At 40.1% G+C, this 144179-nt stretch overlaps 2 protein-coding genes across 2 annotated transcripts; both read left to right on the plus strand.

Moving 5' to 3' along the window:
• Positions 1–18303: 18303 nt before the first annotated feature.
• On the plus strand, positions 18304–73737 carry LOC126267135 (facilitated trehalose transporter Tret1-like). Its single transcript, XM_049972101.1, has 3 exons — positions 18304–18322; positions 31014–31945; positions 73336–73737. Exons 1-3 carry the CDS (start codon positions 18304–18306, stop codon positions 73735–73737), a joined length of 1353 nt encoding a protein of 450 aa, XP_049828058.1.
• A 15039-nt stretch (positions 73738–88776) lies between these two features.
• Positions 88777–123103, plus strand: LOC126300409 (facilitated trehalose transporter Tret1-like). Its single transcript, XM_049991679.1, has 3 exons — positions 88777–88949; positions 103198–104228; positions 120688–123103. The coding sequence occupies exons 1-3, from the start codon at positions 88904–88906 to the stop codon at positions 121087–121089; spliced, it is 1479 nt and encodes a 492-aa protein (XP_049847636.1). The 5' UTR covers positions 88777–88903; the 3' UTR covers positions 121090–123103.
• Positions 123104–144179: the final 21076 nt, after the last annotated feature.

A 144179-nucleotide genomic window follows, 5' to 3' on the forward strand; every position in this document is an offset into this window, starting at 1 on the left:
AGAGCACCTGGAATGTTGATATTGTCAACAGAATTCAATTCAAACTGTCGTAGAAACTAGGAACCTCTTAGTTTCAACAGAAAAAAGTCTTTCAAAGTGTGGCAGTCATTGAAATATTTAATTTTGTTTCTTGTAATGTCATTGCCAGTATTCTCGAAAGAATATGGGACTATGACTCCTGTTTGCACAAATTTGTAAATACTAGACAATATATAGATAAAAATTGCCATATACTTCACCATAGATCTACTGACACTGTATGTGCTCCAATATTAACACGTTGGTTCATGGCTTGATGTTTGTTAACGTTAACGATTTGTCATGTACGTAATTATGATGTCACATTGTACTTGAGGACAGTCTGTTTCTGACGAAAGTGTGTGTAGACCACGATTTTTCAATAATTTACATAGGCTGCAACTCACCATCTCCTGAAATGATGTAAAAATTTATCAGTGCACTCTTCCAAATGTTCACATATCCTGAATCACTTCATAACTTGAAGATTTTCAGTGTATAAGCTTAAGAATTTTAATGAACTGTTTAACAACTCTTCTAAGGGCAATCTTTTTCAGTCATAGAAACTAGTTTGTAATACAGGTAATAAAAAGCAATGAAAACAGAAATGTAGGGAAGCTTACAGTATAAATCCTATCTCGCTGATAATCCCGCCATTGAGCGCCCATAAGCTCCTCCAGAAATCCTATCTGTTTGGCTGATTTTCAGTTTTTTATCAGATCTTATCGGTTATTGACATATTGTAAAGGCACATATAACAAATGAATGTCATAAGAAAGTGTTACAACTCTGAATAACATTATTAGTTTCCTTTTAGTTGCCTGTAACACTAACTATGTGGGGCCAGTAGCTATGACTTGTTCGTATTATCACTATAATATTCTGACTACCTCAGCTTCTTCCTATTAATATAGTCATATTAAACCATCCTGACCATTCCTTCACAGCCTAAAGTGGTCTCTTGTAAGGCAAAGATTCCATAAAGATTTCTGTAAAGTGTAAATGGAGTACAAAGACGCATTACTAAAACTGACCATAATGACTATACCTTTTACTAAGTGGCCAGAAGGTACACAATGGGTATTCGAGGCAAAACAGGGTGCTTCATCAACCTACCGGAAAAATCCTAAAATCTGGATTGGCAACCAGGGAAGTATAACTGTGAACTACAAATATGATGTTATGAAGATGGCATATGACGGGAAATTTAAAAAGATGCAGTATGTCAGTGACGAAAAATTTAAAAATTGTCAGGAAATTTAAAAAAGCCAAGATGATAGAACTATGGAATGGCTTAAAGTTTAAAATATGGAATGAGTCACCTTAAGATAAAGAAAATGGAATGGGTCACAATTTAGAAAAACTGAACATACAACAATTTCAAAAAAATAATCATTTAAATAAAGAGATCGGTTTCCCAACAAAAAATTCATATTGGGTAACCAAAATTCCCCTGAAAACTGTAACAAATTGCCCTAAAAATACAGCAAAGTGCCCAGAGAGATTGTAACAGCTTGTCCTCCGTACTTGCTCATCATTTAAATTTGATCTTCTGTCTCTGAGGCTCCTCATTAACATTTGCGTGTGCCTACAAAATATTTCTATAGGTTACAGAACACGTTAAATTCCACATCTCTCTCTCCTTATCAGCTGTATGGGGTTCACAACTTTAAAAAAAAATTGTAAATGTTCACTTCACTGTGCTCTCAACTTTTTGCACAATGATTAGTAAAAGTATGAGTAGTTGAACTCTCAAGCTTTGTTATTGGTAAAACACACACACTCATGTGCATATTACGTTATGGGCATCAGTGAAGGCCCACTTGCTATGATAGAGATCAGTGCAGGTGATCTCAGCTGTCTGATAAGACACAGCCCACTGGACTGTGCTAAGAGAAAGTGGCAAGGACAGAGACAGAGAGATGATGTCTGTCAATTCACTAACGTTATATTGCATGAAGCACAAACTACAGAGGGTATGGGAAGGAAATGACAAAAAATGCTTTAGATATATAATTTATTAACATTTTTGTCGTGCAACATGTTTTTAGATACATTGCTATTTACATACAGTATTTTTTCACTATATGAGCAATTGCTACAGATCTCTAAATTTCTATCAATATAATGAGTACATTACTTTAATCTGAAGCTAGAACTTATATCTATAGTTTACATTATCCAGTTGCTCACATTTTCAGATTTCTTGCAGGAAGGTATATTATTGACATTGTTTACAGGTATTTGGATTACAGCCATCGTCAATTTTCATCTGATAGAGATCCCAAGCCACTGTATTTACCTTAAGAGGAAAGAAATATTAAATGCTTATCATCTTGTGCAGATAAAGCATGTTTATGATGTCTAACAATAGAAACAAAATGATGTTTGAATTGAATTATGTACTGCACAATCGATTATTCAGTATCATTTAACAAACATTCCCAGTAGTTATCAATGCTAATTTCTTCTGCTAATGAGGTTTTCACAACCTTCACTCTAAACATAACACATTGTGCCTCAGTTTCGAGAGCGTATGCATTTGCTCTCAACCCTATGAATTCTGTAACAATCTCTGCCGACAATTCATCTATTATTCAATCCACTTTCTCTTTATTGAAATATGGATGTTATAAATGTTATTGTGATGGCAAGCCAAAGTGGTGTACCAGTTGTGCACTCTTTTTCAAAAAGTCCTAAATATATTCTGTCCTTACATGGAATATTAGGCTATCACTGTCTGTGTAACATATTTTAACATATGTTGGTGCAAAAATTCTTCAGCATGTAACCATAAGAAAAATATACACTCAGTGTCTTGAAAATACCTAACGTACCCATTCCTACAGCTATAGGTTTCTCGAAAATCTAGCAAATCTAGGAATATTATATCTGCATGCGGTTGCAAAGCACATGAAACTGGGTCGCCTTCTTACAACAAACAAAAATATTTTAATTGGAGCCATGAACGACGGTGGTTCAGTTTATGCTCGTTCTGCGCATCTGGCGTGCCGTTATCCTCCGACAGACAATGAACGTTAGTAGCTTTTTCAGCACACTGCTGTAAACGTCTTGGCCAGTGTGAGTGTTAAGTATGTTGTGGCAGTTATTCGGTGACGTTATATTCAGTTTGTAGCGTTTTGTCTTAGCTGATAGTGGTGGTAAGCGAAAATTCTCCATAAGCAAGTAAGAGACATAATTTACAGGATATACGCTTTCTTACATGATAACGTTATCCGTGGTATAGGGATAGCGTCTTTGATTAGTAATCAAACGTCCTCTGTTCCAGCTTCGAATCCGGCCACTGCTTCAGTTTTGATTAATAAGCAGCTCTGGGGGCCGAAGACTTCCGGCATAAGAAGTCACCCTCATTGTGCCAACGACCTTGTCAAAGAAGGTAGAGGAGTGGACAAATCTTCAGGGCACTCTCTTGTCCTAGGGCTGGGAAAGCGCCCATAAAGGCGGAAGAGTCAGTAATGATCAAAGGCATGAGGATGCAGAAGACAATGGAAATCACTGCATTAAAGACACGTAACGTGTATCCACAGGACATGTGGTCTATAATTGAAAAAGGGTCATGATGATCTTTACATTGGCAAAAGATTCCCGTAAAGTCTTCTATTCGGGTCTTCGGGAGGGGACTGCCCAGGACGAGGTGACCATGAGAAAAAGATTAAATAATCAGGAAATGGATAACATTCTACAATTCGAGGGGTGGACTGTCAGAAGCTTGAACTTGGTAGGGAAACTAGAAAATCTGTAACGGGAAATGCAAACGCTCAATCTAGATATAGTAGGGGTCGGTGAAGTGAAGTGGAAAGAAGACAAGGATTTCTGGTCAGATGAGTACGGGGTAATGTCAACAGCAGCAGAAAATGGTATAACGGGAGTAGGATTCGTTATGAGTACGAAGGTAGGGCAGACAGTGTGTTTCTGTAAACAGTTCAGGGATAGGATTGTTCTTACTAGAATCGACAGCAAATCAACACCGATAGGTTAGTTCAGGTATACATTCCGACGTCGCAAGCTGAAGAAGAAGAGATAGAGAAAGTGTATGATGATATTGAAAGGTAATATACTACGCAAAGGAGATGAAAATCTAATAGTCGTGGGAGACTTGAATGCAGTTGTAGGGGAAGGAGTAGAAGAAAAGGTTACAGGAGTTTATGGGCTTGGGCAAGGAATGAAAGAGTAGAAAGACTAATTCAGGTCTACAATAAATTTCAGTTAGTAATAGCGAATACTGTGTTCAAGAATCAGAAGGGGCGGAGGTATATATGGAAAAGGCCGGGTGGTACGGGAAGATTACAGTAAGATTACACCATGGTCAGACAGAGGTTCTGAAATCAGATACTGGATTGTAAGGCGTACCCAGGAGCAAATCAGACTCATATCAGAATATAGTAGTGATGAAGAGTAGGCTGAAGTTTCAGAAATTAATCAGGAAGAATCAATATGCAAAGAAGTGGGATATGGAAGAACTAGGGAATGGCGAGATACGCTTGAAGTTCTCTAAGACTATACGTACAGCAGCAAGGAATAGATCAGTAGGCAGTACAGTTTTGTCAAGAATGGACATCCCTAAAGAGGGCCATCACATATATTGCAAAGAAAAACATACGTACAAAGAATGTAACTACGAAAAAACCAAGTGTAACAGAAGAAATACTTCGTATGATCGATGAAAGGAGGAAGTACAAAAATATTGCCGAAAACTCAGGAATACAGGCATGAAAAAAGTGAAGAAGTCGAAAAAGAAATGACTGTCATAAGGACAGACTCAGCAGACAGGAAAGTCGAAATAACCTTTGGTGACATTAAAAACAAGGGAGGCAAGGGAGGCAACTCGAATTCCACTCTTAAATACAGAGGAGAGAGAGGATAGGTGGAAAGAATGTATTGAAACCGGATGGCGTGGCCGAGCGGATCTAGGCGCTACAGTCTGGATGGGTGTGATGTCCTTAGGTTAGTTAGGTTTAAGTAGTTCTAAGTTCTAGGGGACTGATGACCTCAGCAGTTAAGTCCCATAGTGCTCAGAGCCATTTGAACCATTTTTTATATTTACTAGGAACCAAAGGGGATGGTTAATGATTTTAGGGACCATGGGCGTCCAGAGCTATATGGCTCACGAGAACATAGCACATATAGTGGGACATGAAATTGAAACTTCACCAATCCACCAGTGTCAACCCAGTTTGCAGGTGAATGTAAGTTTAATTTAATGTTTTGTTTAGGTATTTTGTAATATTTATAATTGTTGTGAATTATCTAAAGTTTTGTATTTATTCTTATGTTTCATGTACGGAGAGGACGACGCAACGAACGGAGACAGCATCTTCGGTGCCGGGACCAGAGAGAAAATTGCTGGCCACTATACGTCGCGGGTCGACAGCCAAACAGGAACAGAAGATCCTGAAACCGAGTTGTTGCGTCGTGCTTCTAAAAACTGAAAAAATAAGAATTTGTAATGTTTCTACAACAATGACGTCATAGAAAGTTTAATCATGTTGTAAATTTTCAGTCCTATCTTGTCAAGGCTCAGGTTCACGTCTATATGTAGTATATAGGAAGATAATAAACTAGTGCATACCACAAAAGTTTAAATACGTGTTCCGAGAATTTATTTATGAAGAATTATTGATTTATTTGACAAGATTATTAATTTTGACAACGTTCATCGCGAGTTTGAGTCTTAAAAGCTTATTCAATGTGGTTTTAATATTTATTAAAGAAAATTCTTGCGTTAATATAATGTCTGAGAAAAAACAAACGACATCTAAATTGAAAAAAGTGAAACAGTGAAACAGTGAAACAGTGAGTGGCAGTGACAGTGGCAGTGGCAACTCAATTATCAGTGTTTGACAGTGATGAAGACGAAAAAAGAGTATAAGTGGTTGCAGATGACAAACTGTCGGTCATTGTAGAAACACAAGACGTCAGAAAAACCACACCATGTGGTAAAAAGATGGAAAATAAAAGCCCACTGAGGATGCTGCAACTGCAGTGAAACATGTCTGGGCTAAAAAACAAAACTGTGTTTTGCTAAAGGCGGACCCTATCCAAAAACATATATATATTGATCCACTTGTTTCTTACACATCAACAAGGATAAATAAATTTAGGTTAGAAACTGACCTGGGTTGTGCCAGTCTGAACTTAGACCATGTCCGAATTCAAAGATCAAAAAGACCTAATTGTGGAGTACCACACCGACATTTGTCTTAATCCAAGTTTGAAGTAAAAACTTCTGTGTTGAAATGAGCTCTCAAAAACAATTATGGTGTTTCCCTATGGTAACTTTATCTTATGATCATAAATTATAGGTCATTATAAACATAAATTAATGAATTAATAATGACAAGTTTTACTAATTATCATATCACCACAGACAAAACTTTATCATTGAATACAGAAATATGATTCAAAATTTTACACTCTATAGGGTCTTCTTGATATAAAGACAATTTTGAACTTTATGATTTAAAAATCAAGCTCTAAAATTTTTTAAAGATGCAGTTTATTTCTAGACCGGCCACTCAGTCCAGCCAGTAATTAAGATGCTACCTTCTCACCATCAACATACTGAAGCTCTTTGAAATTTCCATACTAAGCAATCCAAGAGTTAAAATATTATCAAAAAGACATATTTTTCATAAATAGAGATAAATCAGGTGCTTGGTTTAAAACATACAATTATATTTTCAGCTAAACAAATTATAGGTTAATAACTTTAAATCATATACCCTAAAGCATAAATAAATTAATATTTACACCTCAAAAAGTTAATGCAAACAAATTACATCGAGATAAGTAAATAACTACAGAGTTTTTTTTACACTATGAATAAATGATAATATAAAAATGTACAAAATATACTTAGAGAATAAATTCAGTTAAGTTATTTCTAACAAATAATAAAATAAACAAATAATTATTGCATCTAATAATTAAAATATCTTGATTTGCAAAAAGAAAGTTTCAGTGTATGTGAAATACATTACTGATATGTTGTAAGAATCATGAAGGAAGGGTGTGTACATGAAATAACAATGGAGATACTATAAGGTTGCAGATAGATTATATAATGGTAAGAAAGAGAGTTAGGAACCAGATTTTAAACTGTAGACATTTCCAGGGGCAGATTTGGACTCTGACCACAATCGATTGGTTATAAACTGTAGATTAAAACTGACAAATTGCAAAAAGGTGGGAATTTAAGGAGATGGGACCTGGATAACCAGACTAAACCAGAGGTTCTACAGAGTTTCAGGGAGAGCATAATGGAACAATTGACAGGAATGGGGGAAAGGAATACAGTAGAAGAACAATGGGTCGCTCTGATGGATGAAGTAGTGAAGGCAGCAGATGATCAAATAGGTAAAAAGACGAGGGCTAGTAGAAATCCTTGGGTAACAGAAGAAATATTGAATTTAATGGATGAAAGGAGAAAATATAAAAGTGCAGTAAATGAAGCAGGCAAAAAGGAATACACATGTCTCAAAAATGAGATCAACAGGAAGTGCAAAATGGCTACGCAGGGATGGCTACAGGACAAATGTAAGGATGTAGACACTTATCTCACTAGGGGTAAGATAGATACTGCCCACAGGAAAATTAAAAAGCCCTTTGGAGAAAAGAGAGCGACTTGTATGAATATCAAGAGCTGAGATGAATCCCCTCGGGGATTCCATAGAAATGTTGGAACACGTGACTCACCTTACGACTTATCTTAGAAGAAAGTTTAAGGAAAGGCAAACCTACTTTTCTATGATTTATAGACTTACAGAAAGCTTTTGACAATGTTGACTGGAATATTCTCTTTCAAATTCTGTAGGTGGCAAGGGTAAAATACAGGGAGAGAAAGGCTATTTACAATTTGTACAGAAACCAGATGGCAGTTATAAGAGTCAAGGGGCATGAAAGGGAAGCAGTGGTTGGGACAGGAGTGAGACAGGGTTGCAGCCTCTCTCCGATGTTATTCAATCTGTATATTGAGCAAACAATGAAAGAAACAAAAGAAAAATTCGGAGTAGATATTAAAATCCATGGAGAAGAAATAAAAACTTTGAGGTTCGCCGATGACATTGTAATTCTGTCAGAGACAGCAAAGGACTTGGAAGAGCAGTTGACCAGAATGGACAGTGTCTTCAAGGGAGGATATAAGATGAACATCAGCCAAAGCAAAACGAGGACAATGGAATGTAGTCGAATTAAGCAGAACCACTGTTGTTAGTACGGTGTTCTGACTGGGCTCTGGAACTCGAGTATGTCGCAGCTGCAACAATGAACAAACCTTAAATTCGGCCAAAAATTAGACAAAATCGCTACCAAAACTTTTCAAATGATGTAGAAATTTTAAGATGACAAAGCATTCAGTCGCAGAGTTGTGTTTAAGACGGCATCTACGTTTTCCTGAAGTGAGAGATACTTTGAGGACCATGTGCATGATGGTCTGATACAAACGGTTGGAACTGAACTCAAGATCGAAGAGGTTGCAATGTTGGTGCGTGCTAACCGCTCCAAAAGGCACTTAATCTCGTAGTAGTGGTAGGCGTCAGCCGTGGTACCTGCTGACGCAAGACCAACGTGATGATCCCATGACGATTTGTGGGGAGAAGATTAATAGTGCTGACAATGATCCGACGTTTCTCAACCGTATCATTACTGGAGATCGTAGATCCGGACCTGAAACGACAATCCGGCACATGAAAAAGCCACGAGAGACAAAACCAAGATAATAAAGGTCAAAAGACAAGGTGATGATTGAACTGTTTTTATTTTTTATTTTTACTCAAGTGGAACTGCTCACATGGTATTCACCCCAGACGATGCAACGGTAAGCACATCCCACTGTTAACGCGATTCAGTTCATGTAAGCGGCCTGAACTACTGGCATGGGAAGAACTGGCTGTTGCTGCGCGACCACCCCCTGTCCATCGCTCCATATCGTCCTAGACAAGCTTGCTAAACAACAGGTCAACGTTTTGCCACATTTCCGCACTGACCTGATCTCGCACCTTAGGAGTTTTGTCGATTCCCCTTCATGAAAGCTCTCCTACATAAGCACAGATTTCATTCCAACAAAGAGGTCAAGAATGAAACCAGAGAAGCAGTACCGGACGTTCAGCCAACATGTTTAAGCGGTGCTACCAGCAGCTACAAGTGATACACAAAATAATGGAAATACCAAATATACAACACTTCGCAAAAACTGAAGCGCGTCCTGAAGTTCAGACGCCCAGGAATGTTGACGGACGGTATCATTCTGTTGTGGCAAGTTTACTGCTTTTCGACAATGCTGTAGAAGATTCGCTGGGAAGCCCTTACACATCTTCCGTATAATCCAGATCTCTCCCATTGGATTCTCATATTCTTGGAGCCCTGAAGAAAAACATTTGTGGCCCTCTATTTACTTCAGACGAAAAGGTGCACATCTGGTTCCGTAGGCAACAGCAAACACTTTTCCATAAAGGTGTAGACATTCTTGCCTTACAGCGAGATGATCATATTAACCCTTACAGCGATTACTTCTGAAATAATAAGTACTTTACTTGCTTTTTTCCATTTGACTTCTTTTCATTTGGCTGCCGTTTATACCTTAGGATGGACCTGATTAGCCAAAATGTTCACATAATCCTTGCACAGCAGCTGTGGGTCCGTGGAATACCACGATATGGCTGCCCAAATCATCACCGAACCCTCGTGATGTTTCACTCTTGGGACGTAAACTCGGCGAGAATTTGCAAACAGTGTGAAACAAGACTCATGCGAATACATGACATTCTTCCATTGTTCTGTAGCACAAGTATTATGGTTCGGCGACGCTCTTCCTGTTATGGCCATTTATATCACTGATGAGTGGTGTCTGAATTTCACATCGCTCTGTAGTTTCTTGTGTATGGTGCTCCTTTCAAGTTGTTTTGGTACTGATAGGCTTCGCCAGTAAGACATTCAGTTGTGTAGTGTCTTTTGTAGCTTTCGTCCCCTTACGGTATTTTTCGTCACAGTCCTCTTCAGCGACCGTCGGTCAAGATCACTCAACATCTGCTTTCGTCTGCATTGTGACTCTGTCCGCGGTATAAATCTTTGATTCGGTGCCACTTGAAAAACCAAACACTTCGGCTACGTTGATACGTTGATTACGGAAGCAGCTACCATACGAGTACCAAAAACGTTCTCGCATTCAATTTCATTCAGCCTGTAAATGGACGTGCATATCGGTCAACAGCAACTATATTGACAGGAGCATGTGGAGCTGTTTAAGTGTCTGCCGTGACCATACAGCCTTCAGGCTAAATTCCAATAACAAAAATAGTACGACTTATTATGCGACATCTTGTGAGACATGTAGTTTATTATGGGTGCCTGCGCTGCAGGCATCTGACTCAGAACTTTACGACCTCAGTTGTGTAAAGACCAAAATCCACTGACATTATATGTATCGATATTTCCAGAGTGACGACAGTAGATACTTTGTAAATTAAAGAGAAACGCATCTGGTGTCAAATACCCTTCAGCTGCAGTAACTTTGCGACAGAGAAGCCAATAATAATTTATTAAAATTAGTTGTTAAAGCATGTGAGAATCAGTAAATAATGACGACTGGCACATTAATTTCCATAAACTAATGGTCAAAGTGAAAAATGCAACCATGTTATGAAAAAGAACGAATAGAATCTGCTACTTACCGAATTATTACAATGAGGATGGCTGGTAGCCTTTTAAACTATACAGATATTATAGTCCAAATTAGATAGTGTTTCTTTGGGAACTTTATGCAGCGTAACATACACTGATCAAGCAGAGCATTATGACCACCGACGTACTATTGATATAAACCCGCCCAGGCGATAACAGCGTCACATGGCGATGAATAACTGCTAGTCAGACACACGCAAGCACAGTTCATCTATTACTAGTAAGCGTGCTGGGGTAGGCGCGCGATCTGTCAGAATTTGACGGAAGGCAAATTGTGATGCTTCGGAGACTCGGTACGAGCAGTTTTGAAACCGCACGACTTCACGGATGTTCGAGAAGTGCTGTGCTGGGTGTCTTCAAAACGTGGCGCAACCTAGCTGAAATCCCGTCGAGTTCTGGGGTTGGGTTATACCCAGATATCGAACGTCGTAGGCTGGGCAGACTGATAAACTGCGGTGAACTGTGGCATAACTAACATCAGACTTTAACGCTGGGCACAGTAAAAGTGTGACTGAGCACACAGTGCATTGAACCTTCCTAACGACGGGCCTCCGCAGGCGACGATCCATGCATGTTCTACTACATTGGCAACTACGGTTGAAATGGGCACGTGACTGTTGACACGGGCCATTGGCGGAGTGGCAGAGCGTTGCATGGTCTGATGAATCCCTATACTTTCCTCATTATGACGAAGGGAAGAGGCGAATCTGTCATCGTCCAAGGGAACAGCTCCTTGGAACCACTACTGTGGGATGGAGGCAAGCTGGTGGTGGTTCCATTATGCTCTGTGGAGATTCATGTGGGCTTCCGTGGCTCCAGTGGAGGTCATGCAAGGGACCTTGACGGCCAGACCACTTACACCCCTTCATGAAGGTCATTTTCCCTGACGGCAGTGACATTTTTCAACAAGTTAATTCGCCATTTTATTCATCCAGGAGTGTGATGGAATCGTTCGAGGAACACAGTGGTGAATTCAAATTGATGTACTCGCCTCACAATTCGCCAGATCTGAACCCGATCGAACGCATCTCGAATGTAATCGAATGTGGCGTTAGAGGTCATCGGCACTCTCCCAGGTATTAAGTGACTTGCGTGTGTATAGATATGGTGCCAACTCCTTCTACCAAGGCCTCAAATGCTTCCATGACACGATGTATCGCCGCCGTTATTCGTGCCGAAGGCAGACTTACCGGCTACCAGGTAGGTAGTCATATAGAACCCAGCGACCGCCACGGTCGCAGGTTCGGACCCTGCCTCGGGCATGGATGTGTGTGATGTCCTTACGTTAGTTCGGTTTAAGTAGTTCTAAGTTCTAGGGGACTGAGGACCTCAGCAGTTAAGTCCTATAGTGCTCAGAGCCATTTGAACCATTCTAGGTAGTCATAATTTCCTGGGTGATCCGTGTATGGTCATGAATGCCTTTGTAATTTAATAATTTGTGACATGAGATGGAACTGAAAACGAAATATTTCTCGCCTTAATTAGTTGTTGTTCTTGTCTAGGATATGTAAGATACGCCACACAATTTATTCACGTGTGGTAAAAAGTACACTTGGACTCAGAGGAAACGTTTGATGATAAGCTATCTGCTTTGAACAGGTGCAAAACCAGTTGTTCAAAAATTAATGATACCCAAGCTAGTGGGCTTCTTAAGATCAGATAAATCAGAGTATGGCCTTTTGTTAATATTTACACATCTCACAATCAGAAGAAAATAAGAACCCACCACGTTGTGATTAACATCTTGATTTTATCTGTGGTTTGCTATCAGGAATTTGATTACGTACATGATCAAACACTATTTATTCCATAGGTACAGACGTACGAGAGCTCTCACAGCAGTTGTGTCGTTTCTTGCCGTTTCAGAAGTCTACAAGCAAAATGCATAAACGCAGCCGCCGATTGCAGTACATAGCTACAGTCACAGGTAATCAGGCGTCCTTTGCAAGATGATGACAATTTGTTCGTAAATTCAACTCTTGGTAGTGTTTTCCAGGCTACCATTATGGAACAAAAATACGGTACAATGCGTTGATAATAGCGAGACGAAGGTATTAGTCAATACAGCAAGTTGATCTAAAACTACAAGACTTTTTATTCTCACATGGTTTGCGTTAAGTAAACTGTTCTCCGCCACAGCGACGAATTTCTGAAAAATAGAGTTAACTGCTTTTACGAGTTCAACTACGAAAATTGCAAAGAGTGCCAGTTCCTTCGGTAACGATGAATAAGAATTCAGAACCTGCTCCTAATGTTTCACCTACAGTGATCTAAGCTAAATTATCCGAGCATATGGAAGTATATAAAAATTTATGGCCCTTTAAAGTACAGTAAGTTCTATATACATTTTACGAGTCACAATTAGCTTTATTGATTAGCGCTTTAACAATTCATAAACAGAGCCTGCCCATTTTTATTACTAATAGCGATATTACTCCACTGTTATTAAAATCTTTGTCATCCCAATATTTGTTATCTACATCTTAGGTTATTTTATATGTTCCTAATGACGAGCCAAAAATCAAATAGTTTTGTCATGCATGGCCTGTACATGATTTTTTTAAGACACAGGACATATTTCATATCTTTTTAAAGTTTTCAAATGTTAATAAAAATGCCATTTTCCGAGTCGAAAACAGCACTGATGTCACAACATAAATTATTGTCTTCTTATACTTCTTGTGTTAAGCATTTCAGTGATTTTCATATATCAACTGCAGAAGAGGAGTAAATTCAAGGTTTAAAGGTATTCTTGAGCAATTTTGTCGACGTTTAAAGAAGTAACGTATGAATCGCTAGACTTTAAAGTCCACAGGATTGGGACGAAGATCGACTTCTGTCTTATTCTATTGCCAAAGAAAACTTCAATTAGTGTGGCTACTCAGAGACTGACCTCAACTTTATTGAGACTAAACTACTCTGTAAAAATTAAGTCTTAACTTTAATTCGAACCTGCTTTAATGTTTTGCTAATGGTGTGCCAGCTCTTCGAGGTTTTGCACATGAAGCTTCAGCATGTCTTATGAATTAGTTTCTGCTTGGAAGTAATTCATAGGGGCACTACTCCTTTTGGTGGTGTTGCTTTAGAGGGTACAAAATATGCATAAGAAAATGCGTTCAGTGCAAAATTATTTGCTACTGACAGAAGAGTAGTTAAAAACTTCTTCTATACTGGGTCTATGTTTGAGCCATTATTTACCTGTCAAGAAATTAACTCATTGTTCAATATATATGGCGTCAACAAAACCAAGTCCCTATCCTAAAAAGATAAGAACTATCTGGAATATATTTATATATGGCGTCAACAATAAAGAAGCCCCTACCACTAAAAAGATTATATATATATATATATATATATATACACACACATATATATATATATATATATATATATATATATATATATATATATATATATATATATATATATATATATACTTTGATGTCTTTGCTTAGAGTTTTACAGCCTGTCATACAATATAACTGTGTCATCATTCATGTCCCTTGATTGGTTCTAAGTAGTTCCTACTCATAATTTTGTATGTTGTTTTGATTCCACTAGTCACAAAAGTTATAGGGGCATTTAATTTACTTAAGCATGTTAATTTTTCTGAACAAATATTTCTGAAGTATGCACACTACATTATAATTTCCATTGCAACAATCGATGTTTTATACATTCTTCCAGTCTATATTTCGCACGTACTTAAAATTCCTTCTCTTCCACTTTCATCACTTATCCTTGTGACTTTCCATTTCTTTTTATTTATTTCATGCATCCTCATATGCTATCTTGTACAATGCTTGTGTGGGAGCTTATAAATGAAGCTGAAAGACAAGTGTTAAGTAATTTCTTACGTTGTTTACTCAGACTTCTTAAAGTATATAAATGTTGAACTCACCACTAATTCTCACTTGCTTCATATTGTTTACAGAGGTTACGTGACAGAGTTTCAAATTTTTTTAAGTAGTTACGAAATTTTCCTTAGGATGTATGAATTGTAATAATAGTGTGACTTTCCATTCACATGCTAGCATGCGTTCTGTACAGAAACTACTACACTGTGCAGAACTGTTATACGGCTATAGTTCTGAATTTGTTATTACTTGTCATGTACATGCTACTTTTACTTTCTCGATATTGCTTATGGGGTAGAAAGCTGCTAATTTATAATCTTCAACACTCAATAGTTCCTCTTCTGCGTTTACATAGAGTACAGAAAGACCATGTTCTTCAACAAAATTTCCCCTCAACAACTCATTTAGGCATATGATTATTAACTTTTTTGTTCAGGCCCCTAAAATATTAGTGCATGATGCTAAAGCGTATTCCCAAATCTCTAGTCTTTCAGTATCTGTACATCAGTTATTTGAAACTATTTCGGTACTGTGTGTCTGGTTGAAGATGTTAACCTAAGAAAAGGCGCTCCTTCCACAGCAATATTTTCAGTAATTTTGTCATGTGTCAATGAGTCCCCCTTATTCTCTAGGCTTTCTTTCCCCTCCCTAGTTATACATAGGCCATACTTCATGTATGCCTGTTTCCCAGCACCATGAACTGGGGCACATCCAATGTGAGGTCTCTCCAAAGTCCACAGTAACCCTCTCAGATCCATGTTAATTGTTTTCCACCGTTGGTAAGATAAAAATGATCGTGCCGCTGAAGAGCTTGGAAAAGGCTAACGATAGTGTGCACCACTAATGCTCAGGTCACTCCTAATCCCGTATCTCAAATTGTTCCTGGTCAGACCCTGTACCCCAATTATCAGTTGTTCATGCTCTCTATTCAGAACCCTAGATAATGCATTAAGGTCTTTACGACGTGCCCAAGACTAGCACTTGGTTTCACAATAGCTATGTCCTGGAATCATAATACTGATTTTTCCTGCAGCTCTTGGTCTGCAGGCCTTCCACGACTGCTACCTCTCAAGAAGCCTTTTGTTTTCGTGACTGGTTTCACTTTATATCTAGCCGAAATATTTGTTCTACCAGTCTGCTGCTCGCTGTCTGCATTTGCTGCTCAATAAGTCTCTTTACCCCATACCTCAAGTAACAGGTCATATTTATTATTCAGTCTTCCACAGAACGAGCTCTGCTAACTAACGTCTCTTCTGCCATTTCCTGTTACCTTCTGTCATGTCCTAGTTTCGTTTTCTTTTCTTAATTGCCCTAATTTAAATTCTGCTAATTTCTTGTTTCTTTCTTAATTGCCCTATTTCAATTTTCGCCTCCTTACTATCTCCTTGAACGCCACTAATTCTAAGCTCCATTTCTCCGATTTTCCTGTCTCTACTGAAAATTCTACACGTCCACTTAAGAGTCTAAATAGCTACTCCGTTTCCTACCCCACTGCATTCGCCCTTACGAAACCAGAATTTACAGTCTCCACTGAACACCCCATCACTTACTAACCCACAACAGCAGCAATATTTAATGCCCAAGACAGAATAGATATTAAAAGACACTAATGTTAAAGAATCTACAGAATTGAAATTTAAATTTAAATGCAGACATAACGTAAACAAAGTAACATTGGTCATATTTGTACCAAAAGTGGTTGATTTTCAAGTTTCTCTTATGGGTAAACCCTAAACCATTGTGTAGGAACAAATGATCATCGATTAAAATTTCATCCAAACCGCAATACGGATTCCGATGTCTTATTTGCTAACGTGCATCTGCGAACAAAACTACTTGGGTAATAAAAATATACTGTTTCCTCACGTTAATGAAATTAATGGAGATGAATCACCATACTAATGAAAGTATCTGCAACGATACCGATGGGCTACGCTCTGAATATACCCTATAAAAGGTGCAGGCATTATACTAGTCACTAAAAGTGATGTCCCATGGTTGTGCACTCCCTTAGAGAGTGTGTTATCATCCAGTTTCACTTTCCTGAAAATTTATAGGGCATGAATCATAAAACCTCGACTGCTGTAATATCAACAGAAATCACACTCATATCTGGCCTCATGACTGACAGAAGCAATTGATATACATCTCCGCGTTGAAATGATTCGCAGGAACTGTTCACTTTTGGCAAAGCATATCACCTAAAATGATAGGCTCCATACACGAATACACCAGGTACTCTGTATAGCCTTACGACGATACAGCACAAAAACTTTTCTATACACAATTCAGTTTTCAGTAAGCAATCTGATAGTGCTGCTGTCTCAATATAAAAAATCTTGTATGCATATTGAGAATATTAGAAGTCTTGCTATATTTCCCTGGGCCAGTCCCTACGTTACTTTCATGTTATCTTGCACATTTATTTCCCATAACAATGTATTACATCCTATATTGGGTCCTATTGAGGTAACATTCTGCGAGCGAAGTATATGTTTGTGACAATACTCTGCATGGTAGTATCTTTAGTGTTAGTCGACAGTGTTGTAAAGCACCCATCCGATATTGATAAAGACTTCAGCTATCAGTTCACTTTCATCTACTAATTGCAAATACATAACGTCTGAAAAAAGTGAGCGTTTATTTCACGCTTCGTTGTCATGGATCCTCGCTCACTTTTGTGCTGGAGTGAGTATTCTCACTATACAACCATCCTCTACTACTTCAGTTAGGTAATATTCCACTATGCTGTAGTACGACAATTGCCATAGTTAATAACCAGCATGTCTTTCAAGAAAATTTGACAAGTTTTTCTTCTATGCTATTCTGTAGTCCACCATCTGGCGTAGCATCCAAATTTCGTAACAACACTGAACTTGTATTTTTACAATTAAAAATGGTTGTACACAATGAAAAGGTTCACCCCACTGGTTACCTCTTACACTTTGTGCCCGGGCAGCCTCGAATAGCTTCACTTTCATACCATTACCAGATCTCTAATTCACTGGAGACTACATTAGTGGCATTGTGCTCGTTCTAAACTATTTCCACTTAACTGTGAAGAAGCTATAAAGTAAGACTAGTACCTGGCCACACGTTACAGTCATTCAGTCCAGTTAAATGGAAAAGAAAGGAAAGAGAAAACACACGTCCATAGTACATATCGGAATTGGATATACGTCATAATCTCCTTCCCCATCGTCCCTGTCCATCTTCTCCCACCCCCCTCTTTTCGTCTATTTCCTCCACCTTCCCCCTCACTTTCTGCCCGTCTTCTGAACCCCCTCTCGCTTCATGTCCCCCCTGCCCTCTCTCTCTGTCCTTCTCCTTCTTTCTGCTCTGCATATCCATTTCCTCCCACAACTCTTTCCATCTCCTCATCCACCAACCCTTCCCTGACCTTGAGCCTAGTTTATTATTATTCCAAATTCAGATTCAATAGGAGTATTCCATCATTGTCCACTATGCTAGAAATACAGCTTTGCTGTTTCCTGTGAAACCGTCTGTGAGAAAAAATATAAAACAGCACAATGTTCAGTATATAGTTTATGTTTAAAAACGTATAAAATGAGAAAGAATATATAAGGGAGAAACAAGGGAGAAACGACTTGTAGGTATGGTTTGGGAGAGAGGGATAACTCAAGCCAAGCAGTGCAGAGAAATAAAGACAAGTATGTCATCGACATTATTAGATTGAAGCCACGCAGCCGGTCTTGCCGTGAACTCGGCGATGGCGCCGCGCAGTGTGCGTGAGTCAGGGCAAACGCGAGTGCCGGAATCTGCACCATCGGCGTCCGGTTGCCCAGCCGTGAGGACGTAGCAGTCCTACTCACTGCCGCAGCTAAGTGGCCCTTCGGGGGTTAGCTGTGCCCGTGGCCCAGACCATGGCTGACTGCTCCCTCAAGTCCGACTCGTGGACCCCTTGTAGAGGGCCCAAGGGAAGCAGCCGACCGCCGCCGTTGTAGTAAGCCTTAGCAGCTCCGGCCATCTGCCCACGGCAGCTCGTTCAGTGCCCGCAGACAGCTTTGCACCCGGGAGGCTGCGAGTTCGCGCCCCGGCCCCACCCCTGCGGACGGCAGTTTGCAGTCCACCAGACGAAGTCACCCAGAGAATAGAGGCCAGCTGCCCTCTCGCTCTTCGTGCCGATGTAGCTTCAAGGTGAGACTCACCTCGCCACAGTTATGACGCGTCCGTGCAGCGGAAGCTGGAAGTGGCTTCATAGGGCCAGTTGGCCGCCGATATCCAACAGGTTGTCGCGGTTGGCCTCCAGTTTAAACACTCACCTTTCTATCTTGTTCTAGACATGGACAAAATGGCGACAAAACTGTGGGCTTTGAGCCTCCAGGCTCGCTTATTCATACGTCTTTTCCCTATGCCTCTAACATAGTTCTTCGGGGAGGGGAGGGGGAGGGGGGGCACGAGTGCTCTTTGCTAATTATGTCAGCTTTCTTCAGCCCGCTTTGACCCCTACATACAGGTCACTAGCCGTTGTTATAGCTGCAATATATGAGTTCTTCGCAGCATGTCGGTGTCCTCTGCTGCCCTGATTATTTTATATTTATATATAGCGCCTGCCACGCTGTGACTTCCCGCCTGTGAGCAGTTTCATAAACCTGCCTCGTAGAATCGTTTGCAAAATATTACCATTGCCCGTGCCTGCCATCTGATGCGTCAGTCGTTCTCTTAACTACTGCCTTCCAGCCATAGCTGCATGAGATTTACAAGAATTCCCTAAATCCACATCTGTACTTATTTGTGACGCAGCATATCTCGTACTTTCCGAAAAGATTTGACCAAATCTTTAACATTATGCTGCACTATCTTAACTCTAATAATGTATAAATTGACGACAGTCTCCCGAATTCACCATACAGGACTTCTGCACACATTTTACCACTACCATGCATCCCTTATCGTACCATTATACAGTAACAAAGGCCTGAAAACTAATTGCTTCCCCGACCGATGCCGGTCAACCATTCTACTGGTAACTTGTGTGTTGGCATGTCTACAGTACGAAAAATTCTGCTAGAAACACATGACAACTGGTGACCGACACACTCACCGCTAATACGTTATGCTCCTGTTCTTTCCGGAAATGGCGTACATGCTGCCACATTTGTTCCACCGAAATTTCCTCTTGCTTGGACGTTATTAATCTGCCCAATTACTGCAAAAGCTCTGTATTGAGTGAGTCATTTAAATATGTTAAATTTTGGACACGGATTACTCTCATTCTGACCAATACAATGTATTCCGTGACAGTGTCATAACAGCTGAGCCTGTGAGTGTAGCCAAGAGACGAATATCCTTCCCGACTGCCTCACAAGTCATGCCATTAATGATCATTCCACTTTCCCGGAGCTCGAGTTTTTGCAACCCTACCGATCTGCCTCCATCGTAGCAATTCAACAATATGTTTTCTGGAGTGAATACGGACTATAGCCAGAAACAAACTCGCTTCACATGTCCACATTTGTGGACATCCGGACAGATCACGAGTTACTCTATCACCCTCTCCCTCTTTCTGAGAACGTACAAACCACAAAATACTGTATCATTAGTCATGACATGAAAAACCAACAACTCCGCAACAAAGGAAAACAACAAATATCCCTATGGAAAAAAACAATATTTACTCCCTGACGCAATAAACCAACAAATCTCAACCATGCAACGTACTTACGCAACCTTAACCCATACGGCACATAGTGCACCTTACGTTGCTAACCAATTCCAGGTTCCTTCTTTTCACCCTTTGTAACATACACTTTCCGATTAGCTGCCGATAACTCTGGTATTCCCCCTACCATTACTTTAAACGGTTTTATGCGACTGACGTGTATAACAGTTTTTGTGGAGAACTGTATCTTCGCTTTGACTGGTGAGGTCATTTCCATGACCTGGTATGGTCCCTGGTATTTTGCCAAAAATTTCTTCGTTTTCCCCTTTGACGTATAGGGACTAGTGACCATTAACAATTGTCCCATGTGGTACTGCAGCAATTTGCCAATGCATCTGTGTGGTTTTCCTAGCGTTCTAGCACCTTTTGCACATTCCTCCAAACTTCCCTAATTCTTCTGCAAACTCCATCACCCACTCACGATCTGGTCCTAATTTAGGAATAAAAACGTCAAAGGGAGGTGGCAGTTTGCTACTGTGCACCACCTAAAATGGCGACAGGCCTGTTGCAGTATGAACCTGCGAATTATAACCACACTGTAAATAAGGTACATAGGAGTCCCAATCGTCGTGCATGGAAACTATGTAATAGCTCCACATCTTTGCAATTGTCTTGTCCACGCATTCCATTTTTCCATTAGTCTGCATATGAAATGAACTCGTCTCTAACTTCCTTATACGCAACACACGACATAGTTGTTTCATTAAATCCAAGACAAAATTCGCCCCTTGGTCTGTAATTACGGTTTCAGGCACCACAAACTTTAATATCCAGTTGTTTACTAACGCTTGCACTACAGTACCGGTCCATTGGTCTGGCATCGGTAGCATTGCCAAAAATCGAGAAAAATGGTCGATGATCGTGAGGACATGCTTATTATCTGCAGGTGTTTTATTAAATGGCCCGAAGACATCCAAGTTCAACATAGAAAATGGGCTGGACGCCTGTGCTAGCCTTTGCAATAGCATTTTCTGATGTGTCATGTTGACCCTCTGCGTGCATGGCACACAGTCCTTAAAGTACTGCTCCAAGTCACACTTCCTGTTCCTCCAACAAAACTTCTCTGCTACATGTCTGTCCATCGCACGTCGCCCACTGTGGTGGTGGTGGTGGTTAGTGTTTAACGTCCCGTCGACAACGAGGTCATTAGAGACGGAGCGCAAGCTCGGGTTAGGGAAGGATTTGGAAGGAAATCGGCCGTGCCCTTTCAAAGGAACCATCCCGGCATTTGCCTGAAACGATTTAGGGAAATCACGGAAAACCTAAATCAGGATGGCCGGAGACGGGATTGAACCGTCATCCTCCCGAATGCGAGTCCAGTGTGCTAACCATTGCGCCACCTCGCTCCTTGCCCACTGTGACTTGACAACATATGGTCATTAGCTTTCTGCAAAACGTCCCTCCAAAATCCCTCTGGAATAACCACACGTGGTCCACACCTCGTTATTCTACAGAACAAGCCCTCATGGGGCTGGGTCTTAAATACCTGATACTCTTTATCCCTTGCCTGTGCCTGCCTCCACTCTTCAAAGCTCTTCCCTAGCGTACTTAACATTGCTATTCCGCGGCTTAACGAATCTGCATTTGCGTGCGATCATCCTTGTTTAAGATCTACCTCGTACTCGAATTCATTGAGCTTAAGTGCCCACAGAGTGAATCTACTAGATGGATCTTTCAAAACAAGCAACTATTTCACTGAGGCACGATCCGTCACGACCTTAAACTTCCTACAATACAGATAACATCCAAAATATGTTATACCGTATATGGCCGCCAACATCTCTTTCTCCATTGTTACCTAGTTACTCTCTGCCTTGTTTAACTGCCTTGAAGTGTAGGCCACCGGATGTTCCTGACCATCTACCGTCTGCCCAAAGACACAACAGACTGCATCGTTTGCAGCGTCATATGAAAGGATAAACTCTTTCTCGAAATTCAGGGAAATCAGTAATAGATCTGAAACTAGTTTTTTTTTCAATTCTTCAAATGCTTCCTGACATTCCTGCGACCAATGGAATTTCGTGCCCTTCTTCAGTAGCTTGTCCAACGGTCTGGCTATTTTTGCAAGGTCTTTCACGAACCATCTATAATAATTACAAAGGTCATTGAACGACTATACTGGATAATTTTGAACTGCATCTGTAAGACGTGGATATGTCTGTATGGCACACTCACTAATCACGTGCACCCAAACGATTTACGTCAGTTTGCGCAAAATGGCACTTGTGCACACACTTAACGTAAAACATGCCGAGTGTAGTCTACTAAAGACATCCTCCAAACGTCTCATATGCTCTGGTAAATACTTTCAACAGACAGTTATGTCATAGAGATAGACACGTTTTCGGCTTTAGTCCTCTCAGTACCCCGTGTAACAACCGTTGAAAAGTTGTCAGGCGTTCTTTAGTCCAAATGCCGGCCGCAGTGGTCTCGCGGTTCTAGGCGCGCAGTCCGGAACCGTGCGACTGCTACGGTCGCAGGTTCGAATCCTGCCTCGGGCATGGATGTGTGTGATGTCCTTAGGTTAGTTAGGTTTAAGTAGTTCTAAGTTCTAGGGGACTGATAACCACAGCAGTTGAGTCGCATAGTGCTCAGAGCCATTTGAACCATTTTTTTTGTCCAAATGGCATGCGTTTGCAATGAAAATGTTCTGCTGGGACGGTAAAAACTGTTTTAGGCCTACCTTCAGGCGCCATCTCCAATTGATGGTATCCACCCCTTAGGTCTATAGTTGTAAAGAACCGACAGTGGCCCAGATTATCCAAAGTTTCCGTCATGTTTGGAAATGGATAAGCATCTGCAGTGGTTCGCTCGTTCAGATACGTGTAATCACAGCAAAATCTGTACTTTCGTATCCCATCCGCTGGCCTTTGTGACACAATGACAATATTTGCACTCCAGGGAGTATCACTCGGTTCTATGATCCCATTCTGTAGTTGTTCAATAAATTCTTCTACCACTGGTTGCAGTTTCTTTGCTCTATGGTATGGTTTCCATGAAATTGTTGCGCTTTCCCTATTGGTATCTGAAGTTGCATCAGTGGGGTTGCTTGTAGCCTTCAATTCGCACCCCGGCCGCGGTGGCCGAGCGATTCTAGGCGCTTCAGTCCGGAACCGCGCAACTGCTACGGTCGCAGGTTCGAATCCAGCCTCGGGCATGGATGTGTGTGATGTCCTTAGGTTAGTTAGATTTAAGTACTTCTAAGTTCTAGGGGACTGATGACCTCATATGTTAAGTCCCATAGTGCTCAGAGCCAGTTGAACCATTTTTTGAAGTCAGGGAAACTAATCGATGCAGCACACTGTGGAGCTGAAGAAGCCACAGATGCACAAAATGACGAAACCTCAGCAACATGTTGTTAACTGCCATTTGATCACTGTCCTTCAAATAATCTACTTTCTCTCGTAACACTTCCTTATCGACGTTTTGCTTATGGCTTTCCTCTAGTCTAGACTTATCGATTTCCTCGTCTTCCAAGACTTCCAGAGTTACTATTATTGTACCCTTTGTGAAGAGTCGGCTCTCCTCCGCCAGAGTCATCCACACTAACCATAAATCATCGTTCACCATTAATGTCACTCACATGCGGACAAAACAATGAGAAATACCCAGCTTTTCATTGCTTAAGAGCGGTTCAACTACATATAATGTTTTCTTCGGCAATAGATATCCACTGAAATCCACACCATCTTCCAGTAGCTGCTGATATTTTATCCTGCTTATCGATCTTTACTGAAAACGTGCGCACTATAGTTGGTCTCACTCCCATGATAGATGAACCTCGTGCCATCGTCCCTATTGCAACTCCTCCCCCAGCTGAAACCAATCCCACTGAGTTCCCCTGTGCGTTTCAATAAATCAGTCTTAGCGTGATATTTGCCGAGAAAGTCTAGCCCGAGAATCACTGAACAACCTTCGCCTACGCTTGGCAACGCCTCCATGAGTTCGCTGAACTTAGTTTCCTGACTGAAAACTCCAGTGGTGCTGTACCCAATGATTCCACCCTATCATCGCCAACACCACGTAACGTATACCATGTTGGCCCCAGTCTCCTCTTTCTCACGAAGTCCAGACGTAATTAACACATTCGCATCTGTGACCACCAAAAATCTCTTTTTCCTGCCACTCACCAAGCCCACTAAGCTACATTCCATCCGTGCACTAACTTGTGCCGTGTTATGGTCTATCGGGACGTCCTTCCGACAGTTGAAGCAATCCAGTTTCCATTTAAGGGCTGCTTCCCTTGCCAGAGGTTTCCATCCTTTCTACATTTCTACATCTACACTCAAATGCCTGGTGGCCCTCTATGCCACACACATAGGACTCTAGTAGGTTACACTGCTTCCTTACATGCTCCTCCCAACTACAACAATAACACTTTACTTCAATAGCGATCACGCAATGGTCCACTCTCTTCTTTATGGTCATATCCGCTTAATCTGTAAGTGCTGCATCCTAAAAACTGAAGTCCTCTGGGTAATGTATCCGTACCCTTCGTGATATTTCACCATGTATACAACGCAAAAAACCATCCACCGGTCTATTTTCTGCCTCCTGTAACAGTAACCTACTAGTTTCTGCATTCTGGATCTGTACTTACGTCTTTGCGTTTAGCTTATGGATTCTACCTGAGAACACTTCCACTGACTCCTGGAGCTGCATCGACAACGTACTTAATTTCTCCTAAGAAAATCACGCACTTCCCTGTTTTTGGTACTGTTGGACCACTCCTAGGACAACGTGCTTTACACATTGTCTCGTGGTACACAACATAGGTTTGGTGTTCCCCGTTAAACGCATATTAGGAACATACAGGGTTACTTCATCTGACCACCCGCGCTTCCGCAGTTTCCCAAATATCCTTAAGGAATTTGTTTCCCTACCAGAGAAAGGATTAATCACAGGGACCAATGGCAGGAATACAGAACAGAAGGCACTCCCAGTCCTCGCTTACTCTCCCGAGCCTCAGATTTTGACTGATCATGACTCTCTTTAAGAGCCTCTAACTCACGATTAAGTTCGAAATATTCATCCTTCATGCCCTCAAAATGCTCTGTTAACGTTTGCACTGCTGAGTTAAAGCAGCAACTGCATCTTCAGTAGTACAACGTGTTACCACCATTTTGCATACTCTACCATTACCTTAATTAACCTGATTAACACAAACTCCAATTTAATCCTACACAAAAAAGTAAACGCAAATTAATTCTTCTGTCAAATCATCGCCCATCTACATTCAGTACAACTACTAGGCAGATGACCCGTAAACCTACGTAAAGAACAAACAGCCGTGACAGCTCTGGTAGAGAGCAGCTCGTGCCCAGACAAACTGCCAAACTGACACCTCACTGGTACTAAATAATCCTGTTTACCGTTATCTCTAATCCAGGGTAAACGTATTGTGCTGGATAGCTAAACGACCACTTCCTGACCAAACTGTTACAACACCCTGACCTCAGGCGTATATACACTACTGGCCATTAAAATTGCTACACCACAAAGATGACGTGCTACAGACGCGTAATTTAATCAACAAGAAGAAGATGCTGTGATACGCAAATGATAAGCTTTTCAGAGCATTCACGCAAGGATGACGCCGGTGGCGACACCTACAACGTGCTGATATGAGGGAAGTTTCCAACCGATTTCTTATACACTATCAGCAGTTGATCGACGTTGCCTGGCGAAACGTTGTTGTGATGCCTGGTGTAAGTAGGAGAAATGCGTACCATCACGTACCATCACGTTTCCGATGTCACCGCGATAGCGGTCTATCGTATCGCGACATTGCTGCTCACGTTGGTCAAGATACAATGACTGTTAGCAGAATATGGAATCGGTGCGTTCAGGAGGGTAATACGGAAAGCCGTGCTGGATCCCAACGACTTCGTATCACTAGTAGTCGAGATGACAGGCTTCTTAACCCAATTGCTGTAACGGATCGTGCAGCCACGTCTCGATCCCTGAGTCAACAGATGGGGACGTTTGCAAGACAACAACCATCTGCATGAACAGTTCGACGACGTTTCCAGCAGCATGGAGTATCAGCTCGGAGACCATGGCTGCGGTTACCCTTGACGCTGCATCATAGATAGGAGCGTCTGCGATGTACTCAACGACGAACCTGGGTGCACGAATGGCAAAACATCATTTTTTCGGCTGAATCCAGGTTCTGTTTACAGCATCGTGATGGTCGTATCCATGTTTGGCGACATCGCTGTGAACACACATTGGAAGCGTGTATTCGTCATTGCCATACTGGCGTATCACTCAGAGTGACGGTGTGGGATGCCATTGGTTACACGTCTCGGTCACCTCTTGTTCACATTGGCGGCACTTTGACCAGTGAACGTTACATTTCAGAAGTGTTACGACTCGTGGCTCTACCCTTCATTCGATCCCTGCGATGGTGGTTGTTCTGGGCACTGATTTCTCGGGATCTATGCACCCAAATTGCATGAAAATGTAATCACATGTCAGTTCTAGTATAATATATTTGTCCAATAAATACCCGTTTATCATCTGGAATTCTTCTTGGTGTAGCAATTTTAATGGCTAGTAGTGTATAATGCTCGCACAGTACTTGATTTGTAATAGAAGAATTTCCGTTACTGTGACCTTCCATTTCTTTCTTTTATTATAAAGATCTCAGAAAGGTTATTGCCACGGTTTGTTTCGTCAGACGTACCAGTTCAGTGTAGCAGCATGTACCGTCAAAGATCAAGCATTTCGTCAGACGTACCAGTTCAGTGTAGCAGCATGTACCGTCAAAGATCAAGCAATATATATATATATTGTTGTGGTCTTCAGTCCTGAGACCGGATGTTACTCTATCCTGTGGCAGCTTCTTCATCTCCCAGTATATACTGCAACCTACATCCTTCTGAATCTGCTTAGTGTATTCATCTCTTGGTCTCCCTCTACGATTTTTACCCTCCACGCTACCCTCCATCTCTAAACTTGTGATCCCTTGATGCCTCAGAACATGTCCTACTAACCGGTCCCTTCTTCTTATCAAGTTGTGCCACAAACTCCTCTTCTCCCCAATCCTATTCAATACTTCCTCATGAGTTATGTGATCTACCCATTTAATCTTCAGAATTCATCTGTAGCACCACATTTCAAAGGCTTCTATTCTCTTCTTCTCCAAACTATTTATCGTCCACGTCTCAATTCCATACATGGCTACACTCCATACAAATACTTTCAGAAACGACTTCCTGACACTTAAATCTATACTCGATGGCCACATTTTATATCCTCTCTACGTCGACCATCATCAGTTATTTTGCTCCCCAAATAGCAAAACTCCTTTACTACTTTAAGTGTCTCATTTCCTAATCTAATTCCCTCAGCATCACCAGATTTAATTCGACTACATTCCGTTATCCTCGTTATGCTTTTGTTGATGTTCATCTTATATACTCCTTTCAAGACACAGTCCACTCCCTTCAACTGCTCTTCCAAGTCCTTTGATGTCTCTGACAGAATTACAATGTCATCGGCGAACCTCAACGTTTTTATTTCTTCTCCATGGACTTTAATACCTACTCTGAATTTTTCTTTTGTTTCCTTTACTGCTTGTTCAATATACAGATTGAATAACATCGGGGAGAGGCTACAACCCTGTCTCACTCCCTTCCCAACCACTGCTACCCTTTCATGTCCCTCGACTCTTATAACTGTCATCTGGTTTCTGTACAAATTGTAAATAGCCTTTCGCTCCCTGTAGCTTACCCCTGCCACCTTTGTAATTTGAAAGGGAGTATTCCAGTCAACACCGTTAAAAGCTTTCTCCAAGTCTACAAATGATAGAAACGTAGGTTTGCCTTTTCTTAATCTAGCTTCTGAGATAAGTCGTAAGGTCAGTATTGCCTCACGTGTTCCCATATTTCTATGGAATCCAAATTGATCTTCCCCAAGGTCGGCATCTACCAGTTTTTCCATTCGTCTGTAAAGAATGTGCGTTAGTATTTTGCAGCCGTGACTTATTAATCTGATAGATCGGTAATTTCCACATCTGTCAACGTCTGCTTTCTTTGGGATTATTATATTCTTCTTAAAGTCTGAGGATATTTCGCCTGTCTCACACATTTTGCTCACCAGATGGCAGAGTTTTCTCAGGACTGGCTCTCCCAAGGCTGTCAGTGGTTCATTGCTCTGAAGTACATCGCCCTTGTATAGACCCTCTATATACTCCTTCCACCTTTGTGCTTTCCCTTCTTTGCTTAGAACTGGGTTTCCATCTGAGCTCTTGATATTCATACAAGTGGTTCTCTTTTGTCCAAAGGTTTCTTTAATTATCCTGTAGGCAGTATCTATCTTACCCCTAGTGAGATAAGCCTCTACATCCATACATTTGTCCTCTAGCCGCCCGTGCTTAGTCATTTTTCACTGCCTGTCGATATCATTTTTGAGAAGATTCTATTCCTTTTTGCCTGATTCATTTCCTGCATTTTTATATTTTCTCCTTTCATCAATTAAATTCAGTATTTCATCTGTCTGCCAAGCATTCCTACTAGCTCTCGTCTTTTTACCTACTCGATCCACTGCTGCCTTCACTACTTCATACCTCAAAACTACCCATTCTTCTTCTACTGTATTTCTTTCCCCCATTCTTGTCAATTGTTCCCTTATGCTCTTCCTGAAACTCTGTACAACCTCTGGTTTAGTCAGTTTATCCAGGTCCCATCTCCTTAAATTCCCACCTTATCGCAGTTTCTTCAGTTTTAATCTACAGCTCATAACCAATAAATTGTGGTAAGAGTCCACATCTGCCCCTGAAAATCTCTTACAATTTAAAACCTGGTTCCTAAATCTCTGTCTTACCATTATATAATCTATCTGAAACCTAACAGTATCTCCAGGCCTCTTCCATGTATACAACCTCCTTTTATGATTCTTGAACCAAGTGTTAGCTATGATTAAGTTGTGCTCTGTGCAAAATTCTACCAGGTGACTTCCTCTTTCATTTCTTTGCCCCAGTCCATATTCACCTACTATGTTTCCTTCTCTCCCTTTTCCTACTCTCGAATTCCAGTCATCCATGACTATTAAATTTTCGTCTCCTTTCACTATCTGAATAATTTCTTTTATCTCATCATACATTTCTTCAATTTCTTCGTCATCTGCAGAGCTAGTTCGCATATAGACTTGTACTACTGTCGTAGGCGTGGGATTCGTGTCTATCTTGGCCACTATAATGCGTTCACTATGTTGATTGTAGTAACTTACCCGAACTCCTATTTTTTTTATTCATTACCCCTATTTGATTCTGTATTTATAACCTTGTATTCACCTGACCAAAAGTCTTGTTCCTCCTGCCACCGACCTTCGCTAATTCCCACTATGTCTAAGTTTAATCTATCCATTAACCTTTTGAAATTTTCTAATTTTCTAATCTACCTGCCCGATCAAGGGATCTGACATTCCATACTTCGATCCATAGAACGCCAGCTAGTTTTGTTATTTATATATATATATATATATATATATATATATATATATATATATATATATTTGAAGTAAATCTGTCAATATGTTTTGAGACGTTTGTAATAATGTTTCCCTTTTATGCATTATGTATACAAATTTATCTATTACATATACATTAAGAAATATAACTTACGTCATCCAAATGTTAATTACAGTGTTGTGTAAGAATTATAATTAATTCGGTTTATAACTTATCCAGATTTTCAGTAACCGCTTGACCCCCTTGATGTAGTATATATTTCTTTATATATTACATACGTTTAAAAAATAGATTTCTGAAAACACATCTGTGTTAGCATTCAACTCTGTGTGGAAGTTACACCTGAATCGACCACCTACTTATCGAGTTCTGTGAGCACAAACATAAACAAAGTTGATTTTTATATACAAAGATTTTCATTGTATAACTATTTGGTTATGAGCATTCAAACACAGGCTATTATTATTTTTATTAATATAAGCACCATTAAAATTCAACATAAATTTTTCAGTGCAAAATTATTATTTTACTTTTTCTTTCATTTGTTACAACATAACAAATACTTTCTGCTTAGATGAAGTGCATGTGTAATGTACATTCCACTAGAAAGGAAAACGATGACAACTGCATGGTTAAATTATTCTTCAGAGACACAATCAATGTATGAACAAAGATTTTGACCAACTACCAATATAGTCTTTTGCATTCCGCTATTGGACAGCGCTACATGGTGTCCTTTTTAATTGACCTACAATCAAGTGATGGAGGTATAATCCTCCAAATCACTTAGTAGGAAGAACAGTGATCTGCATTTTCAAATTGATACACATTACAGTCACGTCCAAAGTTTTAACATTAGCAGTCACATTTAAAATAAGTGAATTCATTTGACATATTACGGTATATCTTCTATGGTGATGTGACAGCTTGAGTCATCGGTAACGTGCGAATTTTCATAAGGTGCTCATCTGACAATTTCACACCACTGAACCTGTCTAAGGCTATCTGAAGATCGCACCGTGTTTCACTGCCACAAATGTTCACAGAACAAAAAACTTATACCATAAGATTGAGTGAAGAGAGATCAAAAATGTTCGGTTGCATCCTATTTTTTACATTGTTACTGATAACGAGCTTTAACAGCTCAATTTATATACCGATGTTGTACTGTCTTCATCCACAGCGTCGCTGATACAAACTGCATTTGGCTCATTCGCGGCTTGGTCGGCTACGACTCTCCCCATTCTGCAATCAGAGGATTCTCCGGTCCCGATCACCGCAGACCAGGCCTCGTGGCTGGCTTCCATCAACTCGCTGACGGGGCTGGTAGCGACGTTCACCGCAGGCTACGCTGTGGACATCATCGGCAGGAAGAAGCTGATTCTCGCCGCCGCTGCCCCAGTCATCGTATGGTGGCTGCTGGTCGCTTTCGCAAACTCTTACGCAATGCTGATGGTTGCTATGACGATAGGAAGCTTAACTGGCGGCCTCATGGGCAGCCCTTCCACTATGTTTCTGTGCGAAATCGCTGACACCGAATTACGAGGCACGCTCATGATGATTCACACTGTGTTGATGAACTGGGGCAGCCTTTTCATGTACTGCGCAGCGCCCTACTTGTCCGTTTCGACTGTTTCCTTCATGTGCACTGCCATCCCCATTATCTTCGTTGTCACATTCGTGTGGATGCCCGAGTCACCGTACTTCTTCCTTCTGCGTAACAGAGAATCTGAAGCTGTGAAGAGCCTCGTAAGGTACAAAGGCGAGTTGACACAAGAGGAACTGCGCTCGGAGCTTGACTCAATGTACAGAGCAATCCGACAGAAGCAAGAGACCAAAGGGAGGCTGAAAGACCTTTTCTTGGTACCAGTGCACCGCAGGACTCTGCTGATAATGTGCGGGTACGTCTTGCTCCACTTGTCCACTGGTGCAGTGGCGTTTGGTACCTACACGACGTACATATTCGAGAAGAGTGGAAGCGGTTTCGACGCAGATGTGTCCTCCATCATAGTAGCGGCCGTTATGTTGGCATCGAGTATTTCGTCGTCCTTCATTGTTGAAAGAGTTGGTCGGCGGCGGCTCGGGATTCTGGGCCTTGCCGGGTGCGGTGTCTGCCTGACCGCCATGGGCGCCTACTTCTACGTGGACGAGACCCAGGGTCAGGTCCCCTCTGCCTTCGACTGGGTGCCGCTCACAACCGTCATCGGATTCAACGTAAGACTGTTTTTTTATAAATATTTATGTATTTTTTGACATTTGGTTTCTGGTTCTACTACACTTTCACCAAAGAATGTCTTACGTGACAAACATGAAAACAGTTGTATTTTTGACATAACCATGACAAGCTGTCTGGTTTGATACTTTCCATTGCAGGTGATCTATTCTGTGAACAGATTGTCTTCCTCAGTACAGAGAGAAAGGAAGGAAAATGTGATGGAAGGAAGTTAAGACTGAAGATTAGATCCTATTGACAACGACTTCATTAGAGATTAGATTAGATTAATACTTGTTCCATAGATCATGAATACCTCGCTTCGTAATGATGTGGAACGTGTCAGGTTAATAAAATATGTCTGTACAAGATATTACATTACACAAAATATTGCATGACACTAATGTTTAAGCTAGTTTTTTCCCTTCTCCTCCCTTAATTTATATCTAAAAATTCATCCAAAGAGTAGAAGGAGTTGTCATCTAGAAATTCTTTTAATTTATTTTTAAATGTTGGTTGACTATCTGTCAGGCTTTTGATGCTGTTTGGTAGGTGACCAAAGACTTTTGTGGCAGCATAATTTACCCCTTTCTGTGCCAAAGTCAGATTTAACCCCGCATAGTGAAGATCATCCTTTCTTCTGGTGTTATAGCTATGCACACTACTATTGCTTTTGAACTGGGTTGGATTATTAACAACAAATTTCATACGTGAATATATATACTGTGACGTTACTGTGAGGATCTCTCGATCTTTAAATAGATGTCTGCAGGATGATCGTGAGTGGGCTCCAGCAATTATTCTGATTACACGTTTTTGAGCAATGAATACTTTTCTACTCAACGATGAATTACCCCAGAATATGATGCTATACGAAATCAGTGAATGAAAGTAGGTATAGTAAGCTAATTTACTGAGATTCTTGTCATCAAAATTTGCAATAACCCTAATAGCATACGTAACTGAACTCAGACGTTTCAGCAGACCATCAATGTGTTGCTTCCAATTTAACCTCTCATCAATGGCCACACCTAAAAAATTTTAAAATTCTACCTTAGCTACAGACTTCTGTTCAAAGTCTATATTTATTACTGGAGCTGTGCCATTTACTGTAGGGAACTGTATATACTGTGTATAAAAATTTAAAGACAGTCCATTTGCTGAGAACCACTTAATAATTTTGTGAAAAACATCATTTACAATCACATCACTTATTTCTTAGTTTTTGGATGTTATTACTATACTTGTATCATCAGCAAAAAGAACTAACTCTGCATCTTCATCAATGAGGAATGGTAAGTCATTAATGTATATCAAGAACAGTAAAGGACCTAAGACTGAACCCTGTGGGACCCTGTACTTGATAGTCCCCCAGTTTGAGGAATCAGCTGTTGTCTTAACATTACACGAATCACTTATTTCAACTTTCTGCATTCTTCCAGTTAAGTGTGAATTAAACCATTTGTGCACTGCCCCCCCTCAAACCATAATGATTTAGCTTATCTAAAAGAATTCCATGATTTACACAATCAAAGGCATTTGAGAGATTGCAAAAAATACCAATGGGTCATGTCCAGTTATTCAGAGCATTTAACATTTGATCAGTGAAAGCATATATAGCATGTTCTGTTGAAAAGTCTTTCTGGAAACCAACAGACATTTTGTTACTACTTTATTTTTACAAATATGGGAGGCTACTCTTGAATACATAACTTTCTCAAAAATTTTTGATAGAGCTCTCAGAAGAGAGATTGGGCGATAGTTGTTGACATCTGACGTATCCCGCTTTTTATGCAATGGTTTTACAATGGCATATTTCAGTCTATCGGGGAAAACACCATGCTCCAAAGAACTATACGTGGCTGAGAATCCTACTTATCTGTGGGGAACAAGCTTTAAGTATCTTGCTTGAAATGTCATCAATTCCGTAAGAGCTTTTATTTTCACTGAGTTTATTATTTTATTGATTTCAGAGGGAGTGGTATGTGGAAATACAGTTGTTTCAAACTGCACAGGTATGGCCTCTTCTATTAGAAGCCTTGCCTCTTCTAGTGAAGATCTAGATCCTATTTTCTCCACAACATTTAAAAAAATGATTATTGAAAATATTTTCAATTTCAGATTGTTTGTTAGTACACTTGTCATTCAGTTTTATGGCACTAAAGTCTTCCTGTGCTCTTGGTTGCCCTGTTTCCCTTTCAATAATATTCCAAATTGTTTTAATTTTATTATCAGAGTTACTGATCTCAGACATGATACACATGCTTCTGGACTTTTTAATAAATTTTCTTAGTACTGCACAATAGTTTTTATAATATTGAACAATTTCGGGGTCAGTACTCCCTCTTGCTGTTAGATACAGTTCTCTTTTATGGTTGCAAGATATTCTTATTCCTTTAGTTAGCCAAGGTTTTTTATATGTTTTCTTGGAATTATGTTTAACCATTTTCTTGGGAAAACAATTTTCAAATGCCCTTAAAAATGTATCGTGAAATAAGTTATATTTCAAGTTTGCATCAGGCTCCTTATACACTTCACCCCAGTCTAGCTGCTTTAGGCTTTCCCTAAAGTTTGCAATATTTATATTGTTAATTGAACGCACTGCTTTGAAATTCTGATTTGAAATACCGCATGGAGCTATGGCATGTACTGTAACTAACTGTGCACCATGATCTGAAAGACCATTCTCAACAGGATAAGCATTTATGTCTTTAAATTTATCTTGGTCTATAAAAAAGTTATCTATCAATGTTCTGCTGTTCTTTGTTATCCAAGTAGGAAAATCAATGATGGAGCTCAAATTGAAAGAACTGAGTAATACTATAAGGTCATTCTTCCTATTACACTCTTTCAGGGAATCAACTTGGAAATCCCCACAAATGATAATTTGCTTCCCCCTGTCTGACAGATAGCACAACAAAGCATCCAAGTTTTCTAGAAATAGCTGGAAATTCCCTGTGGGGGACCTATACACTGTTACAATTATGGAAGTGCCATCATTTAGTTTTAGTACAGTGGTACATGCTTCCATTTGTTGCTCTACACAAAATTTTTTAGTTTCTAAATTTTGTACACTGTGGAAGCTTTTGACATATATGACAACTCCTCCTCTCATCATATTATCTCTACTTACATGTGCAGCTAATTTGTACCCATTGATACTAACCTTTTGCATATCAGTGACAATGTGATGCTCAGACAGACATAATACATCTATTACATTCTTAGTTTCTATATCTTCTAAACAAAGCAGAATCTCATCAATTTTATTCTTCAATCCCCCAATATTTTGATTAAATATACTAACATTATTTTTCACTTTACTTTTGTGAGTATCTTGAACTTTTTTAACATCTTTAGTACTTGCCTGGCAGACTTTCCCACTAGACACTGATCTTACACTAAAAAGAGTTTCCACCATGAGTTGTAGTTCCTCCCCCCTTTAAATTTCCTTCTATCAGCCCAGCCAGTTTACCCTTCCCATTCTTGTTGAGGTGTAGGTCATGTCTAGTATAGTCCCACCTACAAAGTGAATCAACAGGTACCACACCAATGTGTGACCCTGCAACAGATCCAAGTAGCCGTTCCAACTCCAAATTAACTCTCCTGACAGAAGAGCTCAAATGAGGCTGGTCGTGGCGCTCCAGAACCGACACAAACCCAACACTGGTATGACTCGATGCTGATGAAATATTTGCCAAGTCACACTAAATGCTGTACCACGGATCTCTGTCAATACTGTCGCCCGGACCACCCACAATAACCACAGTATCTTCCTTAGTAAAGCCTCTACATAGTGAACCAAAATCCTCTGTAACCTGCCCGAGTCCAGCACTAGGTTTGAAAAAACTTGTGACCTGGTTTTCTGACCCTAATTCATCCTGCAGAAGTTGGCCCACACCCCTAGCATGCGAACTACCTAGCAGCAAGACTTTCTTTCTCTTTGCAGACTTCCCTACCTTCTTATTCAATTTGCTGCTGAAAGCTTGTTGAGCCCTGTCTACATCTACTTCTGTGAGAGACTCATTAGTTTCTGACTGAGTCAACAGGTCAAACGTATTTTGTACATTGATAACAAAGCTGTCAGAAGAATTTATTGACCTGTTCCTTATGCCTGTTGCCACTTCCCACCCCTGTTTACCTTCTCCCCCCTTAACCTGCCCAGTTCTCGCCTAGCCTCATCTAACTCAGCCTGAAGGGCAGCAATTTTCCCCTCCTGTTCCACAATCTTTCTATCTCTACTGCATAGCCTACAGAACCACTTATGAGTCTCGCTCATTTTCCCAATTCCCACGCCACTACAATCGCCCCAATGAAAAAAGTTACTACATCCATCGCACCAGACCCCGGAGCTAACGATTCTACGGCACGTCAGGCACTTTACACTCATGGTACAAATCGATTTTAGTGACAGAACGGCAATTAAGTTACCGGAAAACAATGAAAATACGAGTATGAAAAATTAGGCCTACTCGCGACAATGTAAACAATGGTTCAGAAGTTTGTTACTGGAAATTACTTAAGAAATGACGATACTCTACAGATATAAAGGGGCAGCAAACGTATTTAACACACGAAATTATCAGTAAAGGCACTTAAAATTGCGGTATGAAGTTTAATCTGAAAGCTCAAAAGTTCGGCCTGGCCGCGATATGTAAACAAAACGAACTTTACGTGAGTACTGTGAAAATACGCGAGTAAGACAAAAACTTTTAATGGTACGCTTGAAGAGCACTATAATTAATGTAATAAATTAGTTTAAAGTGTTAGAAACAGTTTATTACTACTTAAATTACTTATCTTGTGCGGGAGCTGTGACTGAAACGTCCGTATAGCAGGCGCAGGGCTACCAATCCTAGAGACGGAGTACGTGCCCGGATCAGAATGAAGGGGTAGGAAATACACCTGCACCTTCATGAGTACCCTGTAACTCAAACGTAAGTGCTTGGCAGATGGTTCATAGATCCACTTTCAGACCATTCCTTGACCGTTAAGCTCGCAATTAGCATGTGGAAAAAAATGAACGCCTAGATCTTTGCGTGCGAGCTATGATATCCCTTTTTTATGATGCTCATTTCTGCCTATGTAGGTGGGAATTAATAAAATATTTTCACATTTCGAGAAGAAGGTTGGTGAGTAGAATTGCGTGAAATGGTTTCGCCACAACGAAAAACGCCCTTGTTTCAATATCACCACCTTGAATAGTGTATTATATCCATGGCACTCTCCCCCATTTCGCGACAAAACGAAACGAACTGCCTCTCTTTGAACTTTTTCGATGTCCTCCATCAGTACCACATGATGAGGGTCACATAGTGCAGCAATACTCCAGAAGACGTTAGTGTAGATGTAGTGCATGCAGTATCTTTCGTGTATCTGTTGCATCTTCGTTCTGTCAATAAGATGCAGACTTTTATTCGCCATCCCCAATACATCTTCTATGAGGCGATTCAAGTTTACGTTATAATTGTAATCCTAGGTATTTCGTTGAATCGGCAGCTTTTACCTTCGTAAGATTTATCGTGTAACCGAAATACAACTCAGCTTCTTTTCTTTTTTTGTACTTACTTTATACTGATCATGTTTGTAACCTCCCCACAAAATAAAATAATATAACTTCCCAACAAAATAAAACAATATGAATAATACTCTCATTTAGCGTAACTACCCAACAGTGAAAATATAATACAATGTGACAAACCTATAACCTTTCAATAATTGACAGTCAATTTAACATGGTAAATTTTGAATGTCAGCAATGCTGCGTCATGGCCCTGATACATCATTCTGAACAAACTGAAAAATCTTACCTTAATTAGATCGCCGGATAACGCGTATATATCTGCTCCTATAAGAAATTTTCCAGGCGCAGCTAAGTGCAATGCTGGCCGATAGATTTGTCTTATATAAAAGGAAAGAACTGATTTTTCTTTTTCAATAATCGGGATGCCCAAGGATTCGATAAATTAGTGAATTCTTTAAATTGAGATGAATGTCAAAAGTTACTTTTTATGAGAAAGATTATTATTAACAGATTTTTTTAAAACGTTTACATGGGACTTGATGTAACAATACTATATATGCGCGAGGCTGCTTTTACCTTATCGTACAACGCTCAGGCTCCGCCATCGCTGCACATGACCGGCCCAGCCAACAAGATACACCAGACCAGACTGCTCGCTAGCAACAACTTACTCCTACTGCTACACAGATCCTACTGCAGTCAATTCTGCTCTTTGGTCTCAGATTCTCTTCTAGCTTACATATCGCAGGCAGCGCGTGAGCAATACATCGAAATTACATCAGCTCGAGTGCGCTAGCAACAAATTCTTTAATTACGGATCTCTTACATAACCTTCCACTGGGGGGCAAAAATTTGGCAGCGATGGTGAGTCAATTGGACTTGCCATGAGCAACAAATTTTTCTATAATCTATTTAGTTTACTAAGGCTACAATCACAGAGTATATATATCATTGATAAGTGCAGAACACATTAAGAAATAAAATAGAATGCACATGCACTGAGTACAAAACATATTCAGAAATGACAAAGTATATACGCAATGAGTACAAAATATATTAACAAATGTCACAAAGCGCACACGCACTGTATACGTGTTTAGCATTTTTACATGAACTGATAACATTAACAAATGAAATAAAGTGCCCACGCACTGTGTATGGCTTTATCATTTTATAAGAATTTAAATGCACTGTATAAGTTTTTACCATTTTTTTTACATGAACTGAAAACATTAAGAAATTAAATAAAGTGCACACGCACTGCATAAGTCTCTACCGTTTTACAAAAATTTAAACGCACTGTATAAGTCTTCACCATTTTATAAAAACTAGGAAAGGAATGGGAAGGATTGCATCATGGTTGTAGCACAGTAGGTTGCACGTAGCTGCACTGAAAGTCCATATCTTTCTGCAGAAGCACAATACCAAGTGAGACAATCTGAAGTTCTCTTCCCTGAAGTATTTATCAGTGTAGCCAAGACACTGAAATGTTGTATTAATATTCAATGTTATCATTTTGGTAGTACATTAGGTACACCAAACAGTGGGACCATAATAACATCTCCATCGTTCAAGGTTGTGGACAGCTTGATATGTCAACACCATATTCTTATAGAATCCATACTCTTACAGCAACGTAGAATTAGTGCAAAAAACAATATAGTGCTCCATGATCATGAGGATGGACAGGATAAACGGATATTGCAGTACTTAGGTCAGAAGGTGAAGGACACATTAAGTCTTATGCTAGTCATCATAGAATTACACTAGTGTATCAACCGATATGAACAATATTGAGTATTACGAAAGACTATTCATTACTCATCTGACTGAATCAGTGGCATTCATTGGCCAGTTACAAAGTATTCATATAGTGTTATAAAACATTATTCAGTGTTGTTCAAAGGTCACTATTTAAAATAGGAGCTATTAAGTGTAGCATCAAGCTACTGGTGTTTATATATGATATCATGTAAGTGACATAAGACATATTTAAAATGTAAGACATTGGAACAATTACTCAAGGTCGGTAGTCCAGTAGTACATAGACATAATGGAATCAATACACAGAAAATTTGCATTATCATTAGGACTAAAATATATCTTAAACTGGTAGCATTATTTAGTTGTATACTGGTAATAGTTGGGACTCGTAATATATATATATATATATATATATATATATATATATATATATATATATATATATATATATATATATGGCAGTGCATTGCACTGGGATCGATAATTAATTGCTGGGGCATGAAAATATTTGCTTTTGACTTATTGCTGGAAATAAGGATTATTAACGTCATTCGTCATGAGTCAGCTGTAGCAACGTTATGAAACAAGTACAGTATATGTGATCACATTCATAAATGATAGACACAACTGGGTAACAAAATGTAAGTACTAGAACAGGTTTAATAACTAACTTATTATAGCGTATTATGTCACGAAAAGCTTCTCCTGGAAAAAATACAAAAAGGATTATTGAGCTGAAAGAAGAAATGCATATTATGCTGAAAAATAGTGAACTTCGAATTAACAGGTAATGAAACATGAATTTAATATGTATGTACTCTAGCTGTCTTTTCCAAAACATTCAGTCATTATACTATGCGACATAAGACATACTGTCAAAAGGAACTGCAACAAATACTTAAATAATTATATAGCATTTCTAAACTAACAGTAAATATATTATCATCATCTGCAAAGAAAAACTTCATTATTCATAGTACCATAACTTCATCACTACAATCACCTGCAAAGAAAAAACTTCATTATTTGTATTAGCATATTCTTCATATAACTATCTATCATCATTTATTGTCATCTCCAAAAAATAGACATTTCATTATGAATATTCATATTACCATTTACTTCATACAACTATTCATTATCATTCATTACTTCATATAGTATAGAGTTTCTTACTTCTAGCATATTTCATCACTAAAATTAACATCTGTAGTTCTGTCTGACAGTCTGCATCAATCGCCTTGTATTCTGAAAGAAAAATAATTAGTCAAGACTGCTATCATACGATGTGTACAGTATATTCTGGTTAATGCTTGTTAATTCTGATCCATTTACTCTCCATGACAATATATTGCATTTTCCCTCCTTCATTCTGATGGTAAAATTTCCATTTCATAGTAAACCACTGTGGTTGTTTAATTCATTTCTTTTACACGGTATTGCTTTCTGAAAAATGATGAATAAGGATTAATATCTTGTATTTAATTCATATACTCATTAAATAAAAACTTGTTCCTAGTAATATAATTAAGCATACAGCATAGCATGACAGAAAACGTATTAGGTCAAAAACATAGACAGTTTTCAAGTGCAAAAAATATACACAGTATCATAATGTAGTAGCAAAAAATGTAAAATAGTCAAGATGTTGAGATATCATAAGGAAAAATGTCAAAGTCAACTGTTGTTTGTTACATCTTAAAGATTTCATAGTGCATACAGACAAAAATTCTACTTTCGATAGGAAAACAATCATACATACACAAAAAATCGAAAATGTGCACGGTCTGATATATAACGACAAGAAAAGCGACCTTCTAACCTTACCGTGCTGGGCACTTGCCAGGAAAAAATATGATAATCATCAGTAAATAGTCACATAAATATAATTGCGTGAGTGGTCATATAAATATCAGGAAATGGCAGTACAGTGTGATAAATCGTAAAGTATGTTCATTCAATAAAGGGTTTAATATTGGAAATATGGTGATTGCCCTTGCTTTTTCTGGTTCTCAAAGTTTCAACATGTACCACATTGGGGTGAGGAATGCTGCGAATTCTATATGGACCAGTGTATAGAAGCTCAAATTTATTGCATCTACTCTTTCCTCTGTTGGATAAATAGTGTGTGCGTACTAATATCTTCTGTCCAATGTGAAAGTCACAGCGTGTACAAACCTGTTTCTGCTGTCTTCTCCGGCGCTCTGCGGCACGTTTGATGTTGTTGATCGCAATGTCAATTATTTCATGGTGGCGTAGTCGACGACATGTAGGAAAGGATACTAATTCTTTAATTTTGTTAGGCGGATCAACATTTTTCAATATGACAGTCGGAGATAGCATAGTGGATTCATTTGGTATGGAGTTAATTACATCCTGGAATGAGAGTATGTGTGTATCCCAATCAATATGTCTTTTATGGCAGTACATTCTACACAGTTTACCAATTTCTTTCATCAGTCGTTCACAAGGGTTCGAAGAAGCGTGATACTTGTATATATAGATCGAAGAAATGTTTCTAGCTCGTAACATACGTGTCCATATCGCAGATCGAAATTGTGGTCCATTGTCGGAAATTATTTTCAATACATACCCTACATGACATAAAAAATGTTTCACAAATGCATTCGAAATAGATTTAGCAGTAGCTTTGCGCAACGGAGTGAAGGTAACAAATTTCGAAGTGAGTTCAACAGCGACAAAGATGTAGCAAAACCTCTATTAGTTCTGGGAATCGGTCCAAAAATGTCTGCAGCGGCCATGTGTCTCAATTTAACAGGTACAATGGGATGTAACGGAGGAATATGTGAAGTCGTGTCTGATTTAGCTTTCTGGCAGATTTTACATGACGCTAAAACTCGTCGAATACGTTTCTCCATGTTGGCAAAATAACAGTTCTGTCTCAGTATAAGAAAACATTTTCTGGCTCCATAATGTGCGTAACTTAAATGAGTATACCAAATTAATTTGTTAGCAAGTTCGTCAGCAATGCTTAATAACCAGTTGTTCCCGTCAGGGTGAGAGCGGCGAAACAGAATGTTATTGCGTACCGTGTAATGGTTTCTAATGGTAACGTTATTCTTATCTTGCCAAAGGTGTTTAATTTCTTTCCATACGTTGTCTTTACTCTGCTCTTGTGCTATGTCTCGCAATGACGATGAAATGAAGTTTTCAAATGCGACTTGTTGAATATACATGAGGCTAGAATTTGCTTGGCAGAAGTTGGTTGCGATGTCTTGCTGATTGTTGCTGAGAGAACGGGATAGTGCGTCTGCTACAACATTTTGTGTACCGGGAATGTGAACAATTGTTAAATTAAATTCCTGTAAATACAGTTTCCATCTGCTTAATCTGTCATGTGTAAGTTTAGCGGAAAGTAAAAACTGCATAGCTCTATGGTCTGTGTAAACGGTAGTATGTCTTCCATAAAGAAATTGCCTAAATCGGGTAAATGCCCATACAACACATAATGTTTTAAGTTCTGTAACAGAATAATTGCGTTCGGCAGGTGACAGAACGCGACTTGCAAAAGCGATGTTTTTAATTACTGTATTACCGTCTTCTTCAATTTCCTGAAAAATGTGTACGCCTAAAGCTGTGTTAGAACTGTCGGTGGCAATGGAAAAATTTCTAGTGAGATCTGGGTGTGATAAAAGTGGTGCATTCAACAAAGCTTGTTTCAGATTGACAAATTCAGACTGCGCTTGGCTATCCCAGGACCAAATAGCGTTTTCACCCGTCAGTTGGCATAATCTAAGGGTGTCTAAAGCAGAGTAATGAATAAATTTACGGAAAAAGTTAATTAATCCCAGAAAGCTGCGTAGTTGTTTCTTCGTCGTTGGAACAGTAATGTCACGTATAGCTTGAAGTTTTTCTGGGTCAGGCGCAATGCCTTCTGTTGAAATTACAAGTCCAAGAAATTTTATGGAAGTTCTGCCAAAGTGCGATTTGTTAAGATTAACTGTGAGTCCTTGTGCACGAAAAGTTTGCAACGGTTGTTCCAGAATGAAATTGTGATCAGACCAGTTAGCTGCTGCAATAAGAATGTCGTCTACATACGTTGTGATTCTGTCTTTAAGTTCTGTCGGAAGTATAGCATTCAAACCGCGAATAAATGCTGCTGAAGAAATTGTTAAACCGAACGGTAATTTGCAAAATTGATAACAGTCACCAAAACAGAGAAATGCTGTGTACTTTCTGCAGTTCGGATGGAGCTGAATTTGCCAAAATCCCGATCTCAAATCTAATGTGGAATAAATAGCAGTACCATGAAATTTCTGTAGAAGTTCTTCTAGTGTTTGTGAGCGATCTGTTTCAATAATAATAATGTCGTTGATGTGACGTGAATCAAGTACGAGGCGAAGTGAGCCATCCTTTTTCTTAACAATATGGTGCGGGTTTATGTACGGACTAACTGCTGGTTCAATAATACCTTGGTCAAGCATAGTTTGCAATTCTTTCTTAATATGTTCTCTGTGAATATACGGAATGGGATAATGTTTGGCTTTAAATGTGTCGTGCTGTTTAACTTGAAATTCATACATGAAACCGGACATAGTACCAGGGATGTTGTCAAAAACTGGAGCTTGCTGTAAAAGAATTTTGCGTAGTTGCGTACGTTCGTCGTCTGTATTTGCGCTGCTTTGTTTTACTTTATCAGAAATCATTTGCATAACGTCATAGTCAGCATCGTCTGGTGTATTATAGTTGTGTACGAACGTATCTGTGAACAATGTGGAATGACAATCTATGTTACGTGATGCAGAAATGACCTCTGTTCGATTAATTGTTTGTCCTTCTGCAGATAAAAGAGTGCTGAAATTCTAATGCCAGTTGTACATTTTCATCCTTTAACATTAAATAGGAATTTTGAAAGTCAATAACTGCGTCGTGTTGTACCAAAAAATTCGTACCTAAAATAACGTCTGTTGTCAATAAGGGAACAATCCAAAAATTTGAGTGGAACGTATGACCTGCAATACAAAATGATAAGTGTGTCTGTAATTAAACATCTACTCCTTTACCAGATACTGCTCCTTTTACTTTAGTTTTGCCTAATGGTAATGTAGGATAAGTATTCTCTTTGTTATAAGCGTTGAAAGTTTCCTCATTTATAACTGACATAGGTAATCCAGAGTCGATTACTGCCGAAAATGTGGATGATCCAATCTTTACTTCAATGACAGGGTGGGAAATGGTTTTTTGAATAACTGGTTTTTCATGCAAAAGAGTGTCTCGGATGTCGTCAAAAGTAATAACATTTTCGTGAACAAGAGTCTGTGTATCAAAAGTATTGCTTACATCGCTGCAAGGTTCAATCTGTGCTGTATCTAGTCAAATTCCATCTGACGTGCTGTTATTTGCGGGAGGCTGCTGTGGCATTTTCACTATTTGTACTGTTCTGTTATTTCTCCCTGACGTATAACGTTGGGGATGATATCTACTGTCTGGTTCATTCATGATAATCTGTTGTTGCGTATGATTCTGCTGCTGGTAAGACCGACTGTTATTAAATGTACGCTGAAAATTGTGCTCATTACTTTTACGTCTCTCATAATAATCGTTGTTATATGGCGCGTTGCGATATGAGTTGAAATGATGCGTATTCTGTACGTAGTGATTCTTTGTTGCTGTGCGTTACTATTTGGTGGAGCCGACGCTATATGTGTAGGCGGCGAAACATTAAAGCTTGGTTGACCTTGCACACTACATTGTTGGCTAGGTATGCTAACCGACTGGTTTTGATGCTGTTGCGGAGAAAACCCTCTATTGTTGCCGAAATATATTTGCGACTGCTGAAAATTTTGTACATACTGATGATTAAAATTTTGTCTCTTATTAAAATTACGCTGGTAATTCTTATCACTTCGGGAGTGTCTAAAGAAAACTCTCGCTTTCGGTAAAACTTGTCATATCACGTTTTCTTTACTTATTCTTAATCCTAGATAGATCGATAGTTGAAGAGCTGTTTTGATAGATATAAAGGATAGTAAAAGAGAAGGCAGCAGTGCAGAAAACTAAAGATAAAATAGCACTACTACGCCTCGGGGCCCTGTGCACGCTACGGCACATATTCATCGAAGTGTAATGAATCCCTTGAGGTCTCTTACGCGCTGCCAATAAATTTTAGTTTCTGCGTTACAGGCAATGCCGGTGAAAATTCAAAAAGAAGTTGTTGCATCCAGTCCAATTCTAGTTTCTGCATTACAGGCAAAGCTGGTGAAAATACAAAAGCAAATTGTCGTATCCAGTCCAAAACGTGAATCTGTGTTCTGTCATTATTAAACACCTTAGATTTTTGAACGGATGAAAATTGCTTATAATCAACGTTATCGTCTCTGAATATGTGAACTGGTTCAGGATTGTATGATAATCCGTTTGTCTGTGTCTGCCCGGAATCCAAGTCACGTACTCTCTGTAAACTACCTAAATTATACTGGCTGTGTGAGTGTGGCAAATGTTTGGAATGTGGCGTATGCTGTGTCGTGTTAGAGGCTGAAACATTTTCCATTTCTGTAACTTTAAAACGTTCGTCAATTTGGCTGTTCTGTTTTTCAAATTTCTCATCGACTTTCGCATCCGGAGTGCGTGAAAGTTCTTCTGACATTAATTTAAACTCGTCGCGTAAATGTGTTGCGTTTTCTGAACATTGTTTGCTAACCACACTAATTTCATCTCTAAGTGATTCTGTAGTGGCTGCATGTGTATTACTTAATTCTTGTGCAACAGATCTAATTTCTTCACTACTGTTCCTAGCACAACCATTAATTTCCTCACGTAATTGTTCTTTAGTATCATGACTTTGCATGGTAACGTCTGAAATCTGTTGACTAAGTTGTTTGGTCTGTTCATTAAGGTTGTCGTGTTTTTCATTCGACTGTTTGAAACTTTCATTAAATTGTTTGCACGATTCAGTAAGTTGTTTACAATTGTTGTCTAGTTTTTCATTCCACTGCCTGAAACTTTCGTTAAGTTGTTCGTTCGATTCATTAATTTGTTGTTTGAGATTTTCATTAAGTTGTAGCAATAATGCCATAACTCGATCCATGCCAAAATTAGCTGCCGTATTCTCTGTGCTGTGTGATGGTGTATCTGCATGTGTCACGTTTTGTATAACCATTTGGTCATTGTCTGATTCACAAAAAGGTTTGCTAATTGGACGTGCTGTGTTGGTCACTACAGCGGAATCAAATAAATCTGACGTGCTTTGTGTATATTGGTCACCTTCGTTAGAAACAATTATCTGTTCACTACGTAAATTTTGCAAATCAGGTGTTTCAAACTGGACAGCGTTCATTGTAACGGAACGTGCCGCGTCATCAATTGTCGTTATATTAACAGAGAGCACAATTGAATTTCTTTGCTTATCATTAGCATCAAAATCATTACTAGTGATCGGCACACACTGATTATCTGTAATTAGAGGATTATCACTATTACACTGAGTGTCGCTAGTATTATCAGTCAAATTAAGTCGGCTTTTTCACTCATTACGACTCGCGATGTACTGTTAGCAGTTTTTCGCGGCATTTTCACAACTCAAAGTTAAGCACAAAATCAAACAAAGACAAAGCAAAAATGGAACAAATACAGTTACAACAAAGAGCAATAAATTGCCGATGATCTGTGAAAGAAAATGTGACAAATTAGTAAATGCGTTGCACCAGATGCAAACTACTTTTAATATTAAGTAAATAAGAGCAGATATATAGCTGACCACTTCTCAGAAATTCACAAAAATACGATCCTGGCCGGTTGTCGACAAGTGTAACCTCCCCACAAAATAAAATAATATGAATAATATTCTCATTTAGTATAACCTTCCCACAAAATAAAACAATATGAATAATACTCTCATTTAGCGTAACTACCCAACAGTGAAAATATAATACAATGTGACAAACCTATAACCTTTCAATAATTGACAGTCAATTTAACATGGTAAATTTTGGATGTCAGCGATGCTGCGTCATGGCCCTGATACATCATTCTGAACAAACTGAAAAATCTTACCTTAATTAGATCGCCGGATAACGCGTATATATCTGCTCTTATAAGAAATTTTCCAGGCGCAGCTAAGTGCAATGCTGGCCGATAGATTTGTCTTATATGAAAGGAAAGAACTGATTTTTCTTTTTCAATAATCGGGATGCCCAAGGATTGGATAAATTAGTGAATTCTTTAAATTGAGATGAATGTCAAAAGTTACTTTTTATGAGAAAGATTATTATTAACAGATTTTTTTAAAACGTTTACATGGGACTTGATGTAATAATACTATATATGCGCGAGGCTGCTTTTACCTTATCGTACAACGCTCAGGCTCCGCCATCGCTGCACACGACCGGCCCAGCCAACACGATACACCAGACCAGACTGCTCGCCAGCAACAACTTACTCCTACTGCTACACAGTTCCTACTGCAGTCAATACTGCTGTCTGGTCTCAGATTCTCTTCTAGCTTACATATCGCAGGCAGCGCGTGAGCAATACATCGAAATTACATCAGCTCGAGTGCGCTAGCAACAAATTCTTTAATTACGGACCTCTTACATGTTCAGCTGTTACTTTTCACAACATGCAGAAGTCTTGTCGGCATCATTTTGTAATTTCTGTTCAACTTTTGACGTTTTTATTATGCGGTAAACGACAGTATCATCTACAAACAATCTACGAATGCTACTTGTTGTGACTCTCAAATCGTTTATGTAGATTAGGAACAGCACAGAGGACAACACTTACTTAGGGAAACACGGATATCAGTTCTGATTCATCCAGTGAATTACCGTCAGTTACCACGAACTGTGACATTTCTGACGGGAAATTACCAATTCAGGGTCACAACTGCGGTGATACGCCATAGACACACATTTTGATTAGAAGCCGCTTGTATGGAATGGTGTCAAATGCCTTCTGGACAACTGGAAATATGGAATCAATTTGAGATCCCATGTGGATACCACTCATTACTTTGTGTGAATAAAAGCCAAACGTGTTTTACAAAAAAGGTATTTTCTGAATCAATACTGGCTATGTGTCAATAGACTATTTTTTCTTTTTTTTTCTTTGAAGTATTTCATAATATTTGAACAGGACGTACATTCCTAGTTCTACCGCAAATCGATGTCAGTGATATGGGTCTATCATTCAGCGAACTACTTATGTTGCCGACCGATGTGGCCGAGCAGTTCTAGGCGTTTCAGTCTGGAACCACGCGACCGCTACAGTCGCAGGTTCGAATCTTGCCTCGGGCATGGATGTGTGTGATGGCCTTAGGTTAGTTAGGTTGCAGTAGTTCCAAGTTCTAGCGATGACCTCAGATGTTAGGTCCCATAGTGCTCAGAGCCATTTGAACCATTTTGAACTATTACTTCTGTTACCTTTCTTGGGTACTGGTGTGACCTGTGTCACCTCCCTCTCTTTCGTTCCAATATACAGCAGGATTTTGGTATGGTTTTCAGTAACAGGTATTCTGATTCCAGAGGAAGGTTTTGTACAGAATTTATACCGCTGTGAAAACGGTGCTATTGGCATCTAGCAGTGAATAGCAGAACTCCTTGAATTAGCGTAATGCTGTCTAACTGCACTGCAGCGTCAACACCACGAGATGGGAACGGGCTACTGCCAACCTTCTTAAACGAGTTGCAGTGCAGGAGGTATCTCGACATTAAGCTGATAAGAATATAGTTTCTTTGTATAGAGTTCATGTTTAAGTGGTGTGAAGGGAAGCGCGGGAAAATTTCAATCAGGAAATACAGCTTGTGCTGAACTGACTCTATGCAAAGGCCTGTAAACGAAATTCCAGCAATACGCACTGAGAGCTACACATGCGAAATTGGGGCAGATATCTAGTCATTGCTGAAAATGGAGTGATTTCATCAGCAGACACCGAAAGAAATCTTACTGTTATACTGTCTTGACCAGAAGACTTGCTTTTCTTGGATGATTTAAACCTCTTCGCTACACCGAGGAAACCTACTTGTAAATCACTCAAGTGGACAGCTTCTCTTGATTCGAATACTGTAATATTTACAAAATCTTCTTCGGTGAAGAAATTTCGTGAAAACTATGTTTACTAACTCCGCATTAGTGGCACTGTCGTCGGCAACATTACCATTGTTATTGTGCAGAGACAGTGCTGATTGTCTCTTGTCGCTTATATAATTTACATACTATCAGAATCTCTTTGGATTTCGAGACAGTTCCGTGGGGGAAAGTATTAAACGCATCTCGCATTCAAGCCCATGCTAAATATTGACCTACTGTAAAACATCGCCACTCACGAGGATTTTGTACTTTTTTTTATCTGGCCTACTTTTTCCGTTGTTTCTGCAACAGTGATCTGACTGTTTTGTTTATCATGATGGATCTGTTCCTTCATTTTTTTCAATTTACTTGGTATGAAGCCCTCAATTGCGGTCGATACTATTTCTCTGGAACTGTCACATGTGGTCTTCACTTACATAGTTAGTTTGGTATGCGTCAAGAAAAAATTTATCTGTTTTTATAACCAAGGGTCTCGGACAATTCCCACAGAAGATCAAGCCGTTATGAGCTCCTGTTTTAGAAAGCGATGACAAACCCAGTACAAGTAAAACTGAAGTATGTACATTCCATCTGACAAACAAACAAGCTAAAGCGGAGGTCAGAGTGAAACTTAACAGGAACACTCTTTGTCGTAACAAGAACCTTGGTGTCATCCTTGACCGCACCATTTCATGTAGAAAACATCTTGAAAATACTGCTGCCAAGACAAAAACTTATAAGAATATTGTTCAAAAATTATGTGGAATCACGTGAGGAGCTTCAGCAGATACCTTGAGCACATCGTCCATTGCGCTGGTCTTCTCAGCAGCCGAGTATGGGGCCCCAGTGTCGCTAAAGAGCTGCCACACGAACTTGACCGACGCCCTGTTGAATCCCACTACGCGGCTTATAACTGGGACAATCCGACCAACACCGATTTACAGGGTTCCTCCGCTGAGCATCATCCATCCATCCGTAATCCATAGAAGCGAGGCCTTGCTTAGGGAGTACGGCAGGCCACAGGAGAACTTGGAATTACCTACACAGGAAGACATACCAAGTCTACGACAAAACAGACTCCGTTCAATAACCCCACCATTATGGCAAGCAAAACAGCTAGATGCCGAGACCTGTGGAATCAGAACTGTCAACTTACTGAAAAACATATAGTACAAACTATAGTGCAAACTGCCAGAAGCAATATGGCATGTCATTTTCCATTACATCTTTGTATGGTAAATGATAACTTTTGTACGTTACCGAACTTCATATGTGTATATGCCTGAAGATTATTTCGCACATTTTAACCTCAGGCAGTTTTTTTCTCTTTGCTTGTTCTTTCAGATCTGAACAACCGAAATTTTAAGATTACATATTACTGGCGATCTAGACAATTTAAAAAATTGGATTATATGTTAAAAAGAGAAGAAAAAACTGCTCGCGTAGATTCATAGTGGGTGCAGCACCTTGCACTGATTAACAACATTCTCCTCCTCGCCCCCCAGCTTTAACTGTAGGGTACTGCAAATAATGTAAATGCCAGTGCAAAAAGTAAAAACGTATTAACTATTGAAAAACAATGTTGAAATAAAAAATAGGAATCCACGTAAATTGAGTCATAATAATGGAAAACTTAAATAATAACACTAAATCTCATAAATATTTAAAATTTTTAAATAAATTAGTTTCCTGCTTCAGCTGTTATGTATTTCCTTTTTATTTCTATTTTGCTTACTGCTACGATTCGGCTGTGAAGCCATTCTCAAGCAATTACCTACATAACAGGAAAACATAAAAGGCATACAAATCAGACAGCAACCATCGATTGCAGTCACCAGAATGAAATCAGGCTACAAACAGTATAAAAAGAGCACTTACAATGTTTAACCCCTTCGCTGAGTATGATCTGGATTACAGTCATTTTCGTAGTGAGTCCGTGGTTGGCATGACTACACTAAAGTAGATAAAAATTAAATATTGTTTAACTATCTGTAAAAATAGTAAACAGGCAAGACTTGGAAACGTCGTACAATTAAATGGTGCACCACATTACTTGAGTTAAAAGCTTAATGTAAATATTGTGTAACTAGGTCCTCGCCTCGAGTAGACCGTTCGCCAGGTGCAGTTCTTTCAAGCTTGGATGGCGTGTTCAGGTACAGCTGCACATGCAACTTCAACACGATACTATAGTTCATCAAGAGTAGTGACTGGCGTCTTGTGACGAGCCAGTTGCTCGGCCACTATTGACCAGACATTTTCAATTGGCGAGAGATCTGGAGAATGTGCTGGCCAGGGCAGCAGACGAACATTTTCTGTATCCAGAAAGGCCCGTACAGGACCTGAAAATGCGGTCGTGCATTATCCTGCTGAAATGTAGGGTTTCGCAGGGATCGAATGAAGGGTAGAGCCACGGGTCGTAACACATCTGAAATATGCCGTCAATGCGAAGAAGAGGTGACCGAGACACGTAACAGATGGCACCCCATACCATCATGCCGGGTGATATGCCAGTATGGCGATGACGAATACACGCTTCCAATGTGCGCTCACCGCGATGTCGCCAAACATGGATGCGACCATTATGATGCTGTAAACAGAACCTGGATTCAGCCGAAAAAATGACGTTTCGCCGTTCGTGCACCCAGGTTCGTCGTTGAGTACGCCATCGCAGATGCTCCTGTCTGTGATGCAGCGTCAAGGGTATCCGCATCCTTGGTCTCCAAGCTGATAGTCCATGCTACTGCAAACGTCGTCGAACTGTTCGTGCAGATGGCTGTTGCCTTGCAAACGTCCCCATCTGTTGACTCAGGGATCGAGACGTGGCTATACGATCCGTTACAGCCATGTGGATAAGGTGCCTGTCATCTCGACTACTAGTGATACGAGGCCGTTGGGATCCTCCTGAACCCACCGATTCCATATTCTGCTAACAGTCACTGGATCTCGACCAACGCGAGCAGCAATGTCACGATACAATAAACCGCAATCGCGATAGGCTACAATTCGAGCTTTATCAAAGTCGGAAACGTGTTGGTACGCATTTCTCCTCATTACACAAGGCATCACAACACCGTTTCACCAGGCAATGGCGGTCAACTACCGTTTGTATATGAGAAATCGGTTGGCAGCTGTTGTGTACATAGTCCAGCGTAGTCAGTGCGTGCGCAACTTTCCCACTATAGCGCGCCCCGCTAAGCACAACAGCGCAGGCGCAGCGCTCGTCCGTCTCCTCACTATGAGATGGCGCTGCTATAGAGACGTACCAAATAGTGTTTCCGCCGATCCGCGTATTAATATGTAACGCTGCCAATGAGATTGCTGCTAACGTAGAACCTTTTCTTCTCGCGAATCACTCTCGCGCTGTGATGCATGAACGCGCGAGGTATTATTACGAGTATTACGAGTGTACAGACATCCGATTAGTCAGTCTGCTTTTGTCTGCACCAGTCTGTACGAGTTCTACATTTGTCTGTACCAGTCTGTAGTCAAGTTTCAGTCTGCGCCTAATAAGATTACCATATTCCTGTACATAGCCATGAAGATAAATGTATAGACACTTTTGTCAAGTATCAGAGACATATGTGAGAATGAGATTAACGTACCAATACAAAAAGAACTTCAGATTGTCAACTGTAAACAGCATCCAGAACGTAGTTAAGTAATTCTTGTGCTTGTTATTATTTTTATAATTGTGTGTGAAAGTTAATCAAGTTGTGTTCAAAGTGGGTCAATCTGCTACTCTAAGCGTGCAAGTGGCATTTCTATCGTCTGACCTAACGGCAGAAGATAAACACGCCACGATAAGACCACGAGACATATTGCTGACACTCGCCTACTTCATTAGAGCGACAAGTCAAATAATCTGATGTTGTCTAAAGATTCATGGTGGTGTCTGATTGTTCTATATCGTGTCTCCCTGCCACTTTCGCGCAACAACGCTCTGAGCGTGTTTTTTAGGGAATTAACTAATTTGAACTTGGGACCTGTTGCTGGTAAGGATACGCCAGACCACACATGACATGTAGAATTCAGAAGAGTTCAGTGAGACTAGCGATGATATAACCAAATACTTAATGATCTCAGCGTCAGCTCCACTGCACTTCCTGTAAAAGAATCTAAATACTAACTAAATTTAGTGGAAGGGGTTCAAGGCTTTCCTATTTTTAGTTAGCTGGTAAAATAACGTCGAAAAAGCAGTTACGTTTACCATTGGAAATTTTATTCTACTCACAAAACATTGTTTATCAATTGCACTATTGATTTAAGGAAGTATTTTAATACAGGATGGTAAAAACCAACTGCGTTCAACAAAAATGTGAACGAATATTCCCTGAGTGGGTTTCCAAGTTATACAATGGATCGAAGGATGACCTATGCCATATCACATCTATAATCTAGGTTTAAATTAAGTTTCACAAAAGAGCAAACTATCAAAATGGTCTACAGTGACCCTCAATTATCTTTAATTACTTATCTAACTCGTCGTAAATTACAGTGGCTGATGTGGCTTCTCAATAACTATGTAATGTAATATATAATGTAATAATTCGTACTTCACTCTGTTCTGTGCTTCGCTGGACCAATATCGTGAGAGAAACTTCTCTCTGAAATCTTCTTACGATCGGCATGTCGCTGCAACATTTTGAATGATTTCTGCGACTGTTCCTGACATGTGTGCACATATAAAGTCTAATTTGTGTGCTAGCGTCCAGTGTTCTGGTAATCCTACTCGGAATTTATCAATAAAAGTTCGTGGATGTAATGAGTTTCCTTCGCGAAAGTGTTGAAATTTTCTGACTGTGAGGAAATGATCGTTGTCGTACTTCGTCAGAGTTCCATATGAAATTCGCGATTCTTCGCCACTTTTGTTTCTGATCATTTCTCCCGTCGTTCTTTCCAGTTGTGGTAGATCCATTGGATATCGTCCACTGTTACTTTCGCGTACCCGGGGTGTAGGCTGTCTGATTTCACGTATGTTACTTTCCCCCTGTGACTGGAATCGCAAATGCGTAATATCTTCTTAAATTGCTTGTTTTTCCGGTGCTGTTACAGACACGGATGTGGTTTCAGACTCTGAGCTTGTTCCATCCTGTTCACTACGCTCCTCAGTGGTTTGCAACAACTCTGTTCGCAATTTCTGAAATTATCGCTTCGTTTGCGCTTCTATTTTGACTATGTGGTTATCATATCATTTCAGCGCTGCTTTTCTGATACTTTTGTGTAACACACTGTTTTCAACAATTTCACGCGCTGTACCTGCTGCTTGTCTAGTAATTTCGTTTATCTGTTTCTTGACTTCTCCCTGGGTGTTGTTACGTAATGTTTTGATCTCGTCCTGAGTGTCATTACGCAATGTTTGTACGTCAACTTGTACCTTGTCAATGTCTGTTCTTAATTGATTGTGACCTGTTATTAAGTTTCCTATCACTTCTCGAGATCCTTTTGCCTCGTCTTCAATACGACTTAGGTGTAACTGAATTTTATTGTTTTGTTCTTTAATATCACGCATTTGTCTCGTGCTTTCTCCATTCTGAATTTGAATTTGGTTCGCTATGTCTTTATTTTGCCTTGTCATGGTTTCCGTAATTTGTTGTAATAATTCTGGCAGATTGGTGGGTCCTATCGCGTTTTGTTCCGAGTCCTACGTTCTGTGTTTTCGCCCAAGTTTTGGTTTGCAACCGGTTGCATTGAACTGTGCTGTGATACGTTTCTGCTCTCATTCCTTGTACTCTGTGGTGAGGGAGCTCTGATTACTTGTACTATGGATTCTACGTATTCAAGACGCAAGTTAGAATCCTCATCGACTGTCTCTCTACTTTCCTGCTCCTCTGTCGTATGCTGAACTAGGTTTTCTATGCCATGACGTACATTATCCTTGTTATCGTACGTCATATGTCCTATTTCTCGCGATACTGCATCGTCTGTTGTACTGTCCTCTATTCTCTGTCCATTTTCATGCTGGGTTTCTACCTCAATTCGGTCAAGGTCTCGATCTGCCATTGCTAATCTTTCCGAATCCCTTATTTTCTGTTTTAAAAGCAATTCACGCTCACTACTTCGCGTCAACATGCGCTCATACGATCTCACGCGTTTCATAAACTTTTTGCACACACGACTTGACACTACCAAGACTGACAATTCATTCACTAACTTGTTGGGTCACAACCAACTTGTCAACGATGTATCCGCCACCTGTGCGCTTGTATTGGGGAGTAAACTTAATTCTAACAATTTTCAAAATTTGTAACTTAATTATGCAGTTGTCTCTGCTAGACTCATTTATATTTAATACTTTTACAATCTATCGCTGCTGCTACTGTTTTCGACTATGTATAACATTAGAAAAAATTTTTTTACTACAATAATTTTTCAGCAGGTATTTTTCTTAACTAGTTAGGCATTTGGTCGATCTTCAATCATGGTATTTTACCATCCTGGCAGGGTCGCCATTTTCTAAACATTCATAGTGGTGTCTGATTGTCTTAAATTGTGTCTCCCTACCACTTTCGCGCAACGACGGTCTGAGCGTGTTTTTTAGGGAATTGACTAGTTTGAACCTGGAACCTGTCGCTGGTAAGGATACGCCAGACCACACATGACATGTAGAATTTAGAAGAGTTCAGTGAGACTAGCGATGATATAACGAAATACTTAATGATCTCAGCGTCAGCTCCACTGCACTCCCTGTAAAAGAATCTAAATACTAACTAAATTTAGTGGAAGGGGTTCAAGGCTTTCCTATTTTTAGTTAGCTGGTAAAATAACGTCGAAAAAGCAGTTAAGTTTACCATTGGAAATTTTATTCTACTCACAAAACATTGTTTATCAATTGCACTATTGATTTAAGGAAGTGTTTTAATACAGGATGGTAAAAACCAACTGCGTTCAACAAAAACGTGAACGAATATTCCCTGAGTGGGTTTCCAAGTTCTACAATGGATCGAAGGATGACCTATGCCATATCACATCTATAATCTAGGTTTAAATTAAGTTTCACAAAAGAGCAAACTATCAAAATGGTCTACAGTGACCCACAATTATCTTTATATACTTATCTAACTTGTAAATTACAGTGGCTGATGTGACTTCTCAATAACTATATAACAGAAAAATCATCGCGTTTCAGACTTTTACTTCAAGTGGCAAATGTGAACACCATGAGCTTTAATTGACAATCGACACTAGTATTACGCAAAAAAGGGGGTGTAACAGATGAGACTTCTGCAGTTCTGAGTGAAGCCTTATGTGCTCAAAAATGCGGCATCGCGTGCGTTCATTACCTTGTCGGTGTTTAGGCAGCGTCAGGGCGGCAGCGGCAGCACAGCTCCGCTCACCTCGCCATCTCGGAAGCAGCTCTCTCCTAACTTCTCCTTACTACCATTTACCGAAGTTGGTTGAAAAAAAACTATCTGGTTGTGTTTTCATCTGACCAATCACGGTCTCAACGTTAACCTTAAGCTCCGCCTACGAAAATTCTGTCTATCCAATGAGAAACGTTATGCTTTTCGTGGAGGGGCAATGTTTTTAATGTTTGCAACGTAACAGAGACGCGAAAAAGTCTCACGCTAAAACTTGCGGGTTGTGTGGCCCTAGTGGTTAGCTGGCGACGTGGATGTCCAGTCCGTCCCTTATCGTAGGGCCTTCTAACTTAACACGGTTCTGCTCTCGGCTTCTGTTCTCGTTTCTCCCCTCGGAACTGCGTCTGTCTCACGGTGGGAAAGTATGACATGCATTTAGGCATTTTTGTGTTAGTCTGTGATGTTCCATTTGCTCACTCGTTACTCGTATTTCTTTGGTTAATTTAATGTCACGATTTATTCGGAGCTATGTGACATACTACTGGATTTGCTTATCATGTCAGGGTTTTCATGGAAGGTGTTGGATTTGCCTGACACCTTACAGGTGTGTGTACTGAAGGTCACACAGTACGCCCACCACAGAAACTTTTCTAATGTCAGCACGTTGTACGTGTCACCACCGGCGCCATCCTCGTGTAAATGCTCTGAAAAGCTAATCATTTGCATATCACAACATCTTCTTCCTGTCGGTTAAATTTCGCGTCTGTAGCACTTCATCTTGGTGGTGTAGTAATTTTAATTGTCAGTAGTGTACTTAATCCACACGATCATGTTTCACGAAAAAATACTTGTGAAGACTTCATCGAAATCTTGCCTCATGAGGTCCTGAGCTTCAGGGGTGAAGCACATTTTCATTTATCTATTTGCGTGAATAAAGAAAACATCCGATACTGCAGCGACACGAACCCCCAAGAAATTCATGAAGACCTTCTACATACACAACGTGTGACTACTGTGCATTATGCAAATTTGGAATTATTGGTCCATGGTTACTCGAAGAGAACGGTGGGTCAGTTAAGATCCAGCTGACTGGGGAGCTTTTTATTCCTAAACTTGTGGGAGGGGTCTGGTTATAACTAGATGGCGCCACGGCTCACACAGCACGAACTTCAGTGACTCTCTAGCACGAACGTTGATGATTCTCAATCGCGAACACTTTCTCGAGAGTCTCATATCTTGGGGTGATCTGCAGTGGCTAGCACGCTCGTCAGGTTTATACCCCTGCTTCTTATGAGGCTGGCCTAAATCCTGGGCGTATACCAACCGTCCGTGTACTCTGGGTGAGCTACGAAACAATATTTGTACTGCTATTGCCAAAATAGCTGAGACACTGGACAACGTCGACCGAAACTTCTGATATCGACTGTCCAGATACATTCAGCAGAACGGAGGCCACCTTCAGGGTATCATTTCCAAACCCAAAATAAATGTACCTCTATGTAAAGAAATGAGAATTAAAGTGATTCTCCAACACTTCCAGTTTTTTTTTTTTTTTTTTTTTTTTTTTTTTTTTTTAATAAATGGAGTTCCAGCGCCGCTCCCTGTATAAAGTGCTGGCCACCGCCGCGTCGAGCTTCAGTACCATTATATCATAAAACAGGCAACCAGAGCTTAATATAGCTGTACTCTTTTAGTTACCAAGGTGCCTTAGATCCCGTGACTTGAAAGTAGCTTAATAATACAAAGATCGGATTATTTCTGTTAGAGGCAAAAGTGGTACTGAATGAAATATGTATAAACAAAACTGGCTATGAAAATGATTATTTTCGTTAGTGCTGCACAGGGTATTCATGCAAGGTCTTACAGTTGTTTCGTACGTATCATTCCACAAGAATATAACTTCATTTAACTGAGTATGTAGATGGTACGGATTTGAAATTAATTGGTATAAGATTGAAGTTAACTTGCATCATTATTGTGCCTCATACATATAAAATCTGCGTAGCCCATATCAATTAATGTAACATGAAACATGTCCTATCTTTGCCACGCCAGTAAAAAGACCTGTTCTTCAACGTATATTGTAACGTTGTCTAAGACACAGCCATTTTCTGAATGAAGTATCATCGTGCTAAATCGTAATAGACGTAACTCATAAATAGAATGAAAGTACCCCACTGAACAGTATATGTAAGGGCCACTCTGCCACAACGTTCAACATTTGAGCCAAATAGATTTTGAAAGCCAACATGACTCACCCGCGTTTACCAATGCAAAACTGTTCAGAGTCGGCGTGCGAGAGCAGCTATAATTCAAAAACATCACACACGCAAACCATTGCTGTCCCTAAATGTATATATATCTCTTCCTCTGCATGTATTAAAGCAGCAGCTTTCGATTGGATGCCATTTCACACTGGAAGAAAGTATATCTTGTCCCTACCACGAACAAAGCAGGAAGAAGCCACCGTTCTCTCCTAAATTGACAAAAGCATGGCCAGCGATTGCGCGCCTAAGCACCTCCTTGGCTAGGCTGTTCACACGCCAGAGAATATCATCATTAACACTACCGTAGCAGGCGCCGTAACGAAAATCGATCTACATCTACATACATACTCCGCAATCCACCATACGGTGCGTGGCGGAGGGTACCTCGTACCACAACTAGCATCTTCTCTCCCTGTTCCACCCAAACGAAACTAGGGAAAAATGACTGCCTATATGCCTCTGTACGAGCACTAATCTATCTTATCTTATCTTTGTGGTCTTTCCGCGAAATGTAAGTTGGCGGCAGTAAAAGTGTACTGCATTCAGCCTCAAATGCTGGTTCTCTGAATTTTCTCAGTAGCGATTACCTCTAGACACTCCCACCCGAGTTCCTGAAGCATTTCCGTAACACTCGCATGATGATCAAAACCTACCAGTAACAAATCTAGCAGCCCGCCTCTGAATTGCTTCTATGTCCTCCCTCAATCCGACCAGATAGGGATCCCAAACGCTGGAGCAGTACTCAAGAATAGGTCGTATAAGTGGACCTCGAGGATGAATTATTGCATCTCCCCTGTCCAACAAAGTCACCAGATCTCAATATGATCGACCTTTTGTGGTCTATATTGACGAGAAGAGGGTTCAAAGATAAGAGCAAAAGCCTTTCGTGGATAATCGAATTGGAATAAAGGGCTCTGAGCACTACGGGACTTAGTCATTTGCCCCGTAGAACTTAGAACTACTTAAACCTAACTAACCTAAGGACATCACACACAGCCATGTCCGAGGCAGGATTCGAACCTGCGATTGTAGCAGTCGCGCAGTTCCAGACTGTAGCGACTAGAACCACTCGGCCACCCTGGCCGGCAGACTTGGAACAAACTAAATCCATGGAAGTTGGTAAATAGCCAAGTACAATAAATAACTTTTAACCTTCATAGACAGGAACCAGAATACGAGAAGTGCATCGTTCTCAAGGTCAATGTAGTAAGGAGATCAACGGTTTCCAGAAAAAGTAGCAAGTCAGTTGCATAACACGTATCCATAAGTGTTTGCCTGTGATGCTTGTCAGGATTCAACTAAATAACGCCAAAAATTCGATCGAGATGCTAAACGCAACGTGTGGTATGACATGATATGTGCAGCAACTGTATACATTTACTTGGATGGAAACAAGCAGCAGTGGTTCGAGAACCCGACCCTCAACTGTGGTCCCTGTGGTAGTAGTGAAATCCACCAAGCCCCCCCCCCCCCCTCCCTCACACGCCAGGTAGTACGAGAAGAGATACAGCATTTTATAGCATCCAAAGCTGTCAGGCCGAGTAATTAAGAGACAGCAGTCATGCACGTCGACCCTATACGTCGAGAGGTAATAAAGAATGTTGAAGAAGATGTGTATCGATCTTTAGCATCGATCTGCGCCATCAATGATCAATGAACGCACCAGAAAGAATGGACTCGGGCAGCTAGGACTTTTGACGCAGTCATCAAACGACAACCCAGCAACCATGCTGCCAGCAGACCTGTGTGAACTAATTTGTAATCAAGATTCAATGAAATACTAGGATTTTAAGTCCCACATTTACCGCCACCTTCATGTGCAGTATAAATCCCCACAGAAGAATACATATTTTACTGACAGAAGGCAACATGCTGATATGTTGGAACATGCTACGACGCCAGATGTCAGTCACCATAACAGTTATGTTTATTCCAGTCAAATGCAGACGATTATAGTCGATCTGTGGGACGAAGCCATACAGAGGTACCAGCTACTCACGTGGCCGACTAAGTCAGGGGGCCGGCCGGAGTGGTCGAGCGGTTCTAGGCACTTCAGTCTGGAGCCGCGCAACCGCTACGGTCGCACGTTCGAATCCTGCCTCTGGCATGGATGTGTATGATGTCCTTAGGTTAGTTAGGTTTAAGTAGTTCTAAGTTCTAGGGGACTGATGACCTCAGATGTCAAGTCCCATAGTGCTCAGAGCCAGTTGAACCATTCTTTGAAGTCAGGGAAACTAAGCGATGCAGCAGACTGTGGAGGTGAAGAAGCCACAGATAAAAATCCTCCATGGACAACAGTCACAAAGATATTAGGAAATATCATTGATGTCTTAATCGGTGATGGACCTGTTCCGGCACTAACTGACTTCATTTTCTGTAATATCGAATGCTTATCACCACCATCTAAATAAAACTACAGTCTGTAGCATGAAAATAATTGTGCTGAAAACTGCAAGTGAGAAATGTGACCAGCAAACAGGAACATGTATTGCAAGGATTACTATCAGTGACAGAACACAGAGCCTCGAATCTATTTGTTTTAACTGAATGTAGTCATAATGTTATTCTCAGAAGGGAACTCTTGCGGGGCATCACAAGCAGTCGCAGGTTGTAGAAGATCAGAGCTCCAGACTGACGAAGCTACTCCACAGAACATCACATAACAGACATCGCTCAGGGTGGCTGCCGGCCGGGGTGGCCGAGCGGTTCTAGGCGCTACAGTCTGGAACCGCGCGACCGCTACGGTCGCAGGTGCGAGTCCTGCCTCGGGCATGGATGTGTTTGTTGTCCTTAGGTTAGATAGGTTTAAGTAGTTCTAAGTTCTAGGGGACTGATGACCTCAGAAATTAAGTCCCATAGTGCTCAGAGCCATTTTTTTAAGGGTGCCTGTTTGCCATTGAAGACATTGTTATCCTATTGGCATTAATGAGATGACTTCCAGTCATCAATATAGATGCTCAGTTAATGTGTTCGTACTAATGACGATTCATAAAGGACTTCTGTACTGAGGCACATCCCTTGCAAGACCTGCTGCAATGAGATGCGAAATTTTCTTGGAACGAGGTGCAAGAAAGGTCTTTTCTTGCCCTAACCTACTAGCAAGTTCCCCAGTCCTAGCGTTGTGTAATGACAATGCCCGGACAGAACTTCACGTCGTTGCTAGTTGTTAGGGTGTAGATTCTGTTGTAGTGCGTATTCAAGAAGGTGCTGAAAAGGCGATAGCTTGTACTTCCCGATTACTCTCCCTTAGGTCTGAAAGTAACTACCCTGCAACCGAGAAAGAGTGGCTAGCAGTTACGTGGGTCATCAACAAACTCAGGCTATATTAATTTGGCAAACGATTCACTGTTGTGATGGACTGGCGTTCTCTATGCTGGTTGACTAGCTGAAGGATCCGTCGGGTAGCCTGGTAAGACGGGCACAGAGACCTCAGGAGTACGACGTCACAATGATTTAAAAAACCAGTTTTAAACACAAGGACGCAAACTACCTATTAAAATGTCGTTTGTCAGAATACAGCAGCATGGACGAGATCTCAGTCTTTAAATGACATTGCTGCTGAATAGAGGGAATACCCAACTTTGCAGAGAATCATATAAGCCTTGAAGAATAAGGAACCAAGCAAAGGAGAATTCCTGTTAATAAACGGAACACTGCATAAGAGGAATAGTGATCTGATGGATCAGTGACACTCCAACAACTGCTCACCTGGGATTCGTGACGACTCTAGGTAGGATCGGTCGTAGGTAGGACTCTACGGATCCGTTAGGCACTACGAGAGCCATTGCATGGTATACCATCGCCGGAAGAACGTGGGCGTCTGGTACCAACTCCAACTGCAGCACCGACATACCATGCAATTTGAATCGACCCCTTTCGGAGATTCCCGAAGTCGACCATGCAATGGATGGATAACAGTCTGCACGGACTACCTCACCCGCTACGTTATCACCAAATCTGTGCCGACTGCATAAGATCGGGAATTGCAAGGTTCCTTGCAGAAGACAATATTTTGAAACACAGAGCTTCCCGCATGACCGTCTCTGAATTTTCAGTCGAGACTAGTATCAGAAGTAATTCATGTTACGACATCACCCACAAGATAAATGCCTACCACCTACAAACGAAGAGCTCACAGTACGCATAAAACACGTTGGGAGGTCTGCTCCCGATGTACAGTGATGTCGAATACAGAGATTGGGATGCAGTATCGCCCCTTTAACATTTGCATACAAAACAGTAAACCAAGATTCTATGGGCTACACGTTTCTTTCTGCTCCGAGGTCGCGAGGCTGAAAGTACAATAGATGCAGTGTTCCCGTTTCTGCTGGACGATACTGAGGATGACTGCTTGAAACACCTTATCATGAGAATCAAAGAAGTAAGACAGGTGACTCTCATACAGAAGCTGGACGCCCTCCTGCGCCACGCCAAGCACGAGCCAGCGAGATTCAGTCCAAGAGAAAACGAAATGAACTGTTATGTGTTTAGAGGTTTGTAACGTTATGCCAGCGATTGTAATATTGAGTTAGATCTACAGATAACTTGAAAGTATGAGCCCGCTTGTAATTATGACCTTACATCCACCCTGGATGCATGCACCGATACTGTTGGGATGGGTGTCATACATATCTGGAAATCTCACTGGAAGTGGGAGTAACTGATAGTTGATAGACTTGTGGATGAGCACTGTCGTTTAATTCTTTTCTTTTTTTATAGGAAAGACACTACGACACGGTCACTTGAGAGGTAACACCCAAGGATGCAGTATGTCCGTAGCAGTCAGGAAATGCGCATAGGGACAGTCTACATTCCTATAACTTCCCCACCACCCCTCCCCCATCCCCTGCCACACCTTCCTCCCCTCCCCAAATGACCACCTTCCCAGTCCTCTTCCCACTCCTTCACTCTTCTAGGCCACATGTCCTATTTCAAGGGATAATGGCAGAGCCTGCATGGTTTCTAGTTTTGCGGATAGGTAAAAAACGTCAGATCCAGGATTTTAAGTCTCCTACATGCCCTCTCCCCAAGGTCAAAGGCGTCACCTGCAGACCACAGTGGCGGTCTGTATGACAATGCAATTCAAGATGGAGGCTCCATAATAGCAGACAAAAAATGGCAGAACTAATCCATCTGACGTAATGGTGAAGGTTAGTGGGACAGATCCTGGTATGGGTTATATCTAGAACCATGATTTATTACTACATCATACAGTAGGGATGGGATGTCTAGTACACCTCTGGGGGTCTAGGATGTTTATTATCGCAGACTGGTTCTTTGCACAAGTTACTTCATATAGAAACAATAAACGAGATGGCAGAACTATTCCACTCGTATGTGTGAGAGACTTTCTAACCATTTCACTTTTGCTTTATAGCACCTAAACTTTGGAGTTGCTGGATTCACTTTTTTAAACTAATCACACTCCCATTGCATAACTGTTACACTGGAGGAGCTGGATTCATTTTTTAAACAAAGCAAACACTTCCTGTGTAACCGTTACGCCACAGAGGCAGTGGATACGTTTTTTTAAGCGAATTACACCAATAGTCTCTGCTTCTACAACTTAAAACAATGAGCTATTATGTTCAACAATTACTACAGCGTCCCCAAACAGAACTGTAACAGTGTGTCAGTGTCGTATTTATGTAAATAAATTTTCTGCAAGTGGCAGGCCCAGCCACACAAGACGTGACTGGCCACATGAGTCAACCAACACATGCTGCAGGGTTCGGCTGTCTACCTCAGTGCACTAATCACTATGGGCTCCGCCATGCATCTGCAAACCTAGGGGAGGAATACGAGCCACGCTTGCACTGGCCCCGCCCCTGTCCCCCACACTGCCTTAGCGGCAGACTGCAATCCCCATCCCACACCACTCCCTCATGCTTTGGGTACATTCTTCACCTCGAAACATGAAGGAGACATCTCGCCAACCCTAGACCACAAGCTTCGTCTGAGCAGCTCATAAACACCGAATATTGCATACGTTTCTCACCCAGAGATGTTTCTAAAATTTAATTCCCCGATTTTTCGTTAAGGCTAAGGCTCATTTGACATTTGATGCATATTTAGGTCTTACACTGGCGCACGTGGAATGGTGCAAACGCATACTCACGAGTCATCTTGTCTTTTTACAGTACTTGCACATGAAGAATATGTGAAGACGTAAGTTACGTTTAGTAGCACAACGGCACAGTTATGTTTAATTTACGTCAGGAATCTCAGCACACCTAAGGTGTGGAATGCATTAAACAATTACATACAGATTTCATACATCCCATCAAGAGTGTATCCTATGACCAATAGTGTACTATATAGTAAATGTCCAGTCTGCCTTTTCAGGTAGGGATAAACTATTCATTGCTTAGTGTCTTTCACGTTGTAAACAGCATTTTTACATGAAATGGGGAGCAGAGACTTGGCTGAAAACTCTTCTACATACAGATATCGGGTGAAATATCATGGCCATTCTCTTCTCGGGAGCAATGATATCTGGATCATGTGGAAGAACATGCAAAATTTTGGGGAGAAGATGAAACAAAGCCTGCAACGTGTTGGCAGAACGGTTAGAAGATACAGCATAGCTCAGTAATTTTGGGAGAAATATTGTGACTATCCTTCACTCTGGGAGCAACAGTCTCTTTCTCGCTTGGAAGGACATGTAAAATGCTGTGCACAAGGCAAACGAAGGACTGCGGTTTCTTGGAGGAAAACTTAGATGATACAATGAATCGCTTGACGGAGACTGCTAACACTACAAATGCTCGTTCATTTCTGGATTGTCACTGCCTGGTATGCGATCCTACATCGACATCTGCATCTACTTGACTACTCAGCAATTCACAATTAATAGTCTGGCAGAGAGTTCACTGAACCACCTTCAAACTATTTCTCTACAGTTTCACTCTCGAACAGCGAGCAGGAAAAACGAAACATAAACTTTTCGTGCGAGCTCTGATATCATTAACCATTTCTCCCTATGTAGGTGAACGCCCACAACAAAATAGTTTCACATTCTGAGGAGAAAGTTGATGATCGAAATTTCGTGAAAAGGTCCTCATGTTATGAAGAACGCCTTAAAAACACCGATTGCCGTCCCAGCTCCCTTATGATCTCTCCTATTTTGCGATATTACATAAACAATTTTGCCCTTCTTTGAACATTTTCGATGTCCTTTGTCAGTCCTATTTGATGCGGATGCCACGTCGTGCAGCAATATTGCAGAAGAGAGTGGGCACGCATAGTGTAGGCACTCTCTTCAATAGACATGTAGCATATTATTTGTGATCTACCAATGAATCGTTGTCTTTAGTTACCTTCCACCAAAAGTAATGAATGTGATCGCTCCAATTTAAGTTTCTTGTACTTGTAACTGTTATCCCTGAGTAATTAGTTGAATTCACAGCCTTTAGAATTGAGTGATCTACCGCGTAACCGAAATTTCGCTGATTCTTATCTAATATGGATGGCTTCACATTTTTCATTATTTATAGTCAATTACCATTTTACGCAAAATAGAGATATTTTATCTAATTAATTTTGCAACTGGTTTTGTTCATCTGATAGCTTTACGAGACGGTAAATGACAGAATGAATGATTCGTTATTGCACACAACGTTTTTCCACTGTCCAGTCGTCCTACGTTTACGCTCCTTACACCAAGTGAAGCATCGTTTGGCATTTACCGGTGTGATGTGTGGCTTATGGTCAACCACTCGACCATGAAATCCAGGTTTTCTCACCTCTCGCCTAACTATTATAGTACTTGCAGTGGATCCTGATGCTGTTTGGAATTCCTGTGTGATGGTCTGGTTAGATGTCTGCCTATTACACATTATGACCGTCTTTGACTGTCGGCGGTATCTGTCAGTCAACAGACGAGGTCGGCCTGTATGCTCTCCCTTCGCGTTTCCACTTCACTATCACATCGAATACAGTGGATCTAGGGATGTTTAGGAGTGTGTGAAGCGGGCCGCTGAGGTCGAGTGGTTCTAGGCGCTACAGACCGAAAGCCTGCGGCTGCTACGGTCGCAGGTTCGAATCCTGCCTCCGGCATAGATGTGTTTGATGTCCTTAGGTTAGTCAGGTTTAAGTAGTTCTGTGTCTAGGAGACTGATGACCTCACATGTTAAGTACCATAGTGCTTTGAGTCAGTTGAACCATTTTGAACGCATATGACACAAGTGAGCAAAATGTATGAGACAGGCGAAATACCCTCAGACTTCAAGAAGAAAATAATAGTTCCAATCCCAAAGAAAGCAGGTGTTGACAGATGTGAAAGTTATCGAACCATCAGTTTAATAAGTCACAGGTGCAAAATACTAACGCGAATCCTTTACAGACGAACGGAAAAACTGGTAGAAGCCGACCTTAGGGAAGATCAGTATGGATTTCGTAGAAATATTGGAACACGTGAGGCAATACTGACCCTACGACTTATCTTAGAAGCTAGATTAAGAAAAGGCAAACCTATGTTTATAGCATTTGTAGACTTAGAGAAAGCTTTTGCCAATACTCTCTTTCAAATTCTGAATGTGGCAGGATTAAAATACAGGGAGCGAAAGGCTATTTACAATTTGTACAGAAACCAGATGGCAGTTATAAGAGCCGAGGGGCACGAAAGGGAAGCAGTGGTTGGGAAGGGAGTGAGACAGGGTTGTAGCCTCTCCCCAATGTTATATAATCTGTATATTGAACAAGCAGTAAAGGAAACAAAAAAGAAAAATCGGAGTAGAAATTCAAATCCATGAAGGAGAAATAAAAATTTTGAGGTTCGCGCCATGATATTGTAATTCTTTCAGATACAGCAAATGACTTGGAAGAGCAGCTGAACGGAATGGACAGTGTTTTGAAAGGAGGATATAAGATGAACATCATCAAAAGCAAAACGGGGATAATGGAATGCAGTCGAATCAAGTCGGGTGATGCTGAGGGAATTAGATTAGGAAATAAGACACTTAAAGTAGTAAAGGAGGTTTTCTGTTTCGGGAGGAAAATAACTGATGATGGTCGAAGTAGAAAGGATATAAAATGTAGACTGGCAATGGCAAGGAAAGTGTTTCTGAAGATAAGAAATTTGTTAACATCGAGTATAGATTTAAGTGTCAGGAAATCGTTTCTGAAAGTGTTTGTATGGAATGTAGCCATGTATGGAAGTGAAATATGGACGATAAATAGTTTGGACAAGAAGAAAATAGAAGATTTCGAACTGTGGTGCTACAGAATAATGCTGAAGATTAGATGGGTAGATCACATATCTAATGAGGAGGTATTGAATACAATTCGGGAGAAGAGGAGTTTGTGGCGCAACCTGACAAGAAGAAGGGATCGGTTGGTAGGACATATTCTCTGATGCATCAAGGGATCAGCGATTTAGTATTGGAGGGCAGCGTGGAGGGTAAAAATCGTAGAGGGAGACCAAGAGATGAATACTCTGAGCAGATTCAGAAGGATGTAGGCTGCAGTACGTACTGGGAGATGAAGCAGCTTGCACGGGATAGAGTAGCATGGAGATCTGCACCAAACCAGTCTCAGGACTGAAGACAACAACAACATGACACAAGTGACACCAAATCACCTGACGACGTTCAAAGTCCGTGAGTTCTGCGGAGCGCCCCATTCTGCTCTCTCACGGATGTATAACGGCTACAGAGGTCGCTGATATGGAGTATCTGGCAGAAGATGGCAGCTTAATACACCTAATATGAAAAACGTATGTTTTTAGATGTGTCCGGATTCTTTTGATTACATAGTGTATTATAGATGTACTTATGGTAGTTGAATCAGAAACGAAATTAGACCACTTCACAAAAACATAGCGTTTATATGCTTACAAAATCCATAAAGCAGTCATGGAAGATAAACGACCCCACAAACATAAGCAAAGTTGTTTAAGCTAATAAAATATCTGGCAACCTTCCTCAAATCATCAAAGACAAACACAAGCAGACCCATTTACTTATCAAAAATCTCAGAACCTGACAGCGGTAAAGTTCCAGAACAGCAAAATCATAAGATAAAAGTAATTATGGCTCAATCGTTTTTCAGTCGCTCAGCATTCAAATGGAGTAGGTTGGATAAAGTAATTAGTGATATGAATAGCAACTCTGTTCTGGTACGTAATTTCTAATTACCTGTTAGGCGCAAACTTTGACCGTCTGCATATGTGAGGGCGTTATGGTGATGTTCAAAAGTCAGTGAAATCGGAGTTAACAGACTTTGAATGAGTGCAGATTGTCATTACACCGAAAACAATTCCGACAAATCTACTTGAGGTATATAGTGAGTGATTCGTGGGGAAACTTGATCTGCTAAATATAATAAAAAGAAGAACTAAATTCATTTATAGAGGTAGGGCTCTGTTAAAGAATAATAGACCGATCTATCCCTGGGAGGTGATAATTAGACACTATGCGTCCAGAGAATGGTATCAACGAAGATGTTGATGGTGTCTGGTTTGTGGGGCGCTTAACTGCTCAGTCATTTTAGCCCGTACGAAGTCCTAATTTTCTACACAGTCCAATTTTTTATTTACAAGTCCGATCTAACCACTGTCACGACCGGATGGCGAGACGCGGAGGGCCTGTGGGCGGTATGTGCCTTTCGGCCGAACTTGATATGCCATGGAGTGGCTGGTAGCTCTTTAAACGTTTGGTCTATTTATTAGGGGGACTGGATGTTTGTGTTTCCTCATCATCATCAGCAGCAGCATTCGCGACAGTGGCTTGACTGGATTGTGTAAAATTTGGACTGTGTCAAAATTGGGATTTTGTACATGATGACCGCGCAGCTGAGCTTCCCACAAACCAAACATGATCATCATTTCTTTAATAGTTGTGGGCACAGATGTTAGCAGAAGACGGAACATTGGTGTGGTCTTTGCTGTTAGTTCTTCTAGGTGGAAGTCATGTTATGCAAGGAGCTCTCCAATCCGATGGAAATTGCCTGATATGAGTCGTGTTGAGTGACTTAATACCTTGTAGCGTGGCCTTGGAAAGGTTTAGGGTAACATGTACCAAACGGAGACAGTTTTTGATGCAATTCAATATCCTACGTTCAGCAGTGGATTCGATGATTTGGTAATGGTGTACATTGTTTTAAGTGCGACCATATTTAACATTGGACAAAGTTTTTGAAGAGGATCATCTGAAGTGTCAGTTCATCTACACAAGAGCTGTGGTCACGGGGTTGTATTAAGTGAGAATGACAGTGGAATTTATGTGCTCCCTTAGTGTGTTCCTGTTTTCTGGTGTTATGGCACGCTTTGACTCTCTTGGATCTGAATTCAGGCGCGCTTATCGTATTGTGGGTGTTTAGGTGGCCCCAGTACATAGGCTTCATGGAATCCACTGCCGTCTGGCACTCGTGAACTGAGTTGACTCAAGTTACGTAAATTACTGTTTGAAATTTGTACATTTTCATGTGTGGGGCTTTGCTGAGTCAAATGCTCTTGTTGGACATAGTGTCGAGGATAGACACGTGTTGGTCCGTTGTACACGGATCGCAATTGTCATACTGAGCTATCGTCCGGACTTGTGAAAGTATAGCCCGTTGATAGCAACTGACTGGCACACTTGAGGTTCACGGGGTGTAAAAAGCAGAATGATATAAAACTATTAATTGTTATCAAGCAGATTTCTTATGTGTTCGTTCGCTAACCACTTGTGAGCTGAAGAGTAAAAGCAATTTATTCCCTGTCTCAAGGTTAGTTACAGATTACTAGTTTTAATTGTGCAACTATTAGTTATTTAAATGTATTTATGAGGTGAACTTTTCTCAGTTTTTATTCATTTATATATTTACCTTTGCTACAAGTTGCTTCTGAGTACTAATTATTGCTTCTCCTTCTTTTTAAATGGCGTTCATGGGCCGCTATCCATGCACGTTCACTAACTGAATCCCTTAAGTGTTTTGTAGCGCATAACTAAGAAAATTTTCACTGCCTGTCTGAAGGCAGTATATCAATCTGTGGACACTCGTTCTCTCATTAACTGCTTAACTGCTCCTTGAGGCGGGATTTAAGGAGACTTGCTATGTCTGCCTGAAGGCAGCTGCATAGATTTGTGCACCTGTTCACTTTATTTAATTATATAAATGGCCTTAGAGGTGTATTTTAAGAATTTCCTTTTCCTATTTCTCTCCAGACAGCTGTAAGTTACTCTGTCTTCCGGTTGACCTATTAAATTTTTAAGCTTTGAGATGAGTTATTCTTCTATGTTATCGTAAAGAGCCAACTGTTTCCAAACCTTAATTATTTGTTCGTTTGTTAAAGGATTTTGTGAGTTTCGCTCAGTGCCCAAACAGGTATAGGCTTGACGCAACGACCAGTATTTGGACCAACTCTTTAGACCCTGAAAACCGGTCACTCGCCGAGGGATAACCAGGTGCAGACGTGCGGACGACACAATGATCTTTGCCCGCGTCATGGGCCCTGAATTTTTATCCTCGCCACATGGGACATCAAATAGTGGCTAATTTTTAATGCTCTGAGGACGCTGAGCTTTTATGATTACACCTCACTGCATCGCAGCATTCTTGCGGCCGATTCAAATCAACAGCAGTGTTACCTCGGCTTCACTACTGTCAGAGATAGCTTTTTTCGTTAACTATTACCTTATTTAAATTGTCACTAAAGTAAGGTGTGTTACTTCTTAAATTTGAAAAGTTCAGTCTGTTGATTGTAATCCTGTTAAGTTATGAGATTTTAGGTATTTTTCTTAAATGTTTTAATAAGCAATGGTGAATGATGTGAACCCCAATCCGTCCAGTCCTTACACTTAATTTCCTGTTTGCCTGCTGGAGGTTTTGTTGCATCCTGTTTATCAGACCACGACAAATGGCATATCGGTTTTAGACGAACTAAGGCCAGTCAGGTTTTTGACAAGTAATACTGGCAATTTACATTTGGAAATAACATTGAGGCGTCTAATTTGGGGGTCGATTGTGCCTTGATCAAACCGTGTAGAAAGATCAAACCACAGTTTTTGACATCAAGTGCAGCCTTCAAGATGTACAAGTAGTGCTAGTACATCTACATATTACGATAATTAATATATACAATTTAGTCGTGTAAATAACATTGTCGCACTTAACTTGACCATCTATTGTGTCTTGCATCTGATGAGTACAAAGGTCGACCAACAGTCGTGTCTGGGCTATTATTGGAACACAGAGAATAAGATGGCTAGCTCTGAGCGTACACATAGATAGGCTGTTCCACTCTTAATAGCGCTAAAATATTGCATTGTGATTGTGAGAGCAAACTGTGAGTGTGTGTGTGTGTGTGTGTGTGTGTGTGTGTGTGTGTGTGTGTGCGTGCGTGTGTGTGTGCTCGCACCCCCTCCCTTGCTGCTCCCCTCTCGCACAATCTGACCCAGCATCTAGATAACCTGGGCATTTGATGTCATGCAGATTTTGCTGCGACGATGTGACACTGAGCTTCTAAACTGTGAGCCACAAACCTCTTACATATACTTCTTGGCCATGCAGAAATATGCATCTGTACATCAACAGCAAATTCCAAAATAATTCAGCTGGAAAGATCGCTGTCATACTACTTTCTCAATTCGAGTTTGTCCCTCGTCACTAATGACTTGCTTGTTGATGAGATATTCAGTTGTGCTCTTTTCTTGCTGGAAATGATTGTGTTTATAATAACTAGAACTGCAAGCTACATGTTACAGATCTAAAATAACTACATTCTGTAAGTTTTGCGTTACAGATATACTTTGAGTATAGTTCAACAATTGACTTATTTTCCCTATTTTCATTCACCAAAGTCTTATGGTAGCATGTTCTGGTGTAACTCATAATTGCAAAAAAGAACTGTTTCCAACATAGGAACTTGTAATTTGTGCTGTCAAGTATTGAACATCTTACAGATAGCCTCACAGAACATTATGAAGTTCGTTGTCAACAAACATCGAAAGCACCAGGTGGATTCATACATATAATATTAGATAATCTGCACTACACATCACTCAGTCTTACTGTTGTACACGGAGGACTGTGTTATTCAGCTGACAACCACTTTGACCCCCTACCCAGTGATGTGATGATATTAATACTTAGCATTATTAACTTCAAACAAAAATTTAAGTGATATCTGCTAGACATCTTTTATTGCATAAAAGAAATACTGTATGTGTAATAGTATGGAGTGCATGTGCAGTTAACAACGAGAGGGAAAGGGACTGAACACGGTAAAGTATCACTGAATGTAGATAGAAAAGTTGTTTAAGACAATCCTCTAAATGATAAATGTTTTGTCATACTTTTCACTGAGAATGTGTAGTATAATTATGAAGCTGACTTATGCGCATCGTGGGAGATGATCCATGAAACATGCTAGTAGCTAAACTAAACAATACTTGAACTTACAATGATAAGGTTCCAAAACAACATTATACAATTTATTTCTTGCCCAACCCACTCCGAATACTTGAGCAATACTCAGTGCCTAAATATCAGTAAAGTTATACTGAACATATGCTGAAACGATTTTGTTTCAGATATCGTTCGGTGTTGCCTCAGCCCCGGCTTTCGTGATGTTCATCGGTGAGATATTCCACGTGTCCGTGAAGTCCGTCGCCATAACCATCTGCAACACGGTGCTGGCGGTCTACAGCTTCGCTCTGAAGAAGCTGTTCCAGGTGGTGTCGGACAGCGTGGGCGCTCACTACTCGTTCTGGGCGTTCGCCGCCATGTGCGCGCTCACCGCCCTCTACCTGTTCCTGCTGCTGCCCGAGACCAAGGGCAGGACCTTCGCGGAGATCAGCGACGACATGGCCGCTCGCCTCGGCGGAGCTCCCCCATCCAGCCACAACGAGGAACCCACTAAGGCGGCGTCAGAGCTGGCATTTCCAACTTCTCTTGTTAGCAAACCGTGCAGCACTGAAAACACTGTAGTGTAATACACACATCGAAAACAGTTTTGCATCACCTCGACTCTGAGGAACCTGTACTTAAAATTGGGACAGAGATCAACAGAAACATCATTTGCGCCCTTTTTATTGCTCATGAAAACCACACCTCGCATGTTGTGCCACCACACAGCGAAACATCCAGAGGTGGTAGTCCAGAGTTTCGCGCACACTGGAACCTCTAATACCCAGTAGCATGTCCTCTTGCACTGATGCAAGCCTGTATTCGTCGTGTAATACTACCCACAAGTTCATCAGGTCACTTTTGGTCCAAATTGTCCCACTGCTCAACGGCGATTCGGCGTAGATCCCTCAGAGTGGTTGGTGGGTCACATCGTCCATAAACAGCATTTTCAATACATCCCAAACGTGTTCGATAGGGTTCATGTCTGGAAAACATGCTGGCCACTCTAGTCGACCCATCTTTTTATCCTGAAGGAAGTCATTCACAAGACGAGCACGATGGGGGCGCGAATGGTCGTCCATGAAGACGAATGACTCGCTAATATGGTGCCAACTTTCTGCACTCACTGGACAGTGCGTCTAAGGCGTTCAGCCTGCCCGGGTTGCCTCTGAACACGTCTCCGACGAATGTCTGGTTTAAGACATATGCGACATTCATCAGTGAAGAGAATGTGATGCCAATCCTGAGCAGTAAATTCGGCATGTTATTCGGCCCATCTGTACCACGCTGCATGGTGTCGTGGTTTCAAACATGGACCTCGCCATGGACGTCGGGAGTGAAGTAGTGCATCATGCAGCCTATTGCGCACAGTTTGAGTCGTAATATGACGTCCTGTGGCTGCACTAAAAGCATTATCAACATGGTGGCGTTGCTGTCAGGGTTCCTCCGAGTCATAATTCGTAGGTAGCGGCCATCCACTGCATTAGTAGCCGTTGGGCGGCCTGAACGAGGCATGTCATGGATATTTCCTGTCTCTCTGTATCTCCTCCATGTCTGAACAACGTCGCTTTGATTCACTCCGAGACGCCTGGACAGTTCCCTTGTTGAGAGCCCTTCCTGGCACAAAGTACCGATGCAGACGCTATCGAACCGCGGTATTGACCGTCTAGGTATGGTTGAACTACAGATAACATGAGACGTGTATCTCCTTCCTGGTGGAATGACTGCAAATGATCGGCTGTCAGACCCCCTCCATCTAATAGGCGCTGGTCATGCATCTTTGGGCGGGTTTAGTGACATCTCTGAACAGTCGGAGGGACTGTGTCTGTGACACAATATCCACAGTCAATGGCTATCTTCAGGAATTCTGGAAACTAGGGTGATGCAAAACTTTTTTGATGTGCGTTAACAGTCGGAGGGACTGAGTCTGTGATACAACATCCACAGTCAATGGCTATCGTCAGGAGTTCTGGGAACTGGGGTGATGCAAAACTCTTTTGTTGTGTGTAGATTGAATTTACGCCCGAAGTAGGCAAAAAGTGAAAACAAAGAATCTTAATAATATTTACGCACAACAGCGGAGTCTGGCCGTTCGTTAACAGCGCTTCTCGAAATGACACACAGTTTAAGGTCAGCGATAAGCTTAAATGAGAAAGTAAAAATAAAAGATTACGTTGATTTGGCATGTCAGTATTTCTGTATAAGCCTCAAGTCTGTAACTTACGTAGTTGTAGTTTCAGCTCTTAGTTGGTTGTATTCATGGTGTCCCAGGAGGACTGGTCGCTATTCGCGGATATGAAAGGAACGATCATTCTAAGCAAAAAAGACTCATAAACATGGGCTCTAAAATGCGTACCTTAAGAGAAATGAGCGCTTGTTCAGTGGAGATGTGTTGCATAGTAGCGTAGATGAACCGGTACTCACAGCTCTTAACCTCTGCAGTATCAACGTATGTTTTATAACGCACAGTACCAAGGAGGGGGTGTGGGATGGGTGGCTTGGGGTACTTTGTGTACAGCACATAAATTTATAATTCATATGTCTTTAATTTTTATTGACCTTTATTAAGAAAATATTACATAAAGAGCTATATATGTGCAATAAAGGTCCAGAAACTGTTCATTTCCTTTAGCACTCCTTACAAAAACACATTTAGTATTTTTCACTTTTTTATCATTTAATTTATTTAGTCTTACTTTCTTGAGCAATACCTCTTTACCCATTGGTAGTAAAAGTTCTTACAGAGTTATCGAAGTACATTATAATTCTAAAATATTACAGACAATTCAAGTTAAATACAACAGTTTACATTGCATAGTTTGTGGGATCACTTACTCATCACTTTCTTCGGAAATATCTTCACACTTGGAACATATAACAGTTTTTTTGCTGTGTAGATAATTGTGGTTTTGCTCACTTCATGGTACTAAGCTGCTTTTGACTGGCTTTCATGACAATACAAATGACATCTTCCCCTTCCTCCTTCAGCTTCCTTTGCAATTAACGTCTGCTTCATATTCCATCTGTGTCAACGCCACCTTTCGTCTCATGACAATATAAATTTATGACTGTTTTCTTCTTGTTTTCAGTAGGTGAACCATTTTCAGTATCCTAATGTTGAGTCGTCAGCAACAGAAGATTTTTTGGGGTTTTTCATGGGAAGTATAAGGAACAATTGTGTTTGGGCTATTCTCAGTACTAGAATCACTGAAAGCAAAGTGACTAATATAATTCTCTCCTTGATATGGCTTCCAGTTCTGGAGGTTTATTTCCTATTAGCCTGAAATATTTCCACGAGAGTTGGCCTGTGATTCCTTCACAAGTCTTCAGCGAAGTCAATTGAAGTGTAATATCTATATGTTGTGACACTGTGCACTGAATTATGAATAGGAACAACCAGCAATTTACTACAGCTGCAGCTCAATGTGATTATTGTGGACTATTATTTTTCTTCCCTGCATACATGCTGAGAACACATCTGAATTTAGAGTCTATGAGCAATCGTGTAAGTATACCATACTTTCCTGGTTTTTACTTCATGAATACCTTGAAGGCACACCTGCCACTAGGAAATAACATTTTTCATCAATAAAAGTGTGCATCCCAAAAGAATAATAACTTGGCAGAAATTCATTCATTTTATCAAATACTTATTGTACTGTAGCAAACTTGTTATTTTCCCTCCGCTTATCTCGCGTCCCTGTGTCAACAAATCTTACTGTTTTAGTAAGCTGAAAGAATCTAGTTCTACTCATAGTAGCAGTATAAACAAACCTTCCTGAAGTGTTGGACAATAAATTGGGAATAGGTGACTTACTATCGCCCTACTTCCCCATAATAATAAGTAAACCTATACATGCCATGAATTCAAGTCTGTCTGTTTTGGGTAAAATATGTCTCAATGGTGCTTTAGTGGTATGTTTCATTATGATGTTAACAATTTCAGGAGAAAAAATCTTTTCAGATGTTTCTCTTATTGTTCCTACTTCGCCTTCATTTCTTGTGCCTTCTTGTTCTTTCCCTATGTTTTGTGCTATTTGCCGTGTGATTTTAGGTGTGGACGCAAAAACTTTCCCAGAGGTTGTAAAACATTTCTCACTGGCGTCACCAGATGCGTCATCATCTGTTGCAGGTGCCCAGAGTTTGTCTTCAGAATCTGTTCGTACTCCATCACTGTCCACATTCCTCTTCAGTTTCACTCACCACTTCGTCACTATCACAGAAATTAATTCCAGAATCTGTAGATTCTTCTAGGATGTCTAATACTTCTCTCAGTAAGAGAGTGACGCTACATTTTCAGCCACGGTTGTCTCTAACACTGTACAAGACGGCACTGAATAAGAAGGAACAAGATACAGTCAGAAACCAAAGAGAAATTAATCATTATTAAGCTCATTGTTGCTACCAACACAGAAATTCAATACCCAGAGGGTCTACACTGCCGTTGTCAAGTCACATCTACTGCTAATGAGGTACACTTAACCGCAAACACCACTTGACACAAACTAACGGATTACGTTTAACTGAAATAAATTATGTATTTTTAAATCTGGTAGAGGAAATAATAAAAAACTATCTATATTTTAGGAGAATTTTAAAGTATAAAATACCAATCCAAATTACAATATTTACAAAAGGTGACCACAAAGTACCGCCCTCCCTCCCCTGTCCTTGACACTGTAAGGGTATGCACTTTAAAGCGCACTTATACTAGAGATTTTTTATATTTTTCTGGTCCGTGCTCCGACTTCTCGAAGTATGGACAGCAAAGAACAGACGGTAGAGGATATTTCTTTCACGGTATCGAAGATGAAGAAACGTTCATATCTTTTAAAGTATTCCTTTTAGAGACCATGTTTGCTACGAATGAGTGTTCCTGCCATATCCCTGAAAATCGAACATTCCTTCTGGGACACCCTGTATTTCGCAGATCTGCAGAAACGAAGTATGTTAATCTTAGAATGTTCCAGTGGTTCATGCGTCAGACAATACAGTAGAAATGATAAGTGAAAGCGAATGGATTTATCGACTGTTTCTGTAAACGATACGTCTTACAAACCAACAGAACATTGTTTATGTCAAGAGTACGAAAAAGGAATCTCACTGCAAGAAACTTTGGACTCAGACATCTAGTAAAATGTTATAAATGTGGTTATTTTGTTAGTCCAAACGATTTTTGACATCGACAGTGAATAATACATTTGAAAATGTAATCTTGTAATTTCCCAACATTAAAATCTCACAGCAATGTAAGTAGCATTAATAAAATTGCTGTAAATAATGTTAATTTTGTCAGCACTTACTTTTTGATGGGTCTAAGTTCATTTACCTGTCATCAAAACCTGGTTATCAAGAAGGTTAAAACATTCATGACACCAGCTATTACAACCAATACTTAGGCTGATTGTGTATGTATTAATCTTTCTTGTTTGCCAGAGTTTAGTACAGCCTCTTATTAGTACGATTATAAAAACATGGACTGACATTCTGTATAACGTGTCAGCAGACAATAATTTAATATATTTATGTTGATTTGAATCGCTAGATGATAATCCAAATTCACAACTAGTCGCGCAAATGCATAAAAGCTCCAGTATAAATGAGGTGACTGTAAATACGCTGATGGAAAAAAAATCGCAACACCAAAAATAATTAATGTAGAGTAATGAAATTTCGGGAATACATTTATCTAGGTAACGTATTTAAGTAACCAGCATCGCAAGATACAGGTTAATGTGAGAGGGAGATAAGCTATTGCAAATGTGAAATGCTGGTACGTTAATAACAGAGATAAGTATCAGAATGTTGAATGGTAGCTTGCAAACAAGCATTAATTGTGTTGTACAGGTGCCAAATGTCAGTTTGTGGAATGGAATTCCATACCTCTTGCCTGGGTGCGTTGGATAAGCACAAGAGTGTCATACAAAATCGCACCCCGGCCCATAAATCCAGGTGTGATTCCAGTGTTGGTTTCAGGCCCCTTAACTGGCGTCCTAACCAACACACGACCATCACTGCTCCTAAGTACCATGTTCAAATCTCTGTTGCATCATAAGAAGTGCTGTTGCATCATAAGAAGTGCTGATTTCCTTCCGTATCAGACGCATCATTTCACGTTACGTGTAATTACGTTAAACATCACAACATTTGTATTAAAATGATCTTAACCTTTAATGTTAATATGGTCCTTTACCGCGGGGAAAGAAAGCTGGAGACTCTTACACGACGAAAATAATTGCAATATGCTCTTCTTCACTCTTCCTTAGTATGCAGGGTGTAGTGAACTTTCCTAGGCCGATGTTCTGGCTGTATCATTATTGTGTAAGTCCGCAGCAGCTCGTGGTCTAGTGGCTAGCGTTGCTACCTCTGGATCATGGGGTCCCGGGTTCGATTCCCAGCCAAGTTGGGGATTTTATCTGCCGGAGGACTGGGTGTCTGTATTGTCCTCATCTATCATCAGCATCAACATTCGTGACGATGGCTAGATTGGATTGTGTAAAATGTGATCTGTGTCAAAATTGGGGCTTTGTACGGGAGCTGACGGCCGTGCAGTTGAGCGCCCATCAAACTAGTTACCATCATCATTATGAGCAACTTCAGAAGTCACTTCCTATTATTGTGTTGTGGAGTCGCAGTCTGGCAATATTTTCAGTGATTTCATATTCGACATTGACCGTAGATTAATTACAATATCCACTATTACAATTTCGACCTTTTAGTCATTTTCAAGTGATTATAAATGCTGAAAACAGCAGTAGTCATCATTAACAAAAAGATAAGTGTGTGGTGTTCGTTATTGACTTAAGCATAAGCACGAATTTAATTTCATGGTATTTATTGCATCTGTCACGTAACGACAAATGTAGACACAAGCCATAGAGGCTGTCGTCTTTCTTAAGTTTTTATTAGTGGTGACTACTTGAAAAGGATAGAAAGATTGAAACTACAACATTGAATACTGTAGCAAATGTACAGTCAATATCGAATAAGAAGTCATCCAAAAAACTGCCATGAACTTCAATAAAACGAATTCGACGACGTTTGTTGCTGTCTAACCTGAGATTCCAGTACGGCAGCAGTTAAATGTTGGCGAAAGTAGATACAACATAATGGCCAACGGCACAAACGAATCTGAAATTGTATCGTTCGACTATGTTGTCAAAAAACCAAAAAACATTAACCAACAGCTGTAGCCAGTGACTGGTAACGGCTCCTCACATTTAACTGCACAACAAAATATGTTTACACTGCAACCGAAAGCGAAGGATGAAACTAAAAATTACGAAAAATCTTTTCACTGTATCATTACGCGACTGCCAAAAATGTCCACGAAATGCCCAGGAGGCCGCGATCACCAGTTTGAGTGGCTCTGCCGGTTTCTAAGATTCACGAGAATCTTCTTCAGCCTCTTGATATCTTCCTGCCCACCGTTCCCTCTGAGTTGCTGATTACTTCTGCAATAAGAACAGTTTTCTCCCAAATATAAACGAGTAGCTGAGCTTCAAATGCATAGAACTTTCTATTGATATGATTCACTATGTGAGTGAACAAAAATGATATAGGAGCTATCTGAAAAGAATAAAGCGATTGTCTGGCTCACAATTAACAGACAACAATGACAAACGGTAATATGAAATTATTCCAGAATCAAACGATACCTGTTATATAGAGAGAATAGTGGCTATGTCACAAAGTTATGTAAGAACAACTTGTGTCCATTTGAAGGTATCAGAAAACGATTAGTAACAGAGAAGAATTGGAACAGACGCAGCGGAAACTCGGAAAGTCGCTTCACCAGAGCTGGCCACAGCTGAATGTGCCAGAGAGTAGATAAACAGAAGGTGAAACAGCTGCTGGAAACACGTAGGAAGAAAACGTCACCGGCGTGAAGGTATGTGAGTACCTCTGGGGACTTGCTATAGCGGGAGCTTTCTTACTTACTTTTATGAGACTGTAGAACCAGAAACTCTGCGCAGGTAACCTCGAGTGTCAGATGTTGGACCAGAAAGTTTAGAGAAGACCACTTCAACCACGTGCGTGGTAACATGAAGGACATTAATTCGTTTGCGAATTATTTATTGTCTTTCGAATTCGACTTCCTTTGTGACGGAGTCGATGACAACGTGCAAACCTGAGAGCAACTATGGAGAGAAAAATCACTGGATAAGACTTCACATTCTCTTTTATAACAAAATATGGCACGTGGGATAGTTGTTTAGCATTAGTATTATCACCAGATTATTCTTTCTTTAACTGCCTCACTTTTCAATTTTGTTCTTTGAATTTTTTCTTAGATTTATTAATGTTATCTAAATTGCTTAGTAAGTAACAGAAACATTTAAGACGTTGAGTTTATCTCAGATCAAAATCTCTTGACCAATGAAGGCTGCACTCTCAACACTGGCGACAATGTGTTACAGATTGTCAGAGTTAATCGGACGAAAAATAAAAGTTGCTTTCTGTTAAAAAATTGAATTGTATACTTAGAAATGGTTGAGTTTCAGTAGAACATTTCCAGGTCACTAAAAACTACGCATTCGTACCAGTGTTACAGAAACTACGTAATTACACTGAAGAGCCTAAGAAACTGGCACACCTGCGTAACATCGTGTAGAGCCGCCACGAGCACTCAGAAGTGACGCAACAAGACGTGGCATGGACTAGACTAATCTCTTAAGTAATGCTGTAGGAAAGTGACACCATGAATCCTGCAAGGCTGTCCATAAATCCATAAAGAGTATGAGAGGGTGTCGATCTCTTCAGAGCATCAAGTTGCAAGGCATCCCAGATATGCTCAATAATTTTCATGTCTGGGGCATTTGGTGGCCAGTGCAGTGTATTCTTGGAGCCACTCCGTAGCAGTTCAGGACGTGAGGAGTGTCGCATGATCCTGCCGGAATTGTCCAAGTCGGTGGGAATACACAATGGACATCAATGGATGCAGCTGATCGGGCAGGATGCTTATGTAGGCGTCACCTGTCAGAGTCGTATCACTGCATACACCTCACACTATTACATCAACTTGAACAGTTCCCTGCTGACACGCAGGGTCCATGGACTCATGAGGTTGTCGCCATGCCCGTACACGCCTATCGGATCGATACAATTTGAAACGAGACTTGTCCGACCAGGCAACACGCTTCCAGTCATCAATAGTCCAATGACGATGTTGAAGGGCCCAGACGAGGCATAAAGCTTTGCGTCGTGCAGTCATCAAGGATACACGAGTGGGCCTTCGGCTCCAAAAGCCCATATTGAGATGATTTTTCAATGATTGATTCGCAGTACTGAAATATGCAGCAATTTGCAGAAGGATTGCACTTGTGTGACTTTGACCGATTCTCGTCGTTGGTCCCGTTCTTGCAAGATCTTCTTCCAGCCACAGCAGTTTCGCAGATTTGATATTTTACCAGATTCCTGATATTCGCGGTACACTCCTGAAATGATCGTACGGGAAACTGACCATTTCATCGCTACTTCGGAGATGCTGTGACCCATCTATCGTGCGCCGACTGTAGATCCACGTCCAAACTCACTTAAATCTTAATAAACTGCCGTTGTAGCAGCAGTAACTGATCTAACAACTGCGCCAGACACTTGTTGTCTTATATATAGGTGTTGCCGACTGCAGCGCCGTATTTTGCCTGTTTAAATATCTCTGTATTTGAATAAGCATGTATATACCAGTTTCTTTGGCGCTTCAGTGTATAATAAATATAAAATACGAGAGATTCCCACATACCCTAGGATGTTGCCTCTCGTTAGCTCAGAGAAGTAAGGCAAGACTCGAATAAACTGCTTTCCGTTATTCATCTCCTAGTCTTTATAAAACTTTTGACGTAACGCATACGTAATACTTGAAATAGTCTCACTACAATGTTCAAAAAATTTCGGACTTGCAACTGGTCGTCGATTACAACGCTCTACGATATTTGGACTGGACATGTGCCATTCTTCATCAGGTCCGTCATCGAAGACTGAATAAGACTTTCCCCGTTCCGTAAGGCGCGTTCCACATGCGTTAACATCGTGGTGACAGACCGAGTACACTACCAGGTGTGCAGCGTCTTCACTGATGGAAAACTGTGGAACTCCGGATTCCTCAGGGTTGCACCTGCATCAGCCATCGACGTACACTGTCGTCTTTGAGTAGAGCAAATCGTGGAAATGGTGGGGTTTCCACGCATTATCCAGCTGGCAGCCTCTATCATGGTTCATCAGATTTTCCAGTACACATATTCACACGGATTATATTATAATGAAATTCGAAAGAGATTTTATTGAGGGCAAAATTATTGCTTTATCAAAGTCCTTTGAATGTCCAGCGGAGAAAAATTGTTCATCGATGGTAGACTTCCCTGGTTGCAAAAGTAGAGTGGAGCATCCATGTTCAGAGCAGCGTTCCTCCACGGTGGTCGTGTTCTGGGCAATTTAATCCATTACGGAACAGATACGCAAATTGCGACTTTTCATTGTCGTCAGCTGTTTCCAATGCATGAAAATTTGTGCCGGAGCGGGACTTCACCCTTATGCGGACCAGGCACCTTAAGCAACTTCAGCTATTGAGCTCCCCTCCATGATCGATCCAAACTTCGAAATGTCACATAGCCATAACGCTTATGTTCGCGCAGTTCCTGATTATTGCACAAGAAGAAAGATATTATTTCGTCACTGTGACCGATCGAGGCACAGATACATCGTAGAAGGTTACAATGTCTGTGTGTGTACTGTGTAATTTCTTCAAATGCATGGGTGCTTGAACTGTTGAATAGCATCATTTTGTTTATATATGACGAGGCCATAACGCACTTCATTTTGGATGAACGCCTTTTTTAAACACCTCCTCAGTTATCAGCTGCAATGTCTCCAATTACCCCTGCCGAATCATAAACCTGGATTACTGTATCGAAGAGGTGTATGCAGCTTGTGACGGGATCCAGGTTGTAAGTAGGCTCTTTAGGTTTTTTTATTGGTAACGCCGCCGCCACGTAGCGCTCTGTATGAAAATCACTGGCTGTGCCGTGTGCAGTCTGTGGCTGGTTTGCATTACTGTCTGCCATTGTAGTGTTGGGCTGTTGGCTGTTAACAGCGCGTAGCGTTGCGTAGTTGGAGGTGAGCCGCCAGCAGTGGTGGACGTGGGGAGAGAGATGGCGGAGTTTTGAAATTTCTAAGAATTGGTGTCATGGATTGATATATATATTATGACTATTAAGGTAAATACATTGTTTGTTCTCTATTAAAATCTTTCATTCTCTAACTATGCCTATCAGTAGTTAGTGCCTTCCGTAGTTTCAATCTTTTAGTTAGCTGGCAGTAGTGGTGCTCGCTGTATTGCAGTAGTTCGAGTAACGAAGATTTTTGTGAGGTAAGTGATTTGTGAAACGTATAGGTTTATGTTAGTCAGGGCCATTCTTTTGTAGGGATTTTTGAAAGTCAGATTGCGTTGCGCTAAAAATATTGTGAGTCAGTTTAAGCACAGTCGCGTATAATTTTTCTAAGGGGACGTTTCAAGGTATCAGTGAGCAGTTTCGATGTGCATCTTCAGATGTTCCCATACACGAATCTGCACATAGACAAAATACTTTTCAACTCATGTGATCACAATACATTCTGTTTACGGGTGGTACGTAATAACGTTCTTTACAACGTATTCTTAGACTGACTTTGTCTTGGTTTGATACTTCGAAATATTCCTCTCCACATTCGACGTTTGTCACAAATGTTTGTATTCTGAGAACTTCCATCGTAATGATATCAAATTCAATGATGGCCAGATTAATTCAAACTTTCGTCGGCTCAGTATTAAATGCTACACTGTAGGTAAGTAACTTATGATGCTTCAGAACTGAGCTATTTTATTACAGACAATTTTATATCTTGGTATTAAGTAAGTGAAGTAAGTGTTTTTTTTATATTTGAAAAGGCAGAGAGAGAGAGAGAGAGAGAGAGAGAGAGAGAGAGAGAGAGGAGAACACGCTGGCAGTAGGAAACCTTGCAGTCTCCGGCACTACGATGACTAATTATATTGATCTAAATCACAACAGTTATCATCTAGGAAAGAACCTACACCATGGGTTAAATGGAAAGGCTCTGATAAACTGAAGGCCATTATTAGAAGCTGGTTCATGAATACTAGTTATTTGTTTTATAGGTACCTAATTAACATGCCTCTTATCAATAAATGGAAGAGGAAAAATATTTTCTCATGAGTATTTTAAACGAATATCTTTCTTTGCACGGCCATCTTCCGCACTAGCTGTCGTAATCAGTTATTATTAACCTTACCGTGTTCTGCAAGTAAACCGTGTTTGATACCAGACGTAGTTCGTTATATTTAGAAAGCACCTTCTGTTGTCATACTGGAAATGTGGATACACAATACGTACAATAGCGTCAGACACGAAAAATTACCAAGAGTGAATGAGAAACAAAGTTTCCTTGAAACTCAATCTCCCCAAAAACGAGGAACAGCAGGTCGTTTCCAGATTATGTAGACAAGAGGCAAAGACACCGTAAGTAAAATGTATGCCAACTTTGAGAAAAGCATGTTTTTAATTTATAAGGACCAAAGTGTATAAACTTAGTGTGTATCAATGTTTCCAGAATAAAGCCAGAAGGTGTTATGTAAATGAAAGCGAAATATTCTTCAAGTGTATTAAAATTGCGGCGAAAAAACATTAACAATTGATTAAGATCAGTCATTTACACATATGGGAGTGGGTAAATAATAACGACTAGCTCATTAATTTCAGTAAACGAATACGGTTAAAGTGAAAAAGGCATCCAAGCTCATTTCATCTTACGAAAATTTACTTACCAGCAGAAAATGGTCCTATCAGAGAACAAAAAAACACGAAATTGCTCTGTTTAAAAGGCTTTGACTAAAAAGTGGATTACCAGCTGCCTTATCCTACCTTCCTCAGCACGTTCAAAAATTTTCCAGAAGATATTGGCGTGCTAACAGTTTCGCTCTCTTTTTAAGATGCAGCTCAGCTCTTACTCCCACACGCTTCCCTAGCTGCAACTCGCTCACACGCATTAGTCGAACGCTGTCGCCTACATGTCCGCACTTCCACTACCCATTCTCGAGCACTCATTCAGCCCAACTCATTATCTTACGTCTTTCTTTCCCTCTGCCACTGTCTTCTCTCACACAGCCGAAGTCCCCTTCGTTCTGTTCTACTACTAAGGCCTCCTCTCACTGTCACTGTCTCCCTCTTCTCCCTGTTACTGCTACTATCTCGTCCATTCCTTCCCACTGCTACTGTCTCTTCTCACTGTCGCTTTCTCTCTCTTCCTCGTTGTCATTGTCCTACACTCTGTCTCACTTTACCACTGCCTCTCACCCACCTCCACTTGCTGCTTCTCTTTATTCCTCTCCAACTGGCTCTGTCTCGTTCACTCTTTTCGTAGCACTGTTCAGTCACTGTCAGCTATTTTCCACTGCCACTGCGTCCCTCTCTTTCTCTCACACTGCCATTGTCTACTTCGCTCTTTTTACATCACAGCCTCTGTCTACCATTTTCCAACAACTGTTGCTTTCCCGTCTCTTTCCCACTCCCACTGCCTCCTTCTTTCTCAGTATAAAAAAGCGAGAATATATTCACATGCCAAAATATACTGGAAAATTTTAAAGGGTTGTGTGGAAGGTACAATGAGGAAACTGAAACCTCACTTTTCAGTCTGAATCCATAAGACAGCAGCATATTTGCCTATTTCGTGCTCCGATACTACAACAGGGAGTACCCAGAGTTTATGATAACTGAAACACTTTATAGCATATTTCTCCACACTAACTATATTTTCATCTCACCCCAGATTTATAGTGCGTATTTTACGTGCGCAAATAGGATGAACTTTAACCTCTGGATCCCTGAAACAGATTGAGATACCAAAAATATTTTTAAAGTTGTTCGAGATCTGAATCTTACGAACTCACTGAAAAAATTTCAGCCATTTTCTGTGCATCCCCGTTTGGGAAACTGTGGCTCGGTTTTGCTACCAAAAACCGCGTCTTTGGGGTTGTTTCTCGATAATCGATACAAATTTCTGAAAACTAGAAAATGGCATTTATAGATAAGAACATAGAGTTAGAGAATTAAACGTTGAAATTTGAGTAATATACTGAGGTTATTAATAATTTAGATTTCGCCTCACACCGGAATTTACGTGAGTACTTTATTTATACATATTTTGTAACTCTGAACCGCTGTATCTCGCAAACAGATAAAGATATCAATAAAATTTTCATGGTAGTTCGAGATGAATTTCTTAGGAACACTCGTAAAGATTATGTCGATTTTCTGCGTATCGCCGTCTCGGAATCCGCGGCTCGATTTCGGTGTGGAAAAATGGCAATGAAAAAAAAGAAAAAAAACGTTTTCTTGGGATCTCAAGAAAATTTTCGAATTTGTTCGAAATCGGGATCTTAAGGACTGTAACGTAAAAATTTTACTGAGTTACTGTCCATAGTCTTCCTGGAATCCGGGCCTCGAATGATACACAGAACTAAAAAAGATTTTTTAAACAGGAAGGCGGCACTACTATATAAATTGCCAGATAATATATCGTTAAAACTCGAACAATTAATTGCTCTTACTTATTATTTAGATTCCGACTCAACCGGTTTTGAGGTGCTTATTTTACGTATTGTAGTAGGGTAACAAATGAATCACTGTACCTCAGAAGCAGATAAAGGTATTAAGCAAATTTTCAAGGCTGTTCAAGAACAGAATCTTAGAAATGTATCGTAAAAATTTCAAGTGTTTTCTGTGCACAGCCGTCTCGGGATCCGCGGATGTTTTGGTTCAAAAATATGGCAAAAAAATATTTTTTGGGTTTTCTAAGCAAGCACTCACAAACTAATGCCGCCTCCAAACGCCCCTTAAGGCCCACCGTAGACACATCAAATGCAAGAAGAACCAACTGATTTGCTCCATTCTCCTAAACAGGATGAAGAGTGTACTATTCGTACTATAGGATAGTGCCCCTAAGATGATGCTTCTTTTCAATATACAAATTGTCCTCTAGACCAAGGGGTACTGAAAACATTTGACTGTACTTGTCCATCAACAATAGAACCCGAAGCATGAGCCTCGGAAGAGTCACGTTTTTATGCGCGACGTTTTGGAATATATCAAAACGCTCATGCTGTTGCCCGCGTACCGAGAAAATCTGCTACTTACTTAATTACAACAGCGATCATGGCTGGCATCCTTCTATACTATACAGACATTGCAGTCAAAAATCAGATAGTACTGACTTGGAAACTTTGTGCAAAGTAGCGTAGGGTCACGAATGTCTTAGTAATTTAATATTTTGTGGCATCAGATGGAATTGAGGATGTTACATTTTTTTGCCTTAATTACTTATTGTTCTTGTCTAAGATGTATAAGATCAACATGTATTGCTAAAAAGTGCTCTTGAACTCAGAGGAAATGTCTGACGATAAGTTATCTGCCATGAACAGTTGCAAGACCTCTTGTTCAAAGACTAATTACACCCAAGCATCCGCCACTGGGTATTCTTAAGGAGAGATAAAATACAGTAGTGCCATTTGTTAATATTCACATATCTGATAAGCAGAAGAAAATAAGAACCCACCATGTTGTAACTAACTTCTTCATTTTATCTGTAGTTCGCTATCAGGAGCTCGATTGCACAAATGATCAAGCATTATTTACTTCATTTCTACAGACGGACACGAGCTCTTCCAGCAATTGTATCATTTCTTGCCGTTTAATAGCAAGCAAGATGCAGAAGCACAGCCGACGATTACAGTACATAGCTGCAGTTACAGGTAAATGGGGTCCGCATTTTCTTTTGGAGATGATAAAAATTTATCTCAAAATTGGGATCAGAGTTGGTGATATTTTTTGCTCGGGCTACCATTATAGAAGACCTTAAGAAATGGTGCAACGTGTTGATAAAGATAGCGAGATGAAGGTATTATTCAGTACAACAGGATAATCTAAAATTACAAGACTTTTTTATTCCTACATGATGCACATAAAGTGCGTTAAATAAACTCTCCTTCTCCAGTACTACGTATTTCAGAAAATTACAGTTAATTACTCATTCGAGTTCAGTTAGAAAAACTGAATATAGTACCAATTAATTTAGTTCCGATGAATATGATTGCAAAACCTGGCTCTAGCATTTCACCGAAAGTCATTTAAACTAAATTATCAAAGCATTTGACAGTACACAAAAATTTTTGCTCTTTTAAAGTACAACATGTTCTGTACGGTTTTGTGGTTGTAATTAGCTACAGTTTGCAAGTCACTATCGTCTTTGTTGATTAGAACTTCTAGAATTCATTATCTTCGAGTGCCCAATCTTTGTTATTAATAGGGATAATACGATTAAAGTCTTTACTATCGTTAGTACCACCTCAACATTTGTTATTTAGTACGTTCCTGCTGGTGAACTTAAGATCAGAGCCTCAATTTATTCATTGTAGTCAACATGGCTTCTACATGATGTTTCTCAAGATGTAGGAAACATTTGATAGATTTCGAGTTTCCAAACGTTAATAAAAAATAAGTTATTTCAGTGCCTGTGTTGTTAAGAACAACGATGAAAATTTCTTTCGTATACCCATGCATAGCAGAAGAAGCATAGTATCGTTCTTCCTAACAACACAGGCACTGCAATATCGTATTTATCAGCCAATATCAGGCAGCGACTTTCAGCTAAAATATCCTCCCCTGCACGAGAATTAAATAAATTGTGTAGGGGTGAGGGCTGTGACGCAGGAGCGACTACGTTTGGAAGTTTGGATACCTCCGTGAGTCGAGCATGGATAGTCAAAGTGGTTATGACGACAGCTAGCGTAAAGCGGGAAATTCGGCAGAAATTTTCACTCTCGTCATTCCCTTCTACAATTTACTGTTGTTCGTATACGGAACTACGAATTCATTACACCTTCATAAAAAGCAGTTTTACGCCATAAAGAAAAACTGATGTAACAACGTAATTTAATGTCATGTTTATACTGCTGCTCTTTGGCATTGCAGTGATCATCATATATTAGTTGATGAAGATGAGTGAAATCAAGGATGAAAGGACTTCTGGAACAATTTTGTCGACGTCTATAGTATTATGGGTGAAGCACTCAACCATAAAGTCCACAGGATTGGGAAGGAGATCTACTGCTGTCTTAATTTATTGTCACAGAAAACCTCAACTAGTGTTGCTAGTTAGAGATTTGGACCCAAAATTACTAAGTCAAAACTATTCCGTAAATATAAATTTCTAATTTTCGGTCCAACTGCATTAAGGTGTTGCTAATGGTCTTCCAATTCTTCGAGCTTTAGCAGATGAAATGTCAACACGACTTATTTTTCTGAACACCATATGGATTAGACTGTGTTTGGAAGTAATTTATAGGAACACTACTCATTTTTGTTGGAAAGATTTAGAGCGCACAATCATAAATACCAAAATGAGTTCAGACTAAATTATCTGTTACTGAGAAAAAATATTGAAATTTTTTGATATTTTGGGTCAATATTTGATGTGATTATAATTTATCTTTTAGAAATCACTTCATTTTTCCGATTTGTTTTTCCTATTTCCTTATTTACTGTAGTGCATGCTGTTTTAATCTTTTTGCTGGAGGGTTTTTTCTTGACACTATATACATTTGGCTTGATGTTTACAATGCAACATCTCACGTGTTTTAACCCTGTTATCATTTGTGTTCCTTGATGCTAAGTGATGTCTTCTCAAACTTTTCTATGATGTTTTGATTCGACTAGTCACACAGGGTACATGAGCACTTAATTTATTTAAACAACTTAGTTTTTAGGGCAACAATTTTTGAAGCATGCACAATAAATTATAATTTCTTTGCAGTGAAGTGCGTTTTGGACATTGTACCAGTCTGTATTTCGTAAATACTTCAAATTCCTTCTCTTCGTTTTTGTTTTAGTTTTACAATGTTTTGATTTAATTCTTACACCCTGATATTAAACATCAGCAGTTGAGGGCTATTGTCTTAGAGAGTTTAAGCTGTGGCAACGTCACGACGGTGCAAATATAAAAAATTTATCAACACAAGCACTATTTGTTTTTACAATTCTTTTTGCAGATTGTATAAGACGAGGTCAGTCATATAAAGCGGTGAACGACTCAAGTTGTTTTTGTTGTTTTATTTTTATGGTCTTCAGCCCCAAGACTGGTTTGTTGCAGCTATTTAATTTAGTAAAAGTCTCTTCATTTCTACACAGATACTTCAATCTACACTCACGTGAACCTGCTTTCCATAGTCCAGGTTTGGTCTCCTGTATAACTTTACATCCCTTCCCCTTCCGCCACCCTCCCTGCTCAAAATTACGCAGTCACTCACACACATCACACTACAGTTCCATCCATTATTTCTTAATGCCTCAGGATGTGTACTATTAACTGATCCTTTCTTATACTCAGGTTGTGCCATAACTTTCTAATCCCAAGTTCCATTCAATTACCGCTTCGTAAATTACCCAGATGTACCCATCTAATCTTCAGCTTTTCTCTTTAATACGAGTTCAATTGTTTCCAGTCTCTAGTAACTTGTGCAGTTTGTCATCCACGTTCATTCTCATATAAAACTACACTCGCAACAAATATCTTCACGAAAGATTTACTAGCACTTATATTAGATGATGACATATTTCTAATTTGCAGGGAAGTTCTTTTTGCTGCCTACATTTTACATCCTCTTTAGTTCTGTCCTTTTCAGTTATTTCATTGACCAATAGAAACACCGGTCTACAGCTTTTAGTATCTCATTTCCCAATCTAATTGGACTGCATTCCAGTACTTTTGTTTTTCTTTTACTAACGTTCACCTTTCATCCTCTTTCCAAGACACTAATCATTTCCTTCCGCAGATCCTCATTTCCCAAACTAATTGGACTGCATTCCAGTACTTTTGTTTTTCTTTTACTAACGTTCACCTTTCATCCTCTTTCCAAGACACTAATCATTTCCTTCCGCAGATCCTCCAACAACCTTTGGCTCTCTCGCAATTACAGTGTCATCAGCAAGCCTCAAAGTATTTATTTCTTATCCTTAAACTTTAGCTCCTTCTCCAGATTTTTTACTGCTTGTTCTATATACGGAATGAATGAGATAGGGATGAGTAAGAGCTCTGTCTCCTTCTCTTCCCAGCAACTGCCTCAGTTTGATGTCCTTCTACTGTTGTTACTGTAATGTTGTCTTTGCACAAGTTGTAGATATCGTCTGGCTTTCTCTGTTTCATCTCTGATAATGCCACAATTTAAAAGTGTACCGTGTAGTCAACACTGCCAATACCTTTTTCAAAATCTGTAAATACTATAATAACAGATTTGTCTTTTCTCAGTCTATAGTGAAGATGAGTTGTAGAGGCAATATTGTCGCACAGCTAATCATATTTCTCCTTCCACAGCTCGTGGTCGTGCGATAGCGTTCTCGCTTCCCACGCCCGGGTTCCCGGGTTCGATTCCCGGCGGGGGTCAGGGATTTTCTCTGACTTGTGATGACTGGGTGTTGTGTGATGTCCTTAGGTTAGTTAGGTTTAAGTAGTTCTTAGTTCTAGGGGACTAATGACCATAGATGTTAAGGCCCATAGTGCTCAGAGCCATTTCAACCAATATTTCTCAGGAATACAAAATTAGGACCAACCACCTTCTCGGTTCTTCGATAGATTATTAAAATTAGTATTTTACAAACGTGATCTACTAAACAGTTGATTTGGTGATGCACACTGTTCTCAGCACTTGTCTTCTTTGCTATCCAGATTGTATTCTCTTATGCATAGTCTAAGTGTATTTCTCCTGTTCCATACATCCTGAATTTAAGGTGTAAAAGTTGTGCCAATGCTGGTTCTCCAAACGATAATAATAATACTGCGATGATGAAATCTATTCCAAATGTCTTACCACACTTAAATCTTTCAGTGGTTTCTCAAATTAGTCTTGTAGTATCACATCAACCATCTTGTCTTCATACACTTCCTATATCTGCAAGTTTTAAGGCTGCAGTTCGTCTAAACGAAGCAGCCGTTTATGGACTTTATTTGTTAATTGTCTAGTAATTTGGTGCAACAAGTTCTAAATTCATCTGCTTATCTTCATATGTTTTAGGCTCCAAAACCTTCGTTCATATTTTGTTCTTGTGATGGTATGGACCAGTTAGTCTTTCTTTAATGAGTATTCCATGGATCATATTCGTGGCAGCTCACCATGATGTAAAACGTGTCATTAAGTTCACAAATAAGATGCATTTTCTAATATATGGCTACATGATGGCCATTTACATAAATGGATTATTTGCTTCGATTTTAACTTACAACAAAATCTGACAAATGTACTCCATCAGATACAGACTGTCTACTCAGATATTCTTCAATAGAGTAATAGAGCTGTGAAGTAGAAGTTATTTCTGTTTTTAATAATTTTACTACCTGCCAGCATCACTAATGCACAACTGAGATAGTAAAATTTCTTATAGATGCATACTTTACTGCTTTTTCTGAAAGTTGTCAACTTGAAGACTTTCTTTTACCAAATGTTATATTTATGAGTTTTCTGTTATTTTCAAATAATAATTGATGCTTCACAAGAAATATTATAAAACAGTAAATGTGTGGTGTCGCTGTTATTAATACGCCTAATTTTTTAAACACTTGTCTACGTGAAATTTGAAGATGGATAGAGGTATTATTTGTGCAATATGTATTGTGCAATAACTTCTTATCCATATATGTAGAACTGTTCCATAAAATTGTTAGTATATGACATCAAAGAATGGAATAAACTGAGATAATTGACTGATGTTTCATCACTACAATCAGGAATTACACATAGACCAAATATACCTCACCTAAAGAAGTTCAGAAGGTCCATAATATGTGATTTTCAGTTAAAGTTCTGATCAATGTGCAAAAACACCAATTTCAAGCAACCACATTTAGATGCTTACTTTTTCACATCATTGATACATAGTTTTACATACTTATTTTCCACTGTCATTGATAATAACATATGATGCCTTGTACAGGACTTGAATGAACAGTAATTTCTCTGAGTGACAGAAAACTTAACAAGAACCAATCACTGATAATTTTTAATACTTCATTTTTACACCTTACGTTTTTGCAGCTCATTCAGACTTTATTACGATGCTTGCATCATCAGCAAAGAGGACGAATTCTGCTTCTTATTTGTAAGATTGAATGTTTTTCATAGATACCCAAGAACATGAGGGGCACATCCTGAAACCCGTGGAACACCAGTAGTAATTTCTTCACACTCAGAAGAAGGTTTATCATGAGAACTGCATATACTGTCTGAGTGAGCCTTTATGTCTTACCATTTAAATATGAAGTGGACCCTTATTCATTATACTCTTACAGGCATAAACGTTAAACATGTTTTCCAGGCTGATATCAGCATGTGTATATTTTAAGAAATCCATGACACTAATGCTGACGTGTATTATATTTTATTTAGCAACCTGTTTCAGCTCAAGACCATGTTAATTTTGCAATATGTCATACATATTGGAAAAATACAGTTCAAGATGCATAATTTAGTTCAAACAGTACAGCAAGAGAAGAAGTAGGTGCTGGTTGGTTTGAATGAAGACAATGAGCTGCCTGTACTCCTCCTGTACTGTTTGAATTTAATTTTGTGTCTTGTACTGCATTTTGGTAAGATGAATGGTGGCTATGTAATAACATTTTCACTATCACGAGCACGTTCTTCTACTGAAACCTATTGGGGAATAAAATGTAATAGACGTCAGAATTAGCGTAATGCCTTTATTGAAACATAAACGTTAAGTCTTTGTGAAATAGTATTGTGATGTGTTCAGTCAAATGCATTAGACAGATCATAAGATATTCCAGTAGGGGAAATCTTGTCATACAGATATTTTAAGACACGGTATGTGTAGAGGTAGAGTGAATGTACAGTGGAGAAACCATCTGGAATCCAAATTGCTACTGACTCAGCATCTTAGACACGCTCAACCAGTCTTAAATACGTTAGTTTTTTAAAAAAACTTTTGACAAGGAAGCTAGTAACGAAACCACCAATAGTCATTCACATTTTAAAGAAGAATGTAATAATGTCAGACTTTAGTCTGTCTGAAAAGATACTTTATGGAGGTACTGCATTTAATATTATGCTGATTAAAGTAGCTACTTTTATTGAAATGCTGTTAACCCCAAGAGAATTTTTACTTTCAAGTGATTTAATTATTTTCCTGGTTTCACTGAAAGAAGTCGAAATGCTCTTCAGTTGAATGATGAATATTTGTGGTATTGCAAGCTTTTTCTTTAGAACTGACCGTACAGAGCTCCTCAGTTACATTTATAAAGTGACTGTTAATCAGGTTTGCTATATGTTTGAAGTCCTGGAACTTTCAGTTAACGTCTTTAATTATAAGGTCATATTGTTCCGTAATAAACTTTCCTGTTTCCCTTCCTACTACACTTCGCATAGTCTTCGTTTTATTTTCAGTATTACTAATTTCTGGCATTAGATACAAGCATTCTGATTGTCTTATAACTCTTCCCAGTAAACAACAATACCTTATACAACATGAAAGTAGCTGCACACTTGTTTTTGACCTGACCATCACGTATAATTCTTACTTTCTATTACACAGTAGTTCAATGCTTTTTGTTATCCATTGTCTCTTCAATTGCTGACATATTTGGTATTAGCTGAGTAACCTTGCATTGCCTGGGTAGTTATTTATAACTGCGCCCGAGACTTCGTACACATGAATTTCATTTTTTACTTCTAAAGCGTATATGTATCAATATTTGAAGTGGTATGATTCCGTACACAAACTAAGAGCGTGGGAAAGAGCCATATAGACCAACCTGTGTGAAAATCAATCTACACTAAGGTCCTCGCCCACCGGGAATTGTACGCTTAAGTGAAATGGTAAATTGTTAGGAATACGCCGGAGTCAAGGTATATTAACTCTCTCGCCTGCACGACTACCCTAAAATCTCCGCTTCTATGATCTTATGTTGCAGAGAAAGTAACTTTAAGCATCTGTGAGTGAAGGACTCTCACGATCGTGATAAAACATGACTCTCTCAATCTAAATCATATCGCACCTCGCTTTCGGAACAAGCTACCAAAGAGCGAGTTAAAGACTGCAGCTGGTGTCACCTCACGATCGATCTTCATTGGTTTCTTCAGATTGCATAGCCCTCAGTCTTTTAGATATTCTGGTGTATTCAGGAAGACTCGACCGTTCTCTAGGCATTTTTAATGGTAAACAAAACTAAATAAAAATGTAATGAGTAGGTGCCCAAATCACAAAACAAACTTAATAAAACATCAACGTCATAAATTCGTTTTTGCTAGCAAAGAATACAAATAAAGTCAATCAAAAGAAGCAAAGCAATGTTGTCAAGTATTTAGTACAGAAAGTGAAATCAGTAAATCCTGTATCGTAACCAAGTAAATTCGCTGTTAGTTTGGATTTGTTAAGACAAGATTGCGGCGTTTAATTCTGTCAGTGACTTAAAGTTATGAAAAAATACATCTGTAACTGAGTTAAAAAACATTAAAATGACATTTGTTGGTTCTCTGGTTTACTACTAAACTAACAGGACCATCTGTTGGTTCTTTAGTGTACTACGCCATGATGAAAAAATGGTTCAAATGGCTCTGAGCACTATGAGACTTAACATCTGTGGTCATCAGTCCCCTAGAACTTAGAACTACTTAAAGCTAACGAACCTAAGGACATCACACACATCCATGTCCGAGGCAGGATTCGAACCTGCGACCGTAACAGTCGCGCGGTTTCGGACTGAGCGCCTCAACCGCGAGACCACCGCGGCCGGCTACGCCATGATGATTAAACATCCGAACTACTAATCTGAGCAGCTGGTTTTGGATGAAATTTCGATATCTTTTTTTCTGTGTTCCGATTGTGAAGAGATGAAGCCCGTATTTTGACCCAAGCTACGCTCTGGCTTGCTGCAGGATCCTAAAATCAACGTGATTCAATATTTCGTTAATGTAACTGTCCGCCATCCTCATTGCAGTGCTGCAGCTCCTGAGTCCCGCTGAAAAGTGATGCACGGCCCCAAATCGTTGTTCTGTATAGACGACCAAGCCCATGCACCGCCCATCACTGTTTCTGGCCTCCAGCACTAATTTGGTAGCGCCGCCCTTAGTAGAACATCAGCGGCAAAAATATATCGTAACTAGAGACTATTTTCAAACACTAGTGCGGGCCGCACGTAAGAACGTTCTGTTTTGATGTGGGGTATGGCTTCCACGTCCTGCCAAGCGGAAAACTATTGTCTCTATTAATCAAATTTCAAGTGCCTCTTTATAAAAACTGTTCCAAAACCGGAAGTGTTGTCAACTGTCGCAGTCTCGTCGAATTTCATTCGATGTCCATCGTTTAAGCAATCTTCTGCTAACGCCAATTTTTCTTGCTGTTGTAGCCTTATATAACGGCCACGTGGCACGCACCTGGCCTGAACTGTGCTACTAGAACAGCCGATATAAGTCTTTACCCAACTGACACGGAATTTTATTTATGCCAGGTTTCCTAAGCCTCATATCATCTTTCACAGAGCCGAGTAGTGCCCTCATCTTTGAAGGTACGCGGAACACACTCTTAGCGCTAAAATTTCTTTAAATTCTTCTAATCTTAAACGATATGCCCTCATCATAAGGAATAAAGGTCACAGATGTTGCTATTCATGCACCTCCAGGAAGGTCCAAACTCTGTAGGACTAAAAAAAGAGAAAAACAGCTATGAAATGTGTAAGAGAGGCGAGGTTCTTCGATTAAATTTCCTCTTCTCTGTTCATTTACATAGATAATAAGATTATTAGCTTTGTTTCTCCAGCCTCTAATGTTTCAGTATCCCAGCTAATGCGCCCCTTCCACAGCAACACATACAAGAATTTTCTCATGTGTCATTGTGCCCCCTTATTCTGTCGGCTAAAATATCTCTTAACCTTTCTTTTATCTTCGTAATCCTCGAGTATTTTCATCTATCAATAACGTCAAGTGGGACACCTCTACTTTGAGCTGTCTCTGAAGCCCACAGTAACCCTCTCAGTTCTCAGTTACTCGATTTACAGCTTTGTAAAGGCAGGGTTGATCATGCCGCCGAAGAGACTACATAAGGCTCACGTTTGTGTGCACAGTTACCGGTCCTAACGTGTCCAGGTCACGCCTTATACTGTATCTCACATTATTTCTGGACAGACTGTTATATCAATATACATTGGTTTCCTGTGAGTTGCCCTAGGATAAGCAATAATTAACAATTACAAATGAATAACCAAATTGGTTGCGCTACATATTTGCGCTAGAATACAATTTACGTGAAACGTCCATCTGGCGCATTTGTTTTTGCAATTTTCTTGCTATGATATACATTCTCAAGAATGTTTTTATTTTCATAGGCACAAGCGTTACACTGCATTGTGAACTACTTTCGTTCGGTCACAAATGGAATTTTCAGTGTGCACCACATGTTTTGATTTGCAACAAACGCAAACAAATACACAGACTACAAAGTATATGAGTGTCAAAGATGGCGCAATGCAAGGATACAAAGATACGGAATTTTTTTGGGAAAGAAATCGTAAATTACTGTTATGTTATTGTGAAAAGCGTTTGACATTAAATGTAGGGCATTACATACAGGCAGAAAAGATAAATACATGGGGTTTTGTGAATTATAGTACTACAATTTTATTTTATACAACGATAGAGATGTAAACGTGTGTAAGAAGTACGTGAAATCTTTATGTGCTACTTAAACATCGATGACCATAATACATCAAAATATATTAGTATTTAGTAGCATAATTAATGCTAATTATTGTAGGTATATACAATATTTAGAGATTGGTTACTTTATCTGTACACCATAACAACTGGCACAACTGTAACACGACTTTTGTCTTCGTGACTCGTTTCTTTTCGATCAAGTCGAAATCTCCTTTCTCGCAGTCGGCTGCTTCCTGTATGCATCTGTTGCTGGATGAGGGTCTTTATCTCCTAGCTCACGTAACAAGTCACTTTTATTATTCTGCCTAACATTGAACGAGATCTATAAATTTATCTTTCTTCAGTCGTTTCCTGTTACCTATTCCCGTACTGTAGTTGATTTTCCCTTCACATTGAACGAGCTCTATAAATTTATTTTTCTTCAGTCGTTTCCTGTTATCTATTCCCACGCTGCAGTTCATTTTCCCTTCTTTAAGTCCTCTAATTTAAATATGGCTACCTCACTAATTTCCATTTCAGTGATTTTTCTGTTTGTCCCGCTAATCGTACATGTCCATTGAAGAGTCTCACCATCCCTCCTCTACCCCATCGCATTCTCTCATGTGAAACTAGAATCTGCAGTCCTCACTTACTAATCCACAACAGCAGCCGCACTTAATGCCCATGACAGTATATGTATTAAAATACACTTGTGTTAAAGAATTTATGAACTTTAAACTAAACTTGAAAACGAGACGCAATGGAAACGAAGGAGCAATTGTTAAGTTTGTAACGGTAAATACTTTACCTCTTACTTTCTCTGATGTATAAATATGGAACTATTGTATATGAACAAATGGTATTCGATAAAATTTCGTTCAAATTGCAATAGGAATTCAGATCTCGTATTTGATAACGTACATTGTAACAAAACTATATCTACAGAGAAAATCATTCAGGTTATAAAAATATAATGTCTCCTTCTGTTAATGATATTAATGCAAATAAATCTTCAATGCTCTTACTACTATGTTTACCAAGGAAAGTATCCACGCTGATAGCAATGGACTGCACTCTGAATTTACCCTATAAAAACTGGAGCCCTTATACTAGTTAATATAGGGAACTTCCAATGATTTGCAGTGCACTTCCTTAAAGATTGCACTATCATCCAAATTCCCTTCCTGCTGATATATGGGGCATGAGTCATACAACACAATCTTTAGTAAGCAATCTGACAGTGCCACTATCACAATATTAAAAATAGTTTGTGTATACTGAGGACATAACGCGTCCTGTTGTATTTCCCTTAGCTAATCCCAAAATTACATTACTTTCTGTTGCACACTTGTTGCCCAGTACAATGTACTGGATTCTGTCCGAGGTTACATTCTTTAAGCGAAACTTACATTTGGTGATACTGACAGTATGGTACAATATCGGTCAGATATTTAGAAAGACTGGATCTATCAATTCACTTGCTTCTATTACTTGCTAGTATGTTGTGTTAGAGAAAAAGCGAGCATTTATTTCACCCTTCAGTGTGATGGGTCCATGCTCGCGTGTGTGTTGGAGTGAGTATGATTGCCATACCACCATTCTCTATTTCATAGATTAGGCAACATTCAATTATGCTATGTTACGGTACTTGGCGTAATTAATATACAGCATGTCTTTCAGTGGGATTTTATAAGTTGTTTTTGCTGTGCTATTCTGTCGTTCACTCTCTAGAGATATTATTACAAGAACTATTAAAAATATAATAAAAATTTTCTGATGTTGACAGAATTATTATTTTGGTGTTCTTTACATTTATTACATCCTAAAACGCCATTTATACTTAGTCCACCTTACAGGAATTGTACGTGATGTACACATTACTGGAAAAAGAATCGTACTGGCAAAGCTCCTACACGTTGTGATCGTAATAAATCCACCCAATGATGGAGGTGTAAAGTCTAGCTTAGCATTGAAATTGAATTGATTTGACATGTTTGAGTGTATTCAATAACAATCGTTCTCCAGTGCTTGCAAGCTTGATTCATCGATAGTATGGGAATTTTCAGTAATGACACTGTCACTTTCAAGGCACTCTATTACGTGAAGATAGCGGTGAATTTTGCTGACGAAAATGGTTACAGAAGAAACAATTTAAACAAATACATGACTTAGGAAAACTGAAAAATGTTTGAGTACGTACTTGTTTTAGTTAGACGTATAGGGTGAGTCAAAATGGTTTTACAACTTTGGAATGATGTAGATATTTACTGAGATAACTTACAGAATCGATGGGTGTATCATTTCGTAGCGAACAACCTAAGTTTGATTGATGTAGTGCATCAGTACCCCATTCCGTCAGTAGGAGCGCTAGCGTAGTGGACAGTTAAAATGGATACTTTCACTGAAGTGGATCGTACTCGCTGTGTGTTTTAATTTCACGAAACGAATTCTGCAATAACTGTTCGGCGTACATTTCGCACCGAATACCCTAAATAACCTCCAAGCAAGCCTAAAATTTACTCTTGGCACAAGAACTTTGTTGAGACAGTTTGTTCACTGCGACATGATAAATCACCACGTTGCCCACGTTTTGATGATTATGTCGAACGAGTTAGGGAGAACTTTGCCAACAGTCCACAAAAACCAATGCGACGTGCACCTCGCGAGACGGGCATTACACAAAGAGTATTAGGCAAGTAGTGCACAGAAGTTTACACTTGAAACCGCATAGATTCGAAATGGCACAGCACATTAGTGTTACAGATAAGGTTCCTCATGGGTAAATCTGTGCGGAAATGTTGCATCAGTTAGAAGACGACAAGACATCGCTGAATATGGGGCAGCGAAAATCCACAAGCAACCCCAGAACACGTTCGTGACAGCCCCCGTGGTAATGTGTTTCATGCCCTTAAGAAATAGGAGGTGTATGACTCTTTCATCGTCGTGGAGAAAACTGTCTCTAGTATTGTGTATCTGGGTATGCTTCTAAACTTTTTAACCAACAGATCGATGAAGATGACAGAAATGGGATAGTTTACCACAAGCAAGACGGTGCACCACCTCATTTCCTCACGAAAGTTCGGGCTTTCCTCGGTTAATAACTTCCCAGATCGGTGGATTGGTCGTGAAGTGCAAATCGTATGGCCAGCTGGCACCCCAGACTTGGCAACGTCGGATTTCTTTCTCTGGGGTTTCATTAAGGAGCGTGTATATGTTCCTCCCCTACCAAACAATTTAGCAGACCTGAAACATCGAATCTAAGATGCCGTTGCGCAAGTTACGCCAGATTTGTTTGCAACAACTGTGGGAAGAACTTGATTACCGCTGGGATGTTTGCCGCAACACAAATGGAAGTCACATAGAATCAAAATGACACTTGACACTTTTGTGACACTTGAGGTTGTTTGCTACAAAATGTCACATCTACCGATTTTGTAATTTATATCAATAAATTTCTAAATCATACCAAAGTTTTAAAGTCTTTTTTGACTCAGCCTGTTCATTTCTCAAGTCAACATCCCTTTTTCTCAACATATACTAATGGTAAAGGGATGAATGAGGTATGGTTAGATGGATTTTTTTACTGGAATCTGACACTGCGTACCGATTTCACTCTAAAACTTTAACATGGAAGAGACTTATGTATTACAGTAACAAGAGCATCGTGGATGCCTAGCTTCATTCCAGTCTTTTAAGGAGCTAACTTAATAGTCACGAATAAGAGACTATCCTTTTCATACTATCTTCTTACAAATACCATTCTATTTGTTTTAAAGTACTTATTAACTGAATAATTTGTAGACAGTATTGTCATAGATAATAACTGTCACCATACCTGTCGTCCATTATTTCTGCCCATCTTACAAGTTCACTTTTATAAACGAATACACTTTTCGAAACGACCGACACATTTGTAACTGTCGATTTTATTTGTGATTTACCTATTTCTATTACAGCCTAACATGTTCACATAAAATACGAAGTGCAATTAAAATCTCGAAACACAGTTAAGGGTTATTGTGGCTTCAGTGATATGCCAAGTAAGAAGCGAACACTATGTTCTAACCTACCCATTTCGCATACATTAACTTCTTTGTATTTTATATGCTTATTTCCTATTAAACTTCTCTTCAACAACAAGTAAATGTAAATATTACTGTCAGAAGTTAGAAACTACAAGCAATACTGGTATGTCAATATTGTTAAGTACAAAAGTGAGAAATTTCGCAGGGGCTCCCTAGTACTTACTAATGACTGACTTTGAAAGGTTCATGGCTGCAATGGTGTTTAATGTCTTAATCCACAGGGTCGCTGATATACACTGCATATGGCTCATTCGCGGCTTGGTCGGCTACGACTCTCCCCATTCTGCAATCAGAGGACTCTCCGGTCCCGATCACCGCAGACCAGGCCTCGTGGCTGGCTTCCATCAACTCGCTGACGGGGCTGGTAGCGACGTTCACCGCTGGCTACGCTGTGGACATCATCGGCAGGAAGAAGCTGATTCTCTCCGCAGCTGCGCCACTCCTCGTCTGGTGGCCAATGGTCGCTTTCGCAAACTCTTACGAAATTCTGATGGTTGCCATGACGATAGGAAGCTTATCTGGCGGTCTAATGAGCAGCCCTTCCACTATGTTTCTGTGCGAAATCGCTGACACCGAATTACGAGGCACGCTCATGATGATTCACACTGTGCTGATGAACTGCGGAAGCCTTTTCATGTACTGCGTAGCGCCCTATTTGTCCGTTTCGACCGTTTCCTTCATGTGCACTGCTGTCCCCATTATCTTCGTTGTCACATTCGTGTGGATGCCGGAGTCGCCGTACTTCTTCCTTCTTCGTAACAGAGAATCTGAAGCTGTGAAGAGCCTAGTACGGTACAAGGGCGAGTTGACACCAGAGGAACTGCGCTCGGAGCTTGACTCAATGTACAGAGCAATCCGACAGAAGCAAGAGACCAAAGGGAGGCTGAAAGACCTTTTCTTGGTACCAGTGCACCGCAGGACTCTTCTAATAATGTCCGGGTTCGTCTTGCTCCATTTGTCCACTGGTGCAATAGCGTTTGGTACCTACACGACGTACATATTCGAGAAGAGTGGAAGCGGTTTCGACGCAGATGTGTCTTCCATCATCGTAACGGCCGTTTCGCTTGTATCGAGTGTTGCGTCGTCCTTCGTTGTTGAAAGAGTTGGCCGGCGGCCGCTCGGGATTCTGGGCCTTACCGGATGCTGTCTCTGCCTGACCGTCATGGGCGCCTACTTCTACGTGGACGAGACCCAGGGTCAGGTCCCCTCTGCTTTCGACTGGGTGCCGCTCACAACCGTCATCGGATTCAACGTAAGACTGTTTTTATAAATATTTATGTCTTTTTTGAAACTTAGTTGTTGGTTGTACTACACTTTCACCAAAGCATTATGACACAAATACGAAAACATCTGGATTTATGGAATAACTATTACCAATTCTGCGATGTGATGCTTTCAATAGCAGGTAATCTATTTCGTGAACAGATTTGCTTTCTCTGTACAAGTAGAAAGGAAAGGAGGAGTGGTAGAAGAAAGGTAAGAAGGAAAATTAGGCCATCTTGATAACGACGTCATTAGTGACGAAGTACGGACCCGGATTGAAAGGGCGGGATAGGGAATCCACCCTGGACTTTTCATCTACAGCTACATGACCACTACGCAATTCACACTTACGTACTTATCCCAGGGTTCACCGATCCACTTTCAGACCATTTCGTGACTGATCCAGTCTCGAATAGCACGTGGAAACAATGAACACCTAAATTCTGCTGCGCTAATTCTGAGTTCTCTTATCATATTAGCATGGTAATTTCTTGCAGTGTACTTGGGAGTCAACAAAATATTGTCACATTCGGAGGAAAAAGTTTATGACTGAAATTTCGTGCAAAACTCCTCTCTTTCAATTATTGCCAACCCATCTCCGCGTATCATGTCCGTGACACTCTCTCCCCTATTACGCGATCATACAAAACGAGCTGCCTTCTGTAAGTTTTCTCGATTTCTCCGTCAGACCTATCTAATAAAGATCCATACCGCACAGCAATACTCTAGCAAAGGACGCACAAATGTAGTATAGGCAGGCTCTTTAATAGATTTTTTGCATCTTCTTTCTGCCAATAAAACTCAGTCTTTGACTCATCTCACCCACATTTTCAATGTGATGGTTCCAATTTAATCTTTTACTACCTGTTATCGCTAGTTATTTAAATGGATTAGTAACTTTTATATTTGTGTAATTTATCGTGTTACCGAAATTTAAGGCAATTTTTAGTACTCACATGGAAGACCTAACTTTTTATTGTTGAAGCTCAATTGCCACGTTCTCAACATGCCGGTATTTTGTGTAAATCATTTTGCAACTTCTATCGATTTTCTGGCGAGTTTATTAGGAAGTAAATTAGAGCGTCATCTGCAAACAGTATAATAGGGCTGCTCAGATTGACACAAGTCGTTTATGTGGATTAGGAATAGAGCAGGGAGCCTCTGACAGTTCCCTGAGAAGCCACTATCAATTTTATTTCACTTGAGAACTTCCGTTGATTACCACAAAATGTGATCTTACTGACAGAAAATAACAAACCAAAAAGCACTGACACGATACTCCATAGCAACGCAGTTTCATCAGAAGCCGCTTGAGAGAAGTGCTGTCAGAACCCTTCTGGCAATGTAGAAACGTGGAATCAACTTGAGATATCCTGTCGATAGGAATACTGCCTGCCAGTAAAGAGCCAATTGTGTTCACAAGGAAGATATTGTTTGAATAGGTGCTACGTACCTGTTAACCGAATAGCACCCGTGGACTAGGGGTAGTGACTTGGATTCATAGTCAAGAACGACTTCGGTTCCAGGTTCCCGCCGATGCTCAGAATTTGATTAATAACCAGCATTTTGATTAATAATTAGCATTGTCTGCTGAAGACTTCCTGCATATGAATTCAACCTCATTCTGCCAAAGGCCTTGTCAAAGAGAGCGGAGGAGCAAACAGAGGTTCAGGGCACTCTCTTGTCCTATGGGTGGGAAATTGCCTCTAAAGGCGGAAGAATCAGCAATAATCAACGACATGAGGATGCAGAAGGCAATGGAAACCACTGCATTAAAGGCACGTAACGTGTATCCACAGGACATGTGGCCTGTAGTTGAAGTAGTGTCATGATGGTTTCTCCATTGGCAAAAGATTCCGGAATAGTTCAAATGGCTCTGAGCACTATAGGACTTAACATCTTAGGTCGTCAGTGCTCTAGAACTTATAACTACTTAAACCTAACTAACCTAATGACATCACACGCATCCAAGCCCGAGGCAGGATTCGAACATGCGACCTTAACGGTTGCGCAGTTGCAGACTGAAGCGCCTAGAACCGCTCTACTACAACGGCCGGCATTCCGGAATAGTCTCCCATCCGTATCTCTCGGAGGAGACTGCCAAAGGGGAGGTTACTGTGAGAAAAATATTAAATAATCAACGAAATTATAACGTTTTACAAGTCGGGGCGTGGAATGTCAGGAGCTTGAACGTGGTAGGGGAACTAGAAAATCTGAAAATCAAACGCTCAATCTAGATATAGTAGGGGTCAGTGAAGTCAAGGGGAAAGAAAATGATTTCTGGTCAGATGGGTATAGGGTAATATCAACAGCAGCAAAAATTAGCATAACTGGAGTACGATTCGTTAAGAATATGAAGGTAGGGGAGAGACTGTGTTACTGTGAACAGTTCAGTGACAAGGATTTTCTTATCAGAATCGACAGCAGACCAGCACTGCCAATGATAGTTCAGGTATACATGCCGACGTCGCAACCTGAAGGTGAAGAGATAGAGAAAATGTATGAGGGTATCGAAAGGGTAATACAGTATGTAAAGGAGGATGAAATCTAATAGTCATGGGGGACTGAAATGGAGTTGCAGGGGAAGGAGTAGAAGAAAAGTTTACAGGAGAGTATGGGCTTGGGACCAGGAATGAGAGAGGAGAAAAACTAATTGTGTTCTGTAGCGAGTTTCAGCTAGTAATAGCGAATACTATGTTCAAGAATCACAAAAGGCTGGGTGATACGAGAAGATTTCAGTGAGATTACATCATGGTCAGATAGAGATTCCGAAATCAGATATTGGATTGATATAGACTCAGATCGCAATATAGTAGCGATGGAGAGCAGGTTGAAGTTTAAGGCATTAGTCAGGAAGAATCAATACGGAAAGAAGTGGCGTACGGAAGTATTAAGGAATGACGAGATACGGTTGAAGTTCTGTAAGGCTATAGATACAGCAGTAAGAAATAGCTCAGTAGGCAGTACAGTTGAAGAGGAATGAACATCTCTAAAGGGCCTTCACAGAAATTGTGAAAGGAAACATAGGTACAAAGAGGGTAACTGAGAAGAAACAATGGGTAACTGATGAAATACTTCAACTAATCGATGAAAGGAGGAAGTACAAAAATGTTCCGGGAAACTCAGGAATACAGAAATACAAGGCGCTGAGGAACGAAATAGATAATAAGTGCAGGGAAGCTAAGACGAAATGGCTGCACGAAAAATGTGAAGACATCGAAAAAGAAATTATTGTCGGAAGGTCAGTCTCAGCATAGAGGAAAGTCAAAACACCCTTCGATAACATTAAAAGCAAAGGTGATAACATTAAGAGTGCAACGGGAATTCCACTGCTAAATGCAGAGGAGAGAGCGGATAGGTGGAAAGAATACATTGAAAGTCTCTATGAGTGGAAAATTTGTCTGATGTGATAGAAGAAGAAACAGGAGTCGAGTGAGAAGGGGTAGGAGATCCAGTATTAGAATCAGAATTTAAAAGAGCTTTGGGGGACTTAAGATCAAATAAAGCAGAAGGGATAAATAACATTCCATCAGAATTTCTAAAATCATTGGGGGAAGTGGCAACAAAACGACTATTCACGTTGGGTTGTAGAATGTATGAGTCTGGTGATATACCATCTGAATTTCGGAAAAGCATCATCCACACAGTTCCGAAGACGGCAAGATCTGACAAGCGCGAGATTTATCGCGCAATCAGCTTAACAGCTCATGCATCCAAGTTGCTTACAAGAATAATATACAGAAGAATGGAAGAGAAAATTGAGGATGCGCTAGCTGACCATTAATTTGGCTTTAGAAAAGGCAAAGGCACGATAGAGGCAATTCAGATGTTGCGGTTAATGATGGAAGCAAGGCTAAAGAAAAATGAAGACACGTTCATAGGATTTGTCGACCCGGAAAAACCATTCGACAATGTAAAATGGTGAAAGATGTTCGAAATTCTGAGAAAAATAGATGTAAGCTATTGGGAGAGACGGGTCATATACAATATGTACAACAGCCAAGAGGGAATTATAAGAATGGACTATCAAGAACGAAGCGGTCGTATTAAAAAGGGTGTAAGACAAGGATGTAGACTTTCGCCCCTACTGTTCAATCTATACATCGAGGAACCACTGATGGAAATAAAAGAATGGTTCAGGAGTGGAATTGTAATTCAAGGTGAATGCATATCAAAGATACGATTCGCAGATGACATTGCTATCCTGAGTGAAAGTGAAGAAGAATTACATGATCTGATAAATGGAATGAACAGTCTAATGAGTACAGAGTATGGACTGAAAGTAACTCGAAGTAAGACGAAGGTAATGAGAAGTAGTATAAATGAGAACAGCAAGGAACTTAATATCAGGATTGATGATCACCAACTAGATGTAGTTAAGGAATTGTGCTACCTAGACAGTAAAATAACCAATGGCGGACGGAGCAAGGAGGACATCAAAAGCAGACTAGCATGTGCAAAAAGGGCATTCCTGGCCAAGAGAACGCCGGCCGGAGTGGCCGTGCGATTCTAGGCGCTACAGTCTGGAACCGAGCGACCGCTACGGTCGAATCCTGCCTCGAGCATAGATGTGAGTGATGTCCTTAGGTTAGTTAGGTTTAATTAGTTCTAAGTTCTATGCGAGTGATGACCTCAGAAGTTAAGTCGCATAGTGCTCAGAGCCATTTGGCCAAGGGAAGTCTGCTAATAGATATCGGCCTTAATTTGAGGAAGAAACTTCTGAGAATGTACGTCTGGAGTACAACATTTGTATGGTAGTGAAACACGGACTGTGGGAAAACCGGAACAGAAGAGAATCCATGCATTTGAGTTGTGGTGCTAAAGACGAATGTTGAAAATTAGATGGACTGATAAGGTAAGGAATGAGGAAGTTCTGCGCAGAATCGGAGAGGAAAGGAATATGTGGAAAACACTGATAAGGAGAAGGAACAGGATGACAGGAGATCTGTTAAGACGCGGGGGAATGGCTTCCATGGTACTAGAGAGCAGTAGAGGGCAAAAACTGTAGAGGAAGACAGAGTTTGGAATACATCCAGCAAATAATTGAGTTCGTAGGTTGCAAGTGCTAATCTGAGATGAAGAGGTTATCACAGGAGAGGAATTCGTGGCGGGCCGCATCAGACCAATCAGAAGACTGGTGACAAACAGAAAAAAATCTGTTGAAATGTATGAACTTCCGGTTTTACTGAGAATTTATTAACGTATCTTATGGGCGTTGATCCCTTTCCGTAGTAGCATTTTGAGCTCCTTATTTTGAGGGAAATACGGTAAACGTAACTTTTCTGTTTTGTCAAATAGCGATTATATGTATTGAAGCAGCCGAACTAGCCTTGAAGAAACGACAGTTTTGGACGTTGCGATGAGATAGTGTCTACCCAGGCAATGTTCACAGTCTGGAAGAAATTCCTGTCCATTGAAATTTGTTCGTTATATTTTTATATTTGGGTGCAAATGCCTTTTGTTTTTACGTGTAATGCTGCAAGTTGTAATGGAATTTTTATTTCCAAGTAACTGCGTGATCAACGAAAGGTTTATTTGGAAATTAATATTCAACTCTTTAAAACCTATTGTAAGCGAGAACATCGGCCTGCTGTTATTGTACGTCATTCATACTGTAAGCTAATCACATATTACCTAATCTATTTCACATCTCTTTCTGACCGTCTCAGTTCCCAACATTGTCAATTGAATGTCACCCACATTTGGTTTTTCTGTTCAATTGTTCATACAGGCTAATATAAAATGTTTCTACTCAATACCAATAAATTCTTACAGTTTAAAGGCCTTTTCACATATCGCATAATTCGCCAATTACTCTACATGTGATACGATGTCGAACACATGACGCAAACTATGATGTCACCACTTCACAAAAATTCTTTGTTACTTACTTTCAGCAACACAAATTCACATGAAAAGTAATCGTAATAATTTTAACTACAAAGGTTTTGACAAAACAGACCACTCCGTGCGCACATACGATCCTGTCTACGGTTGAAACTACCGTCAGAAATACCTACATGCTGAGAGCGTTCATAAAAAGTGCTGTCGAAACATATCAACAGTAAAGGTACCTCATCACACACAGTTTAAAAGTAAACTGCAAGCAGATGTCCATACTCAAGGCAGCTCCTTGCACTGATTCATCCTTACCCCCCCCCCCCCCTCCAACCCCCATCCCGACTTCTACTGTGCACTACTGCAAACAGGATACTGTAGAAGTCAGTGTAAAACAGTGTAACTGTCATGAAACAATGTTGAATGCAAAAATTTAAGAGTCCACACAATACATGTCACACCAGTGGAAAACTTGAATAATACCACAGAAGTCTGCTATTATTTGGAAAATTCCCCAAAATTGGTGGTTATTTATTTCCTTTTTATTTTTATTTTGCATACTACGACGTTCCAGCTAAGTAGCCATTCTCAAATAACTGCAAACATATCAGGAGATCATAATCGGAATACAAATTACAAAGCAACCATTGACTATACTCCCTAGAACAAAATCAGACAAAAAATAGAATAAAAAGGGCACTTACAATGTTTAACCTATTAACTATGTATGTTTTGGGTTACAGTCACTTGCATGGGCAATTCGTGGTGGCCTGATATAAAATATAGTAAATAAAAGTTAAGCCCTGTGTAAGCAGATGCAAAAATTGCAAGTAAACAAGAGTTGAAAATGTTTACCACATTAGCTAATATCGAATCTGCAGGTATGATTTTTCGGCATAATGCAAACAATACATACAACTACGACATTTTCTACTGTCAGGTAGTACTGAAATTTGTACAGCGATACATCGTGGCAAACGAGACAAAGATCAACTTACGTGGGTAGGACGCTCTATGCGTGGTTTATGTGATCTACGATATTAACTTAAATGTTAAGGGGAGATGGAGGGAAGGACTATTTTCTCTTTATTCCATGTCCAATTACCGTAAACGATGCTGTGTAAATATAAGCTGTGCAAATAATACCACTATAAGTCCTGTTGTACAGAATTTGCAATAATAAAACGAAATAAGACAATGTACAAATCCCCATGTTTTCTTCTTAAGCTGGAGCCATTAAGAACACTAACATAAAACGATAAACAATATAAATACATACATTATCTTCGTGACCTTTTAATTGCATATACTATGTATTAATAAGTACAGTCAAGTCCACATTCGTGGTTCTACACACAATAATGCATACTAAGATTGCAAAACAACAATATTTCCTCATTTCTGGCAAAATAAAAAATATGACGAACGATGACAAAAATGATAAACCAAATCTATTGGTACTGTATTTCTTTTCCAATAATATGTTGAAATGGTTCATCTGGCAAACAAAATTTTTCTATTAACAAAACATCTTATAATTTTCTAAGTGAAATAAAAACAAAATTTTGAAAAACGCAGCCCTCAGTCGCGAACACAATTAATTTGTAACCTAGGTTTTGGTGTCACAAGGGACACCTACTTCGGACAAAATTAAAACTAAATGTTACAGCATAGCGAACCAAAAAGTACGAAAGCTGCGGTCATACCTGACAGTGTCAGATATCAGAATTAAAATAAAATGCAACGGAGGTACAAGCCACTAGGGGCTGCCATGTTAAAAACCTTAAGTACAGTAACTAAGTAATGTAGGGAAACACATACTCATACTTTAATAAAGAATTTTTATTTTTGGAAATTTGTGGTAAGTTCCTATGGGACCAAACTGTTGAGGTCATCGATCTCTAGGCCTACACACTAGCTAATCTAATTCGAAAAAGTTAGCTACACTTTCCAGATACTTCTCTACATAGTCGCCGCTCAGACATAGACATTTGTGGCGTTATACCATATTTCCAACACCATCGTCATAGAAGGCAGCCGCCTTTGCTTTCCGATAATTCTCTACGTTGGTCTATAGCGTGTAGCCTGCGCCAAAGTGTTGTCTTCGTATCCAGCGTTTCATGTGATCACAGATGATACTTCAGGACGAGCCAATTAGGGCTGTGTTGTGGGTAAACGAACACGTCCCGTCGAAAAGGGTGCAGAGGCGTCTTCACTGCCCCTGCAGAGTGCGCCTGAGAACTGCCATGAAGAAGGAAGTGCGTGGCAGTTGTGTTAGGTGGGCTGCATTCATTAAGGAAAAGCCTCTCAGTACGCCCTCCTACTTGGCAGGAGACATCTTTGTTCTAGGCATCTTTACTCGCTCACAGTGCGCTCACAACTGAGACGAGTGTCGTGATGCGTCGACGGTCATACTAGAGACACTACCCAACACATCTGTGCGAAGCTTCATCGGGTTTTCACTGTGGTGTCGATTACATGACCGATCGGGACTTACTTTCTGGACAACCCTCATATATCTCATATGATGCATCATTGTTTACTATTATACTTCGTACTCTCTCTGTTAAGCCACTTCCTATTAACCATGTATATCACCATACTTTCGGGGAAAATGTCATCCTCATCATTCTGAAGATAACAAGAGCTGTTAAGTCGGAGAACGATCACACCAGCAGCTTAATAGCTCATGTATCCACTTGGTTGATAAAAATAGTGTACAAAAGACAGGAAAAGAAAATTCAGAATCTGTTAGATAACAAATCGTTTGGCTTTAGGGAAGGTAAAGGCACCAGAGATGCAGTTCCTATAATGTGCTTGGTAATTCAAGCAAGACTGATGAAAAATCACGACACCTTCATAGGATTTGTCGATATAGAAGAAGCATTGTGAAATGGTGCAAAGTGTTAGAAATTTCGAGAAAATTACGGGTAAGCTACAGGGTAAGATGGGCAATATACAATATATACAACAATAAGAGTGGAAGACTAAGAAGGAACTGCTCGGATTGAAAAGGGTATAAGACAGGGACGTAGTCCTTCGCCGCTTCTGCTCCATCTATATATTGAAGAAGTAATCACCGAAATAAAAGAAAGTTTCATGAGTGGGATACAAAATCGGGATGAAAGGATATTAAAGACAATATTCGCCGGTGACAATGCTAGCCTCCCTCAGTGGAGTTGGAGAAGAATTACAGGATATCTTGAATGAAAAGAATAGCCTAATTTGTACAGTATAAGAACAGAGAATAAATCGAAGAAAGACGAAAGTAACGAGAGGTATAAGAAATGTGAATATCGAAAATCTTAAAAATGAAAGTTGGTCATCGTGAAGTAGACGAAGTTAAAGAATTCTGCTATCTTGAAAGCAAAATAACCCTTGATGACTGAACTAAGGAAGACATGAGAAGCAGACCACCACAGGCAAGAAGTGTATTTTTGGTTAAGAGAAGTCTGTTGGCATCAAACATAAAACTTACTTTTAGGAAGCCATTTCTGAGAACGCACTTTTGAAGCACAGCATTGCGTGACAGCGAATCATGTTCTGTGTGAAAACTGTAATAGAAAAGAATGAAGCATCTGAGATATGATGCTACAGAAGAACTTAGAGAATTAGGTAGAGTGATGCGACAAAGAATGAGAAGGTTCTATGCAGAACCGGCGAAGAAAGGAGCATTAGGGAAACACTAGCAAGGGGCAGAATGATAGGACATCAGATAAGACATCAGGGAGTAACTTCCATGGTACGAGAAGGCTGTAGGCAGTAAAAACTGCAGAGGAAGACAGAGCTTCCAATTCATGCAACAAGTAATCGATGATGTAGGTTATAAGTGCTACTCTGGGATGAAGAGATGTACATGACTCATGTCCAGGTAGAAATTCATGGCGGGTCACATCAAACCAATCAGAAGACTGCTGACTCAAAAATAAATATATATAAATCTAGTGTTACAGCTGGACACTGGCTCATGGGGAAACTTCATCTCTTAGATATTATATTGTAAGAATAACTAAAATTAGTTATATCCATAGGAATGTGTTAAAGAAGATTGATACCATCCTAGGAAGGTGATAGCTAGAATTGCTATGGGTTAAGAGAACAATGTTAGCGAAAGCTATGGGATGGGAGCTGCAGAAAGCTTACATTCATTCAGAAACAATCCCGCCCATGTTTCCCATTAAGTCTTTCCCCACATTTTAGCGGAATGTCTATATACAATTCTAGGTTTATACCATTTTAACAACTAACTTAGGCACTTTACATGAAACGGTTAGCTTGTACAAGAATAGAACTCGATGACTCTTTCACAGCAGTAGAAGTAAGTGACACATCTGCTGTATATCTATCTTATATACATTGTCATAAAGCGCATATTAGAAAAAGAGGAAGCAATATAAATAAACTCCCTATACAAAATTATCACGATTAAATATAGCTTACACTCATTAAATTAATTTAGTTGCAGTTGCATCGTTGTGCTCCCAGAAACATGAAAAAAATATTTATGCATTGTCTTGAACACTACATACTGCATACAAGAAGACACATCATATAACTGGAATACTGCTCATAGATGATTTAAATGTCTTTGCTTAGGTATTTAATAGAAGAAAATATCCTTTCACATCTGCAGTCATTAAAGAGACGGTCAAAATATGTGTTTAAAGGACAGTTTACACAGAGTCGATGTATATCAGGAGGAAGAAGTCATCATAAAGGTTAAAGGAGAAGATGAATTTGTGAAACAAGATGTTTTTGATCCGAAATCAGTGAATTTTGTGCCAAAATCGATTCGTGTAAAAGACTCTTTTCCGATTACGAACAGTGCTCTTGGTTACAGACAAAAAACAAAAAAACTGTAACATACTACTGCATGTATCACCATGTTCTACCAAAGTTGTGAAAATTTGCTGCCTACATTACACAGGTCAAATCGAATTTTCATACAGAATTTAAGACTTAACCAGTTCAGCAACGAATAGTCATTAAAGGTGGTTATCCAATGGTTTGAACTCTGCAAATAGTGTTCCACTGTGTCAAACACACTCATGTGCGTTGTAACAGTTCTGTATAATACATTTCAATGTAATTTGTTTTGCAAATGAACCCAACACCGCCACAGTGTAATTGTTACTTAGCAGAAATGTGATTTATCTAAACAAATTAATACAGGACCTCCACAGTGTGGTTCTTATGTAGCAAGAGTGCAACTGTTAAAAAAATTCTCTCACAAGTATAAGTGGACTAGACTGCCATCATGTATATAGTTTTTACATTAGGGAGCTTCTTCAAAAACTCAGCCTGTAATAATAAAATACTCTAGACATCCCACAGGTGTGCTAGAAATCATCCCACTATTGTGTCAAGGTATCACGTAATAATAAATCATAGTGTCAGGTGCAGTTGTGTACCAAGAACTGTGTCTCCTTGACTTTGACCTTGAGGTCTAGTGAGATAGTTCTATCTTGGTCTGCTAGCTTGGATCGTCTATTTTGGATTGTGATGTGATAGAGACCACCATCTTGAATTGATGGTGACTCTTTGACCTCGTGTGGGATGTGCCCTGAAATCCTTGGGTTTGATATCAACTTGACTCTAAATTAGTTCATACAGGTGTGCCTCTAGTGTGGGGTCATAAGACAAGAATTCTTCTTGGATCATAATTAATTCTGCTGTCAGCCATTATTACACAAGTAGTCCCTTTTGCAGCAACTTGATACATGAGTACCCTGCATCTCATTAACATGCTAAATATCACAAGCGCAAGTTTTAGCACATCAACAAGTCTTGACTTGTCCAAAACCTTACACTTCTTAGCACAGTGCCATCGATTTCACATACATGTGGTTCCCTTCTCTCATCTCCACCTCCCTCCTTGCCACATTTGTGTGGTGTCAGGAGCTTTGCTAAGATGCATACATACATGGTGTGCTTAAGGTCTAAGACAAGTTGGAACTTGTTGATGTGTCCAGACCTGCACGTGTTTTTGTATTACAGTGGTGTGGGTCGTGCGTGTATGAGCAAGTGGTTACAATCAGAGTGGGGTGGGGAGCAGCTGTACACTAGTGTACTGCCAAGAACAACTAGGGAAGGAACGGTCTGTAACACTAAAAAATATGTTGTATCTTAAGGATATATCGTTTCTTAAGAAAGAATTTAATTTTTGCGGTTAATTTGGTTATATTTAACTTTTTAAATATAAATATTAACTAAGTCTCCATGTTGAGTTGCCGAGAATAATGTATAAACAGATTCAGTTAGAGTAAGAGTTGCCAATATACACTCAAAGTGTGTGAATGGCTTAACAAAACTCCTATTCAGGACATAAAAGGCAAAATTAAAATATCTGCAGAGTGTATAATAAATGATGTCGGCCACTGTGTAGCTTCCAGTAGTAGGGAGATGGACACTGATCATCGTACTTTTTGCACCCTTATCATCGGACTTTGGACAAAAATGTTGTATATGGCCTTCGCAAGACAGTGTCTGGTCTTGTGCAGGGTAAATTACCAGGGAGGCTGGCTCTGATTAACATATACTCTGTGCTCTGATCTTCAGACTGTGACAAAAGATGTGCTGTCGACTAAAACACGTTTTTGACAAACAATAAAGGCTATTTAAACTAGGAAATAAAAATGATTCAATTAATTCGAGGACCAACTGTGCATTGCTCGAACGGGGTACAAAGATTAAAGCACAGTTAGTTTTTGACATCAAGTGTACCTTGAACTGCCAGCAACCATATGAAACTTGGTTTCAGGTAATGTACAGTTTAAATAGAGTTGGAAAGACTTCTTGATAGGCAGTTCCTTCTGCTCTGTAGAAGAATATCCTACCAAAGACTGTTAGACCAGCCTAAATCAAAAATGTCTGTTACATTTCATTTGTGACAGCACTTGATCACAACATCAAGATAAGGTATTCTGTATATGATAGATTTATTAAAAGTGTATAACTATCTTTCATTCTGATAGTGTGTTAGCTCTGTAAATATTAGTAGTTCTAGTCTACTGTAATATATTCACATATTCTGACAGTCTCCTGACAAATGATCAGGGAAGTGGGAATTACATTCAAATGTTTTACGTTTTTTTATGCTACACTTTCTGACTTGTCCCACACCCACACCCACGTTCTGTGTAACGGAAACTGAATATAATCTAATCTAATCTCTACCTGTAAGATGTGCAAGTAGTACCAGTATCTCTAAATATTTTGATAAAGAGTATATACACTTTTGTTGTGCAAATAACATTGTGGCACTTAACTTGAGGGTCCATTGTGCTCTGCACAAAGTGGGTACAAAGGCCAAAACAGAGTTAGGTATTTGCATCAAGCGCCTCTTAACAGAAGTAGTGGCATTATCTCGAGATATGTAGATAAATAATACATACACTGGAGATGTGGCACTAACACTGCAGCGGTTAATTTGAATATCCATTGCGCCTTGCACCAAGTGGGTACAAAGAGCGAACAATAGTTATGTTTGAGCTACAAAGAAACTGATTATAATTGGCTGTTTCATTCTCAATGGCTGTAAAATACTGGGCTGTGATTGTGACAGCAAAATGTGTGTGTGTGTGTATGTGTGTGTGTGTGTGTGTGTGTGTGTGTGTGTGTGTGTGTGTGTGTATGTGCCAACTCACATTCTGTCCCCACTTCTCCCCTCCTCTCTCACCTAGACCTGGATGAAGGCAACCTGGACATGTGACATCACACTTGGGCACAGAGTTTACGAACTGTGAGCCAGAAACCGCATAGATGTACTACTTTGGTCATGCAGAGACAGTTTTCCTTACGTCAATTAAAGTAAATGTTGGGATGATTGAGTTGTGAAAAACACTGACAATTTTTGTCTCAGTTCAAATTCGCTCTTCAACATTAATGACCTGGCTGTTGAGGCAACATTAATTCCTGTATTTCTTTGGTTCAAATTATTGTGTTTGTAAGAACCCGAACTTGTTATGTTATAGATTTTTAACATGTAGCATCCTTAACTTCTGCATTACAGATACAATCCTATTTTGGGTATCAATAGTAAAAAAATTTACTTATTTGTTCCACCTTTATTTAATATTGTATAATGCCTTCAAGCTCTGGGATAATTTTTCGTTCAGAAGAAAGTGTTTGTAACGTATATGTTCGTAGTAAGGGTTTTTCCTAGTGTTAAGTGTAGTTGTAGACACCCTCATAGCACATTTCCTTATGTAGTATGTTCTGCATAGTCAATCATAGTTCGAAAACACCTGGAAGATTCATATACACTCCTGGAAATTGAAATAAGAACACCGTGAATTCATTGTCTCAGGAAGGGGAAACTTTATTGACACATTCCTGGGGTCAGATACATCACATGATCACACTGACAGAACCATAGGCACATAGACACAGGCAACAGAGCATGCACAATGTCGGCACTAGTACAGTGTATATCCACCTTTCGCATCAATGCAGGCTGCTATTCTCCCATGGAGACGATCGTAGAGATGCTGGATGTAGTCCTGTGGAACGGCTTGCCATGCCATTTCCACCTGGCGCCTCAGTTGGACCAGCGTTCGTGCTGGACGTGCAGACCACGTGAGACGACGCTTCATCCAGTCCCAAACATGCTCAATGGGGGTCAGATCCGGAGATCTTGCTGGCCAGGGTAGTTGACTTACACCTTCTAGAGCACATTGGGTGGCACGGGATACATGCGGACGTGCATTGTCCTGTTGGAACAGCAAGTTCCCTGGCCGGTCTAGGAATGGTGGAACGATGGGTTCGATGACGGTTTGGATGTACCGTGCTCTATTCAGTGTCCCCTCGACGATCACCAGAGGTGTACGGCCAGTGTAGGAGATCGCTCCCCACATCATGATGCCGGGTGTTGGCCCTGTGTGCCTCGGTCGTATGCAGTCCTGATTGTGGCGCTCACCTACACGGCGCCAAACACTCATACGACCATCATTGGCACCAAGGCAGAAGCGACTCATAATCGCTGAAGACGACACGTCTCCATTCGTCCCTCCATTCACGCCTGTCGCGACACCACTGGAGGCGGGCTGCACGATGTTGGGGCGTGAGCGGAAGACGGCCTAACGGTGTGCGGGACCATAGCCCAGCTTCATGGAGACGGTTGCGAATGGTCCTCGCCGATACCCAGGAGGTACAGTGTCCCTAATTTGCTGGGAAGTGGCGGTGCGGTCCCCTACGGCACTGCGTAGGATCCTACGGTCTTGGCGTGCATCCGTGCGTCGCTGCGGTCCGGTCCCAGGTCGACGGGCACGTGCACCTTCCGCCGACCACTGGCGACAACATCGATGTACTGTGGAGACCTCACGCCCCACGTGTTGAGCAATTCGGCGGTACGTCCACCAGGCCTCCCGCACGCCCACTATACGCCCTCGCTCAAAGTCCGTCAACTGCACATACGGTTCACGTCCACGCTGTCGCGGCATGCTACCAGTGTTAAAGACTGCGATGGAGCTCCGTATGCCACGGCAAACTGGCTGACACTGACGGCGGCGGTGCACAAATGCAGCGCAGCTAGCGCCATTCGACGGCCAACACCGCGGTTCCTGGTGTGTCCGCTGTGCCGTGCGTGTGATCATTGCTTGTACAGCCCTTTGGCAGTGTCCGGAGCAAGTATGGTGGGTCTGACACACCGGTGTCAATGTGTTCTTTTTTCCATTTCCAGGAGTGTATATAATTCTAGATTACTTATGCTATCGACCACTTAGCCTTAGCGTTGTACATACAGGACCAGGGAGTTCAGTCCAAAACATCTTTACTCCGACCCTAATGACGTAAGCAGTGTGCTATACAATAAAATTAACTAGAAACCCAACAGAAATTGTATCTGCTGAACAGCTACTGCTTGTGTAAGAAAACAATAACATGGTTTGTGTGTTTGTGTGTGAGTGTGTGTTCGTTTGTTTTTAAGGGAGAGTGAGAAAGACATTGAAAACAGTTAAATAATAATGAGGGTGTGTAAAAAGGTGAGTTCTTCATGTAAATTTGTAAATCATCAGCATGTTGTCACACTTTTAACTGATAATGTGTATGGTAAATTTGAAACTAACTTGTACACATCGTCTGCATCTGGCCATCCCTCAATCACTCCTCCAAGGAAATGCTAGGATCGTTCCTTTCAGTCCGCAGCTCGTGGTCGTGCGGTAGCGCTCTCGCTTCCCACGCCCGGGTTCCCGGGTTCGATTCCCGGCGGGGTGTGGGATTTTCTCTGCCTCGTGAGGACTGGGTGTTGTGTTCTGTCCTTAGTTTCGTTAGGTTTAAATAGTTCTAAGTTCTTGGGGACTGATGACCATAGATGTTAAATCCCATAGTGCTCAGAGCCATGTGTGTGTGGCTCCTTTCAAAGGGCACAGCCAATTTCCTTCCCCATAATTGCAGCAATCTGAGGTTGATGGGACGTTAAACTGTAACACAGCACATAGAGAGAGGTTGCATTTGTGAGAGATCAAATACACAAATAGCTAAACTGAACTGAACAAAAATTCTGAAAGGACATTTAATAGTTTACTTCCTACCTAATCCCCTTCCGAATTACTGTAGAATATACAGGGTGCTTAAATATCAGTAATAACTTTACTGAACACATACTGTTTCAGGTATCGTTCAGTGTCGCCTCGGCCCCGGCTTTCATTATGTTCATCGGTGAGGTATTCCACGTGTCCGTGAAGTCCGTCGCCATAACCATCTGCAACACGGTGCTGGCGGTCTACAGCTTCGCTCTGAAGAAGCTGTTCCAGGTGGTGTCGGACAGCGTGGGCGCGCACTACTCGTTCTGGGCGTTCGCCGCCATGTGCGCGCTCACCGCCCTCTACCTGTTCCTGCTGCTGCCCGAGACCAAGGGCAGGACCTTCGCGGAGATCAGCGACGACATGGCCGCCCGCCTCGGCGGAGATCGTCCCTCCAGCCACAACCAGGAACCCACAAAAGCGGCGTCAGAGCTGCCATTGCCAACTTCTCTTGTTACCAAATCGTGCAAAACTGAAGCCAGTGGAGTGTAATAGATTCGCTAGCGCTCGATATATGCAAAAACTGATACTGTTAACGATATTTAGGCACAACAGCGGATCTAACCTCCGTTAACAGCACGTGTAAAAATGTCGCACAATTTGACGTCGGTGAGAAATTTCTCTAGAGACAGTAAAAAATATACATTACTTTGTCCTGTTAGTATTTCCTTAATAGTTTCAGTTCTGTAACTTCAACAGTTGCAGTTCCTTGTCTAGGTAGATTGTGTATCTTGCAGGAGCAAAGTACGTTAATCTCCAGGAAGGATCAAGCGTCAAACAACACAGTAGAAACGATTAGTGAATGTGAATGGATTTGGCGCGTTTCCTTAGATGATACATGTCACAAACCAGCTGAATACAGTTTATTTCAAGAGGATGAAAAAGGAATCTCGTTGCAGAAAAATCTATACTGTAAAAGTTGGTAAAATATTATAAATGAGGATGTGTTTTTAGTCCAATCAATTTTACAGAGTAAAAGGTATAGAAAGGAATACACTTCAATAATAATCTTATAAATTAGTAAAACTGTCATCTCACAGAGATTAAAATATTTTCAATCAAATTGAGGTAAATAACGCAACTTTTTCAGCACTCTATTATCCCCAAAGTCTAACTTCATTTACCTCTCACCAAACAACACCTGGGTAGCAAGAAGGGTAAAACGGCGAAACAGCCTGTTTCATGACGCCAGTTACTCGTGCATCCAGCACAAGCCAGGCACAGGCTGACTGTGTATCCATTTCATCCTTGGTTTTAGCCAGAATTTGGCAGAGTCTCTTACTGTTACGATGATAAAACCGTGGAGAACTATATAGTATTATGTCACAGCAGGTAGTATGTAATTCAATTATGTGCACTTGATCCTTAAGATAAGAATTTACAGTCACAAATAGTCGAGTAATTCAATAAAATGTTCCAGTAACAATGAGATGATTGTTGCAGTTGCCCTTGCCCTGCGTCTACAGAGGTATGGCGGGGTACTTGTCACTGAGACGCTTTTGTCTTCTACGACTTTATTTGTAGTGGCGTGTTTTTAAATTAGTGCAACGTCAGTCAGGGTTTGCTTGAGGGCCAAACAAAACAAATAGCCGCTTGAGGCACCTAGATGAGAGAGGCACCACTGACATTCAATTGCAAAATTTGTTTACAGAATGCATCATAATTTATAGAAGAAAACTGACAGTGGTGAAAGTATACAACACTCGAAGCAAAAAAATTTCCTGTAAGCATGGGCTCGCTGAGAAAGTTTTTCTTATCACCTTCTGTAAGCAACATAAAATCTTGAAAAGATGTTATTTCTACAAAAACAAATACTGTGGGTTTGGAGCTGGCCACACTACTGCTACAGCTCCCTTTTCAGCAGTTGAAACATTGCTGGTGCAGGTAAGACCTTATTTTATGGGCTGCTTATAAATTCGTTATACAACAGTAACCTTTAATTGTAACATACAGAAGTATCTTACAGAAATGTTTGATACAGAACTGAACGCAGTACAACTTCAGGTTTTATTCACGCCTGACATTGTTATTCCCGACGTTCCCGCTAGGTGGCGTACGCCGATGATTTACTCCAACAGTCATCATGGAGTCGTATAACGGTGCAGAGTGTGCGCAGTCTTGTTAATGGTTTCTTATTTTCAAATTCGCTACTGCAGTTCAGAGAAAATTCAGGACTAAATGTCGCAAGCCACTACCTCAAAGACACACTGTTATTAATTTCTACAACCGTTTCACCGAGTCTCTGACGCAGCACTTAAACAAGTTCGTCAATCTTACATTCGTAGTCCAAGCAAAGCAACGAGATGTGCCGGCTTAGAATAAAATATGCCTAATGTTATAATATGGAAGGTAATATGGAAACGCCTGTCATTCAAATTCTACAAACTGGAACTGATACAAGTTTTGAGAGAAAGTGACAAAGAAAAATGAGTGATATTGTGTACAAATGCTTAATAAAATTCAGGTTGGAGATGAATTTCTTAATAAAATTGTGTTCAGTGACGAAGCCACGGTCCATAACTGCAGTAAAGTGAATCAGCATAATGTTCAGACTTGGGGTCAGCAGAAACGTAATCGAATACGTACGGGATCGCCTAAGGTAAATGTCTCTTATGCTGTGAGCTGTAACAAAGGTTACTGTCATTTCTTTGTTTCCGAGTCAGCTGGAATTGGCCGTCGAACCTGGACATGCTTGAAAATATCTAATGCTTCAATTACAACACGCTTCCCACGCCCTCGTTCCCGGGTTCGATTCCCGGCGGGGTCAGGGGTTTTCTCTGCCTCGTGATAACTTGGTGTTGTGTGATGTCCTTAGGTTAGTTAGGTTTAAGTAGTTCTAAGTTCTAGGGGACTGATGACCATAGATGTTCAGTCCCATAGTGCTCAGAGCCATTTGAACCATTAGTTACAACAGGATATGGGCACGGCACTTTATTTTCCAGTAAGATATTGCGCCAACACAGTGTCACCTTGAAGTTCTCGCGTTTCTTTGGTAGGAATATGTCGACTTGGATTGAAGGTGGTGGAACAATAACCTGGCCACCACGATCACTTCATTTAACCCCCAATGGACTTGTGTCTATGGGATTACATTAAACACAGAGTGTTTGTTCCTCCGCTGCCGGAAAAAGTCGAAGAGCTGCGACAACGGATAACACAAGCAGTTGCCACCATACATCAAGTCCTGCTTCATAAGATTTGGTAGGAAACTGATTACAGACTTGTAATTTGTAGTGTTACGAAAGGTAGTCACAATGAGACACGTTGAACATTTCTAAATAGAACTTCAAGTGATGTAACAAACATTGGGGCGGTGGGTGGATTATTATTTTTCATCGCCTTTTTACGAGAGCCTTAGAACTATTTTTGGGGTCAGCCAGAAACTGATGGAAAACGTACTGACCAAAATTTCCAGTCTGCCAAGTCCACATGTTTCTGGCGCTCACTGAAAGAAAATGTTTCCACTCGCTATTTACTCAGCAGGATTAGGAACTTTGACTATAAATCAAAGTTTTGAATTCTAACAGATTATTATATTCAGCAAAACTTCACACGTACAAACACAGTAACATGCCTGGTGATACTAATAATGTCCCTATCATAAAAGAGCACTAGTAGCAGTTCAGAGGCGACCTCTGCAGTAAGTTCCAAGTAGAATGATTTATCGCCCTGACTTCTAATCGACAAAGTTAATTGCTAGCCACAAAAGTGGAAAACAATCTCACCACTGGCCACGCGGTTTTCTCAGCATTACGGGTGACGCACAAACAGTTACTGCCGTGAAATCCATGTCAGTGTACAGTCCTCGCGAGTTCACTTCCTCCTTTTACCGAGAACATGCGTTTGGTAGCTGCCTGACTGTGACGTCATCCGAGACAGCGTATGCCGGCGTTTGACTGACGCAGACAGATTGATAGCTCGGTGCAAAGCGTCTCTCCTCACTTTTTTCTTTTTTTTCGGTAGATTGAAGTACAGAGTCACAGGTGGATCTCGCTCTCATTGTCTCGGTGTAAGGGTAAATTTGTTGTATCCTACGATGATGTCATTCCAATGACATTATTGGAGTGCACGCTGAAGGTGTGGAGGTGGCACGTGAAGTCCCATACCACTCTCCGACGGTGGAACTTCAAGGTAGCAGGCAACAGGTATCACAACTACACAGGTACTTACGTTGGTGGTGGTACGATAGTTCACACATATCGAGTGGTCGTATCAACACCGACACATCATCAGTGGCCGTAAATAGGGCTCAGGGAGACGAATAATGAGCTGATCCGTGTAGCGATCGATTGTGTAGAGCGTCGTATCATCGGCGTATTGCGCTAGGTGGCAATGTGAGATGGCTGGCATATCATTAACATAAATGTTAAAGAGGATGGGAGACAACACAGACCCTTGTGGGGTACCCATCAACATGTGACGTAATGTCATCACTGTCTCTCTGGCCGTATCTATATATGGGCGCAGCGGGCGACCGAAAGGATCATCTGTTGTCAACCCTTTCTAAGTACAGTTAGCAGCATCCAAATGACCGCTTGTTCGGACGCATATAATGTAATAACTCTGTTGCGAAACAATTTACAGTCTTCAAAATTTTTATATGAACGGAATTAAGTTGGTTTTAATTACTGAAAAAGTTTCAGCTCGACTGCATTTAAACTTTAACAGCTAGAATTTATAGAACGAAACCGACAGTGGAACATGAGCTCTCAACTACTTCTTTAAATGTCCCTGTATTGATTGTTACGTACATGAAAGTCTTGAAGCTTGGTGCAGTTGTAGTATTTAAAGAATGTAGTCAACTGGGGTACTTAGAATTTTTATCACGATTACAAATAATATGTAATCTATTACGTAAAAGGGCGTTTCTATTCTAGGTTTGGTTTTTAGTAAATTACTTGACAACTATTAGAGGTAGCTAAATGCAGCCATATAGTTAATGCTTTCATATCAAACTGAAGCTAAATAAGAATTTTCATATTTCTGGATATAATATTTAGCTCTTTCAATCTTTCGACCGAAATATTGTTGCAATCAAGTCGAGACTTGTAACAGTTGATTGCACATCCTGAACTGTCGTTATCTTTCTAGCTGCGTTAATTAGCGCCCCTTATTTTTTCTTAAAAACAGTGTATTTAGCGAAACATATTCATCTGATCATTCTGATTGGTTGGTTTGTGAAGGGTTGACGGAACTAGACTACAGAGGCCATCGCTCCGGATCATTCTGAGATTTAACAGTTTAAACATTAATACATAGAAGCATATATTGACTAAGTTTGGAAAAGTTTCTTTAATTTTATTTTCATTCTTAGATTATGGCTCAATTCTTTGCATGCTACGCACAGGTGCGTTATGATGACGTGGCGCTAGTAACAGTGAACTGTGGTAAGACCCTGCACACTTGCTCGCCTCTCTATTTGTCAAATGATACAGCGCTTGTTTCACCACATCACCCCCTATTAATTTTTGTCAAAAAATTTATTTCTGAAGAAAATTAAGTATTAGAAACGAGTGACGTTACTACAGCTAACTTTTTAAAAAAGAAATTGACTTTAGAAAAATTTTCCTTAGTACTATAACCACAAAAATTGACCATGCACATATATACATACACAAGAAAAAACAGGACACAATTAATTTTGGCAAATCATGTATATAAATGACACAGAAATACGAAATAAAATTTTCCATTGTTACAAAGTTATTTTTGTGATTTAGATTTTTCAATCTTTGCCTGAAAATCACGCACACAAATAATTTTGCTACTTCGCATAATCACGACATTTTATTTTATTATTAAGCTGGAACTATATATATATATATATATATATATATATATATATATATATATATATATATAGAATGTAATCAGATGGTTCAAATGGATCTGAGCACTATGGGACTCAACTGCTGTGCTCATCAGTACCCTAGAACTTAGAACTACTTAAACCTAACTAACCTAAGGACATCACACACATCCATGCCCAAGGCAGGATTCGAACCTGCGACCGTAGCAGTCGCACGGTTCCGGACTGTGCGCCTAGAACAGCGAGACCATCGCGGCCGGCCAATCAAATGGTGTAATCAGAATTTTCTGTCACGATTACAAATGATATTTAATCTATTTTAACATTTAGGATTTACTAATGCAAACTACCTCCCATATTCCCTTGTAAATCATCATTCAGGTATAGTCATTTTCAGGAATCAATTTTAACTAGGAAGACATTACAAACTAATAGCATATATACAACACGAAGACTTATATTCCTTTCGTACTATAGACAGAACAGAGGAAGCGAATGAAACTATAAAAGGAAATAAATTTTCATCTAACTGGGACCACACAATACGCCAAACTGTGTATCTGTCAAAGAGTCTCAAACTCTCTACGCAATGTAATCACTGTTGCTTCTGAAGCGCTTCAGATCTACAATGTTTCGTGGACCTAGTTCTTTCTTCCTTTTCGGATTCTCCAAACGGTACGCGTCTGCAATAGGCTCACCTATTATTCTGAATGGCCCTTGATAAATACGCATAAACGTCTTTGTTTTCTCTGTAGTTCTCTTACATTTTTGTTTGTTTTTTAGTAACAGTAGTTCAACAATGGTAAAACTATTGGAGGAAGCTTTAGCGTCATGCCATCTTTATCCTGTCCAAAGCTCTTTTACCAGAAATTTGATTTGTTGACTGTACTCTAGCCCAGTTTCTTCCAGAATATAGCTCCCAAGTGCATTGGCATCTTGCACAGTATTACCGAATTCAGTATCTTTCTACAAGTATCCCTTAGTCCTTATGACTCTAATAGGCAGTTTCCATGCTTCATTACTATTGACTATGTAATTTCCTATGAAAAGTTCTTTGATTACACGACAATCGGGTAAGGTTAATACTAAGTGGTTCTAGTCAAAATCAATCCGTCCTTGATATTTCGTTAAGAATTCTGTGCCAATTAACATCTCAACACGATTAAACAAGGATGATGTATTACTACCAATTGCTATCAAAGCTTCGTGTTGTACTGGTCTAGAAGCTTCTCAAGTAGCACCTATTACTCTTAAGCCACTTACTTTCACGAAAGTTAGTTCATTCTTATTAGAAATAGACTCAAAGACTGCCTGGGACAAAGCACTTGCTTCACTGCCGCTATCAACAAGAGAACGCAATGTAACTCTGAGATGTTAGTTTTTGTTTTAGGGTGAGTTGATGTAGTCTGAACAGTTTCGTCATAAAAGTCATTTAACAAATCCTTTTCAATCTATTTCCAGCTAAGGTAATTTTATTCAGTGGCAAGTACATTGGGTCACCAATCTCTACATTCCCAGCTGCCTGTTCCAACGTGTCTACCAATTTTAAATCAAAGCACTTGACAACGTCCTCTACTGTTGTTTGCTATACATCATCTTCGTCCTTACATGATTCTCTGTATCGTTTTCCTTTTTCCTCTTGACCCATTTCCCTAATGTGTCCCAAATGCTGTCAAATGTGTAACATGAGTCGTATAGCCCATCACTGGTACTGTCTGCTCCTATTTCATCATCCATGTTGCCTGTTTGCATGTGCTGACTGACTGTAATATATGATTTTGTTACTTATGTTTACTTCTGAAGTGATAGAAGCTGGACGACTTCAGGGTGTTAATGCCTTGTCTCTAGCCACTCCAATAATACTAATAATTATAATCATCATCATTATTACAATTATAATAAAGCTGTGTACAGCACTGTAGTAGCACTTCTGTAGTTATTGCTATGTCGTGTTATCAATTCATTTATCTATTTCGAAGCGAGTAATTAAGGAATTTCTGGACTACTGCAATACTATCCACAATATGGAGAAAACATTTTTTGACGTATTTAGCATTTGTTAGGTATATGTCACACTGTTATCATCAGCGATGTACGGGAAAAAGCACAACGTAACTTTGTAGTGGGTGGGCTACATGAGAACTCTGTAACCCCCACCGCACTGTGCTACAAATTCCGAAAAAGTCGTTATTGATAACTTATATAATCAGCATTAGAGTCTTACGAAATTGTGATAACAGTAATGATCTGAAAATAACTTAACTTTATGTCCGAAACAGAATGGAATCGTTTAGTTTTTACCCCTTAAAAATTTCATTTTACCTCGGGGGGTGGGGTGGGGGGGTAATTATCCCCAGTTTGGCAACCATTGATGTAGTGAAACTTTAATAGTCTGATATGTAGTCGTATAGCCTATATTATGAAAACCCTTATTCCAAAATGTCAGGATTCAAACATTTTCTGGCACTTCCTACATGTCGGCATTCTGACAGAGAATAAAAAACAGAAATTAATTGCTGTTCCTATAAGTCAAGAAAAATCGAATTTCTTTGTATATGACTACGATTTTTGAAATATTCTCTAACATCTCCTAACAGTTATACTTAATGCTCTTGCACGCAACAGACAACTTCCTCGTCCTGCCGCTCCAACTGCATTAATATTCTGCATCCGGCAACACACAAAAATAATTCAAGCAAATACTGTGATCCATGCAGAGTGCAATGCAGGATCACAACTACTGATGCAACTATTCCCCTTTCTCTTCTTTATAGAAATTAAATGATCGGGAGGGGCTTGGTCAACAGGCCTTAAGTGTTGCAAAAATATGAAAGGAATCATTTACTATATTCTCAAAATTGAAGATTCAGTCACTGACGAACTTTACTCAGACCTATATTTTCCTTGGATTAGAAAAAACTTGAATTATTCCACAATGTCTTTAATCAGTAATCACGTATCTGGTCACAACAAAGGTATGAATATTACTTTCAATGAATGCATACACAAAACTGAAAAAATTCCTCCAGTCCGCAAGCAAAAAGGCAGTTTATCAAAAATACTTGATTAATACAAAAACGTAGTCCGACTCCACTAACACGGTTAGGGCTGGCTGCGACATCTCCTGACGCCCTGTTTATCTCCACGCCAAAATGCGTCCGACTTCCCTCAACAAGTGTTCGCTCGCTACCATTCACGACAGTAATGTGTTGGATTTAGAGTTTGTGTATCCACGCAGCAGCAGAATCAATAGTCAACTTTCTGAATAAATATATGAATGTTCAATTTCCAACATTGTTTGTCAACATTTATGATTTTTAAAAGCTGTGAGTGATTTTATTTTGCAGTTAAAACATAATGACGGAGTTATGCTACGCTGTAACGGAATGGTGATCATTGTGGAGGTGAAATGATGAAAATGGTTATGGGGCCCTATGGAACAGTTGGTAATGAACTGAAGCCAGTGATTTTGAGAAAGGGTGAGGGTGGAACAGTGAAGAATGGTTTGAGGAGATTCATTGTGACTTTAATTTGTAGGAGTTGGAATTTATGGTGGAAAGGGTGGGTATGTCATGAACATGCGTGGAAAGTGGAAAATGGATGTAGTGGCACAGCATTGTGCCTGGACTGGTGATTAGTGCATGGGATATTTTGTGGCAGGACTAGGTTCCGAGATTAATGTATTGCATGCGGAGGTGCTCAAAGAAGAGAAGAAGGTATTGACAGTTTGTGAGTTGGTATAGGATGTGAGTAAGTGAAAGTAGGCAGATGTGAAGGTGCACCACTTTTCACGATTTCAAGAAACTGGTAAATTTTAGGGGATGATGAGATCCTGGCAACATTGGCGTAAGTTATGGTGAGATGGAAGAAGAACGTATATGTGAGAATAATGGTAGGATGATGTGGATTCCAGCTGTGACCTGTTGATGGTTTTAGTATGTTTCTCTGTTTCAGGCTTTGTCTTGGATGTAACGGCCAACACAAAGCCTGAAACAGAGTGTGTCTTCCAAGTTAGTTTTCTGACAGAGTTCAGCCCTAAATAATTTACCGAGTTAGTCCGCGGCATCGGTTGGTTGGAGGTGGCGAGGTGGATATATGACCACAACAACGCGGAGTGGTGCGACCAAAGATGGTGGCTTGGCCTTTTGTGGATTTATTTGAAGTTTCCACGTAATACACAATTTGAAGAAGACATCCAAGTGGCGCGTGTGGGAGGCGTGGGAGAATTGGAGGGTTTGGTGCCGTCAGCATATTGCTGGCGGTAGGCGGGGTCTCGTGGTCTAGTAAAGTCTACAGCGGTGCTACCCACGGCCATGAGCCAGAAGGGCGGTCCGCGTGCTGGCGGCGCTCGGCCTTTCTCGGCTTTACTCGGTCCTTTTCCGGAGTGCCTGTTTATCCATGGTACGAAGGGTCTTCACAGGTCCAGCGAATGTTTGCACAAAAAGTGGCAGTCCAGTCATCTATCATAACAATACTAAAAACGAATAGGAATGACAGAGGACTGCGTTGAGAGTACGTTATCGCGTAATCGACAGGTACCTCAAATTTGCTATAAAAGGCATACAACACTAAGCAGAAAGAATTTAGAGATTCAGTTGACAATGTAAGAGCAAAAAATTGCAACGACCAACAAATGACAGTGATTGTTCTGTACTTCGAGAAGTACTTTTGCTGAATTTCCAAGCGTAGAACATGTGAAGGAATTGATGGTACAAATAGAAACATTTCTGAAACCATGCTTTATTTCATTGTCAGCTGCATCAGGTTTTGAGGGAAATGAACAAAGATTATGGAGACTGCAAAGTACGTTCGTTACGTCCGATATTTCGGTTTAAACCCCGCTGTTGTTGAATTTTTTAAGGACAAAGGGGTATGATAACGAAAATTAGAACATCTGCAATAGCTTGCAGACCCCGCATTTTAAGTGGACTTGAGTGGACACTGCCCACAGTAAGAAGTTACAAGGTGAGGAACATTTTATTTCTTATTTGATGGAGATGCTTCAGCTTCACAATGAAATTTTGTTACGTCGTTCAATGTAATTGTCACAAATTCAGTTGTTTCATATATTCATCTTCCCTTCTTACCCAACCTTGAAATTTAAGCGTTACACATACCTCATTTATTTGTAACATTACTTCAGTATCTCAAAAGTTTAACACCGTTTTATATCCAAGTAGAAACTCTGCACTCAAAATTGCTTCCGTTGACAAAAGGGGGGCTATCAGAAAATTGATTAATCAGAAAATTCGCAGAAAACTTGTGTCCTTGACATATGAAAACTAACGAAGTTTGATTACGCACATCTACACCATTTCCTTTAATCACTCCCTTCACTTTGGCTCTTAGTAGAGGACAGGTGATTGAGCGCATTTACTAAACAATGTCTCGCTAATCACATTAACTAGGCTATCAGAATCAAGTAAAGAGGAAAATGACACGTTTTTACAATATGACACGTTTTTACAATATGATGTACAAGTGTATTTTCACAGTTGTCATATTCTTGTAACAATGTGTCACTAATGGCACCTACACCTAGAAAATTGATTTGGTTCGTGTGCAGACTGTCGGCAACAGCAAACGGTTCGTTTGCAGGCGTGGCTGCTAGTCATTGTTGTGTCGTTTCGCTTTGCCTGGAGTTGTTGCGTGGGTTGTTGAATGGTCTGAATTCTACAGCTGCATCATGCACAGACTTTGGAATTTCTAAGATGACGCCAATTTTGGAGTGATCTGTCATCATAATCATTTCGTATTGCGTAAATGTAATTAAATTATTGTCCCGTGGCCTCTATGCTCTGATTTATACAACATGAGCAGACATTAGAAATCAAAGTTTGTGTGGTCACAGCAATTTCGATTTACTCTGTCATTACCATTGCGTCTAAAATTGTCTTAATTGCCATAATGGCTGTGTTCATGCGGTCCACAATCTCTGCTCCTGTGCTGACAATTCCTAACGCCGCCAGAATCTTTTCTCGAGCGTCTATAATATGTACAGTAGAGCTTATGTCTTGTATCACGCCTGTTTTCGTCGCGTCTCTCATCATATCGTTCGCGCGAATTCCACCTACGTTCTCAATTACGCTGCCCACGATAATTTTCCGAATACTGATTACTATTGTCTCTTTCTGTTTTATCATTATTGTCAAATTCAAGTTCTTGCAAAGAGCTTCAAAAGCTTCCAAGTCATCCTTACAATGTCCTGCCAAAACTATGTGGCGTACTCTGTTAAGTAATTTAGTCAGACAATGCGGATTAATTCCGACTGACTCACGGATTAGTTAAGTATCTGTTCATACAAATCGTGTTTTCGAAGCACTGCACAGGAGTTGAAAAATTGGATTCTTGATAATTATGCATCATGATAATGTTATATTTCACGCGATCTTGAGTTGTTTCGGACCAGTAAGCGGACAAGAACGCGTGATAAAAATCACCGTACGTGTGACATTCACGTGCAAGCGATCTCATTCTTATCTCAGGTTTTCCTTTGAGATAACTGCAAATGAATGTCAGTCTGTGGCCAATTGACCATGTTGGTGGTAAAGAATAGTCAAATTGTTGTACCCACTCCCTTCGGTGAATTTCAATGCTAGCATTGCCAAAATTTTTAAATTTCCTTATTGTGGGAAAACGTTTACAATCAAAACCATCGTTATTCCGAACAGATGAGTTTTTTCTCGTACCGTAACTTGCATTCCAGAAATTGTGTCCTGCAATCATATCACGTCCACGAGAGAAGTGATCAGCATTTCCAAGATTAGTGCGTTCACTGCGTTTTCCAAAGCGAGAATGTCTGAACCTACTGGTATCACCGCAACCCATATTTTCTTCGATACTGGCAAGCTGTTCCTGCATCTTTCTTAAGTCACGTTTATGTGCTGATTAATCATCTGCCTTTCCTTAAAACGTTACAGAGACAGAAATATTTCCATATCAGTAAACGGAACCGGCTGAGTATCGTCTGACCTTTTATCCGAATCGCTGATCATTTGCGTCACTCTCTCTGGTTAATTCTTCGATTAATGTTGCAACAGTCATGGAGTGATTTTGTGCCTTTGAAACTTCTATGTTAGTCTGTAACTGTAATAATTAGAACTTTCGTGTTAATTCCTCTATTTGCAATTCCTGTTGTGACGTCTGTTGTATCATCTAAACATCACCGGACTGTACATGATCAAGACTGGACTCAAGATTATTATCTGACCTGAGTTCCTCACGTATCTGAATTTTCAACCGTTTCTACAATTCCTCGAATTTACGATTTAAATTATCATTAAACTCATCCCGAAGCAATCTGAAGTTCTCTTCCTGTAATCTGAAATTTTGTTCCTGTTTGCCACTAGATTCGTTAATCTTGTCATTTATCTCGTCACGAAACAATCTGAAGTTGTCTTCCTGTTTGCTAATAGACACGTTGATAGTGTCTATTATCTCGTCACCCAACAATTTAAAGTTCTCTTCCTGTTTGCTACCAGATTTGTTAAACTTGTTATTTATCTCGTCACTAGATTTTTTAATGTCACCACGTTGAGCTAGTATTAGTTGTATAACATTATTACTGAAGAGGGGAAGAAAAATTATTTTGCTCTGTAAAAGTGAAGCAAAATCTGAATCTCTAGTAGCAAAATCGGACTGTGTTACGATATTTTGATCGCCTGAATTGCGTGTAGTTCCCTGCAGTTCATCAAGCATGATTGACATAATAGCCTATACTCTGATTATTCACAGTGTTGTTTGAAAGTTACCTGACTTCACTATCCCGAGCAGAATTTTATAAGCTATGCCTCAAATTTTGCGAATCTTCATTTGTAGCTACTTCTACTGTCTTGTCCATTCCTTCCTGTGCTCTAGTTTTCACTGTCGTTGTGGGAATAAAGAAAACGGCCAAAAAATTCGAAACAACTACAACCCAAAACCGTTAACTTCACTGTTACAAAATAAATACTGAACTAGAAGCCAGCCGGAGTGGCCGAGCGGTCCTAGGCGCTACAGTCTTGAACCGCGCGCCCACGACGGTCGCATGTTCGAATCCTGCCTCGGGCATGGATGTGTGTGATGTCTTTGGGTAAGTCAGGTTTAAGTAGTTCTAAGTTCTAGGGACTGATAACCTCGGCAGTTAGGTCCCACAGTGCTCAGAGCCATTTGAACCATTTTTTGAACTAGAAGATTGCTGAAATAAACGTTCTGAATTAACGTAAAGCAGCGCGCAAGCAACAAAAAATGCTATGCAACAACTACTAGGTAAGTGCTATTGCATAAAGTTTTGCAAATGCAGTAGCAGAACGAAGCATCTCTAACTGCGAAATTCTTCAAAGAAACGAAATGCTGGTCGACGGGTAAAATATGCTCGTAATTACTTTTTTTCTAAGAAGCACGGAAATATGCCCTTGACGTTTCGTTTCTCACAATAATGGAATTCTGATTCAGATCAAACAGAAACTGAAATTTGAACACAAGAACGTACTCCCAAGAATTATAAAGAAATAAATTCTCAGGCATCTGACTGCGAGTTTTAAAATATCCTCCAGCGTCTCTTTACAACTGTTCTGCATTGTTCCTGTACGCAACAGACAGTTTACATCATCTTGGCGCTACAAATGCGTTAAAGCAACGTGCTAAAATATTTCAAAAAGCAGTACTGTGATCCATGCAGAGTGCATTGCATGGACTAGTTGCAACAGTTACTTCCATATTTTTACACATAGAAATGCAATGATAAGGAGGTGTTTGGTCAACTAACCCTAAACGATGTAACGAGAAATGAAAAACAAATAGACACCTTTAATTTGCTATATTCAGAAAATTGATGATTTAAATGCTGACAGTCTTTACACGGACTTTTAATTATTACACAATGTCTGTACTCAATAATCACGTTTCTGGCCCCAACAAAGATACGAATATGACCCTGACTGTACACAAATATAAAACTGACAAAATCTCTCCAGTGCGCAACCAGCCAACAACTACGTGCAGCAAAAAAAGACAAATTACCAAAATATCCATAATTAATATCAAAGCCTCGTCCGGCGCTATTAGCATGATCACAGAAGCCTTCTCTCTACCGCACTCGGCCTCCGACCTCTTCTGACTCCCCAAGTCGAATTCTCGCTCGCTACTACTCGCGATAATAATATCTCAGACTCAGAGTTTGTGTAGGCACACAGCAGAACCATACACGTCCAACTTTCGACCATATTGGCAAACCATACAAACTTCTCTCATATAAGCCTGTGCTTCTTCTAGAATGTGTAGAAGGGATTCTACTTGAAACAGTGAACAATTTTTTGACGTGATTTCTTCGCTGCTTATCCTATACACGGCGCAAATCTTTTCAGCAGCCTTCGCTGCGTGCTACCATCAATTTAATTATACGTGCACAAAATATTACAAACGTAAACTTTTTCGCCATTTCACACTCCTTTTTCTAACTATTAAACTACAGTCCTCGAAACCCTCAAACATACAGCATTTATTAGGTCACCACTAGAAAAATTTTGTAAAATTACAATTGATAAATATTTTAACATACATCTCCGTGAAGTTATGCACCAACCTACTTTATCAGGTACAATTGTCCTTCTTGGATTATAAACTTCAATATTCTTCATATAAAATGCTGCGTGAGAAAAAGTCACTACCTCTTCCCTGTGGAATTATGTGAGACGAATTGTTGTTTAAAAACCTAAAGGTGAGAGTTTGCTCGATAACTGGCCTTTGGATTTACTCTGCGCCACATTTATGAGTAGACCATAAATACGTACGTCAGAACAGAATCACACGTGGAAAGCAACACTTCCAGCAGATATTTCCGCACTCTACCATGTTCCCAGTTCGTGTATCTTGCTGTTATGTGATTTTATTTCAGTAATTACAGAATGAAGTCAGAAGTATGTCCTGGGTAGCCAAGCAGCTAATGAATATCGATGTCGAAGGTACCTAGTGGAACAGTGTAGGTTGGACCACGATAGAGGCGGAAGTCATGTCAGGTTGAAGCTCTGTCACCAGTAACCTTTCTTACACAATTTTTTTTATTAATTAGCCGATCGTCATGTAAGGTTATAGGACACTCTCATATTTCCCCATTCGCCAGGTCTGAACCCTTTGAAATGATACATTTCTGAGTTAGCGAGCATTTCGCTCTCATTTAAGTATATACCTGAAAGAGTCAGCCTTCCAGGGTCGGGCCCAAAAAAGGGCGCAGATTCACTACGAGACGGAGAAACTCGCAGATGTCTGTTGTCTATTGAGGCCCAAGTGCTGTAGTGTGCCAATGAGACAGACGAGAACCTACGTCATAGGGAAATCCAGTAGAAGCCGTTTGTGGCCAAGGACATTTAGCAGTGTTAAATATGGTGGACCTAAGATCGGCCATAAAGGGAAACATTTATGAAAATTATTTAATTCTGTAGTAATGCAGGGAATGAAACCACAGTAATTTTAATCTGCCGTCCTCCATAAATGTTCTTGGTGATCCCAATAAAACTTGAATATTGATCATATTTATAATAGTTTATGATTTATTATTAAATTGAAATTAACAAGTTTTGTAACAAACATCTGAATGCTAAAATCTGAACGCTTTGGTCGATCTTAACGATAGAGATTTCATATAGAAGCACATCATTAAAATGACAAACGTTGTAAATATCAACTCTATAACTTTATTTGTTTAAAAGATATAGTACATTTAAACTTTTTGTATTTTCAGTTAAGTATCAGATCATCATTTCCTCCACACAAAACACGACGACAGTATGACACCTTACTGAATCGTTAGGCAATCGAATATTTGTTGTAAAGTTTAGTGCGTATCACTTACATTTGTTCTTCATTTATTTAGCAGAAAGCACATTGGTGCAAGGCTACTGGCAGTGACATTCGAAGTTAAGAAAAGAATGTAAAAGAATATAACGTTTATTATGTAATGGATATTATTGTTACTTTATAGAACGTGAAAGTGGTCCAGTTTTGACTATTTAAATATGTTACAACGTAGAATAATGCAGAATAAGCTGTAGCCAATCAGATGGATGGCTTCAGGAAAGGGAAATGCCCTAGTCAGTTGAGCGAGGATATTCGGCGCGCGGGAAACGCGGCCGGGGACGGGTAGAGGGACAGTGCTGGTGCAGACGCAAAAGCGGACAGTTTGGCTGGAGACGCGTAAGCGGACAGTCAGTCTTTCGGCAGCCAGGAAGTGAGACGACTTCGAAAATTTCTCGTTGTGTGGTATCGCGGGACTTTGTCTCTGAGCGGTGAGCAGCCGCGCGCCTGGTGTGAACTCCAGCTTTTCGTGTAAATATCGAGGTCAAGTATTGGACTTGTGCTTCGCTATGAAATTGTGAATGGTCGAACTGTGTCAAATGTATAAGCGCTCGGATGTAATAGCAATTCTAAATACAACCACTCTCGCTATTAGTTTTCTCTCTGAATAACATTAGTCTAACCAAATCGCCACTTTGTGGCCTACATCATTTATGGGTCGTTAATTTAATTCCCGATATTATTATTACAGTTATTATATGTTATATTAACTTTGTATTCCGCAAGCTTGCCATCGGCCAGACAATTTAACCAAAGGGCCACGAGTGTCTAATTTAGGGCGTGTAATGCGACATGTGCGTTTCAACCCCTAGACGACTTTGAGCCAAGACATTTCAACGAAGAGGAACTGTATGTGGGCCCGAACATCTGTGAGGTGTTAGCTCGCAATTTCCATCTTTCATTGTTTCCCACAGATACCGAACTACTCAGGGTCTCCACGAAAGCCGTATGTCTGGGTTCGAATCCTAGTCTGGCACAAAAATTTCTACCGTGTCGTTTTAAGTCTAATATTTAACTTCGATAGGCGCTGGGTCCGAAACTTGCTAAAGCTAAACTTTTTCGTCTCGTCATATCAGTTTCACTCATCTCGCTCCTGGTGAAAAATTACGATTTCTAACATCTGATTGTGGCTAGTTAGCAATCCGATCAGGTGCTGGGTTCGAATCTCTGTCCTGCACAAAACTTTATGCCATGTCATTTCATCTTTAAAAGAATTTACACTTCGTTATTTGTGACTGAAACCACATTTAAGACTTTTCGTGGTTAGTTAACACGAACAATAGTTGTTGGATTTGAGTCCCGAACCTAGTCCAGTGCAAAAAGTTTCTTCATAAATTCTACATAAGTGTTCTTCATATAATCTCAAGCTGAAAGTTGCTTTTTGATATGTCATTTACTGTAATAACATTGAGTTTACAAGATTATGACTGTGTCCAGCACCTTACCGGACTGTTAACTAAGCACAATCAAGTGCTAGAAAACTTTTCTGATATTTGCCATGTCGTGGTATTAATTTGCACCTGGATTGAAAGCCATACAGAGCGGTTATCTCTTGCGACCTCTTGTAGTGACCGTTTTGTACAGTCAAACGAATATACCGAAAAGAGAGCAGAGGACCTGCAAGACAGATGCATTTTGTGGGCTGCGAACAAAACTACCGATTTCCGTCAGATTCGGATAATTCCTTCATGGTGCATCGTATTTTTTTGTCTTTGCTTTAGTGTGCAATTAAATAATACTGAACTTTTTTTATTTTCTGTTTTGATGAAAAGTATGAAATATGAAACTATGTCGTACGTAGTGCAGATACATTGCCATCTAAATACAGTAATTTTTGAAAATATTTCTTTTGGAGAAGAGCGGTTTATTTTTATTGCTTAAAAATGAACATGAACCATCACAACCGCAAGATACTTCTTTTTTATGGGGCTAGCGGTTTCAGCCTGTTTTAGACCATCTTTAGACCTACAACCATGATGACAGACGGTGGTGGTGAAACGAGCAGGCGCTACGATTCCATGGTGGGAGGTCTGAAGATGGTCTAAATATTCATTCATTCACTCCATCAGGTCCAGTGGAACGCGCGCCACCACATTTAGAGATCTCCATCTGTCTCTGTCTTCTGCTGTCTGTCTCCAGTTTTCCGTGACTCCCAGCAGCAAAAGGTCTTCTCTCACACCATCGATCCACCTCTTTCTCGGTCTTCCCACTGGTCTGCTGCCTGACGGAATCCAGTCCATTGCAATTTTGGGCCTCCATTCTAGCTACATGTCCAGCCCATTGGAGTCTTTTGCTTCCCATCACTCCCAAGATGTTAGGCTCCTTGTACAGCTCTCCTAATTCTATGTTATGGCGTCTTCACTATTCTCCAGTAGTCTGATCTCGGACCAGTCCAAATATTTTCCTGAGGACCTTCCTTTCAAATATAAGCAGTCAGTTAAGGTCTTGTTTTCTAGTGCTAAAGGTTTGAGAACCATAAAGTACTACTGGAATTATTAATGTCATACAACCGTAGCTTTCGTTGCTGAGAGACACTTCTATATTTTAATATAGGGTTGATGTTACTTCTGTAAAAATTGATCCAAAATATTAGAACTCTTTCACACGTTTAAACCTGGAGTCGTTCACAATTAAATCTTAAGAGTTTTGGATCGTTCTCCCTATGGTCATATACTCAGTTTTTTCAGAGCTAGTTTCTGGATCGATCCTAGCTGCCAATAACTTCAAGGTCTGGATACTTCCTTTCAGATCTTCTTGTATGCATGCTAAAAGCGCAATGTCATACGCGTAGGCCAGATACGTAATATGTTCATTGCCAATTTGAATGCCCTGGAAGTTTTATTTGTTGAAATCACGCATTACCTTCTCAAGTGCAGATGATAGCCCATCTCCTTGGCGTCTTCCTGTTACAACTTGGAAGCTTTAAGTTTTGTGTCTTTTAGGCACACCTCTAATAGTCTGACCAATTTCTTTGGTATAGCAAATTCTGTCATAGTTCTAATTAGGCTAGGTCTATGTGTACTGCCATAGATGGTCTAGAACAGACCGAAACCGATTGTTGTTGTTGTTGTTGTGGTCTTCAGTTCTGAGACTGGTTTGATGCAGCTCTCCATGCTACCCTATCCCGTGCACAAGTTTCTTCATCTCCCAGTAACTACTTCAACCTACATCCTTCTGAATCTGCTTAGTGTATTCGTCTCTTGGTCTCCCTCTACGACTTTTACCCTGGACTCTGCCTTCCAATGCTAAATTTGTGATCCCTTGATGCCTCAGAACATGTCCTACCAACCGGTCCCTTCTTCTCGCCAAGTTGTGCCACAAACTCCTCCCCAATTCTATTCAATACCTCGTCATTAGTTAGGTGATCTATCCATGTAATCTCCAGAATTCTTCTGTACCACCACATTTCGAAAGCTTCTATTTTCTTCCTGTTCAAACTATTTATCGTCCATGTTTCACTTCCATACATGGCTACACTCCATGCGAATACTTTCGGAAACGACTTCCTGACACTTAAATCTATACTCGATGTTAACAAATTCCTCCTCTTCAGAAACGCTTTCCTTGCCATTGCCAGTCAACATTTTGTATCTTCTCTACTTCGACCATCAACGGTTATTTTCCTCTCCAAATAGCAAAACTCCTTTACTACTTTAAGTGTCCCATTTCCTAATCTAATTCCCTCAGCATCACCTGACTTAATTCGACTACATTCCATTATCCTCGTTTTGCTTTTGTTGATCTTCATCTTATATCCTTTCAAGCTTTCAGGACACTGTCCATTCCGTTCAACTGCTCTTCCAAGTCCTTTGCTCTCTCCGACAGAATTACAATGTCATCGGCGAACCTCAAAGTTTTTATTTCTTCTCCATGGATTTTAATGCCTACTCCGAATTTTTCGTTTGTTTCCTTTACTGCTTGCTCCATATACAGATTGAATAACATTGGGGAGAGGCTACAACCCTGTCTCACTCACTTCCCAACCACTGCTTCCCTTTCATGTGCCTTGACACTTATAACGGCCATCTGGTTTCTGTACAAATTGTAAATAGCCTTTCGCTCCCTGTATTTTACCCCTGCCACCTTTAGAATTTGAAAGAGAGTATTCCAATCAACATTGTCAAATGCTTCCTCTAAGTCTACAAGTGCTAGAAACGTAGGTTTGCCCTTCCTTAATCTTTCTTCTAAGATAAGTCGTAAGGTCAGTATTGCCTCACGTGTTCCAATATTTCTACGGAATCCAAACTGATCTTCCCCGATGTCGGCTTCTACCATTCGTATGTAAAGAATTTGTGTTAGTATTTTGCAGTTATGACTTATTAAACTAATAGTTCGGTAATTTTCACATCTATCAAGACCGGCTTTCTTTGGGATTGGAATTATTATATTCTTTTTGAAGTCTGAGGGTACTTCGCCTGTCTCATACATCTACCTCACCATATGGTAGAGTTTTGTCACGACTGGCTCTCCCAAGGCCGTCACTAGTTCTAATGGAATGTTCTCTACTCCTTGGGCCTTGTTTCGGCTCAGGTCTTTCAGTGCTCTGTCAAACTCTTCACGCAGTATCGTATCTCCCATTTCATCTTCATCTACATTCTCTTACCTTTCTATAATATTGTCCTCAAGTACATCGCCCTTGTATAGACCCTCTATATACTCCTACCCTTCTGCTTTCCCTTCTTTGGTTAGAACTGGATTTCCATCTGAGCTCTTGATATTCATACAAGTGGTTCTCGTTTCTCTTTAATTTTCCTGTGGGCAGTATCTATCTTACCCCTAGTGAGATAAGCCTCTACATCCTTACATTTGTCCTCTAGCCATCCCTGCTTAGCCGTTTTGCACTTCCTGTCGATCTCATTTTTGAGACATTTGTATTTCTTTTTGCCTGCTTCATTTACTGCATTTTTATGTTTTCTCCTTTCATCAATTAAATTCAATATTTCTTCTGTTTCCTAAGAATTTCTACTAACCCTCGCCTTTTACCTACTTGATCCTCTGCTGCCTTCACTATTTCATCCCTCAGAGCTACCCATTCTTCTTCTACTGTATTTCTTTCCCCCATTATTGTTAATTGTTCCCTTATGCTCTCCCTGAAACTCTGTACAACCTCTGGTTTAGTCAGTTTATCCAGGTCCCATCTCCTGAAATTCCCACCTTTTTGCAGTTTCTTCAACTTTAATCTGCAGTTCATAACCAATAGATTGTGGTCAGAGTCCACATCTGCCCCTAGAAATGTCTTACAATTTAAAACCTGGTTCCTAAATCTCTGTCTTACCATTATATAATCTATCTGATACCTTCTAGTATTTCCAGTCTTCTTAAATGTGTACAATCTTCTTTCATGATTCTTGAACCAAGTGTTAGCTATGATTAAGTTATGCTCTGTGCCAAATTCTACCAGACGGCTTCCTCTTTCATTTCTTACCCCCAATCCATATTCACCTACTTTTCCTACACTCGAATTCCAGTCACCAATGACTATTAAATTTTCGCCTCCTTTCACTATCTGAATAATTTCTTTTATCTCATCATACAGTTCATCAATTTCTTCATCATCTGCAGAGCTAGTTGGCATATAAACTTGTACTACTGTAGTAGGCATGGGCTTCGTGTCTATCTTGGCCACAATAATGCGTTCACTATGCTGTTTGTAGTAGCTTACCCGCACACCTACTTTTTTATTCATTATTAAACCTACTCCTGCATTACCTCTATTTGATTTTGTATTTATAACCCTATATTCACCTGACCAAAAGTCTTGTTCCTCCTGCCACCGAACTTCACTAATTCCCACTATATCTAACTTTAACCTATCCATTTCCCCAGGGAAGCGTCCTGGGACCTCTGCTGTTCCTGATCTATATAAATGACCTGGGTGACAATCTGAGCAGTTCTCTTAGATTGTTCGCAGATGATGCTGTAATTTACCGTCTAGTAAGGTCATCCGAGGACCAGTATCAGTTGCAAAGCGATTTAGAAAAGATTGCTGTATGGTGTGTCAGGTGGCAGTTGACGCTAAATAACGAAACGTGTGAGATGATCCACATGAGTTCCAAAAGAAATCCGTTGGAATTCGATTATTCGATAAACAGTACAATTCTCAAGGCTGTCAATTCAACTAAGTACCTGGGTGTTAAAATTACGAACAACTTCAGTTGGAAGGACCACATAGATAATATTGTCGGGAAGGCGAGCCAAAGGTTGCGTTTCATTGGCAGGACACTTAGAAGATGCAACAAGTCCACTAAAGAGACAGCTTACACTACACTCGTTCGTCCTCTGTTAGAATATTGCTGCGCGGTGTGGGATCCTTACCAGGTGGGATTGACGGAGGACATCGAAAGGGTGCAAAAAATGGCAGCTCGTTTTGTATTATCACGTTATAGGGGAGAGAGTGTGGCAGATATGATACACGAGTTGGGATGGAAGTCATTACAGCATAGACGTCTTTCGTCGCGGCGACACCTTTTTACGAAATTTCAGTCACCAACTTTCTCTTCCGAATGCGAAAATATTTTGTTGAGCCCAACTTACATAGGTAGGAATGATCATCAAAATAAAATAAGAGAAATCAGAGCTCGAACAGAAAGGTTTAGGTGTTCGTTTTTCCCGCTCGCTGTTCGGGAGTGGAATAGTAGAGAGATAGTATGATTGTGGTTCGATGAACCCTCTGCCAAGCACTTAAATGTGAATTGCAGAATAGTCATGTAGATGTAGATGTAAATTTTCTAACCTACCTCCTCGATTAAGGGATCTGACATTCCACGCTCTGATGCGTAGAACGCCAATTTTCTTTCTCCTGATAACGACATCATCTTGAGTAGTCCCCGCCCGGAGATCCGAATGGGGGACTATTTTACCTCCGGAATATTTTAACCATACAGTAAAGCTACATGCCCTCGGGAAAAATTACGGCCGTAGTTTCCCCTTGCTTTCAGTCGTT

This window comes from Schistocerca gregaria, chromosome 1 (genome assembly GCF_023897955.1).
Source record: "Schistocerca gregaria isolate iqSchGreg1 chromosome 1, iqSchGreg1.2, whole genome shotgun sequence".
In the NCBI taxonomy this organism is placed as follows: Eukaryota; Metazoa; Arthropoda; class Insecta; order Orthoptera; family Acrididae; genus Schistocerca; species Schistocerca gregaria.

What these genes read in the sequence shown, in the direction of transcription:
- LOC126300409 (XM_049991679.1), top strand. Translation starts at nt 88,904, where the DNA reads ATGCAGAAGCACAGCCGACGATTACAGTACATAGCTGCAGTTACAG. An exon ending in GTACATAGCTGCAGTTACAG is followed by an intron (nt 88,950 to 103,197) that starts GTAAATGGGGTC and finishes CTTAATCCACAG; the next exon opens with GGTCGCTGATATACACTGCA. An exon ending in CAACCGTCATCGGATTCAAC is followed by an intron (nt 104,229 to 120,687) that starts GTAAGACTGTTT and finishes ATACTGTTTCAG; the next exon opens with GTATCGTTCAGTGTCGCCTC.
- LOC126267135 (XM_049972101.1), top strand. An exon ending in CAACCGTCATCGGATTCAAC is followed by an intron (nt 31,946 to 73,335) that starts GTAAGACTGTTT and finishes ATTTTGTTTCAG; the next exon opens with ATATCGTTCGGTGTTGCCTC.